The following is a 125,730-nucleotide window of genomic DNA, read 5'->3' on the forward strand; positions in this document are numbered from 1 at the left end:
TCCTTTGTCTTGGTCTCCCTCAGGGAAGGCGTTTAGAGGATGTAGCACTGCCCTATGTTTCAGTGGAGGTGGGGTTGAGAAAAGTCAAGGAGCAGAGGAGGGAAAGGGGACCAAGACATGGGACCCAGCAGCAACCCCTTCCAGATGTCAGTGGAAACACGAGCCCATAGCTGTGCTCCCAGCTCACCTATCCAAGGGTGGTCTGCAGCATCAGACCTGGCTTTCTTGGAACCCCGATGCCTTCTGAAGCTGGCAACTCTCAAAGACACCCCATGCCCTGTCCCTGAGCCTCGTGCCTCCAACGAGCCGGGGAGGCACTTGCGTTCAGTCCAACAGCTGAGGCGGGATCCGCTGTGTAATTACTGCGGCACATCCCAGCGGGGAGGCCGGTGATTCGCCATCTGTACACCGTGCTGCGATGGGGTGATATTCGCTTTGCCACCGTGTTTAGATTCACGTAGACTCCTATCCCCCCTACTTCAAATTCCCAAGAGCACTTTTTCTGAAAAGAGGGAATGTTTCCAGGAACCATAAAGGAAGGAAGGTCAATCCAGAGAGGAGATGCTGCAGTTCTACACAATTTTATAACCCAAGCAGGTATCAAGGTTAGCTGCAGCTGATGGGTAGATGCTCTCCCTGTGGAACAACCTTCTCTGTTCTTGGCATAGGGAACCTCCTGGATAGGACAACCTGCTGGTGCCATTGCCTGCTGTTACAGTGGGGAGGATAGGCCTTTCTCAAATGTTTCTAGGTAATTTGATCAAGGCAAAAGTCAACCAATGCCCAAATCTAGTGCCTTTGCATCTTTTTGGCGTCTTTTGGCAAATGCAGAGATCAGAGTCTATCCCATCACAACCTATTGGGAGCTGATTGGGCTGGGCTGGGCAGGGGGATAGCCCTGATATTTATCCTCTTCACACAGTCCTGGCTCTACTCCCCGAAATGCAGAGTTAGCTCAGTCCCAGTTAGCCCAGATCCAGCAGGGATCTTTTTCCCAGGAGGAAACTCCTCCAGACACTGTCTGAAGCTGGGAAACGTTGGAACTCCCCTGCATCTTCCTGTGCCTTCCTATCTCTAATGAACAGTGCCCACAATGAGATATACCTGCCAGATTATCACAGGATCCCACACAAACTATCCCCTATCTTCTCACCCTCCTGACTGCCAGGTGATCCCAAAAACCTGCTGCTTCTTCTGGTAGCTCACAGCCCCCACAGCTTCTGCCCTGTCACCTTCCCCAGACTTGGCCTCTATGCCCATCCCTTGTAGGAGCAATGCTGATCCCCTGTCACACCAGAGAGGCTTGTGTCACCCTGGGCAATCTCCCCTCCAGCCTCTGTGGGGCTCTGTGGAGGCAGCGGGCTGGTCACACTGCCCTCCTGTTCCCACAGTGTGCTGCCCACATAGGCATGCTGCTGGCACGGACACACTTCCAGTCCCTGTCCCCAGCATGGTGCAGGGTGGTGGCCTCTTGGTGCACAGGACAAATTCTGAGTGAGCGGGGGTCCCCATGCAGATTCCCAAAACTATTTTATTTCAACTTTTCTCATGTCTTTTCCCATTTTCAGACCCGTTTTCCCAGTGAATGAGCAGGATTCCCAAAGCCTGAGACAGATGACGTACAGCTGGAGCTGTGTGCACCCAGCTAGGCTGGTCATTGTGTCTCATCCACCACAGGGAAAGGAGCTAAAAATTTTCCTGAGCCAGCAGCAGGCATTGCAGCAGTTCCACTCAGCCGGACCAAGCAGTGGCCTGCTGGAGGGGGAGAGCTGGGCAAGGGTCTCCAAAGGGACCTGTGCAGCGAGTCCTCAGCGAGCAGGTGTGCAGGCTCTGATTTGCTCCTACTACTGCTGCTACTGCTGCTGCTGCTGCTGCTGTGCGGGCAGCGGTCTGTGCTGCCCTCACACGGCTGCACTCCACTGCAGGCTGGGCATGCTGCGTGGGTCCTGCCGGGATGCATAGCCCTTCTGTCCAGCTTGTCCCACTGCTCTCCGGCTCTGTTCCCTGCACCGGGGCTGGATTGTGTACGTGGGGTCCCTGCTGCAGCTTGTGCCACAGCTCCCAGCACACCTGACACTACCTGCGTGGAGGGATGAAGGTCCTGGTTTGAAATACATCTCCACCCTCCTCAGCAGAAGCCAGCTCCTTGTCAACCAAATGCACCTATAGATCCAGGCTGTGCTCCAGGACTAGTGCAAAGCCTCTAGGACACCCCCAAGCACCCGTGGATTTACTAACAGATGCAACGCTGCCTCAGTGACACTGGCTGGGAGCTGCAGCAGGTGCTCTGCACCAGGGCGGCTCACACAGCCCCTCGGTGAGGGACAGAGACATCCCCCCCTCTCCCACACCACCCTGTCATCCTGACCCCAAGAAAGAAGTCCAGACCACCTTCCAGAAATAAGCTACAATCCATCCAGACAGCAAATCCCAGGTACTTACTGGCAATACTGGTTTTACGGCATAATGTATAAATCCCTCTTTTCTGCTCACACATCTGTCCATCTTCCCTCCTTCCCGTGCACACACCTGCCATGCTTCTCACACCCCTGTGAATGGCACCCGCTGCTCTGAAGGTGTTGTTTCTCATGTGGGGGTTAATGAATCCATCTGTACTCAGGGAAACATCAGCTTTTCCTGAAGTCTCATGTAAATCTCCAGCCTACAGCATCTCCTCCTGGCATGGGGCAGGGCTGTTGCTCTGTACCTTTCAATATGGGGGGACATTCTTCATCTAGGTCTGCTCCTGTTTAAGGGACACTTACTATTGATTGCAGGTTCTCATTTTCTCATGACCCTGTGCCACAGAGGCAGATGCCCTGGAATGTGCCTCTCTTCTCTCAAGTGCCCCCTTCTGCTTAGAGCACCATGGAGCAGCGCCATCTTAGAAACACTGGCCAAACTGTAAGTTTTTGCCTTTTTCCAGACTTGAAAGCTGTTGCCTGAGGCATTACCCTTGGCGGATGTGCCTGCAAAATTCAAAACTGTGGTGGAGTTTTGAATGGGGATAGGGTATGGCTTGGTTCCTCTCAGGAAATCTCTGTCTCACAGAGACATCCTCTATGATGCCTGCTGGGCCCTGAACCCAGGCACCTCCCTGTCCTGTCCAGAGCGAGGGCTGTGACCTGCCATGGCCTACACAGCATCGCTGTCCTTCCCACCACAGTTTTTCTGGCTTTTTTCCTTCCAACACTTGGCTCTGAGTATTTTTTTTCTTCGAGGAAAAAACCCCAAATATCCCCAAAGCTCTGACTGGTTCAGGGTCCCACTGCAACAGGCAGAGGTCCTGTGCACCAGGGACCCAGGAGACCTGGAGCATGGAGGAGAGGTGCCCCTGTCACCGGCTGTAGAGCAAGCCACTGTGACATCCCTGGCATTAGGCATCACAGTGCTTTTAGTCACCATGGGAGAAGGAGCAGCTTTTAGGGATTTGAAGCCTGACGCTGTCCTCACCCTTCCTGTGACTTTCTCAGCAGTGAAAGAGGGGTCACACGTTGCTCAGTGTGATGGGTCAGAGTTACTGAGAGCTGCTGGTCCTGCGGAGCAGGGAAAGGGGATAGAAGCGTGCAAGGCCCAGCCAACCCTGGTCCCCGGAGGAGATGGATGCCGCACGGAAAGCAAAGCTCAGCCCTGGTCCACAGCCGGGAGAGGGCAGCCGCGGCCCGAGCAGCGGAGCTGGGAAGGCTGCCTGCATCCTGCGAGTGTTCCTGCTCCAGCCCCGCAGACTCCCAGCCCTTGCTGAGCACTCCCTGGTCCAGCCTGGGTGCTGCTGCTCTCCCCGGGGCTGTGCACACACAGAGCCATGTCCGCCCCCTTGATAAACCCCCCCTCCTCCAGCAATGCCACGCCGTGACAGAGCAGAGGATCCATCAGGATGGAGGTTTTTGAGCACCGGGCTCTGAGTCTCCCTAACTTGCGTCCATTTCCCAGCTCTGCGCCATGCCGCAGCATCACCCAGAGTCCCAAGGCAAGGATCCAGGCTCATGGGGGCAGGAGCAATCGGGCTTTTCATGTCAGAGCAAAGACCTTTCCCATCCCATGTGGGCCACAACCAGGAGCAGCCTCCAGGAGAACATGCATAAGAAGAGATCCCATCCTGCCCTGGTCTGCAGCTGGTAGCAGGTCCCAGAGATGGGTCCCTTCTGATTTTACATCAGCCTGGGAGGGTTCAAGGAAACTTCTCTATAGACAACCTGCCAACAGCTAGAAGCAGGACCAGGGCATTAGTGGAGCTGGTCCAGGGAGGCACAGCAGAGCATCTCCAGCTGCAGAAGATGGGTGTCCCAGGAACAGCAGCATCACTTTGGCTCTGCTGAGGTTTGCTGGGGAGATAAAATCATAGAATGGGTTTGGGTTGGAAGGGACCTTAAAGATCATCTAGACCAAATCCTCCCTGCCATGGGCAGAGACACCTTCCACCAGCCCAGGTTGCTCAAAGCCCCGTCCAGCCTGGCCTTGAACACTGCCAGGGAGGGGGCAGCCACAGCTTCTCTGGGCAACATGTGCCAGGGCCTCACCACCCTCACAGTAAAGAATTTCTTTCTAAGATCTAATCTCAATCTACTCTCTGTCACTTTAAAACCATTGCAACTCATCCTATCCCTACACCCCCTGATAAAGAGTCCCTCCCCATCTTTCCTGTAGCCCCTTTAAGTACTGGAAGGCCGCTGTAAAGTCTCCCCAGGGCCTTCTCTTCTCCAGGCTGAACAACCCCAACTCTCTCAGCCTGTCCTCACAGGGGAGGTGCTCCAGCCCCCTGATCATCTCCATGGCCTCCTCTGGACTCACTCAAGTATGTCCATGTCTTTCTTACACTGAGTGCCCCAGAGCTGGACACAGCACTGCAGGTGGAGTCTCCCAAGTGTGAAATAGAGATGAAGAATCCCCTCCCTTGACCTGCTGGCCACACTTCTTTTGATGAAGCCCAGAGTATGTTTGACTTTCTGGTCTGCAAGTACACATGCCTGGCTCATAGTCAGTTTTCCATCCACCAATACCCCCAAGTCCCTCCCTGCAGGGCTGCTCTCAATCCACTCATCGCCCAGCCTGTATCTGTGCTTGGGATTGCCCTGACCCCTATGCAGCACCTTGCACTTGGCCTTGTTGAACTTCATGAGGTTTGCATGGGCTCACCTCTCCAGCCTGTCAAGGATGGTACATCCCTTCCCTTCAACATGTCAATCACACCACACAGCTTTGTGTTGTCAAACTTGCTGAGGGTGCACTCAATCCCGCTGTCCATATCACCAACAAAGATGTTAAACAGTGCCAGTCCCAACACCAGCCCTAGATGGAGAGCTATTCTGCCAAGGGACTGAGGAGCAGGTATGTGATTGATATTTCCCTGGGTCTGAACAACCAAAAGCCAGCCTGTAGCCACCAGTGGCTTTGGGAAGCAGCTGAGCCTTGTCCATGGGCAGGGTCTCCTTGTGCAGCACCCAGAGGGTGGCTCCACAGGCAGCATCCAGCTGCCAAGGGCTGGCACCAGGGAGATGCTACCCAGAGCCAGGAGAGAAATCCACTATCCACACGAGGAGAGGAGAGGAGGGGAGAGGAGAGGAGGGGAGAGGAGAGGAGGGGAGAGGAGAGGAGAGGAGAGGAGAGGAGAGGAGAGGAGAGGAGAGGAGAGGAGAGGAGAGGAGAGGAGAGGAGAGGAGAGGAGAGGAGAGGAGAGGAGAGGAGAGGAGAGGAGAGGAGAGGAGAGGAGAGGAGAGGAGAGGAGAGGAGAGGAGAGGAGAGGAGAGGAGAGGAGAGGTGGAGTCAAGCAGTGTCTGGAAAGAAACAATCCAGTTTTTCCTTTTTAAATAACTTCTAATGTTCCACTTCTCTGCTTTGTTTTGTTTTGTTTTGTTTTTCTATCTCAAACTATAAATTTCATGTCTTCAGAAGGTCAGACTCAAATGTTGTCCTTCAGTGAATCCCTGCCTGGACTTTCTTTTGGTAGAAAACACAGACTTAAGATGCTCAAACACAACAAAATTAGTATCAAGCTCTAAAAATCCTCCCTACAAGCAGTTCTCTGTGCCCTCCACAGATTTAACTCTCTGTGGTTCAAACCACTCTGTTGACGATTTCAGACCAAGTGCTTAGTCCCGCATGGTGGGCTAAAGCACCCAACTGCCTGGTCTGGGATGAGGGCTGCCAAATCGCCCTGGGATTCAGGAGCTTGGCTCACCTCTCCCTGTTTACTGGCTCACTAGCATTTTCTCCCTTTAATAGCAAGGCAGCCGGGCAAGCCGCGTGACTCTGCGGGGACCAGGAGCCCTCCAAACACCAGGAGGTTTTGTCTCATGTCCCCAGGTTGTTGGCTGGTGGTTTTGGACTGAGCTTGCTAAATGCCAGCCCAGCTTTTGCTGCTGCCAGTCAAGTCCTGGCAGAAGGGCAGCCCCTATAAATAGCCATGTGTATAATGTCGCTTCTCTCTTCTTCACTTCTTTGAGCTGTGAGTCTGCCCGTGTCCTGCCGCATGCAGTACTTTACATGCTGCTGCCTGGCTGCTTGCAGCGCACAGTGGTGGGGAGTAGCTGGAGTGGCTTGAGTCTCCATCCATGTACCTGTCCCCAGCCCCACAGAGAGAGATTCCCAGCCTTCAGCAGCCTTCAACCCTTAAACCCCATCCTTAATGCAACCTTAATGCATCACCACTCTGATGTCCTCTCCAGGACAAGAACCTGCCATGGCAGCAGGGCTAGAGCAGGCTGTGTGGAGCTGCTAGCCATGGGCAACAAACAGCTGAGGTCCTACAAGCCCAAAGAGCTGGTGAGCCCTAGACTCTGCGTGTTAGCGTGGCAGCTGGACTGTGCCCCCTGTGCCTCCTTCCCAGGGGTGACAGAGGCGGATGAAGAGAAAGCCTTGGAGCAGGGATGCAGCTATGGAGACCTATGACAATGCTCATTGCTGTTTTGCAGAGCAGAGGTGAAGAGCCAGGGAAAATGCAGCCAGGCTGAGACATCCAGGTGCTAGTGCAGGTAATGACTTCGGTGTGGCATTGGGCTGGGCATCCATCTGCAATTTCTCCTGGCATGGTGTGGCTGGACACTTCTGGGATGAGCTACCCTGCTCTCGGACAGGACAAGTATTGCATGGCACTGAGCATCCCACCATCCCGCTCCAGGACAGGACTGCTCTCAGCCACAGGATAGCAGTATGAATCAGAGCAGAGCAGGGCTGGGCAGGGCAGGACTGCACTGCAGTGCTTGGGGTTTTTCCTACCTTCTTTTCACAGCGCGGGCAGCCTGAGCTGTGACCATAACAAATAAAGCGACAGCCAGAGAGCAGAGCTCTCTGGTTTCCTGTACACCTCAGGCTGGCCAGGGTAAACACACAACAAGCCTGCACTTCAAACGGGGCCATGCCCACGGCACGTCGGCCAGAGCCCAGCCACATGCCAAGCCAGCATGAGTGGAGCCGCTGAGCTGGAGGCTTCACAGGTCCCACACAAGGCAAAAAGGCTGGTGCTGATCAGTGCAGCCCCATTGCCCCACGATGCCCTGCACTCAGCAGTCACCTCTGGAATGGACACCCGTGCCTCTGGGATGTCAGCCGCAGTCACTGGGGCTGGCCTCTGGGGCATGTGTGCACCTTGTAACTACCCCAACCCCAACCATGCCCAGGCTTCATGGTCATGGACCATCCTCAGGCACGGGGGCAGGAGAGCTCCATGCCACCAGCCAGCCCTGCACTGGGGGAGATACACCCTGTGGCAGTGCCCTCTGCACAGAAACTGTGGGAGGACACCGCAGCCTTGAGATGTGCTCATTTCCAGTCCCCACAGCCCTCTTCCATCTTGTCCATCTGCTCCACCCATGCCATCCAGGCAGCAATTCAGCAAGTGCTAACTCATTCAGCGTGGTTGAGCTCTGGTGTCCCTCAGCACATCATCATGGCACGGCACCTGTACATCAGCACAACACATCTGGCTTCAAGTTTGGTCCCATCCCAGCTCCTGAGCTTCTGATCCTGGGCCTCCCAAACTTTTCACCCAGTCAAGCAAGCGGGAGTCCATGTTTTGGATGTGGCTGCTTCTTCACAGCAAAGAGCTCAGGGCATCTCTGAGCAGATACTGGCAGAGAGTCAGGCGAAGCTGTGGACTGGGAGGAAAAGCAATGCACAGCTCATATGGTCCCAGTTCAGCAGGTCCTATGTGGGGATGTGATAGTGTAATATAAGCCTCAGCCATCTGCTCGTGTGTTGAAGTCTTGACTTGCCTGGACAAGAGCTGGCAGCTCACTCTCTGGCTTAATCTCTACTCAGCAGAGAGAGGGGAGAGAGACCCTACAGTCCCCAAATTCAGTCCTTCTGGGATGCTGAGAAGGGGACCAGCTGCTGAACGGGATGCTGCAGCCAGTCTGGGAGACGTCCTTTCATAAATTCTTGCACCATGGCAGAATAGATGATCTGGGAAGTGCGTGGAGGTTGTGATCCTCAACTGAACTAGAGGATGGAGGGGGGGAAGACCTGCAACGTCTGAGCTGCACAGTGTGCCAGTCTCACTCACCCTGTGCCAAGGAGGTACAGAGAAGTCCTGCCCCGAGGACTTCAGGATGCTGGCAGCCCCTGTGAGCACCCTGGCAGACCCCACACCACCCCTGCCAGATCTGCTCCTTCTTCACCCAACACTGCAGCTCACTAGCTCTGCTCAGAGCCGGTGGCCCAGCATACCCCAGAGCCCCGCCACATCCCTTGTGCCAGCACCCCAGCGGGGTGTCTGTTGGCTCCAACCCGCCCCCCCAGAGACCCCTCCAAACCAAGCTCTCCTCTCAGATTCCCAGTCTCAGGGGTGGCCCCAGCCCTGCAGAACTGGGGGATTCCCGGGATTCGCAGCTCAGCTCAGCTCTCCAACTCTGCAGCAGCAGAGAAAGCAGCATGTGGCTCCCCGCCAGCGCTGGCGCCAAGCAGCCGAGCTCCCGGCGCCCAACGAGCACCACGAAGCACTGGGGAAAGCTCAGGGTCTGCTCCCAGGGGAGGACCCAGGGCCAAATCCTTGCTGCAGCCCGTCCAGCTCCACTCCTTCCAGAGGGCCTGATCCTGCTAGATGCTCTTGCATCCCTCAGTTAAAGCAGACTGTAGAGTGCAGAGTGGTGTGGGGAGGTGGGAAGGGGAAAGTGAGAAGTTGAATGGTAAAACCTCTCTCTGCTCAGGACTAGCCCCTCCTACATCCCCTGCTCCCAAAATCCACGTAAGCCACTAGCTAAGGGCAGATGTGAGCTGACTGGTGGGACAGGACCCGTCTTTGAAAGCACCTGAGAAGCCACATGAGCCGACTCAGGGAGGGACATCCCCAGCCCTGGCACGGCCCCAGCTCTTGTAGTGCAGGCGGGATGGATCCAGCCCCATGTGGCTGGTGAGGCAGCAGCCCAGGCCACGAGCAGATGTGCTGCGCTGGGCTATTCCTCGGGCAATGTGGGCACCAAGCCTCAACCACTGCTGGGCGCAACATCCGCAGCGCAGCCAGGAGCCAGTGCAGGCGCTGGGCCGGGCACGCTCACCCCACACGCAGCCTCCACCTCTTCCAAAGTCTGTTATTGTAGGGTTGCATGGGGAGGCTGGGACGAAGGAAAACACCAGTTTACTACTGCAGGGTTATGCAGGAGGTGAGATGATTCACGGGCATGCTATTGCGAGGTTGCAGAGGTAGGCTAGGATGGCAGCAGGTAGCGGTTGTTACTGTGGGACTGCAGAGGTGTGCCAGGACATGGGCAAGGATCGGTTTGATATTGCAGGATTGCAGAGGGGGGCTGCGACCCTCTTTCTTCCTGCCAGACTGCAGAGCGGTCTGTTGTCGCAGGATTGCCGGAGCAGCGCTGCGTGGGTGCTGCACACACCCGGGGCACGTGGCCCTTATCTCCACACAGGTGCCGTGCCCAGCAGAGAGGGGAACGCTGGGTCTGTCCCCGGGCTCCAGCAGCCCCAGCACCGATGGCATCACCAGGGGCCTCCAGCATGTCTCAGGGGCACCCCAGACCACACTTGGCCCCCAGTGCCAGTGGAGGGGAAAGTTCCCGATGGATCTTCAGCAGTTGGTTTTCCTGTTGCAAGCTTCCAATGGTTTTTTTCCTCCTGAAAAATTGCACCGTGATAAAATTGCAAAACACACCTATTTCCAAGGGAACTTGATGGAAGGGTGCTGCAAAAGGGGCACGCAAACACGCACCAGAAGCTGTGAGGAGGAACGAGGCTTTTCTTCAGCTCTGAGACACAAGCCCCAGGGACAGATTTCACCCTACGCATTCCCCATCTAATAAACCACTACAAAAATAAACCCCAAAGAAATGCCCCTTCCAGGGGCAGGGGAAACTGAGTCACGGGCGGGACCTGCCTGCCTCGACTCCTTCGGGATGCCGGGAGAGGTGCAAGCAGGGTTGGCCAACGCAGGAGTTGCCCCCCCGTGAGGAGGGGGTGTCCCTGCGCCCCGGGGGGACCCCTGTGCGCCGGAGGGGTGGGGGGCACCGTGCTCCAGGTCGCCCCGGGGGGATCCCCAGCCCAGCCCCTCGGGGAGGACCCCGGGCGAGGAGCGGTGGTCGGGGGCGGGGGGGGGACACCCCGCGCACCCCGCGGGGGACCTGGGGCAGCCGGCCCGGAGCCGCCCCGGTTACGGGGGGCGGCTCGCAGACAGGAAGCGTCCCGGGGCGGTGGCGGCAGATTGGCAGCGCCCTGCTCCAATGGAGCGGCGGCGGCCCCGGCCGCCCCGGCGGCTTCGCACCGCCCGCGCTCCCGGCCCCAGCCCAGCCCGGTGCGGGCGCCCCGCTCCCGCCGCCGGCCCCGCTCCGCCGAGCGCCATGGACACATAGCCGCGGTGCCACGCAGGAAGGTAGGGAAAGCGTGTGTGTGTGTCTGTGTGCCCCGTCCCCCCACTCCCCGAGAGAAAAAGGCTCGCCGCCGCCCCGACGCCGCGGTGAGGGGCGTGCGGCTGCGGGCAGGCTGCCGGCGCCGCGCAGGCAGGCGGCTCCCCCCACCCCGGCTCTTTGCTGCTCGTACGGGGAAAGTTGGGGGTGCGCGCGCGCGTGTGTGTGTGTGTGTGTGTGTCCATCCCCTCGCGAAGTGGCTGGGAGGGTCTCGCCTTCCCGCTTTCCCCCTGCCTGCCGTGGGGGTACCCGGCGCTGGTCCCCCTTCTCCTTGCGCCTCTGCCTTGCCCGGAGATGCTCGGGGAATGGACGGTGTTGCCGAGGTGGGATCTTTGAGCCCTTTCCTCGGCCTCCGGAGACTCTCCCCCCATCACACCCCGAATTTAGACACCCCCTCCATCTCTAGGGGGGAGTTTTCTGGAGAAAGGCTGGAATAACACCAGGCAAAGCGTCCCCCTGGCAGGGCCCCCTCTTCTCCTGGGGGGTCTAGGGAGAGAAAAGCTGCTCCCAATTACGAGAGGCGCGGAAAGAGGCGCTTTCCCATGCGCGGGCACTGGCAGGGCTCTCTGTCTGCTTTGTCCCTCCTTGCCCCGGGATGCTGTTTCAATCACAACTCCTCTGTCCTCTGCCAGCCCTGGGTTGTGTCCACTGCTAACCTTGCAGGCTGGCAGTGTCACCCCCCAGGTCCCCTCTGAGCTCTGGCTCTGGGCTGATGAAGAGTGTCAAAGGGGGTCACAGCGCTGAGCTTGTCTCAGACATTGCTGTCAGCAAACCAAGCCCCCACTGTGATGGGGCCTGGGGATGCCTTGGAAATCTCATTTTCCTTGTGCCTGGTCTCCGTGGGGAAAAACCCAGAGCTGCAGCAGCTCGTGGACATGTTGCCATGCCCAAACGAGTGTTGGACCAACCGGCGTTGGCGGTGTAGATGGTGCTGAGCCACCCGGGGCTGGCCAAGCACTTTGGGGGGTGCTGGGAGGTGCCCGCTCCTTGCAGGCTGCAGCCACCTCTGGCCACCGCGTTTGCGGGAGGAGGTGGGGTGTTTGTACTCTGCTATGCACGGGGCTGCACGGAGCCCACGGCATCCCAGCCTGGCATGGGGCAGAGGAGCTTCATGGGGAGCTCCGTCCAAGTGGCGGAGGTCCCTCCCGGAGCAGAGATGGGGACAAAAATGGTCACAATGTCCCCTCCAGCACCCACGCACCCTCTGCTCCATGACCTGGCTCTCTTTTGGTGGAGTGAAAAGGGCCATATCTCCTCTCTGCAGAGCTGAGAATTGACCTTGGCAGCCGAACCAGGACAGGATTACAGGGTGACAGGGGCTGAGCAGTGACAGCAGGGTTGTGTGCAAAGCTGGATGTCACCAGCTGTGGGTGAACAGGGGATGTGGGGTGCAGTAGGGTGCTGGGGAGGGGTTCCTGGGGGTACAGCTGAAGGCAGACGCTGCCTCGAGGAAGTTGGAAGAAGAGCAGCTCCGTTTTTTCCCTGCCTCCTGCTCCGTGAACAGGAACCTCATGGGGAAAGGAAAACTTGACTTGATTATATCTGATAAGCCACTTTTTCCCCATCCCAGAGAGCTGTCCCGGCAGTGGGGGGAGGAGGATGCTTGGCCGAGTGCGGGCCCTGTTTGTGAAGGATGAATGAATGACTCACGGTGTGGCAAGTCTCCCCGCCGTCTTCATCGTGGCAGCAGCAGCAGTTCCCTTTTGCAGCTGCTGTGTTTATCAGAAGCCATCATGCTGGGTGGGCACCCAGGCAGCCCAGACCTGCATCCCCTAGCCTGCAGGTACCCTGCCTCCTCTTCTTCTCCACCGGCTTGCCTGGACCATCCTGAGTGGGGAAACCCCCACAGATGGTGACAGTGTGCAGCACCCTCACCTGCCATGAACTAGCCAAGCACTCAGTTCAGACCCTCCCTTTCTGCTCCGCTCGTGTTCAGAAACGACTCCAGACTCTTCCTGCTCATGCAGGGCTCAACCTCCCTCCGGTTTCCTGCCAAATGTGTTCCTGGAGAGCTTATTCCCCCGTGGGTTTGTGCCAACATTGTGCTTTTAGTTCAAGACCTCTTCTCCCTCTCCGGTGTTTACCCTGCTGTATTTATAGCTTCCTCGTTAGGTTAAACAAGTTGAAGGATTCTTGCCTCCTCTTCTCCCGCGAGTTTGGCTCTGGAGGAAAACCCCTTGCGAGATGCTTCCCACAGGAGAGAGCAGGTGCTGGCTTGTGGCTCTGCTTTTCTCCCTTTGGAAAATTTCAACACCTCTCCCAGCTTGTTTCCCCTCTTCTTGTTCAAGCATGGGAGAGGGTGGCTCTGCCCCTGCTGAAGATGTATTCAAGGACGGAGCTTGGATGGGATAGGAGCTCTTCCCTGCGGGCAGTGTGCCGGGGCCTTGCCGATATTTGGGATGCTGATACAAAGCCAGCATCAGGAATTAGCCCTGGGATGTCTGGGGTGACTCGCTGGGATGTTTAGAGAGCTTTTGGTTTTTCTAAGTGTTCTTGTGGTTACAACAGCATCGCGTGTGTGAAAATCACCAAATCTCTCCGGCCGGGTACGTAGTGACCTTATGACCCAAGTTCTTACCAGCAAATCTCTCTGTACCTCCCAGTGATGGTTTTCTCCTCCCATCCAGTCTGTGAAGGTGGGGAAGGGTGCAGATGCCTTGCAGTTGTGGTTGAATCGTCTTCTCCAACAGCCAGATTCCCATGGATCATTTCCATGGAAAAAGGAAAATTCCTCTGGAAATTAGAAGCAGGTCTGTGGTGTCAGGGATCAGCGTGTTAATAGGAATTATCTCCCGAGTCTGGCTGCTTCCCAAGTCTCTGACTCACCGTGGCAGGGGAGTGGGACAGGGTGAGCTTCAGGCTCTTTCAGACAGTCAGAGCACCCACAGCCCCTGGTCCGTGTGCCGGGCTCTCTGGTACAGGCGGAGGACTGGGCTGAAAGGTGTGAATCTTCCTGCTCTCCAGTGGTATGAGTCTGAGACATGGGAAGAAAACCTGGCAAACCTCTCCTCCTCTGGTGTTTGGAGTGGGGGAGATCCAGGAGAAGAGGGACAAGAAGCCTATCAAGACTTGATTCACCTCCATCCTACTGGAACTGTGCGCTGTGGTCACATCTGACCAGCAGAGCTTGGGCTTGCTCCAGCAGGGATTGATCATTGCTGAAAAAGCTTATGAGGGATTTTGGAAGCATCTGGCAAGGGGAAGGTCGCATCTGCCAGTGCCCTGCCTGTACACGTTTCCTGAAGATGCTTTTGGAGAGGACAAGCAGTCTGGAGGGACCTTGGCTGAGACCTGGCATGGTTGGATGTGGGGCTGGCCTGTGCAGGTGGTGATGGCCAGGGGACCACAGGGAAGACAGTGCATCAACCAGGAGACAGGAAGATGCTGGAAGTGGTTTGGAAATCAACCTGGGGCTCCCCAGAGGGTGATCAGCTCTGGTCTCCTCCTTTCAATATAGAGACGGCCAAAATAGCCTAATGATAACAGTTATGGGGGTCCACAGAGATTGCCTTGTAGGGAGAGGTGGATAAGTTTAGGGCATCCTTCATGAAATCCTGATGGTGGAAAGAAGGTTGTTTGGGCATCTCATGGTTTACTCTGCCTCCTAAATTGAAAACAAGGGATCCTGAGCCTTGTTGAAGAGACGACACTGGAGGCACACCAAGGGGAAGAGGGAATGGGAGAAGCTGCCAGCTTCGGGGGACCATCATCTCTACAGTAGCTTGAGGAGGGTCTTCTGACTTCAGCAGAAAGGCCCTGCTTCTGAGTCCCATCCCACCTTGGGAAGCCCTGAACAGGGCTCAGGGCTGCTGCCTACCATCCTATTGGCAGCCCTAAGGCGTATGGTATGGATGTACCTGCAGAAAAGCATGTGGGAGGCAATGGGGCTGGCACAGCATCCCTGCAGCACATACTCGGGGTCTGGTGAAGCAGTGCCCATCCAGCTGTTTCCTTCTCCTTCCTGTGCTTTCACCAGCCCCTTCCTTTGGGACCAACAGCACCATGTATTTCATCCTGGCCAGACTGATAACCTCAGCTGGAGCCAGGGACCTCGCCAGCTCCTCTTTGATGAAGGTCAGCAAGTGCCACTTGAATTCAATAACATCGTGAGAGGAACAATTCAGCCTTCACCTTCCAGCTAAAGTAGCTAGAAAAAAACAAATACTGCCATCGTGCGGGGTCTCCATCGTGAGACGGCCCTGCGCCGTGCTGGTGTTGCGACAGGGCTCCCGACAGCTGTGCTGCAACAGCCCCGCAAATGTCCCCAGGGATGGTCAGCTGCAGTGGCCCAGCTTGGCTTTGCGAAAGCTGCTGTCACGCAGGGTGCCCAGGCCAGCTGGCACATCCCCAGACTTTCTTGCAGGGGCAGGGCCAGCCATCAGCCCCTGGGGAGGTCTGCAGGAGCCTTTCCTTTGCTTTCCATGAGTTTTGCCCGAGGCCTCAAGGCTTAGGAGGAGCTGGTGGACCCAACCAGCTATTGCTCCATCCTTGTCTTGCATGGGCCAACACGCAAACCCCAGGGGGTTCCTCGTTGCTTTGGCTGCTTTTGATCTTTTTAGCTCCTGTGAGGCTCCCAGAATGCTGTTTCATAGCTCCCCCGAAGCTGCTCCACTCCATCTCAGCTTTGAATTTTGCAGCTTTATGGCTGGAGCATGGCTGCACCTAGGGCAGCACCCCTTCTCCCTGGCCTCCCCGATCTTGTGCTGGGCTCCATTTCCCCTCTCCAGCTGGGTCTGTGCCCATGGTCCTTGCATCCCAGCACCTGAAAAACAGCTCAGTGCCTCAGACTTCCCGACTGCTGGGCAGGCAGTCCGTGCAGGGAGCAGGATGTGGCCACCCAGTGCCTACGACTGTACAGGGAGCAGCCAGTGTGAACTCCGGAGGGGCCAGTCTCTTGGAGCATCCTGTTGACACAGCTCTTGTTCTGATGCACATCCCCATCCCTCCTTCCCAACTGGAGGCTGCAGATAGACACCGGGTTCTCTGGCAGCTCTGACAGCCGGGCGGTTTGCCCCGGAGATGCCTTGGAGGACTCCACCCAGCCAGCGAGGCGCTGAGGTTTGGACTTGGAGTGGTCCGGGAGGAGGATGCTGAGATGTCTGGACTCAGATGGAGCAGCAGCGGTGCTTGTGCTGTGCCTGGGATGGGTGAAGGATGTAAGCAAGGCCAGGCCCATGGGGAAGGTCATCTTGGTTTTCACCCTGGGGTGCAGGTGGAAGAGCGAGATGGGTGCTGGGGCATCCCCAATGTTCCCATGAGTCGTGTCCCCAATGGGGTGGTTAATGGTGAGCGGATTCAGCCATGCATGGAGGATTTTCTTCCTCCAGTGCCTGGAAGGGTCCCTGAGAGCTTTTTTTCCACTTATTTTTGCCATTGACCAAGGGCAGAGGGACACCACAGCAGCATTTAACCCTTCTGGGGCACATGGGGGACCTCAACAGCGCTGCCAGCGACGTGGCAACTGCATCTCCGTCAGCAGTGGCAATTCAGGGATGGCAGCAGATGCCTCTCCACGATCCCTTGCCGCAACCAGAGGAGGGTGGAGTGGAGCCGGAGGCAGCATTTGCGGCCAGCTCTATGAATTTCCAATTACCAGCTCGCCTTGCCACCGGGCGAGAGGTTCCTGCACCTAATTTTTGGTGAAACGATCCATTTTTCTCAGTAATTTAATAGCGTGGGCAGGCTGCTTGCTGACGGAGAGCCAGCAGCCAGCACCGAGGAGCCTGTGTGCTGGGCTGCCGGCCGTAACCACCTTCCCCGGGCGACGCAGGAATGCTGACCTAATAGAAAAGACATTTAAAGAGGAGTTTTGGAGAGCGACTCGGCTCGGATTCGGCTTGCATGCATGGCTGCTGGCTGCAGTGGGGTCTATCCGTGCCCTGACAAGTCCTGGGGACCAGCATGGGCAGAGGGGACATCCCTGATGGGAGCTGGGCACCCGAGCATGAGCCCTCCTGGCTGTCAGTTAGCACAGCAGCTGCTTTATTTTCTGCAAAAAAAGGCTGCTTTGGGGAGGCCTTCACAAGCTGTGAGCTGAGGCTGGGTTCAGCGCCCGGCTGCGGCTCTCCCAGGGCTGGAAAAGCCGTGGCGTTTCACTCTGACATTTTCCAAATGAGATGTTTTGATTTTATTTTTTTTTTAATTTTATTTTATTCCCTGCCCCAAGGTAATGTTTGGAAGCCAAATTTAGCTCAATTTAACTCAAACCATTTTAAAAAAGTAAAACCACTGAAAACTAAACAAGGCCTATCATTTAGAACAAAATGTTTTGGTTTTCATTTTCCTTTTGGCATGAAAAGCACAAACTTTTTTTATTTTTTCCATTTTCCTTTTGACCTACAAACAATTTTATTTTTTTTTGTTCCTCCTGGTTGTTTCCCAAGACCACATTGTACACGGTGGCCAGGGGACAGACGAGCCCTGATGCTGTTCCTGTTGGGATGGGGGTCCCAGGGCGTGTGCTTCCCCATGGAGGCCAGAGGGATTTTGCAAAGGCCGCTCTCCCCACTGCCAGCACTGACTCAGCCGGGAGCTCCTTGCGGAAAAGGGAGGCCCCTGGTTTTGGGATTTGGGTCTGTCCTGGCTCTCCTAGGGTGATGTGAGCCCCGGGACTGAGCCCCGCTGGTACCTGAGCTGGGCATGGCCTTGCCGTGGGTGTTGTGCCCCGCTGCTGGGCATCCCCACTGGGAAGGGCGAGCTCTGGCTTTGCCTTCTCTCCTTGTTTATTCAGGTTTAAAATTAATCTGACCTTCCCCCACTCAGACTTGTGCAAACACAGTGTGTCCCTGACCAGGGAGCTCCCACCAGTCCAATGGGAGCCGTGTCTGTCCCCAGCTTGCACTGTCACTGTCCCCTCTGGGTGAGGTCCCCACTGGAACCTGGGTGCTGGGCGATGATGGGGCACCCACTCTCGCTGTCAGTGCGCCAGCCCTCTCCTGGCAAAGGCACCTCTGGCCGTAAATCCGGGCACAGTTAATCCTCCGGTGCAAGCTGCCAGGAGGCTGGGTGCCCGGATCCGACGCCTTTGGGCTGGGCAAAGGGTGGCTGTGATGCCTCCATCCCGGGCAGGTCCCCACGTGCCTGAGCCAGCAATCATTCCCCCAGCTTTGACCCCTCCGTTGCCTGCCAGCTCAGCCTTGTGTCCTTTGCCAAATCTCAGGTCTCTGCTCTGCCCGCCAGGCTGTCGGACGGGCAGGGAGCAGGGAAGAGATGATGGGGAGCAGCAGTGGGGCCAGTCCTGGTGCAGAAGCAAGCGTCCGACTCATCCACCACCTGATTTTATTTTATTCCCCTCTCAGTGCCTCGCTGCATACCACAGCCGTGCTTTTTATAGCCCCCAGCTGCAGCCTCAGCGTGCTCCCGGCCAGCTCCCCGCTGTGGCCCCGCTCGCTCGGTGCCAGCAGCCCCAGCCAGGGGGGGGATGGACGACATCCCTGGGGTCCCCATGGTGGTTCAGCGAGAGGATAGCGCGGGCTGCGGAGGAAGGCAGATAATTAAACCCTAACCCGGAGCCACGCTCCCGTGCCGGCGGAGGCGTTTAAAGAGCCGCATTAGTCACCCCCATCGCAGCCGGCGCGTGCCGCGTGCCAGGTCGGAGGCGAGCACCGGTGGCCCGTCCTTCACCGTCCCCTCTGGTGCTGCCCAAGGGTGTTTTCAGCCTGACAGGGCCTCTGGCTCCTTCCATGAGCCAGTTTGCTCCGCCATGGTGGGTGTCAGCGGTCCCCCTTCCACCCCTACTTGCCCCCTCAGGCTCTGGCGGGGTTGCATTGCTATGAGAGAGGTTAGAGGGAGGTTAGAGGTTCCTGTCTTCTCCCTGGGAGCAATTTTATGAGTGCCTGGGCCTTGCTGCTGCGTTTCCACATCCCGCAGCCATTTCTGTGGGTAGGTTGCTGCTATGGGAGGAGGAGGAGGAGATGGGATGTGCGGTTCTGTTGCAGGCTGCATGCCTGGAGCATCCCTCTGTTGGGATGCAGGGTTTGCAGAGCAGGGGCAGCCGGCCAGCAGGCAAGGAGCGAGCATCCTCGCTGGGAAGCAGCGGGGGGGGACCCGTCGGCTCCCTCCCCATGCTTTCTCCAGACGTGATTTCACCACCACGGGGAGGGAGCACGGCCAAGGGACGGCACACGTCTTGCTTGCCGTGGCGTTAGTCATTTGGGCCGTGGCTGGAGACGGGGTGTGCCCAGGGTCCCCACGAGCTGGGGGGACAGGGGGCTCAGTGAGGCTGTGCTTTTGGGATGCTGCCAGGGAAAAGGGGGAGGGATGGGGCAGGGATGGATGGGGATTGTTCTGGGCTTAGAGCCCACTGTTCCCTCCTTGCTGCCCTGGAGAGGGGGCATAGGGCAGCAGTGAAGCCAGACATGCACCGGGCATCAACGGCCGAGCAGGGCCACCCTTAACGAGCTGATGCCAATGGCTGCTCCCCAACCCCCTGGTATGACTTTTTGGAGCTGGGCATGGCAGCTTGGAGGGAGAGGAGATGCTGCAGGGATGCAGCCTCCCACTTCATGGATGGATTTGGGGAGATGTCTCAAGAAAAGGGCTTCTGCAGAGGTTTGTGGGTTGCTGGGAATGGGAGGAGACCCCAAGGTGCCAGGGAGCCACATGGGACCCTGCCATGGCCTCTTACTCTGCGCAGGCACTGGGGCTGTTGGGTGCCCAGGGCTAATTTTAAACCTCGGCCAAAACACCGTCCAGCTTGTTCTGCCTCTGTCAGGGAGGCAGGGAGAGGCCAGGCAGTGAAACACCAGCAGTGCTGCCATGTGGCTGCTGCCAAGCAGCTGGGGCCAGGCAGCCTTGCCTGCATACAGGCAAGGCAGCAGGCAGGGGAAGGCAGGGATCTGTGGGGGTGTGGAGAAGGGGATGTGCAGGGGTGGGTTTTCCAGAAACACCAACTGTAATTTTAACCCAGTGCGGGTGGCTGCAGACGGGGGCCTTCCAAATCTGCTTCCACCCAAAGGTGCTGGGCTTCACCCCGTCAGAGTTGGGGTTTCACCAGCAGCACCCCGGCCCTTGTGTGAGCTGGGGGTGGCCAGGGGGGGCTGTGGGAAGGGGGAGCTGCTCATGCTGTCGGCCAGGTGCCGAGCATGCCGGGAGAGAGGAAAGCCTCGGAGACTCATTCTGAAACAAGGCTGCCCTTTTATTCTCCTTTATGACTGCATTTTAATATCCACAAACACCCCTCCCTCCCCCGGCTGCTGCCAGCAGGGCCTGTATCGCTTGCGCTTGGCCTGACGAGAAACCCCGGCCAAACCCTGGGCCCCAGTTCAGGGGAGAGGATTATTTTTCCCCTTTTTTTTTTTTTAAATATGTATTTTCTATAGCTCTAATTAGACAGGCTTGAGCCCTGGCCAAGCCAAACACACCTGGGGGAGCCTCGCCTTACAGACCCCATCTGCTGTGCCGGGGGCTCTGCTCCCCACACAGCCGCTGCCTGGCCCCTTTATAGGGGAGGGGGCTGCTGGAAGGGGGGTAGAGCTGCTCCCACACCAAGCCACCAAACAGCCTCCGCAGAGGAGGAGAGCCCAAAGAAGCAGCTCATGGAGATGGTTCAGAGGCAGTGGGAGCACCCAGTGGAGCCCCATCCCACAGCAAGACCCCCATACATCATGGAGCTGAGGTATCTGACCCCCCAGTGCTCCATCAGTGGCACAGGACTCAGTGCCCACCAGGTCAGGATGCTGTGGGAGGAGGGTGCAATGGGTACCAGAGAGGTTTTGCTCTCCTGGGGTGACAGCTTGAGGGAATCAAGGGGTTGCAGCCCTTAAAATCTGCATGTGCCCAGGGAGGGAGGATGCAGGGTGTCCGCAGTGTGTCTGGGTGTTTGTCAGGCTGCAGGACCACCTACCTAGTGACACCCATCTAGAGACCTTTTGGAAAAACGAGCAGGGGACTTCAGTGTGCCAGGCCACCACAATAGCTCGCACTGACAGCCAGATCCGCGCCGGGCTGAGCTTTGGGTGCTTCTTCCCATCACTGCTGACTTTCTTGTGGGGCTTTTTGTCTGGGCTTTTTTCTCTCCAGCTGTTTCAGGGACCACCACTGGGCCCCCATTGCCAACAGGCTGAACAGTGGTCCGGTGTTCCCAGTGGAACAGTGAACCCAGGGTCCCATGGGTTTCACACCACATCTGTGCCTAGCCAGAGCTAAGAGAGCTCTTGGGGGTCTCTGCTTGCTCACAGTGGGGTCCTACCTCTTCTGGCACTGGGGTGCACACCCCAACAGGATGATGTGGGCCAGTGAGGAGCAGTAAGCACCTTTGGGTGGCATCCAGCACTGTGGCTCATCCTGGAGGACATTTCCTCCTCCGTCCCATGCACTGTCTCCCAGGGATGGGCAGGGCACACTGCTGTGCCCCTGCTCCATCCTCAGGGATGGATGCAGCACACCATCCCCTCCTTCATCTGTCCAAGTGGTGAGTAGGCAGCACTGAGCAGATGGCACTGATGCAAACTGCCCTCTCAGTGCTTGGGGTGTCACTGATGGCTCTTCGCAGCAGCTCCAGCAGATGTCTTACCCTCTCCCCTCCGCCTGGTGCTGTAGAGATGCTGCCTGCAAAGGGACATACTCTGTACTTCGGGGTGCACACCAAACACATCACCCTCCACATTCACCCCTGGTGTATCCAAGCACTTTACACCAGCATCGCCATCACAGGGCAATAATAACTGTAGCAGCAGTTTATATTTTATATTTAAAATATAAGAAGTAGGATCTGGCCTCACTAGGACCTGCTGGATCCCTGGATGGGCTAGGGTGGCAGAGGGTGTACAGGCTGGGACGTGCCTCTGTACCCCTCCAGCAAGTGTGCCAGGCTGGAAGGTTTCCCTGTGCATGGGAGCGGGGGTGCTTTGGGGCACAGCAGCTGCTGGTCCGTGGTGCCTCCGGCCAATGCCGGGGCTGTGCAGAGGGCAGCTCGAGCATTTTGTGAAGGATTTCAGAGCTGCCTTGGCCTCCAGTCAGAGCAGGCTGCAACGGGAACATTTCGAAATTCTTTTGGACGAGGAAAATTCCACGGGCAGCCCCCCTCCAGAGAAAGTTTGGGATGGCTGAAATGTTTGGAGTGAGAGGCTGCTTGCTTTTGTTTACGCTGAACTATAACATTGGAGGAGGGGGGAAAAAACCCAAAAGGAAAAAAAGAGACAATAGGAGCCTGTAAACAGAGTTGGCCCCAAGCAGGGCCAGGGCGTCTCTCCAGCATCGTGGAAGGAGATGTGTCAGCACGCTCACCATGCTGCCCTGCTTTCCCCCAGCTCGGATACGATCGCACTTAATCTTTCAGGAGAACTTGGCTGGGTGCTTTTTTCCCCCAGCAGAAAACGAGCAGGACAGTTTTTCCAACATTCTCCACTTAGGCAGGACTCAGCCCCCATCCTCTGGCCCTTCACTGCAACCCCCAGCCTCAGTGGTGGGCTTCTGCCTCAGCTTTCCCCCTCTTCTTGACACTTGTCCACCTCTCATTGTGGTTTGGGGGCAGTCATCTGATTGACCTGGCATGAGGTGGGGGGCACAGATGTTGTTTCCCCAGCCTCTACTCCTGCTGTGTGCCTTGCACCCTGCTGCATCCCCTGGGCTGTCTCCCCTCAGCAAAGCAGGCAGGGTTGCCTCCAGACTTGGAGAAGACAGGCCATGGTTATCACACCAGGTGCCAGAGCCTGGGACCAGCATCCCCACATCATACATTGCCGGGGGTCTGCCATCCTCCCCACACACAGGGACACTGCCAGTGGTGTGCAAAGGGTTAATGGGCCACCCTTTGGTGGTGGCTTTTTTTGGCTGGCCAGGTGGCCCTTAATGACACCAGAAATCCCTCTCTGGCCCAAAAGGGATTTTGTATTGCAAAAGGAGTGACAGCAAATTGCTAGCTGGGGGAGCGTACGGTGAACTGTTTATTTTGGCCCTGCCGCCCCGCAGCGTTTTGGCTGACCTGGGAGCCTTCATGCCTCGGGGATGGAGCTGAGCCCGATTGCTCCCAGGCACTGGCCAGCCTTGGAGCACGGGGAGGGATAGGGGGAGCACCACGCAGGGGGATGCTGTGGGGCCCCTCTCCTGCTTAGAGGTCCCAGCTCAAAGCTGTAGTTCCATCAGGAGCACCAGGAGGAGCTGGGCTTGCACGGGGCATTCACATGTATGTACATATATATATATGTCTGTTCCCTACATATATGGATGTATATGTTCTTGTATCAGCTCCAGGACGAGTTTATGGAGGGAGTTTGTTCTAGGGCATGCAGATGCTGCTTGGTGAGGGAGGAGCTGTGGATTCACCAAAACCTCTGCCAGGCTGGGCTGAGCCAGGAGCAGAAAAATATCCCTAATCCTAAAATGTTCCTGGGACAGGAAAAGCCTTTCCCACCCTGCTCTAATCACAGGGTGGCCCAGCTCCCTGCCAGCAGGTCCCACCCGTGTTCCTGGATCTGGCACCGTGCCCATCCCTGTCCCACAGCCTTGTGCCGAGGACAGTGGGGATGCAGCCCCCCCCACAGCTCCATCCCTCCATCCTAAAAATAATCTCCTGGCTTTAAAGAAACCCACCAGTGCTGTAGCTACAGTGCCGGTGGGTTTCTTTACAGCCGAGAGATTATTTTTAGGAATTTCTCTGGCGCGTGGCTTCGGTGGGGGAGTGTGGGGATGGGGACAGAGGGGGGGGGCCCTTCTCTCCCCCCTCTGAATGCAGCGCTGCCAGCTGGCGTGGTGTTGGGGCTCCTGGCTGCTAACAGAGCCCTCGCTGTTTTGGCCCTTGCCAGTGCCTCCGGTTACAACCGGGAGCCAGAGACTTCTTCCCGCGGAATGGAGCAGGGGAGGGCGGAAATCGGGGCGTTGGGGTGGGAGTTTCCCAGCCAGGGTAAGAGCAAAGCCTGACCTCCACGAAGCCACCAGCATGCCGAGGTGTGTGATGTTCCTCTGACCCCCCAGCGCCGTGTCCCACTAGCAGTTGCCAGCCCCACGGAGGAGAGAGGTGACCCCTTGGGATATGGGGTGGGGAGGGGAGGGTTGGGCTTGGCTTTGGACACCCAGTGGGACTCTGCTCAGCTGGGCATCACTAGGGGATATCATGGCAAGGTTGCTCTGGGCTGGATGAAGATGTGCATTGTACCTGGCTGTGGAGGTGGACTGGTTCCCTGGGTGGTACTGAGGTTAACCCTGTGTTTGGGCTGAGCTGGGATGAGCCCCACTCCTGGGATGCATTGGGTATAGCCCCACATTTGGACTGTGTAACCTCATGATTGGGCTGTACTGGGTTTAACCCTACATTTGGGCTGAGCTGGGGTTAACCCTGTGTTTGGGATGAGCTGGAGTTTAAACCCATGTTTGTACTAAACTGGGGTTAATCCCACTCCTGACCTGTGCTGGGTTTAACCCCACATTTGGGCTGCACAAACCCATGTTTGGACTGTGCTGAGTCTAACCCCACATTTTGGCTAAAGTGGGTTTAATCCCACTCCTGGTCTGAGCTGGATTTAACCACACATTTGGACTGCACTAGATTTAACCCCAAATTTGGGCTGCACTGGACATTCCTGGGTTGAGTGGGATTTAATCCTACTCCTGAGCTGCGTGGGGTATAACCCCATGTTTGGGCTGTCCTGAGTTAAACCTGACACTGGGACTGTACTGGGTTTAGCCCCACATTCAGGCTGGGTGAGGGGTTTATTGGACTGCACTAGGCTTACAGGAAAAAACTGCAACTGGTTTTACTGGTTTAGCTGGGGTTAAACTGGCTGTGGTTGACCCGACTGCAACTGTGCATGTGTGTGTTGCTGGCTCAGCTCAGCCTGTCATGGTTCCCCCCCCCCAGCAGGCATGGGGGCCCATGAGTGCTCAGCACCCCACTGAAGTGGTGCAGAGGTAAGCAGCCGTTTTTGAGGTCCCCAAGGGGCTGGGGACAGTGAGCAGGCTCTCCCCTTGGCCTTGGGGAGCATCACCCTGACAGTGCCCAAGGTGGGTGAGGAGTTGCCCTGGGGCACTGCCGGTGGTTCTGGGGACTGTGTGTGGCCCCCATGGCCCTAGAGGTGGTAGAGGACATGCTTCTCTCCCAGACAGCACACATTGCTGGGCGTTCACAGGACACCTGGTGGCTGGGAGGATGCCAACAGCATTTAGGTGATGGGTGGCTCATTTCAGGGGACTGTCCCTGCAGTGGGGTCAGTGCTCCCCCCCCCCCCCCCAAAGATGCATGTTGGTGCAGTGGCAGTGGAGGTCACCAATGCTGCCTGGTTTCAGGGCAGATCAGTGGCCAGAGGAATGGACTCAGGCTATGGGATGTGTTTTCCAGAGCAGGCGCTGGCAGACAGAAAGGCGTGAGATGCAGGGCCAGTGATGCTCCCCAATCTCAGGGGCAGGAATAGAGTGTGATGCCATCTTAAAGGTGTTGGAGACAGCTGGCATCAGTCATTGGCCATTGCAGAGCAGATTTTTGCAGGTGGGTGACTCTGGCAGGGCAGAGCTGCTGAGCGCTCTTGGGTTGTTTTATTTGCCACGTCTCTTATTGGAGCAATGCTGCCCCAGATCACCCTAGGGAGAGGTTAGGAGGCGCCCCAGCTTTCTGTGCTCAGTGGGGAGCATCATGTGTCTCCCTGCTGCCGTCTTCAGCCCTGTGGCATGCTATCATCTGCTTGTGTCCCCCCACCCCCAGATCTGCGTGCGGCTTAAATTTGCTTTGAAGAGCGACTTCAAATGAAGCAAAGCAAAAAAAGAAAAAACAACCCAAAACCCACTCTCTTTCAAAGCGCTGAGTGCAATGGAAAGTTGGCCTCCCCCAGGAATCTGCGACGGCCTTTGCCAGGCCACGGCTGGGGGGATTGCCACACCCCACGTGGGCATCAGTGCCAGTGCACATGGCTGTGATTTTGGGGGATGTTTTGGCTCACGGTGGGACATGACAGCAGCATTTTGGTTTGCAGGATTTCTCCCTGCAGCTCCCAGAAAACTTTTGGATGAGCTCAAATGCTGCCCAGCAGGATAGCAGGGTCAGTGTAGGATGGAGAGAAAGTGGCACCTTGCATTTCTGGCTCACATCCATGGGTGCCATGCAGAGCCCGGTCACCCTGGCCGTACTGGTGACGAGAGCGTCCTGTGCTGAAGGATCAGAGTCCAGAACTTCTGCCCTCCAAGCCACAGCCCTGGGCTGTGTTGGGTCCCTCTGACCCAGCCATGGCTGTGGGAGGTCACCCGGCCCCCAGCAGGCAGCAGACGTCTCTTGAGCCGGGATTAGCTTGTGGGGAGGAAGAAAAGCTCCAATTGTTCCCTCTGTCCCGGCTCAGCTCCAGGACCACTGTGCTGGGACTCCCTGTCCCTGGGATGTGTCATTGCTGGTGCAAGCATAGAGGGATGCTTTCTCCGCCTGTGTGCCCATCTGTGGGGCTGCAGAGCCGCTGAGGAAGGTGGCCTGACAACACACATGTGTGCGCGTTCATTTTCACGCCCGTTTTTCCCCTTGGCAAGGGAGTTTGGTTGCAGAAAGTAAGGGGCAGGCTGTTTCTGGGCAGGCTGTTTTGCAGCAGTGCCTGGCCCAGAGCGCCTGGCCCCATGCCACGCCACCGCACCCAGGACAGGCGAGGGCTCCGGGTCTTCCCCCGCTCTGCGGCTCCTTCCCCTTTTGTTTGTGGCCTTCGGACAGACGAGGAAGGGCTTGCCCTGTTTCTTCTCTCTGTGGTGAGGATGCTCAGTCATGGCTAGGTTTTGGCGGTGCTTAGGCGGGTCACTTACTAAGCCAGTGTGTGTGTGTTTGAAGGGGGGGCTTAGTGCTGCCTTCCCCCATGATGCGCTGACAGGGGTGCCGGCTGGCCAGAAAAACCCATCCAAGGCAGAGGAGCTCATGGGATGGTGGGGTGAGGATGAGGAGCACTGGGGGGGCCCTGGCACAGAGGGTGCTGAAGGGTGAGAAGCTACTGGGCGGCCCTCAGGGTGAGTAGTGGGGGACCACTGGAGGATTGCTGTGGAGATCAGGGGTTAGGATTACACTGGGGACAGTCTGCAGAGATGCCCTCTGCCGCCACGTAGGGGTCTGGGGTGCCTCTGTGTCTTTTGGCAATACCACCCACAGCCAGGCTGGCTGGGCAGGGTTCCCCGGGGACTTTAGCAGCAGCTGGCTGCAGATAGTGCCATGCCCCGAGTTCTTCCTTTGTCCATGCAGGGAAGGATGGCTTTCAGTATTGCAGCCACAGGGTCATTTTTCCAGACTAGCCTTGAACAAAACAGTGGCCCTGAGATGTAGCAAACTCATGTCAGCAGTGAGTCAGCACCCAGAGCATATCCACTGCCACAGAGCAGCATGGTGGGCAATGGGTGCAGCAGCACTGCCTTCACCCTCTGCAGAGTTTGCACAAAACCCCAGGGCAGTTGGGGGAAGAAACGATTTTATTTTAAAACCATTTCTCTCTCCACACTAACACACTCTCCCTTCTCCTTCACCCTCTCCCCCCCCGCACCATCCCCTTAACTCTGACCCACGTGGTGTTTGGAGTTATTTTTGGTTGTTGCTTTTAAGTGTATTTTAGGTTTGGGCTTTTTTTTTTTTTTTTTCCATCACCAAAATATTTTACTTTCAGGCCAAATGTTCCCAGTTAGTTACCAACATAGTTTTGTCAGAGACCTTTTAACTGATGCTTCTTTTCTACAGGTGGTTTAGTAAGAAAAGCTTATGACAGTTACATGAAATTATTTATGTTTGGGGCTTGCATTTGAGGCTGCCTGGTGTTTTCAGGACAGGGTTGTTGCGCAGTGCTGCACGCCTCCCCCCCTGCACTTGCTGGGTTGGAGCAGCATATCACTTTGTAGTTCATGCTTCCTTTGCCACGCAGTTTAGCCTGTGGCCATGGGCACCTGCCCACAGGAGAGGAACCAGCAACTGCTCTAGGATGCCTTTACAGGGCTGGAGCATCCCTCCCTGGAGCCCCCCAGCTCTTCAGCCGAGTGACTCAGGGGGACATGGGTTTACTGCACAAGCTGCAGCCTGCACTTGGGACTGGCAGAGAGCTCGCTGCCCTCAGCCCCTGCCCGCCTGCTGCCCAGAGCAGAGCCCAACAATATGGGCGTAAATAAACAGGCCTGCCCATTCGTGAGAGATGGGCAGGAGGGTCTTCCAGGGAGAAATGATTCAGCTGTCTGTGCCTGCTGGGGGCTGGCAGGGCTGGCTGACAGGGGCAGTGTGATGCTGCTGATATGGATGGCACGATGCTCACCAGGATGAATGCCCTAAGGTGATGCTGGCTGGCACAGAAAGGGGGATGCTGACTGATATGTGCAGAACAATGTAGGTTGGGATGGACACCACAGGGTGCTGCTGGCTGTGCTATGATGGGGAAACCCCAGTTGGGTGCACATCCCTGACTCAGCATCCCCTGTGCTTCTCACCCCAGACCCACTGGTGATCTCTGAGTGGGAAGAAGACCCTCTCCCTGGGTCCAGAGACCCCAAATGGCCTGGGAGGGCACAGACCAGCACTGCTGCTGGTGCAGGGATGGCAGTAACATGGAACCCCCAGCCAGCTCCTCTCTTGGTACAGTGTACCCTACAGACCTGCTCTCCCTGGCTGTGTGAGCCTGTTCAGATCTAAATGCTGTCTCCTGCTGCATAAATACAGGCCAGAATTTCTCCTTGGTCCCTTCCTGCTCCAGCTGCACTGGCACAAGTCTCTGGACCACCCCAGGGCTGGGAGCCAGCCAGGGCTCCCGGCACAGGACTGCGATGGCAAAGAGCCCTTAATCCCGCCAACCCATGCAGCCCTGAGCTCCTGGTCAGTGTTTGCCCTTTGTGTTCCCCCTCCAAGCATGGGGATTTGGCAGCCAAGGAACAGCTGTGACAGTGGCCCAGAGACGAGAGGGAGATGCAGGGTCCATGGTCCTGCAGGGGTGCTCTGGACTGTGGAGCCTGCTGGCTGCCCCACTGCAGGGGATAACTCCCTCTCCCTCCCCACTCTGCCTCCTCCAGATGCGCAGTCCCATCCCAGGCCTGGGCAGGGTGATGGTGTTCCTCGCAGCAGCCCTGGTATCAGCCTCCCTCGCCGTCCCTGAGGGCTGGGGAGAGGAAGGTGAGCCCCCACCAAGCCCCCTGCCCAGCCCCCCCCCATCCCAGACATGGAGACCCTGGGGACCCCCCATTTCTCCCAGGCAGGCATGGACCTACCAGAGTCAGGATGTCCACGAAACACAGCCCCACAGCGGTGGGTGTTCTCTGACCAGTGACTCCCTGCAGCTGCCCATTGCCCAGCCCCAACTGGGACCAGTTCTTCCCAGTCCCCTGTCATGGTAGCTGCATGAAGCAACACCCCACAGCCAGTGCCCAGCTCCCCAGGGGGTTACAGCCCCAGGTTGCCCACCTCGACCTGCAGCCCTGACATGAGGTGGCATGGGGTGCTAACAGCCATCTGGGGATGTGTGTGTCCCTCCAGGTGTGCAGTACGGACAGGTGGGGACAGACGTGACCCTGTCGTGCACCAATACCCATGCCAGGTAAGTCTTTCCTGTGCATGCTGAGGGATTTATCCGATGGGATGGTTTACAGGCTGGACAGGTGACCCCCTGTCCCTGTCCTCTAACGCTGTCTGACTGGTCTCTCCTCCCCAGCTTGCCGGTGCAATGGAGACGGGCAGGTGCCGTGGCACTGCCAGAGGGCTCAGCCATCCGGCAAGGAGCCCTGGTGCTGCCATGTGCCAGCCTGGCCACTGCAGGAACCTACAGCTGCCACGGCGAGGATGGTGACCTCCTGCACGCCGTGTCCCTGCGGCTGGGGTGTGAGTAGCATGTCTGCAGGCTGGGGTATGGGGGATGCGTGGCCCCAGTGGGATGGGCCAGTGGTGCCTGCATCTCTGGCAGGAGCTTGGCAAGAGGGGACTTTACAGTGACACAGGGGGCCCTGCATGCCAGCTGGGTTGCAGGATGGGGAACCCCTCACTGACTGTCTCTCCCCTCTGGACCCCAGACCTGCCGGGAGTCCCCTTTGTGTCCTGCAGAGCATCTGACTATGAGAATTTCTCCTGTTCCTGGACCTCCAGCGTGGAGACCTTCCTCCCCACCAGATACATCACCACCTACAGGTGATGTATCCATCCCTACAGGGCACGGGCTGGGGGGTTTATGGGATGAGCCCTGGGTCCCAGCCCCAAGGATAAATCTCAAATCCTCCTGGCCATCCAACCCACACCCTGGGTTCACCTCCTGCCCCAAGGACCATGCTGCATCCTGGAGCAGGTCATGTCTTGGGGTGGGCAGAGCACCGAGGATTTGCTTGTTCCAAGAGGCGCCCAACATCAGTACTGGGGGGCCAGCACAGTCAGGCTTCCTCCCTGCTAATGGCTCTGCCAGCACCAGAGGGGCTATAAAAAAGAAGCAGGTCATCTGCAAGCCACCGAGCACTTTGCCGTGCTTCAGGATGAAAGGAGCCCCAACAACATTGCTGCTTCTAATTATCCTGGCAGGCCAAATTACCAGGCTGCTTTGAAGTCAGACGGAGGTCATAAAGCACAGCCCAGCTGAAAGTTGAAGGAGCTGTGGACTGGGGGCTTCGTGGGGAGGGAGCTGTGCGAAGCACCAGGGGCTTGGCAGGGAGGAAGTGATGGGAAGCAGGGATTTGAGGGCCATAGTGGGAGGACGAAGCAAGCTACCAAGGATCTGCTTTTTTTGATGTCCCCAAATCTTTGCTGCTTCTGCATGATGAAACCCTGGGCAAGGGAGGGGGCGTCCTCTGGGGAAGACCCTCCTGGGCACCCCCACTGTCTCATTTCCCTGGGACGTCCAACTTCTTCTGCCAGGCTGCTTGCCAGCAGGACAGAGAATGGTTTTAGCTCCATCCCCCGTGGCGTGTCACCTGTGTGTGTCAGTGTGGGAGTGGGGGTTGCTCTGTGGTGCAGTGACCTCTGTTCCTCCTCTGGGTCATGGTGGCGTTGGCCTTATGCTGTCCCCTCATCCCTCATCCTCACTATCTGCTTTTCCAACTCTCTCCATGGCAGGAAGAAGTCGCTAACGGGTGAAGAGAAGAGGAGGTAGGCCTGACTCCTAGCCCAGTCCCACTCCCTGGGGACTGGTTCTGTCCCAGAGGTTCTGCCACTGCCCTCAGTGGGGTCCGTAAAGCAAGAGCTGGGGTTCCCCACTGGGGAGCCAGCTAACTAAGCCTGGGGGCCCGGGAGAAGGGTTTGCCCCAGAGAGGGACCTTCCCATGAGGAACTGTGGGGGTGGGATGGGTGTGTCACACCCCGCTCAGATGAGGGAGACAAGTGATTTAGATGTGTGAATCCCCAACAGAGTGGACAACAGTGAGACAAGTCTCCAAGTCCAGACATTTATTAACTTCCCACAATGTACTAACTGGATGCACAATAATTGGCTAAGTATGGAACGAGTTACAGCAAGCAATACAGTATGCCTTGTGTTACTTAATGGTAGTGAGGGAGAAGGGGAAAAAGGAAAGAAGGGAGAGAATAGAGAAATAGAGATCACTGGTCTGTGTTTCTGCTTTGATCCTGTCTGAGTTCTTCAAGGATGTATGTGTCTTCTCTACTTCATGTCTTTTCTCTTTTCTCCTCTGACTTCTCACCCCCCCTCAATTTATGCAAGTTTTCCTTAGGTCCATCCCCCAGGCCAACCCACATACCAACATATCCCATGTATGGGGAGGGCTAAGGTGCTTCGTGGGATGATGTCATTAGCATGATCTTGATAATCTTTACTAACATATTCAGGGATGTCAACTTTAATATTCATTTTGTGGATAATGAAGCAATGGTCATTCACTGGACAGATGGTCCTTGAAACTTGACCAGATGCACCAGAGCAGAGCCCTCCTATCTCCTCAGGGCTCCCTCCTCCAGCCCACCCTGTGCTATCCAGGCAGCCTTATCAGCTCCAAACTCCACATGATTCACCCCGTGACTGTAGTTTCGTGACTTGTGAGTGTTTGAGACATTCTTCAGCTCAGAGGGCCTCCACTTCCCCCCATCCCTTATCTCTCTCAGGCTGTTTTTCTCGCAGGCCTGTTCCTCTCCGACCCCGGTTTTGGGGAGTTACAAGTCGTCTCTCACAGGGAGTCCTTCTGAGCATGCTGAGAGGGACGTGCCAGGCTCTGGAGGGGTGAGGGCAGCTAAACTGTAACAGGGGCTGCCTCCTCCATCAAACTCTTGGTATGGAGGTCTCCCCACATGTCACCTCTTTGGCAGCACCAGGAAGCTATGCAGGACAGGCAGGGGGGGACATGTCACCACCCTGCCTCCCCATCTGCAGGAACAAGAACGGGCACATGGGGCCGTGCCTGCAGGATCCATCCCGCCCTGGTACCTGCACGGTCCATGGGTCAGAGTTCTGGAGCTCCTACCGCCTGAATATCACCGAGGTGAACCCCCTGGGTTCCAGCTTCCGCCTCCTCGATGTCACCATGCAGGCCATCAGTGAGTCTCCATCCATCCACCTCTCTATCCCGGAGTCTGTCCATGCCCTCAGCATCCAGCCCTAGGCAGGAGCAGGGAGCCCAACACCCCTCTGCATGGCAGTCCAGTGTGACAAGGGCTTCCTCTCCTCTCCTGCACAGTTAAGCCAGACCCTCCTGAGGGCTTGGTGGTGGAGCCCATCCCCCTGGCCCCACGGCGACTCCATGTGAGCTGGAAGTACCCCTCCTCCTGGCCCAAGGAACCTCACTTCCAGCTCAGATTTCGACTCCAGTACCGGCCCATCATCCACCGCTCCTGGTCTGTGGTATGTGGTGGGTGAGGAAAGGCAAAGCTCTCATGGGAGCAAGGTGGGCATGAGGACAGGGAGGGCAGCAAGGATTGCTCCTGCCTGCCCCACAGCTCCCCTCTGCCTCGTGCAGGTGGAAACCGTGAACCTGTCCGAGGTGATCACAGATGCCTTCGCCGGGCTGGAGCACGTGGTACAAGTCAGCGCCAAGGATTTCCTGGATGCGGGGAACTGGAGCGAGTGGAGTGCTGAGGCCCGGGCAACACCGGTCAGAGGTGCGAGAGGGATAGGCTGCAGCCCTACTAGGTTGTGCCATCCCTCGCAAGACCACATCCAGCACCCTCGGCTGCCCCTCTCCAACCCCCTTCACTATGGTGCACATTCCCCCAGATATCACCCAGAGCCAGTCCCATCTTTTGGGGTCCCTTAAAGTTGACTGAAAAAGCTGGTCCTCTGCACCACTCACAAGCTGGTCCCGTGGTGAGAGGCAGAGCTGCAAGGGGGCAAAACATCTCCCAGCCCCACGGCAGGCTGCTGCTGCCATTTGGGAATGCCCCCCCAGCCTCAGGGCATAGTCAGTCTCCCAGAGCACCACTAGGACCCCAGGGGCACCCTTGGGCTTGTGGGATCCCTGGGTCACAAGGCCACCCTTCTTTGCTCCTCTCTGTGGGTTCCCAGGGTGCTGCCCATGCTTTTGTCTGAGTGTTTCCCATCCCCTCTGTCTTCCAGACCTGGCCACTGCAGCGAGTAAAGAAACCACTACAGACGCCAGCCTGGAGAGCCTGGCCGAGGAGCCTTCCCAGGCTCCCAACCCTGAGCCCATCAGTGAGTAGAGCTGGGGATGGCAGGCAGGAGTGGGGACTGCCCTCGGGCAGCTGCCTGCCTGGGCACACTTGTGTCTGAGAGCAATGGGAAGGGTCTCTTGCCTCATGCCCATGTGTGTTTGGGGTGCTGGGGTGTCCAGGAGGGGTCCCCCAGGTGCTGGGGGCTGTGGCATCCCTCAGCTGTGACAGTCTCTCTGTCCCAGACCACAGCGACCCCCTGGAGAAGATGGCTGTTCTGGTGTCCCTCGGGATCTTTGCCTTCTTCATCCTGGCTGCTGTTCTTGTCATCACCATCCTCATCTGGTAGGTTGGGTTTTGAGAGGGAGAGGTCTGGATGATTGCTGTCCTCATCCCACTCTGACCCCTGACCCCTCAGCACGGAGTGCCCCATGTTCCCCCAGCCCTGCTCTCTGGTTCCTGCCCAGATACACTTGCTGCCAGCCCCGTGAGGTGGCTTATGCTCCCCTTGCCCCCTTGCCATACCAGTGCCCCTTCCCAGCTCAAGCCACTGGCTGCGGTACTGCCCAACCTTCCTGGGGTCTTTTTGATGAGCCCACCATCATGGAACCTTTCTCTGTATCCCCCAAACATGCTGCTGATAACATGCCCCCAAAGACTCTTGCTTTGCTGGGGACTCTCATGCTGCAGAGTCAGCGCAGAGACCCCTCCATATGCCTTCACCAACTGGGCGTCCTGCCCCCACACACTGCCCGCTAGTCCTGTCCCCATGTCTCCTCTCATCTTGCCACGGCTGGGGTCTCCCTGCTATGCTGTGGCTCTGCTGTCAGTCCCTGTCCCCATCCCAGCCCTGCTCTATCTCATGATCAGCTCCTGCTATAGCCCTGGAGCTGACCCACTGGAGTGTCTGGGCACAGCTGGATAGGGATACTGGGAGGGATCACCGGGGATGCAGGCAGTCCTGGTGTCCAGGGGGGCTGCTCAAGGGTCCTCATCCCCTGCTGCTCTGTCCCCAGGCTCCGGGTGAGGAAACACGGCAAGGACAAGACCAAACCCCACAACTTCTTGATTGCTGCCACCCACTTGAAGGCACTGCCAAGTGAGTCAGGGTGCAGGGGTTAATGGGGGGGATGTGGGGGAGGGAGTGCAGGGCTGAGGGGGAGGCCAGTGCGCCCCCCTGACCCCCTGCCCTCTCTCTTGGCAGAGGCCCAGATCCTGTAGTGAGCCCCGGCTGATCCCTGCTCCCTGCACCCGCTTGCCCACACGTGGGACATGATGCCACTGCTGGCCCCCAAGGACCCACACCTCCCGGGTCACCCCACAGCTGTGGACATTGCTGGAGCCCCCAGCATCTTGGGGGTGCAGGATGGACACTAAGGAGAGAGGCTCTGCACCCAGGAGCTTTGGGCTGCCTGTGCTTGCCAAGAGCCGGCTGGAGGCACCTCAGACTTGGGGCAAGAGGCCAGCCCCACCGCCGGGCGCTGCTGAACATATGGGGATAAGATGCTGAGCCAGCCCCACTTCACTGCCTAGTGTTGAGGGGGACCATGGGTGCAGGCTCCCAAGGGTGAGCAGGGGGGTGCTGAGCCCTGCCCGTCACGCCCCACCAGCCACCAGCAGGCAGATGGGACCCCCATCCCGTCCCTCTGCCCCTCTCTCCCATGCTGTGGCTGGATGTGGCAGTGATGTCAATAAAGGGGATAGCATTGGCACTGCACAGGCAAGAACCCCTTGTAGATGTTGTTGGGCCAGAGGAAAGGTGGGTGGCACTGGGTGAGGTGCCAGCTTGGGGACGGTCCTTGCAGGAGGTGCACAGGCAGCAGGGTTGGTCCCCAAAGCCCCCTCTCCAGGCACTTGGAGGTGCTGAGAGACCCTTGACTGGGCCAGCCCTTGTTGAGTGCCAGAAGAGGATGCAGGCATCTGCCTGGAACATCTCCCCTGCCCTCGCCAGCCCAGCAGTAGGGACAAGACCCTCTGCACAGCCCCCTGCACTCAGCATGTGGCCCCCTCCCCGCGCCTCAAACCGGCCCCTTTAATGGCTTCCATGTGTTGGCACCTCCTGACCCCGGTGTTCAGCGCCAGCAGCCCAATGAGATCCAGATGGGGTTGGGTGGAAATTCAGGCAGCAGCAGCGTGGGGAGCCCAGGGAGCAGAGCCAGCTTGGGGTGGGTCCCTGCGCCTGCCCTGCTGGGGAGATGTGTCACTTCTGGCTGGGGCCTGGGGCTGCCCTTGAACCCTGCAGAGAGGACCTGGAGCAGGAGCACATCCCAAAATAGTCCTCATGGGGCTGTGTTGGAGGGGACCAGGGCAGGGATGTGCCTTTTGCAATGGCTTTTGTGCCCATGGACCCCTCTGCCCTCACTGGGTGCCTCTGCACTCACACCCTGGGTGCAGGGGCATGGGGGCTGCCCCTGCTGGTGCTTGGCTCTGCAGGGTCCCAGTCCCTTGTTGTTCCTGGACGGTGACATGGGGGTCAGGCCTCCATCTACAGTATGCTACTGGGGTGGGACCGTCCTTGGACAGGAGCAGGGTTCTCCACAGAGCAAGTAAGGCAAGTCACCAAGGTGGGGAGGTACAAGGGGCCAGATTCTGCCTGGCCTTCTGGGCCCAACAGCCACATCCTCTCTCCCAGGTGCATCCCAGAACTTGCCAGCTCCATCTGTGTCACACTGCCATCACCTGCTGGACTCTGGTCCCCAGCATCCAACCCAGCCAGCACCCTTTCTGATGCATCATGCTCACCCTTGTCTCCCCTCGGTCCCCAGCATGGCATAGGCAGCCCTTTCCGCTTGGAAACCTGCTCTTCTCACCACCAGATCCCGCTTCCCTGCCACTATGGAGGGGATCAGGGCTGTGGTTGTCCATTGGATGATGTTGAACAGAGGTGATGTCCATCTCATAGCTGTGGCTCCAGTGTTTGCAAACTGAGCTCAGTGGTTTCCCGGCACCTGGTGCTGGTTTAGAGTCTGACGCCTGCTTGAGACACTGAAGCGCAACAGCCAGAAAATGGGAGAGAGTGTGAGCTGGCAGCTCTGGCCCCTGTTTTCTGCCTGCTTATAAACTCCAGAAAGCCCAGGCATGCTCCAAATAAAAGGGTGTTGCTGCTGGTTAGGGGGAGCAGAGACCACCAGAGCCTCACACATCCACCACATCCACCCAAGGTAATGTATGCCTGCCTTGTGCAGGCAAACTCAGATGGGTAGATGAGAAATGACAGGCAGAGGGAACCCATAGCTGTGCTGTCCCCATGTGCCAAGCCCTACGTCCCCTTCCTTAGCTGGGACTGGCCTGGCCAGGTGGTGGGGCCATCCAGTTCTGGTAGCTGGGGCAGCTTGAGGGCAGGAGATCCGCATCTGGTCCTCTTCACCGCACCCTGCTGCCCTTGACCCTGGAGGGTGACCCCTTTTCTCTCCACACATTTGTCAGTTGAAAGTACGGAGAGCAGGCAAGAGATCTGCAAGCTACTGTGAAGTCCTGTCTGTCTGCACTGCATCTGCCTGGTGGGATGCACCATGGCTCAGCTCCCTGCCCCAGCAGACCGTACATGTGACACATGAGCATTGGAGACCCCAAGGAAACAGCAAGTTCAAAGATTGGGGGGCTAAAGATGCTTCTTGCTGGGTGCTGCACTCCCAACTGACCAGAGGGTGGATGCCCTAGTGCTGGACATGGCAAATGGGCTTTTCACTGGACCAGTGAAGATGCAAGGGGAGGGCTGGGGTGAACAGCAATCTGGGACAAAGGAGAGGGCTCCAGATGCCAAAGTCAACTTTGCCATCAAGCCGTGGAGAAGAAAAACAGGAAGGAACCATGAGAGCAGTCCCAGTGCCGGCACCTCCCTGTCCCACCGCGGGGCCAGGGCACTTCCTCCAGGGCTCAGGCTCCTCTGTGGCTCACGCAGCCGCTGAGCGAGCAGGAGGCTTCCTGCTGCAGGCTGGAGCCCTGCCTGGACGCACCCTGCTCGGAGTAGGCAGAAACATTTCCAAACTTGCCTTGCTGCTGTATCCCACCCTCCCCAGGGTGGATGCTGTGCCAGGATCACTGTGGGAGCTGGTACAAGCCAGGCCTGGGGATGCTGAGGTTGTGCCAGGTCGAAGCAGCCTGCATCCATGAGGAGCAGGGACGGGTCCAGCTTCCTGGAATGGGACAGAGACCAGCCCAAGCCCAGCAGGAGAAAAGTGCAGGAGAACATGGCTTGGGTCCTGCTGGGGGTAGAAAATTTCCAGCAGGCAAAGCTACGTGCCAGGGAACGTCCCCAGCACTGAGGTGCAGAAAGGTCCATGTCCATGTCTCCATCCAGCACAGGGTAGCCCCATCCAGAGCATCTCTCAAGCAGGGACTGGGGTGCATCAGCTGCCCAGCTGGTGTAGAGCTTATTTGGGAAAGCAATAGCCTGGGCAAAAGCGTTTGCAGCAGGGCACTGCTTGTGGGCTGTTGTGCAGCAGTGCCTGGGCTGCTTGACTGCCACCAACCCTGCCAAATATCTGAGCTGGCCCTCAGGCCTAGCCTCCTCCTCTCCCTGCCTCACTGCCAGGATCAGCCCTCATTTTGCAGGGGAGGAGGTGGTTTGCACAGGACTGTGAAGAAAAACAGTCTCAACTTACCTCTAATGGCTGCTTCTGCTTCCTTCTCTACCACGTCCTGAGCCAAGGAAAGAAGTAAAAGCAACTCCAGCAGATCGTGGAAGCCACAGGGGCATGAAACACACATGTCACAAGGTGAAGGAGAAACGAAAGGGTACATGCATAGTCAGTGGTTCAGCAGACAGGGATGGCTGCATGGATTGAGGGAAGGAGCCGTACAAATGTATACAGAGATTCATGGATTGGCTGGCAGAGGGACGGAGGGATGGGTATATGGAAGAATGCATGACTGTATGGATGGATAGGCAGTTTGGACACCCAAATACCATCCTAAGCATCAAAGATGCTCATTATATAGAGGCTGACTTGTAACAACGGCTGGGAAGCCAACTGTGTAAGCCTGGCAAAGGGAAGCCCATGGGCAGAGCAAGGATGGTGTTTGGGAACAAGTCCCAGGTGAGACCCATGCACCCAGTCCCCATGGAAGTGGCATCACAGCTGACATGAGGAGACAGAGCCCAGATTGTTACCAGTGCAGAGCCCAAGAGTGTCAGGAGAGAACATGGGACATCTCCAGGGGGATTGCATCCCCCTCAGGAGCTGCTTCCATCTCACATTGTCCAGGCACTGGGAATGAAGGAGCATCAGGGACCCTGCCCTGGGAACACAGTGAACCCAAACATATATGCTTTAAAAACACAGTACTGAGCATTCTCCCCGGCCATAGCTTTCATCTCATTTGCACATGGGATACCTCTGTCTGGGGTCTTGCTACAGGGTCCAAGCCACCAGCCCTCTGGAGACCCATACTCCCTTTTCATCATCTGCCTCCCTTTCTAGCTGTCACAGGCCTGCAAATTCCTTGCCCATCATCCACTCTTTCTTGAAAGAGAGAAGGGGAGACATCACCTGCCAGGCCAGATGTGCTGGCGCCCAAACAAATGTGGATAGGGGAGAGGCCTGAGACATCTCTTCTTGCTGTCCCATTGTAGGCTTCTCCCTGCAGTAATGTGTTCTTTCTTCCTTGGCTTGCCGGGGCTGGCCCATTCCCTGCCTCCAGGATGCTTTTGGTCTTTCACAGCCAGGAAGCGCTAAGCACGTGACCACAGAGATGCTGGGCGGCTAAAGCCAGCAGCTTAGCTGTACCCAAGCACTGCTGCTCGTGATGCTCTCAGGAAATGGCTGCTCCCTCCTCAGCAGCTCTTCGGATGAGCTCACAGAGGCCAGGACTTCCCTGCCAGTTTTTTTTTCCACTGAATACAGTCCTGTTGTCCAAGCAAGAGTTCCCAGTGTTTTGTGTGCCTGCCATGAAGTGTGGTGGCACTGGGGGACACATGCTGTCGTATTTCCACAGTGCTCACTGCGTATTCCCTGTGCACACATCTCCTCTGCTGTGCAGCGTGAGGACTGGATCTCCTCGATGCTGCCATGTCACTTGCTCAGAGGAGATGATCTCCTTCCTTCCTGTGGCAGAAACTCCATCTTCTCTTCCTGCTGCCTCCAGAGCTGCAGGGACTGAAATGGAGGACACATTTTGGGAGTTTCGCTAGGGAAGCACAGGGAGCCTTCCTACCTGCTCTTCTCCCACCAACTGCACCTTGTGGTCCCCTGCGTCTATTGCCACGTCAGCTGCTTCATCTGCAGGGGCAGACCAAGCAAAGAGAAGTTACGGCCCAGCCCTAGACAGGAGCTCCTCAACCAGATGGGGGACTCTAGTGCTCCCCGTGCTTCCAGAATCGCACAGAGCAGGTGCTGGGCAGGCAGACAACCCTGTACAGCAGGGCCTTTCTCTGCATCCTGGAAATGATGGGCCAGAGTTAAATGTGACTCTGGGAGTCTCATGTGGCTTTGCAGGGTTACAACACACAGAGCCATCCCAGCATACAAGCAACCCCAGCCTTTGCTCCACGCTGGGAGATCCACCAGATGTGGCATCAGCTGAACTCCACGTACATGCTGGGCACTGGCATAGTCACCTCTGTGCTGATGGATCTGGAGTGGTAAGGTGCTAGAAGTGCCACGTCCATGTCTACACCTGGGATCTCCTGCAGGATGCTGACTGATCCCCAGGAGGATCTGCTGATCTGGAAGGCACTGATCCCCAGGAGAATGCTGACCTGGAAAGCACTGATGCCAGGGAGGGTGCTGACCTGGAAGGGTGCTGATTGCCAGGGGAATGCTGTGGATGCCAGCCTGAAACACATTAATCCCCAAGAGTTTGCTGACCTGGAAGACAGTGATGTCTGGGAGGATGCCAACCTGGAAGGCACCAATCCACAGGGGCGTGCTGACCTGGAAGGCACCATTTATCCAGGGCATGGAGCTTTCTCCCCTACCCCAGAGCACTTTTTTCAGCTCCCCACTTATGCTGGGCACCAGGTCAGCCAGCAACCACTCCAGGGGCTGGGGATTCACACTCAGGTAGGCGTCCATGGCTGGCTGCGAAGAACCGGGTGAGCTGCCTGAAGGAAGCTGAGCCAGCACCACCTCCCTCAATTTCCCTCCGCACTAGAGCTGTCCACTGGGGTTGGGAGCTGCTGCCCAGTTACAGGCCAGGGGGAGTGTTGCCTCCAACTCCTGCCTAAACAACCCCAAGCCCCATCCTTCTGCAGGCAAGAGGGTTGCCCAGACCCTGTTTTCCCACTAGATGGCAAACACTGCCTTCAAAACAGCCTTCTGAGGAATTATGTTCCTTCCCTGCAAGAGGCAGCTGAGAAAACCTTTCCTCAGTTCAAAACCCTGTGGGTGAAGGGCCTGACCCTGCTCGGGAGCAGGGCTAGGAGAGGCAGGGACCCCTGGCATGCTGTCATTTCTTAAATTGTTTTCCTTTCCCACCTGCCTAGTTTCTCCCTGGTCCTGGAAAACACATCTCTTGCACTGTGCTGGTGAGGCTGAGTGCCCCAGGCATGCAGGAGAGGCATCAAGTTAACCCTGGGTAGCATCTTGAACTCACACAGCCACAAAGAGAAACTCAGAAACTTTGCTGTGAGTTAATTACGCTGTGCTTTGCAAGCCAAATGTGCACTCATTCCTCCTTGCAAGCCCACAGGTCCACAGACAAGCCATTATGCTGGGTATAAATAAAGCAGGCTGGGATGAAGGCTGTGCAGGTGGATGTGCACACTTGCCTAAGATCTTCTGCCAGCTCAGATGTATTTCCAGGCTTGTGTACATTTGTTTGAATTCAGCCCCAGATTTTCTTATGGTCTCTGTACTAACCTTGTGCAGAAGTTTTCTGAGCATTTGCTGCTGGCTCTGGCACGGCTGCAATATTGCTGTGTGGTTAAACATGATGTGTCATAGCTAATGAAGGAGCTAACTGTGGATGGTAAATGTTTAATATGGACAAATCAAGCCAATTAGACAATGCTGAGAGAGAGAGCATGTCATCTCAGCTGTGTCTATCCTGTGTGGAGGAGAGGGTCTGTGGAAGGGTACAACCGCACCTGCTACAGGACCAGCAGCTCTCAGCACCAGCTGAGAGTAAAGACCCTGAACACAGATCTTCCTGCAGACTCCCCTGACTACTGGGTAGGTAGCTTCAGGGGGAAGAAGACAGAGACCTCTGGGTGGCTAGAGGGGATGGCAGCCATCTCTTGTGCAGAGCTACAGAATGAGTAGTAAACCATCCCACTCGGAGCACTTTGGTGTCTCCCAGCAGGACTCTTGGCCATTCAACAGCATGACACCTGCTTTTGTGGCAAACCTGGGGCTCCAGGCAGAGCTTGGACAGGAACATCAGAGAACTCCAGTGGCCAAGTTCCCAACAGCAGCCCCTCCAGAGACTTAACGAGCTAAGGGCAGCAGCTGTTTTCCCTCCACAAAGTGCTCAGGAGCCCTGCTCTTGGCAGCATCCTCTGTCTTTGCTGCCTTCAACATTTACTGCCCAGGATGTTTGGCATTATTCACACTTGGGTCAGAAGGGTCCTTCAGGTGTCCTGGCCACTTCCTTCAGGAAGCGATTATTGCCTCTTCCCCCATGAGAGTTGGGAAGTCCCTCTTGGGGTTATTTATAGTCAAGGCAAGAAGTGTGAAAAATGAAAGGAAGAGGGTGACTGGGGAATAGAAACTGAAGGAGGTGTTGTGCGCCAGTCTGCAGCATGTGACTCAGGGCAGCAAGCCACTGACCCATCGTGACAACCGCTGAACCACGAGCAGAGCAGGTAGAACGTCCTTCTGGCCCTCTCTGGCATAGCTGAGCTCCCTGCCAGCCCTTGTATTGGCATGTGCTGAGGCCTGTGGACATGGGATCAGGGCAGAAGCAGTGACAACATGGATGGCGTGGGCTCTGGTGCACTCCTGTGGCTTGAGGCTTCCCCATCCCTTTGCCAAACTCACAGCCTCCGAAGACAGAACAGCAGTAGTTCAGCACAGATGTGGCTGCCTTGTTCTTGAAGGTAGGATTTACAGATCCAGGAGGGTTTGACCCTCATTTCTGACTTGAGGACACCAAGGGATGAACAAGTCCTTTTGCCTGAGGATGTCACATCTTCACCTTGACACATGTCTGATTCCATCTTTCCAGTCCAGGTCCTGGGAGTGGTTCTGGCCCTTCTCTGTAGGCTCAAGGTTCTGGGTTTTTCATGCTGTGTGGTTTTTGCCAAGGAAATGCTTCCTGCCTCTGTATGGCATCTGTAATGGTGGCATGTTGTCATGGGCAGCAGGCACCCTCTCACCTCCTGACCTCGCCTTTCTCCCGGTCTCAGATCCCTGGAGGCTGTAGCCTGCTTTCATGTTGGTGCGAAGTTGTCCCAAACTAACCAGCAAGCCAGAGGCTCTGGAGCAAACTGGGACCCATGTCCCCTCCTGCCTGCAGCAAGGTTGACATCATCCACATTCCTCACTTGCTGCGGCCAGGCGATAATATCCTCTAAACGCAAAGCAGCCAATGCTTCAGAAACACTGGTGGAGCTGCACCGAGCTACTCTGGGTAAGGACCTGCACCTCTCTCCCCATGGCCTTTCAGGGGGTCTTGGCCACATGCATGTGTGGGGCAGTGTGGCAGCAAAGATGTTTGATGAGAAAGATGTTCAGATGTTCAGATCAAAGATGATCTGAACCAGCACCCCCTTTGCGCTGGTTCAGATCCCAAGGCAGATGATAGGTGAGAAGCATTAGCAAGCAAGGTAGCTGAGGGGGTTGGGGAAATGCTTTTGCTGTGTACAGAGCTGAGGGATGAGCCTCTCCAGACCCAGCTGACCTTGCTTTCCAGAGTAATAAAGGCAGTAACTCACCATAGAATTATATAATCATAGAACCATTTATGTTGGAAAAGACCTTTAAGATCATTGAGTCTAACTGTAAACCATGACACAAAGAGAGCCCCAGCAAGCGTCATGCAGAAACATATAACCAGGACTGCACAAAAAAGAGCAGGGACCCTTCAGGGGCACCTCAGCTAGGAAATCAGCTCTGATGGGGACTGCTTTCTGGCCCTGGGACAACAGGCATTTGACAGCCAGCCTCCACCCTATTAATCTCTCTTCACCTTTCTTGGCTGCACCCAAATTTGCTGTGGGGAATGATGGCCGAGCCTGGGATCAACTGCCCAGGCTAATTGACCTGTGCCAAAACCTACCAGGATGCTGAGGGTGCTCCATCAGAAGGGGACATTTACTTCAATTACTGTCACCCACACAGCCCTGATGCCCTGTGGTTGGGCACTGCTATGTCTTCAGGGGGCACTGGACCTGTCAAGAAGTTCAGACTCCAGCCTGTTGCATGGCTAAAGATAACTGCTGAGTTAAGGGGCCCATTGGGAGGATGAATGGAAGGAAATGCAGTACAATCTGTGTGCCACCAGTACCGGGATGGCAGCCTGCTGCTGCCTGACAAGAAGGGAACCCAGCAGTGACAGAGTGAAGGAAAGAATGAAGGAGTTGGCGTTGTTGGAGGCTCAGGTCCTGCAGTGGGTTAGTGGGCTCTGCTTCCTGTGGGGTTTTAGCTGTGTTTGCTTATTTCTCTTGCATAAGCACATTGGCTCTGCTCCAGGTCCAAGTTCTGCAGTCAATAATCTCATTTTCTACACTTCTGCATCATGATCCTTTAAATGCAGCAGTTCCTAAGCTGTGGCCAGAGGATCCATGGTGAAGACCTGACAGGTGATCTGCAGACATGCTTGACCTCTATTGTGCTCCTTGCTCTGCAGGATGAAAACCCATAAGAGGCTTAAGAGCTGACTGCATTCTGAAGCCCAGAGGAAGGGTACCGGTGCCTGAAGGTTCATGCTTTCATTTCCTCCTGAAGGCAGTCACTTCAAAGTAAAAAAACAGAAAGGATCTGCCATCTTGCTGGGTGACCGGCTGCAAAGGGAAGTGCAAGTTCCCTTTGCACAGGCTCCAGCACAGCCCACAGCAACCGCTATGGTGATTCCCCTAGTATAATCATACCTGTACCCCTACACAAAGCACAGATGGGACTCAAAAAGTAAGAAAAGGCAAAAAAGACAGTTACAGACAAGGAGGCTGGGTGTCGGGATGATGGGCAGCTGCAGAAACCCCACGAGGTGCAAGGACGGGATGCTGCCCAGCCAGCCATTGTTTTGCTCCTGCCACACCAAGGGAAGCCCAGCCTCTTGGTGTCTCTAGGATCTGGACTTCTCATGACACACATCTCTCCTGTGCTCCTCAGATCTGCTGAGAGCAGTAAGGAGATGATGCAACCCCCGTTGCCCCTCTGCTCTCTGCTCGTGCCAGGAGGCAGAACGCAGAGTGACAAAGTACCTCTCCAGCCACATCCATCAGCAGCAAAGGACAAATTAGCATCAGCAATGCAAGAAAAGAGAGGGCAAGACTGAGATATGGGGGTTGCAAGTGTCCCTTCAAGGATATGAACCTGCATTTTATCACTGTGAATATTTACGCAAATGCACCCAGAACTGCGTAATCTGCAAACCTGAGCAGATTGTAAAAAAGGGCATAAAGCACCGAGTTCTCCCTTGATCATTTAGATTTACATTCACTTTTTTTTTTTTCCCTTGAAGACAGTTACCAGGCTGAGTTTGTGTATCTTGTACCCAATAAAGATATTAAAAGCCCTTTAATCTACTGCTGCATAATCAGCAGCTTATTTCACTGTGGAGGTAAATGGTGCTGGTGTGAGACGCCAGCTGTGCGTGGCTTGCAGCTCACTGGAAAACATCCTTGATCTGGGAAGTATTCACCGGCATACACGTGCTGCAGACTAGCCCTGCCCCATCCCTGGCTGTAAGACAGATGGTTTTCAGTGTTCTCTGTGGTATGAGCCATGTATGACCTAGGGAGAGCTGGCCAGGCATGCTAGGAGGGTGCGTTGTATTTTCAGGGTGTCAGCAGGGACAAACCCAGGGAATGGCACTAGGGAATGTGTATGGAGCACTGATGTGATATCAGCTCTGAACTGATGCAGGCTTACATCTACCAGCATGGGAGGTTAAAAAAGAGTAGCAGAGACCCACCAGGATGGAGATTCTGGCTTCCTCCCATGCTCGCTGTGGGCTGAGCAAGCTCTTTTACGATGAGCAGCAAGGGCACATGTGGAGGTCTCCCATGCTCAGCTCCCTCTGTCTCCCTGTGAGCACTACTGTTGCTGATGGAGGTTTGGGAGATGCTTTCTTCTTGCTCTGTGTTTGTGTGAGAAGGCAGCTGTAGGGAGCAAGGCTTGTGGGTCCATCCCAGCACATCACAGAGTCCTTGAGATAGTGTCTCCAGCAAAGACAAGCATTTCGTGACCAAAGCAGGGCTCCCCTGGCCTGGAGAAATGTGGCAATCTTCTACTGCGATTTTAGGACAGTAGAGGGTGAAAGAGAGTGCTGAAGCATTTGCCATGGTTGGTGCTATCACTCAGCACCACAGCTTGAGTTTCCTGAACACTGCAAGGAGCATCAGCACTCAGACTGCAGGAACACGCCAGCCACGTGTGCCTGCCCAAGCCATGTAGGAACCATGACTCATTTAGGGGTGGTGTCCAGAGGCTCAGACCTACACTGGACCCTGAAGACTTAGTCTCATCTAAATAGACCAGGCAGACAATGAGTGGAGGAGCTGCTCTGTCACTCCATTACACAGGGAAGGAAGAGAGGGACAGCAAGTGACACACACAGACCATGACAGGGTCACAGCAGAAGGATGAACCCTTATGACTCAAAGTTCTGCAGGGTCATTCCCCCACAACCCAGGTGCTCCCTGGGCTCAGTGCTGCAACCACATCTGCCTGATAAACTCTCTGACACAGGCAGGTGCCTATCTGCTCTGCTAGGGCTGCTCCTCCACTGTGGGATGAGCTGGTGACAAGGGGTATCTTTTCAGAGGATGACCACAAACCCCCTTTCCCCTCCAGAAGTGGTGATTGGGATGCAGCATCAGCTGCTGCAACAGATTTATATGGAGCACAAGCATGTCTCAGAGCAACACCCTACTTTGTGCCGATCTCTGAGGCTTGCCATGTTTACCCCAAGCATCCCTGCCATCAGAAGTCACTTTTAAATTAAAAAAAAAAATCCACAAAAAAACCATCAAACATAAATAACAACAAAACCACAAAATACTTTTTTGTTGGAGTGACCTATCAGCAGTTTTCAGCTCCACAGTCAGCACTGGATGTGGTCCAGGCTGCTCACAAATGCCGTACCAGACCTTTCAGCAACCAACCTCCCTGGGCAGCCAGGACCTAACTGTTTCTCTACTATAAGGAGCTGGAGGAACTTATTGCAGTGAGCAGAAAACAGCACAGGGTGCACAAAAAAAGACTGCCCAACCTCATGCATCATGTCCTGAGCCCAGGACACCTCTGGATCCTCTCCAGCTTGCTTTTCCTTGCTGACAGTTCCTGTGGGTCTCTGGGATGTGCTAGCACACACATATGGCCAGGAACAGCTCAGTGTGATAGATAGCTAGCCTTGGACTTTGCCTGTCCAAACAATGACAAGAAGAGGTTCAGCAGTGCCTTTCTTCTCCTTCCCGGCGGGTGACTGCCTTTTTCTACTGGCTGGGATTTTTCAGGGAGGCAGGGACATTTGTTTAAGCATTGCTTGGGCAGGGCAGAGAGCCAGAAGAGTTCTTGTTCCCGTGGGATGGGAGGTCAAAGGACTGGCACACTCCCTCCCAGACCGTACTCACTGCTCCTCTGTCAGCAGCTGCTTCCTCAGGATGTGAGAAACACTGGGTAGGTGAAGACCTCCTGGGGATGAAGGGCAGGGAGGAGCCTCTGTTGGTACCCCCCTATCCCAGCCTTTTGCTGGGGGGTGAAGGGTGGCTGCAACTAGGAGGGCATTTGGAAAGAACAGCAACTACGGGGCTTGGTCCATCAGCAAGGTGCCCCAGGACTTGTGGGGCTGGTCAAGGGGCATCAACACAAAAGTGGGAGCAGGTTAATGATGATCTCTGATGATTCAGAGCAGCAACAATATATATTACAAGAGTAAGTGAATGTAATAGATACCGGTTGAAGTTTAGCAGTGCAAAGGGCAGAGGAGACAGTCCAATAACAGCAGTGCTGAGTCAGGACAGAGGCTGTACCACTCTGGCTTTCTCTCCAGCTGACCACTACTAACTACATAAGGAAAAGCACACGAAACAGAGCAAACCATAGTCATCCTTCCCTGTCATGTTCTCCCAGCACCCAGAAGTCACTAGTGCAGGAGTTTCCCCAGGTGGAGCTTGTGTGGGACCCACATGCACCCACCCATGATGGGTTTGTCCAGTCCCTGGCTGTGCCTCTCCAGCACCCTGCACTGCAGGTTTCCATCACTTACCTATAGAAGGTGTGAAAAGGGCAACCCTGTTGGTTTTAAACTTGCAACCTGATCATTTCAGGGATGGACACAGCTCATGTCAGGCCTGGGGACAGCATTAGTACAGCAGAAGCTAGATTGACCCTGGAAGCACTGCAGTGGAGCAGAGGATGTTTCTAACCAAAATTGAAGAGGGTTCCTCAGCCAGCCTCCCTGAAGCACAAGGAGGCTTTAAAAGACTTTCAGGGTTTCTAGGTACAGGAGGGAGTGCACTTCTAAGGGGACCATGGTAGCATTAGGAGAGGGGAGGGGAGCTCAGGACCTTAGCAGGATTCAATGTTATACTCCTAGCAGGCAGATAAGAAGTCCTGGACCTGCTGCCCAGGACCTCCAAGAGCTTCCCCGTGCTGTTTAGTGGCCCAGCTAACACCACGGCTGTGCTTGGAACTGCCTGAAGGAAAGATCTGGCTGCCTTTTCTTTTCCCATCCTTCTGACTGTTATCCTGATGACTCTCTCCTCTGTTTCCTGTAAAAAAGGATCCACAAGTAAGTCCTTCTTTGGCAGGGCATGGAGCCAGCCTGCCTTATCAGACACAGAAGAGCCAGCCAGGGACTTTCCACTCTTTGCTGCTTTGCCCTGGTAGGAATACCAGCCTGGTACATCTTATTTACTTCAGAGACTTCCACAGCTCCCCTGCTCTGTGCTGGCTTTGCACTCTTGGCATCTCTGCCTCTGTAGACTCCAGCTTTACTCTCTTTGATGGCTTTTTCCTGGCCCTGGTCATACTCTGCCTGGAAATCCTTGGACAGAAGTATTCCACAGGAAGCCTGGGAAGGAAGATGTTGCCTTTGGAGCAGCACAGACCCCTCCACTCCATGGGGAAGCCCCCAAAGACCCAGCAACTGTGGGCTCCTCCAGCTCCCTTTGCAAGCAGCTGAGAAAAAGGCTCACTTGGGAATTTCTACATTCGACTCTCTGCCCTCCCTGATGACCCACACAAGTGTGGCACGGAGCTGCACACTCTCTTCACACCAGACTCAGTTTCCTGGCTTTTGGAGAAAGCCGTTTGTAGCAGATCCATATGAAATCATTGCAGAACTACCTGCCCTCCAACTTCACACACACTGTCCAGAAAAGGAGAGCAGCTTCTAGAGGAGAGAAGTAATTCTGAGCAGATTGGGATTGAGCAGACTGGAAAGTACTGACCCAGAAACTTGTGTGAATGCAGCCAGAAATACTCTACAGGAGGCGAGATCCAGACCAGGAGGAATCCCTTCCCGGACTTAGCTGAAGTGTTTCTGGGAGCAGAGAGAGCGATGACCCCCCTGAATCCCAGCCAGAGCCCTTGTAGAAGAGCACTACAGAGTCACAGTCGGAGGGGTTAATGCCCTACTGAAAGATGTTGTTCTCTCCCTGCATCTGCCTGCATGCAGTATGGGAAAGGCTGCAGCCTCAAAACTGATGATGCAAATGAGGCAGAGCCCCTGGAAACTTCTGCTCGCCACGGCCTTGTCCCAGCTGCCAGCACAGCCCATGATGAATGACCCTGGCGTGTTCTGGCACACCTCAGTCCCCCAGCATTGACTTTAGACAGTTGCAGCACAAGGAAGACAAATGAGATCCAGAGAAACCCAACCTGTTGTTGGCCCCCTTCGTCTACATTTACATGTCTGTTTTCTCGTCCAAGACCATGTATCTCCTTTGTTTAGGAGCGTGTCTGGCATCTGATCTTGTTCCAGACGTTTAGTGCCTGAACCCTTCCTCATTCTATTAAAGCACTAAGCACAGACACTTTAGGGCCTGCTTTAGTTAAAACTCCCTCGACTTAGATGCTGCAGACCTTGCACCAACCCAAAACCATAGCCTCCATTTGGTACTATTGAGGGGGCCAGGCAGTACACATCTCCTGCCAGCCAGACTCTCACGTCTGCCTCCTACTCAAAAATCCTCAAAACCTCACAGGGGTAAAGACAAACCACCAGGTGGGAAGGTCTCCAGATCCATGAGCTCTCCAGAGAGAGAAAGGACCCCTCGAGAACTTCCGTCTTCCCATGACACCCTGAGCCCTGCCCTTGCTCCAAGCCCAGACCGAGCATCAGGATCCTGACAATACACCCAGCCCCTCCACCAGAGTGTGCAGCACCATGACAGCTCTGCAGGGAACCCAGCCCTGCAAGGACAGGTGGCCCGGGAAGCATTTGGCAAGATGGGAACAGTGTGTCCTGCCAGCTAGCTCTCCAGCCTCAAAACAGCCTTTATTTATCTCGGAGCAAGGCTCCACAGCTGCTTTCAAAAGGCATTTGATGTTAAACTCTTCGGCTTCACGTTCACCCTGAAGAGCTCTTTTCTTTCTTTGGGTTGCTTCTTTTTTCCTCAAACCCAAACTCAAATTATGCTGGTGAAACTGAGCCAAGGCTTCCAAGGCCCTTGCCAGGAGCACACTAGCATGTGGCCTGGATGGTAACAGCAAGGATGTTGTTTTTCACCACCAATACTTCACACTCTGCTATTAGCAGCTGCGCAGCCTGCTCCACTTCAAAGGGGGCTCATGGATGCCACACAAGATCTGCTTCCTTCAGTCCGGCTTGGCCAAGTCTCGCCATGATCCCAAGGCACCTTCATCACATGGTCAGTTCCTGGATTTTCACCCAGGTCCAAGTGTTTTTTGTGGCCATGGGCAGTCTCACATCAAGCACCCAACAAATGCGTAGGGAGCTCAGAGTGTGACTCCAGTGTCCCACCTCCACCCTCTAGAGAGATTCCCAAGGTCATGATCCCTGTGACTTCCTGCAGCCCTCAGAGGAATATCTTAAGGCAGAGGAAGACAACCTCACCCATTAGGAACCTAGTAGGCCAGAATAACAGGAAAAAAAGGATTAGGAAGGACTTTCCCAGGTCATCTAATGCATCCTGTGCTGAGCCAGGGCCAGCACTACTTAGAGCTTTCTGACAGGCACTGGTCTAACCATCAAAGTTACCAGCAGTGGAGATGTAGCATTTCTTCAGCTGCCTTCTCCTGCTAAATGGAATTTCCCCCTAAAGTCTGACCCCAGGAACCCCTGTGGTTTCTTGACCTATCTGAAATAAACTCAAAGAGTACTTTTTTCACTTTCTCTTTGCAGTATCACTTTGTGTACTTGGTGACCATCTTATCCATTACTGGAAGCAGGGTAAACCCAAGCTCCTTCAGCCTGTGCTTGGAGGCCAGGTCATCCAGACCTCTGACCAAACTCACTGCTGTTCTCCACACCCCTCCCAAGTGAATGCATGGTTTTTCAGAGCTCAATTGTCCCATCCAGGACCACCTCTCCCACCAAGACTAACTTAACTTCCTGTGCTACATCAGCACTCATGAATGATGCCCAAATCCTCATTGAACAAAGCTTGGAGATAAATTAAAAGGGTTGTCCCTGCCAGAAGGGAAGGGGACAGTGCCTGGATGTAGTGGCAGCAACTTACAGGACATGTACCCCCTTGTCCTCATCTCAGTGCAGCCTCCCATTGCCACTGCACCAGCTGGTAAGTTGGGCTGGAGATCTGAGCATCTTTTGGTATGAGGCTGACTCACAAATGGCTCTTTGTGGTGATTTTTTGCTTTAGTCTGCAGTAACACAGTTTTGAACACCGGTTCTACAGCATATGAGCATGCCAGGAGATGCTAATTTTTGCAACAAGCCACCTGCATTGGATTTGCTAGCAGAAGGGCTAGTGAGCATTTTAGCTTGAAACCAGGCCAAGGTATAAAGAGCTTCCCTCCTACCATCCCCTGTCATGCTCCAAAATATCTACTGCTTCCAGTGTCTGTGCCAAGATATGGGGCAATGCAAAACAAACAGGGCAAACCCTCCCTACCCTAAGTTAGAAGGACAGAGATGAGTGCCAGGATCTTCAGGACATGCTGCCCTGCCCAAGTCAACCGAGTCCCACATACTCAGCAAAGAGCCATTGCACAGCATGCACACAGCCTTTGGAAACAGCAGGGATCAACCCAGCAGACTTCAGCCCTTCTTTTGCCCCAGACAGGCAATGAAACACACAGCTCTGCAGGCTCTGACACCGGGAATTCCCTGGGGTAGCTGGCCTTGGCAGGACCAGAGGAGGATGCTGGAGCATTGCGCAGTAGCTGGGAAATGAAACCAAACACTGTGAGAAGAGGGTGAATCTGTAGCTGTAGCATATCCGGGACACTTCTGCTTTTGTTCCTTGAAATACAGTGGCTGTCATCCATCACTGAAAATGCTGACTGGTGCCTTTCCGAAAGCCACAGCAACTAAATAAAAGGTGGGAATCTACAAGTTGCAGGGTTTTTTAATGAAAGCACTTTATTTCTTCACCAAAGACCACCTCAGCAGCTCACAAGACTCCTGATAATAAATGCTGCTTTTCTGGAGCATCCTCCCCCTCAGAGACAGTAGAAAGTCATGGCTTGATAATTTAAACAAGATTAAGGAACATGCATGTAAACACAGTTGTGTGCTTGCAGTATGGGGACAGTCAGTGCACAGCCCAGCAGAGGAGGGGTTTTCCCAGCCAAAACATCTGCAAGAAAGAAAATCTTGTTTTCTGTGGGAAAGTGGAGAAGAATGAGATGTGTTTGTGGAGGAGGCAGACCAAAGGCTGTAGAGGGTGAACATCCCAAGACAAGCAGCCATACCACACCTGACATATCTGCAGTGACACAGCACAGCTGCTAAATCTCTCTGGACAGGCACAGAATAGTCATCATTTGGGTAAACCCTGGGGCAGAAGTGTCCAAAGAAACTGGGCAGAAACTGGGCGGCACAGGGCCAAACAGACAGAGGGAAAGGGAGAGCCCAGGGTTAGAGGTTTGCACTTGATAGAGCTAAACCAGGATCACAAGAAGAGCCTCTGAGTCTGCCTTACTGCTAGCAATCTTCTGGCTCTCCCTTTCCACCCCAGACAAGGAAAGGTTTTTCACGCTTATGGGTTTAAAGCATCTCAGCCAACCTCAGGCTGCACATCAATTTCCCAAATTCATGAGAAGCTCCAAAATATTCTCTTCTTTGCTGCTGTACTGGCCCAGTTCTTGCTCCATGGTTGTCCCTCCCATTTGCCCCCAAGCAGAGCTAAGGGAGTTCTAGATCTTCATTAGTTCCCTCCAAGCCTCATCCCTGCTGTCTGAGCCAGGCGGTGCCACCTCACCTCAACCTTCTACAGATCCAGCTCTGTTTTGCCATGCAGCTGTGTCATTTCGCTGTGGTTGCAGAACCACTGGGGAAAGGAGGGAGGGCAGGTTCTCCCCCAGACTCCTGGCCAGGGGACACACCACAGGAAGCAGAGAAAACCTTACTTAAGAGGCACAGCTAAGCAGGAAAACAGAAGGGACAAGTGGGAAGTGCTATAGAAATTGCACTAAGCCTCCCTCACTGCCTACTGGTTCATTGAGCGGGATGGGTAATGGGGAAGGTACTTTCCAGAGGCTTCTGGCAGTAGGACAAGTCTCCTATTTGCTTGTCCTCCTGGTTTTCTCTTTAATCTCCAGTTTTTACTGCTACTGTGCATAAAGAGAAGATGGGTGCATCTGAGGGTAGAGAGGATGGGTCACCCCTCCCTTTCCAAAGGGTGCTCTGAGCCCTGGGATCTGGGCAAGGGTGCGCCTGACTCGTGGCAATGAGCTATAGTACCTGCAACTTATAAAAGCACAGGGCTGAGCCCTGCGTGGGCACAAAGGTTCCCATATCAAAGAACTTCTGGGTTCAGTTTGACTCTAGGGACCCAGGCCAGGAAAAGCACCCTGGTCCTGTGCCCGAGTCCTGGGCATCAGACCCAAGAAGCCAGACCATGGAGTGCAGGCTGGGTAACACCACCAGGGAGAGTTCAGCTGCAGGAAGAGGTTGGCAAGGAAGGCACCAGCTCCTGCTCAGAGCCCCACAGCCTGGCCAAGGATGCTGGCATCTTCCCACAGGACACATCTCAGCAGAACGTGTCTGGACAAGTAGCACCGGTGATGACATGCTGGGAATGAGAGGGGAGTAAGCAGTGGCCCGAGGAGGATTGATGCTGGGCCTGGATCTTCTCCATCACCCACACACATTATTGTTTAGGCAAGAGTAAACAGTGCAATGGGACGAGAAGGGGCTTTTAGTTACCTGGCTTCCCACTCTTCCTAACCATCCACATGTCTCATGTCCTAAAAAAACCCCAGACAGGTCCCCGAGCCCCTGCCAGCAGGATCCAGCACTGGTGCTGAGGGAGCTCTGCCCATGGAGCGCAGCCCCTTGCCTGAGCACCAAGCAGAGGAGACCACCAGCACAGGGGAAAAACAGCTCTTGTACTGGTAGACATGCCCAGGGCCTGTTCACAGCTCCAATGGACTACTCTGCACCAAGAAATCGTGTGAAGTGGCCATGTGGGGGCTGCAGAAGAGGGAACAGTTTTTAGACCCCTCAGTGCTGCTTACTTTGCCTGCAGGAACATGCAGGGAAGGTGCAGCCAGTTCATCCCCAGTCACTACAGGAGCAACATATGCAACACATGAGGTATGCTGGTGACAGAAAAAGACCCTGCACACCATTTCTTTGGAGGCAAGGGACAAAACCAGCTCCAGTAATACCTCTGCAAGGGGTATTATGGCACCAGGTGAGACCAGCTTAGCATTTCCCTTTGGTGCCTGCTCATGCTGCAGAGAAGCAGACGGATGTTTTTGCTGTGGACCTTCAATCCTACCTCCTGACTGGGAATGTCCATGCCAGGTCAGACCCTGAGACCACAGCAGCTGTGCCTGCTGTGTCTTGTGTCCCTTGAATGCAGCCTGGGAAGAATCCAAGATAGCTTTCACCATGCCTTGGAGAGAGAGGAGTGCTCTCATGATCCCAGCTGTGAAACCTGACAACCAGGGAACAACAAACAATTCTCAATTTGCTTGCATAGATGCAGCCTTGTCTTTCTTTCCTGGCACTGTGCACTGTCACCAAGAGAGCAGCTGTTTTGTCAGGTCCACAGGAAAGCTTTTCGGTTTTAATATCTTGTTATCCCACATGTGAAATACAGGTCCCAGGCATGGATAAAAGGACTGCAGGTGATTCAACCGATGGTCCAGAACACCTCACAACAAAGTGATTGCTGCACATAGCCCCAGACCTACTGAAGGTATATCTGCATCATACTGCAACAGATCCTGATCCTGACCCACCAGTCCCTGAGGATGCAGTGAGGGTAGGCACAGAACAGGAAAAACACAATTGGGGAGAGAGAAGAAGGAGGACTTGGAACATTTTTTACCGAAACTAGTTCTTGGCTGGGACTCAAGGTTTCTGACACGGCAGTGACTAGCTGCTTTCTTCAAGGAAAGTGGCTGCTTCCCTCTAAAGAGATCATTAACATTTTGTATCAGAAAAAAACTCTCTCTGTAGTTTACAAAGTGCTGAGTCCTGCTAGTTTTTGATGGATTTCCAAAAGTCACGTTCTGGAGTAGGGACAGCTGCTGCATGGCTGGAGGAGGGACAGACAGCCAGGACCACATACCTGGCTCAGGACAGCATCTCCTCCTGTTCTTCACTGGGGAGTAAGGGCAGCCTGCTGCCAGAGCTGGGACCTGGATCACCACCCCCTTGAGAGACACAGAAGACAGACCTGGCAGGGATATGTGATGAATGGCTGCATTGCTCTGAGGAGGGTGCGTTTACTGCTCCCAGAATAGATGGGAGCTATGAGTTTTGCAGCCACACTTTTACAGGCAGGTTGGCCGAGCCATTCCTCAAACTCTGATGGAAATAGATCAACCTGCTTCCAACATCCAAGAGGTTGGTGCAAGCCCCTTCTCCCTCGGGTTCCCAAGGAACTGGACCAGGACATTGTGCTCCTTGTCAGGGTAGCCTCCAGCCAAGGATGAGCCCAATCAACCCCACGGTAAACCCCTTCTGCAGCCCCTGACCTGCACAGGAACCCACACCAGCTGCAGCAGCTCAGCCCCGGTGCAGATCCACACTGAGCATCCTCCCCCTCCCCAGCCGTAGCCCCTCGCGGGTGACTGAGTGAGCAGCAGGAGGGCTTCTGCCCAAGCAAGCACCAGCTATCCTCCTTTCCCACTCAGGCTGTTTGTCTTGGCCTCTCTTCCCATACCAGCCTTCCTTCTCTTCTTCCTTCTCCCCAGGATTGTATTTCTGGGGCTGTCACTATAGTTAATGAGCTGGGACAGAGCTGGTGCTCTAGGAAAGTCATGCCAAGAGTCACACCCAGGGCACTGTACGTGCACAAATACCATGGAGAGAGACCCCCGAGGGGGGGAACACGTGAAAAAGAAACCCAATGGCTACCAACCAAGGAAGCTGGCAGACCTGAAGAGAAAAAGGGCTGGGGCTAAATTTGCGTTCAGCAGGTCTCAGCACAAGCCATCAGGTGCCTGGACATCCCCTCGCATGGACAGCCCAGCTACTGCATCACTGTGGATGCCATCCTCTGAAGGGCCTGGTGCCCACATCGTCCCTGCCTTCAGGAACAGTCCCTGGGTCGTCTCACTCCCAGGTTCCCAGGCTGGCTGGCTGGCACTGTGGACTTCAGGAGGAGAGCATGGTGCCTTGGCTGTTGGCCATGCAAATCCCACTCGTGCACATTCAGCCCATGTTTCAGCTGAACAGAGCAGCTTTGTTCAAACCTCACATGGCCTGAGCAAAAGGGCACTTCCCAAGGAGACATAAGGTCACTCTAGGGCAGCAAGACCCAGTACACAAACTGGGGCAGCAGCCCCAGTACACAAACCCTGGAGACCCAGGGCCCAGGAGGAAAATGGCCAGGGACTCACAGCTCATCCATGATGAGGGGCAGGATCTTGCCTTATCCATGGATGTGCCCAGTGTCAGGTGTCCCCCAGCTTCCATTTCCCCAAAAGCTCTTTCTCTTTACCTGCACCCTAGCTGCTAGCAAGCACTGAACTGCCAGGGCAATCAGTAGAATTGAGCAGCCACACTGTGCCTCAGTTTCCCTTCTCCACAAGGACAAAGCTCCACAGCTCTTCATCCATGTCCCATGTTCTCTTGGGAGCTGAGAGCTGGGGTACTCCAGCTCAGAAGCTGAGCTGGTGGGACTGAAGTGTTTTGGGCTGGATGGTGCAATACTGGCAAGTTTTCTCCCACCTCATCTCTGCAATACAACCCCTTGGGGACCCACTCTGGCAGCCTGGCTGAGTGGCGCAGAGCAGGGTGCCCGCCTTGCCATGGTGCCAAGAAACTCCCAGGAGACACTTGCAACCCAGCTGCTGTAGAACATGTCCTTCACTGCTATGAAAGCCCCTTTCCCCACCTTGCACCCCAGCACAGCCCCCTTGCAACTGCAGCAGCACTGGCTGCACGCCCCATGCTCCACACTGGCCTTCGGTCTCAAACACAAGGCAGGGAAACTACTTACTGGCATTTCTTTTTATTTAACAAAATCACAGCACAATAAAAAAGAGAGAAAAGAAGCAACTTAGACCTGTAATTGTTGCATTTAACAGATCTAGCAGCAAATACCTGAGAGTGGTGCAAACACTGCTCACACATACCTGCCCGGGCAGGAGTGTGGGACAGGGTTTGAATGCAGTGATAGGCTGGGGGACCCAGAAGGGGGGCAATGTCCCTGAGGAGAGCAGGGGCCAAGGGCAACATCACTGCCCACTCTGCTGCCACCGCATTACTGGCTCCATTTCTACCTGTGAAAGAAGGCCAGGAGGGTAAACAATGCAGGGAGGTCAGGGCATGAGAGAGGATCTGCACCAACCATGCCCTGCCCGAAGGCTTCTAGGTTGTGCTCAGCAAGGGAGCAGCACAGTGCATGGCCAGTGAGGAACATCTCAGTCCCTCCCCTCCATCCCCACACTGTCCCATCCTGACAGCCCTTTCCAGGGATGTAGAAGGACTCAGACTTGAGGCTGACGATGGAAACCAAAGAGATTAGACTAGCACTGGAGGTCACAGCTGCTGTGCTGAAGGGAAGGCTGAGACCCTTCAAACACATCTTGCAGAACAGTCCATCAACCAGCTTCCAGGCTGCGAAGGCGGCAGAGTCTCTGGCCTGGCAGCCCCTGTCTCAGCTGATGAAGGTTACTGGGTCACAGTAGAGATGGAGGGAAGAAAAGAGAGCAGGCAGGGCTCTTCCTAGCCCAACACACTGGCACGAGTCCCCAGGAGGGTCGGCTGGAGGTGAAAGCATGTTGGCTCCATTAGCTTCAGATTCACAGCTGGGAGACAGCCCCCACTCCAGGTGCTGGGGCTGGCCACAGGCTTCTTCAGAGCTTACTTGCCCTGGGTTTTGGCCTGGGGAAGTGAAAAAGACATCTGTGATGAGTGTGATCCTCAAGACAGGAGCCTCCTCAGAGTCCATTCCTTGAGGTCAGGGTGGTCACCAAGAGGTTCCCTCCCCTGGCCAAGCTATGGTGATAAAGCAGGGACCTGGCAGGGCTTGCAAAGCACCAAATAAACTCATTGCAAGCCCTCCTGGTGAAGATATAGAAGTTGCAAGCTTCAAGATGGTAGGGCAAAAGTGGGTAGGGATTTGTTCCCAGTGTCATTTGCTGTGGTGCCCATTAGGCTCAGTCCAGGGTGGCACTGAGTGGGTAACAACCCCAGGACTGCATTTATTTGGGGTGGAAGAGGGTCTGCAAAGGAGCCAGACTGATCCCAGTTGGAAGGAGGAGGGATGGAGACTGAGTCAAAGCATCCATTTCTCAGTAGAGCATGTCCCAGCTCTTCCCAGCATCCCAGTCACACTGGGAAAAGCCTGTTTGGTGGTGGATAAACCCACCACTGGGCTGCCCCCATTACCAGCTGAGAAGACGGACAGCTTACCTTCCTGGCAGAGCTGGCATCCAGCTTCTCTTGGAGGCGAAGCACCCACGGGGCTTGGAGAGGGGCACAGAGACGTTTACCCTTTGTGGTGATAAACCTGCCAGGTCCATGGGAAAAAAAACAGATGAGGTGAGTAGGACACCCAGGAGATACTCAAGCACAGCTCAAGCTCTCACCCACTGCCTCCCTGACTGTCCTCCTCCACCTCTACCTTGAGATGACTTTCTTCCCTGACTTTTGTCCCAACATTCCCCCTCCCAGCAGATGCTGCTCTGATTGAGCCTCTGATCCCCAGGGTCTCTTCCACAACCCTCCCTATTCCCTTGCCCCCAAAACTAGCTCAACATCCCTCCACCACCCTTCTCTGCCTCCATCCCTGCCTCCCTGCAGGGTCCATCAATTAGCTATTGTCCTTCAGCCAACACCACCCCGGAGCTCTTACACGGTAGCCGGGATGTCGCAGCCATCCTGCACCAGCTGGAGCCGGTAATCCTGTACTATCCGCCGCGGGATGGGTATCTCGCTTGTCCGCAGGCAGCAGTCAAGGACGTTGTTCCCACCATGGACTGGAGGAGGAACACAACAGGCAGGCTGAGTATCCTCTCCCTGGGTTGGCTGCACTTTCACCCAGCCTCCCCGGAGGAGGGGCAGGATGGCACCCATCAGAAATGCCCTCACACACCACCCCAGCTGCACACACAGGCACGAGCCTTATTGCTCCCACACCCCGGCACCAGGAGCCCTCTACCTCCTTCCAACACAAAGCAAAGGAGATGAGAAACAGTGAAACGGTGCAGGGCAACCCTTCTGCATGCCTGTGTCCCTCCTGCACCTCCAGGGCCAGTGACAGCACGAAGCAAGGCAGGACAGGGGTCTTTACCTGGCTTCAGAATGCTGCAATACAGACACCCATTCCTGAGAGGCTGAGAATGACTTCAGCTTTATTTGCTGAAGCAGTCATAGGTTTTGCAGCTACCTCATCACCAGCCCACCCCATACCAATCAGTCCTGTGACAGCTGGGGGATACAGCTCTCTGCAGAGTAGGGGACCTTGGTCACCCTGCAAGCAAATGCTGTGTTCACTGTTAATGACCATCAAGGATGACAGTGCCCAGGGATGCCTGTAACCCCAGGCAGCAAGGTGTGGTGCAACACCACAAGACGTCTGAACTTCCCAGCTCCCTGCAGCAGAGCAGAGGGCCTGGTGTCACACACACAGACAACAGTGACCTGTGCAAACCCTGTGTCCAACACCAGCAGCCCCTCAAGCATGGGCTCTGCCCCAACACATACCTTCCCTCCCTCTCCCAGCCCCTTGTCCCCAGGCTGCCCCACACCAAAGAGCGCCAGGGATGCTCTGCTGGTGTGTTGGGGAGAATGGGACCAAGATGAACCCAGCCCGGTGTGCACAGGCTGGTCTAGGGCACTGGGAGGCAGGATTGCTCCATGGCCTTTCCCAAGCTCGGTTTTCCAGCCCCAGTGCCCTGCAAGCTCCTGCTTGGACTTTGGGCAGGACAGAGTCCCTCTGGGACAGGTTACAAGAAGAGTATGCAGGAGGGCTGCAACAGACCCCCAGTCATAAGTCCCTCTAGAAGTCTGATGAATATGCAAAGGAGAGAAAGGAACTGGATCCTCTCCCTTCTGCAAGAAAAGCAGTCTGAGAGGTTCGGTCTTACCATCCAGGATACGTCCCAGCACCAGGAGACTAAGGCAGAGAAGATAGAGCCGCTGCATTTTGCTGATGACTCTTGCAGAGGGTGGGCTGAAGGCGACGGTGCTCCGGGTGGTAGAGGTGAGCTCTGAACAGCTTCCCTGTGCTCTGCTGCTGGTGCTCCCTGCTGCCTATTTATCCTTCCAGCCTGTGGCTTTCACTTTCTTTTGGAGAAGAAGGGTGGGAAGTTGCAACAAGTCTTGCCACAGGCTGAATTTTAATCTTTGAGCATTTCCCGAATATCCCGCCTGCTTTCCCTGTAGCCAGATGCTCTGCAGTTCCAGTCAAATAACCTCTTGCCCTCTCTGCTGCCGGCACCCAGGCCACAGGAGATGCTGGTCAGGGCCAGTGCAGCTCCAGGGTCCCTTCACCCTGAAAAAGCACCCCAGGGCCCTGGGTAAGCATGTGGAGGATTTAACCCTGTCTCTCCCCTGAAGCATCTCTCAGTTGTTCTCATTAGATATAGCATAGGCTCAACCCACAGGTACTGGGGGGAGAGCTTGCCTCAATCCCATTTTTGCTTATATACTGATATTAGGGTGATGCCTGGCTACTGCTGAGCCCCCCATCAGGTCACAGGAGCCTGTCTGGCTCACCCTGCTCTCCCTGGCTGGGTGTGGGGGGGCATATCTGAAGCTGGTGGATGGAGGGGAGCCCAGCCAGCATATTCCACTCCAGGGCCATGATCTCACATGCCAAAAGACAACCTGCTTTACAGATGTCCCAACAAATGGGATCATGGCCAAAGGCAGCTACAGATCTTCCTGGAAACAGGTTTTCTCAGCACAAGAGCAGAAATCCCCCACAGAGGCTGTGTGCAGGGAGTGAGCTGCCAGCAGCTCACCAGCTGTGTGGGTACTGCAGAGAGTGAAGACCAGCACTGCCACTGCAAACCTTCACAGGAATGCAGGGACGAGGGGCTGTTCCTCCTTGGTATAGTGACTCACCACCATGCCAGTGCCACCTGCAGTGATGTCCCTTAACCAGCCTGCTTCAGCCCTGATATGTGGCACGTGGGGTGCTGAGAGCAGTGGGGTTGTGCAGCCTAGGCAAGGGATGATGAAGGGGTCTCACTGCTGCCAGCAGCTGCCTTGTAGGGGTTTGGAGAGGTGCCAGGGTCCAGCTCTTCTTGGAGGGGCCCAGAGACAGGATGAGAGGCAACAGCACCAGTTGCACCCAGGGAAATTCCCACTAATAGTAGGTAAAAAAGTTCCCCACAGGTCTGAACAAATTCTGGAGCAAGATCTGCACCCCTCTACCCTCTCACTTGCTCCAGCTTCAGCCTGTCCTTGCACCTCAATGGAAAGCACTCCACAGCCCTTCCACAGGGAAAATTATCTCTGGGACAAGACACAGGGCTGGGACCTGGGCACCTCAGTAGGTCTCTCTTCTATCAGCAGTAGCAGATAGCAAGCTCTGTCCCTTCCCTGCTCCATGGTAAGGAGCAAGAAGAGACTCCAGCTGTGTCACCAGCCAAAGTGTTTCATCCCTGTACTGGCATTGGCACTGGCACCAGCCTCATGCATGGGGTGGTCTCCTCCATCAGGAGAGCATCATCTCCGGCCACTCCTGGCAAGCTGGTGCTGTGCTGAAGGGATTAGGCAGGGGTGGGTGGGCAAAATGAGCATCACAAACAGGATGTGCCAGCTTAACTTCAGTCAGCACCTACCTTTTTCTAGCACTCACAAGCTATTGAAGACAAATCTTGGCTGGCAGAAGGGGAATTTAGGTGTCAGAGGATTAGTGTCAGTCATCAGCCCCAGCCTTGTGCAGGTTTGGGGATGCAGGATGGCTCTGGGACCTGGTCTCCACTTGATCTCCCCACGGCGCTGCCAAAGAGATGCCACAGCAGGGAGGACAATGGCTTCTGGCTGCTGATGCTGGTGGTCAGACCTCCAGGCACAGCCACTCCTAACGCAGAGCCATCTCCTCGCTGGGGGCTGGACTGACAAGTTGAAGCCCCCTGCAAAGAGGGGGCCCCATAATCAGAACCCTGTCCCTTGCCAAACACTTGCCTCCTCACATGTTCAGTGGGTTTGACAGCTACCAAAGCATGCTCAAAGGATTGGACAGGAGTTCTGGGCGGTGCTGGGGGTCCTGTCCTGTGGGACCCCCCTCCAGCAGCTGCTGGGGTCCTGGTCCCTGCAGCAAGACACATTTCTGGCACAGGAAGCTCTCACCTGCTGCAGGGTCCTGGCTGGCCACTCACTGAAAGCAGTGTGTCCGGTGTTGGGAATACATCGTTCTGGGGAGAAACCCCTTAACTGCCTCTGGCTGAAGGGGACCCCCTGCCCTCGTGCTGCCTGCAGCCCTGCCAACATATGGGCAGGAAAGAAAGGCTCTGCTTCCTCCCAGCAGCTGTCTGGGTGCCAAGTGGGTGAAAGCACAGCTACTCCAGTCACTTCTGCTCCCCAGGAGGGGCACTGGAGAGTGAGGAAAGGGGCTTTCCATACATGTTGTGAAAGGGGAATGTGGCGGGTTTCCCCCCTCTGCTGGGGTCAGTGGGATTTCTAAGAAGAGAGTGGTCATCTCTGAAGTGCATCCCTGTGGTATGCAGGGAGGTCACCCACATCCCCCTTGCAGGACTGAGCCTCGGGGACCAGAAGAGATGGCGCAGATGAGGAATAGAGGATGTTTCAGGGTCCAGGCTCTTCAGAAGCATATGCAGGCAGGGAATGGTCAGGGAATCCAGTGCAATTTGGGAAGAGGGAAGAGCATTGTTCATGATGACCCACTTAAGCCTCATCCAGAGCAATTTCAGAGCACTGGAACTCCAGCCCCAAGGACACCACAGGCAGCGTGAAGCACCCCATAGCACTCAACGCTGCAGAAGCCTCGATAACGCAGTTGTTAATTAAACTGGAAACCATTCACAGGGAGGATCCCCATGGCGAATCCAACCTGTCAAAATGTAAACGGTCTGTGTGAGCATCACCTCCATCCCCAGGCTCTCCTTGGGGAGCACCCACCACACTGCCACTCTCCCAGAGACCTGCCAGCTGCAAGAGCCCCCGGGGCAGCTGCTCGCTGCCAGCTCGTGGGCCCCAGCACTCTCCCCAGGTTGCCTTGCGGTGCTCTGCTTTCCACCTCCAATCTACGGATCTGGAAGGGGCAAAGGGGGAATTTCAGCAAATTCCAGACACAGCCAGTCCCTGGGGCAGGATCTCGCCTGGCTGCATTCACCTCATTAGGAAATACTGGGCAGGCATTGCAGCTGTTCCAATTTCCCTTGCAACTCCCGGCACGAGGGAGCCTCCTGCACAGCTCCCACTGCAGTCCCAGTCCTGGTGCAGCACAGGGACTGGGGCGTCCACCAGACCACAGGGCTCAGGGCCCCACTGCATCTCTTCTAGATGAATGAACCTCATCAATCTGATTTAACTGGAGTTAAGGAAAAAAAAAAGAGCAAGCCATGACTTTGCCCAGAGGGAGCAAAGATAGTCCCGAGGATCTGGCTAAGAGGGATACAGAAGGTGCCAATTCCTACTCTCTTAGAGCCCATCTGTCCCTAACACCTGTTGAGTTCAGTGCCACTGATGTTGAGGTCACTGTAGACAATAGGAATCAGAGGCAAGACCCTTCAACTGGGACCCAATCAACCCCCCCAGGTGAGCACCCATCTCCTAGGGTCCCTGCAGCACACTTGTCCTTCAACATCATCTTTGGCTGCACAGCTTCCCAGCCAGGTGCTTCCTGCAAATGACCTTGGACATGCTGTGATGGCACCGAGATGGCAGTGGCCAGGTGGGATGCCCCCAGGCCTGGGTCCCTGTCATCACACTGCCTGTCCTCCTCTCTGCAACTTCTCCAGAGGTTTCAGGACAGGATGGCTGGGGAACAGCTCTAAGACCTGTGCAAAAAGCAGCCCATCAGCAATTTCCTTGCCATCTCCCATGTAACTTGGCAGGAAGCATGCCCAGTGAGGCTGCACCCAAACTCACATGTGGACAGATCTAAAACCACCATGGGATGGACTAAAAGCCATGAAGGCTGCTCTCTTTCACTGCTCTGTTGGCTTTTACATCAACACTGGCCAGAGGAGGGTGTGGGGTTCTTGGTCTGGTGCAGCTCTGGGACATGACTCACTTTGGCCCCACTGTAGGACATCCTCAGAGGAGAGCAGATGCTCTTCCACTGCCCCTAGAAGAGCTGCATCCCAGCAGCAGGTCTGCAATCCCCAGCAGGATGGGAGGAAGATGGGGGCACCTGGGAACAGAAAGAGAACTGGCAGCACAAGGACACCCCAAAGCCAAGGGTCAGCAAAATGGAGAATGGGAGAAGGAGGGCACTTGGGAGCTACTACATGTAGGTGAAAAAAGGCTTGAGAGGACGGTCTGAGCTGGGGACCATTAGGCCAGGATGGGGGCCAAGGAATGGCCAGGACTGGGAAATACCTTGCAGCAGGAAGGGTGGGAATCCTTGTTACCCACCAGCCACTTCTCCACCTCCTCTCTGCTCTCAAGACCATGGCAGACCCCAGGATGTCAGCGTTGGTGGAGAGAGCACCAAAAAACACCTTGAAGCTTCAGTTGGAAACCACAGCTCCTCTAGCACCCACACAGCCCCGGAAACAGCCCTTGGCACCTGCAGGGCTGCTGCAGCATTTCTGGCTCCTGCTTCTCAGGAACAGCGCAGGGTGGATGGACAGAGCTGGTACACATCTCCAGGTGAGCCTCGCTGGAGCTCAGCCCGGCATTGCCACCCAGCACGATCCGCTGACGGCACAAGCCCGGAGCGCCGTCTGCGCCAGCTAACAACTTGAGCTAATCATTTGGCCTGGGTTCAAGACTTCCCTTTTCTTGGCTGAACTCTGTGCTTTCTGTCTTGCCTCGCTACTTTCTGCTGTCACTGAAGCCTTTCTGCTTCAGGGTGGCCAAGCTCTCCTAACTTTTTGCTCTGCTTGACATGGTTGTAACTTTCCTGCCTTCCCTGCAGAATGTCAGTATGGCTTGTACTGCCCCAACACACGCTGCATCAATGCTGCCTTGGCTTTGCACATGGGGTGAAGTAGCGGATTTGCCCTGCCCAGAGGTACAACTGCATGAATCCTTCTCTGCTGCTTCACTCTGGCATCTGCTTAGAGCATTTTCTTTATATCACTTGTCTCAACTGGGGTCTGTGGATTCAACTCCTCCATGAGGAAGGGGTGCTGGCCCCTGCTGTGCACTCCAGATACCAGCCCATCGCCTCTCCCTCCAGCCTCTCTCAGGGAATCTCCTAGGAGGTGTTTCCCTGGTGCCATCTCACTATGGCTGGTCTGTGGCCACCTGTCTCATCAGCAAGACTCCCATTAACCCTGACACCTTATTTTCCTTAAAAGCAGCATTCTGCAGTAATGTGCTTAAAAGCACATTCTGGAAGTCGTGTGCAAATGCCCATGTGTGTGGAGGCACAGTCACACATGGAGCTGCATTTATGCATCTGTGTCCACGTTCACGTGTGCCTTCCTGAGCAGGTGCCTGTGCCTGAGCACAGGACAAACTCCAGTGCTCTTCCACAAGCCATGCTTTTAGGATAAATTTTAGGCTAAATTAGAAAACCCCAATGGGCATGTCTTCTTAACCTGCTTTAGCCTAATGCCCATCTAGCATTTTAGGAGAAAAAAAACCCATGCAGTGTTTACATCTGCAGCCACAGAGACACCAGGATACATTTCACATGCTGGCTCGCTCCTGCCATCTGCTCGTGCTTTTCTGGTTGTGGTTGCAGACGTATTTGTCGGGCTTTGTCTCTAGTGGGGTTTTGCAATCATTTCACAATCTCCTGACATCACAACCAGTACAAGGAGTCCTGCAGAAGGCAGGGCCAGCCTCACAGGGCTGAATGCTGTGTGTCTCCAGCAAATCCAGGGTTGCCTCCAGCCCTCCCATAGCATCTCCAGTTGACTCCCAATGCACGGGGGTCAGTTCCCAGGCTCCCGGCAAAGCCCAGGTCAGAGCACAGCCTCACTAATAACTTGGTTTAATGCTGTTTCCATAAAGCAGCAGGGAGCACAGAGTGCCAGCTTCGAGCAAGAAGTGCTTGTCCAGGGAAGTTTGGAGTTGGAAGGAAAAACTCTGCCATGAGGAAAAGGCACCACATACAAAACTAGTTTGTTCCCCCGTGTTTGATGGCATCTCAGGACCCCTTGGCTCGGACAGATGAGCAGACAGAATGGCTTCACCATGCTGGGCAACACAGCTGCAGGAGAGGGAACTTTCATGGCCCCTGTACCCTATGTCAGCATTTCCCAGTCCCTGCACCCCAGGGATGCAGCACCCAGGGGAGCTGCAAAGACCAGGACCTGGGGGATGATGGTGTGTCAGGCAGGAGAGCAGACCCTCATGAAGTCCCTCCTGCTCCCCTCAACGCCCATCACAACAGCCAGAAGAAGTGAGTTTGGTTGTAAAGGATATATTTTATTGCCTCGCATCCTGTCCAAAAGCCATCTGGCAGACGGCTGCACACTCCCACATGGAGGAGAGGGCAGCACAGAGCCAGCTCAGCACCCGTCCTGTACTCAGGGACGGTATCTTGGACTTCACAGTTTCTTTACACTGCCTTAAAATAGTAGATCTAAACGTATGTCTAATAAGCAATCAAGCCTGATAAATGTGCTTGATAGAAACACTCAGCTATAAGCTTTACTCCAGCCAACACACAGCCTTTGCTGATACTGTTAAGTCCTGCAAATCCTATTATTGCAATTATATGACTTAATAGACCTTTACTGACTAAAGTTCACGTCTGAAGTCTCTGCAAGCAGATAGCACTGCAGCTGCGGTACAGCCTTTCAAATTGCTCCTTCTTGGCATGCTGCAAGGGGTTTCCAAGCCATGGGGAGAGGCCATTTCCCCACCAGCCCTGTCCCAGAGGTCTGTCCCCACTCTACTTGCAGTCTCACCTTATGGTGTCCTTGGGCTAGTGAGTTCTCATTTTACTAAAAGTTTGGGATAGAGCTGCTCTCAAACATCTGCAACGTGACTGCAGTGAATTTTGCAGGGTCTTCTATTCCCCAGCCTGTGTAGCCTCACATGTGGTTTTTACCATGTGGGCTTCTCAGACTTGGGAAGAAAGTATATGAGAGTTTCTTTTCTTTCAGAAAACTAGGCTTTTGGCTTAATAATGTCTGAATCTCTGACAACAGCAAAATCAAGGGAGATAAAAGGGTAAAATTCCAATAAAATGAAAAATTTGTTCTGATTTCATTGCAATTTTGTACCAAAAAAACCAACAAAACAACAAAAACCACAGGGACAAACTTCTTGCAAACTACACTGCAACAGCACACTATAAAAAATGAAAAGAAAGCCTAGAACAGCCCAGACATATAGCCACACTGCCACCCCCACTTTCCCCAAAATCTCCATCTTAGCCACTATTAATTGCCCTGCAAGAAAGCACCCAGCAAGCATCCCAGGCAGGACCACGAGGATATGGGACCTGTCTGGCACCCCACGGCCCTTGCAAGCCAAAAAGGAGCAAACGGGTGAGAGGGAAATGAAACCCAGCCATCATTTATTTGGTAGAAAAATAAGAGCAATCTTCCAGAAAAGCCAGCTTGCAGCATAAAGGGTACTCTGTGAAGCACAAGGAGCCAGAAGTAAAGCCTTCCAGGAAGACTGAATGAAAGCACAGTCTTTAAATATAAATACAAATGTATAAAACTCCCCAAAAAAAGTCATAGGAAAAGCTGCCATCCTGCCAGGCTACAGAAATCCCCTCTGGTGGGAAGGCTGCCCACTTCCCCCCTGGGGCCATGGCTCAGCTCCCATGCAGGTCCAGGTCCCCCAGTGTGGCCATCAGGCGAGTGAGGACCTGGGTGCCCCCCACCACTGAGATGACCCAACCAGTGCAGGTGGTCCTGGCTGGGGCATCTCTGCAGCAGGCACAGCAACCCCAAGGGGGCTGCGGAGCAGAGGGCAGCCCCCTCAGCCAGCCTGTCCTTGCCTTGGGGCTGGCAGGCAGGTGAGTTGTCTGTGGATATCCATTGCCGGGCGGTAGGTCAGTCATTGGTGGGGAAAGCATCCGTCCTAAGGGAGACAAGGAGGGAACAAGGTGGAGAGGGTCTCAGCAAGAGCGCCCACTCCAGCCCATGGCTATTGCTTTGCATGACGTGCCTTGCCCATCCCCAAACATTGCCTTGTTCCCATAGCTTCAGAAAGAAATCTGATTTTAAGGTAAGCACAGACCAGGGGGGAGCTGTGCCCTAAGCACCTCCACGCTCCAGCCTCAGCTCCAGCAGCCCTCCCAGGCTCAGCCTTTGAAGCCGTACACCTGCTGTCCCACCGAGAAGGATTTGGGATGGGGTGCAGCACCCCCACCCCATCATCCTGTGGCACCCTACTCCCCCCACCTACCTCTTCAGGCCTGACTTAGACCCTCTGCCGCTTCAGCCGCTTGGGTACGCCTCTGGTACGTGGAGACTGTCCCTTCTTCTTGTCCTTCTTGTCCTTCTTGACCTTGTCCAGGTTCTGCATCAGCTTCTGGATGGCAGAGTCAGTGGGTGAGGCGCAGATTTTCTTGTTCTTCTTGGTGGTTAACCTGGGGGTGCAGGCAGAAAGGTTTTCTGGGGGGTGGACAGGAGTAGGACATGGGGAAGGAGAATATGGCTGGAGCCAGACTGCTCCAAATGGTCTCGACCACAGCAAGGTACTTACACGACAGCACGCAGCACACATCCTGACTCAGGTCCCTGGAGCCTGTAGGACTTCACCCAGCCACTGGGGATGGTTTTTCGGCTGTGCTTCAGGCAGCAGTCTGGGGCTGAGCTGCCAATGCCTGGGAGCAAGAGGGGCAGGTGGAATTTTGGACCCTCACCAAGCCAAGGCACCTTCCCATCCCTTGGGAAGCACAGCATGGCACAGGGTTTGCTTGGTGTCATTCACAGGAGAGATGTTGGGGCAGCATGTGAGGATGGGAGCTCTCAACCCCAGTGCCCAGTTGCAGATCAAACCCTTCCCCAGGGATAGGTGACACCAATTTCTCTGCCAGCAGAGGGTAAACTGAGGCACAGGTGAGCTCCTTGCAAAGGGACTGAACCTTATTCTCCTGCCTGTGCTTTTCAGCTTGGGGTGCTGCAGCCCCACCAGCCATGTGCACACACACATGCTCCCGAGACTAGCAAGCACTGCAAGCCGATGCCACACACCAGACACGTGCACACACACAGAGCTGCACTGCAAACCCCACACCCGCAGCCATGCGTGCACCCAGATGCACCGCAAACACCCTCTGCGCACTGCGACCACACCACCCAGCACCCTGCGCAGAGCCCGCCGAGCACCCGTGTCCCATGCCCCATCCCACCCTCAGGCAGGCAGGAGGGCTTCGTGCCCCTCACCTTGAACCTGGGCGATGAGGAAGGTGGCAGCTATCAGGAGCAGTGGCAGGAGGAGGCGCAGAGCCATGGTGGGTGCTGCGGGTGCTGAGCTGGGCAAGGCGGGGGAGCAGGACGCACACTGCTGCCTTGTGCCGAGGCTGCTCCTATTTATCTCTGGACGCTTTGCTTTCATTTTCGGCCAGCCTGGCAGGCAGCCCACCAGCCAGCCAAGGGCTGGGTGATGGACAAGCGGGAGGGTGGGGGATTCCTGTAAGCTGTGAGCCCCCCTTTACAGATGCGTCCTGTCTTGTTCCCAGCTGCCTATCACAGCATGGGGTGCCAGGCAGGGGGCACGCCGGAGACACAGCCCCCATCAAGGCTAGATGAGTTTGTGAGCTCCAGTTTCCTACCATGTCTCGCAACCTGCCACTACCTGTTCTTGGAGGGTCAGGTGTTGCTGCTTGACTGCTTGCTCCCCAGGCAGGGACCCTGGTGGGTGGCCAAGCCATTAGGGAAACCAAGGAGTCCATCTGTTTTGCTCCCCCACCTTGTGCTTTGCTCCCAAGCCAAGCCACCCAGCTGTGGACCTGTGAGAAGAGGCTCAGGGTGACCCAACGTCCCAGCCCCTTGAGCCCCCATCCCTGTCAGGCTGCCTCAGAGACCTCCCCAGACAGCTGAACACATCTGTAGGGCTGGGATGTGCAAGGGACAGACTGCAAATGGGACTAAGGGAGATAACACAGCCCACCATACGTTGGTGCTGATACCAAACTGTGGGGAGCTGAGGATGAGCAGGGACCTTGACCAGCTGGAGGAAAGGACTGACGGGAACCTCCTGAGGTTTAATGCAGACAAGATGCAAAGTCCCACAGGCAGGATGGCATGACCCTGTGCAGCTGGATGGGTTGGACATGCCTGGCAAGATGGGGGCTATGCAAAAGTGAACCTGTGGAAGTTGAACAGGAGCCCGTAGGGTACCCCTGTGGTGACAAAGGCCACTGAAAGACATGGCCACGTGGCCAAACAAGCCCTAAGAAACCCAGTGTAACACTGGTCCTGCTCTGAGGAGAGGATGGTCAAAGACCTCCACATTTTCATGTGATCACCAGGGCATGCTCTGGAAGAGACCTAGGATGAAGGTTTCACAACTGCTTTGGGCAACCTGTTTCAGTGCTTAAAATGTTCTCATGTTGAAAACATTTTCCCCACTATTTAATTGGAATTTCCCTTGATGCATCCGCTGCCACTGCATCTCACCCTGCCCCAGGGCCTCTCTGAGAAGAGACAGGCCCCAGCATCTCTCCAGCCCCCCTGGACAGCCTCCAGCAGAAAGGAGCCCCTTATGCCATCCCATCCCCAGCTTCACCACCCCACTGCTCACAGCTCCCCTTCGCCCACCCTGGCTTCCACCTCCTCAGCCAGCCCCAATCCCACCGCCCATGTCAGCTCTGTCCTTGGAGCCCAAAGGGTATGGAGAACCCCAATGGGATCTTCCTGGTGCTGGTGGGAACCAAGCCCCTTCCCAGGCCCCACTGCCTGCAACCTGGAGCGCAGTCGCAGGACTCTTTAGCTCTTCCTGATAAGGACCCTCATAAACAGTTACCAAGAGCAATGAGTAACCCAGGGGCAGACCAAAGTCCCCGCTGCTGTAGAAAGCAGACCTGCGATAAGATGCCCACACTCTCGACCCCTCAGCAGGGAGGGAGCAGTGTTGGAGTCATGAAGAGAGGGATCACCAACAATTTCCTGCAGTTTTCTCTTGGGCAAGGAGACCTGCAAGCTGTAGCAGCTTTCTGCCTCCCTCAGGGACAAGCTGGGTGCCTGGGACAAGCGTGGGATCCAGGACTGCACTTCTGGGTCTTCCTTCATCACCCGTGCAGAAAAGAAAGGGAGCTCCCATGCTTGGGGGGTATCCATTTGCCCAGTAACTGGATGGGAGGACGCAGCTCCCCACGCACTCCTGCAGCACCAAGGTTGGTGTGGCCTTGGGCATCAGCCCCTGGGCCATGCAGCAGGCACAGGCTATGGGCAGCAGCTGGTCACCTGTGGGTTTATCTCCCCAGGGTGGCTGGCAGCACAGGGAACTGGTCTCTGGAGGCATCCTGTGCGCTCTGACCCATCCCTCCAGCCCCAAAGCACTGGTGGCATCAGGACAGGGCAGGAAAAGGAGAGCCATGCTGGCACTTACCGCCTTTCCAGCCTTTACTTGTGCAACCTCTCCAGGCAGCAGTGCCCAGGTGCTGAGCACCTGGATGAAGCCCCACCCTTGGCACAGCTGGAACACTGTCCCTGTGCTGGAGAAACTGGAGCAGCACTGATCCCATAGCCACCCACCCTGGTCAAATCTCTCCCAGAGCCTCTGTGGTATCAAGACAAGTGATGTGGAGGGAGGGGAGACATATAAGGTTGTCCCCAGCACAGACCTGCCCAACCCAGGGGTCCCTCTTCTCCAAAGAAGCACAGGAGAGCTCTGCGGTCCCAGTGCAGAGCCCAGATTTCTTTCTTGCCCAGTCCCAGCCCCAGCCGTAGTAGCAAGCGCCTGGAAAGTCCCTGGCTCTCTGTGTGTTTTCAAGACACCACAACAGCATCCTCTGGCCAGAGGCCAGCCCCAAACACAGTCTGAGCTGCTGAGCAGGGTCAAGGCACACGTTCCCTTCACAGTCATCAATCTTTGGCAACCGTCTGGTTGTTGCAGTTTACAACCTGAAGAAAGCAGCCAGCTGAGCAGACCCTCACTCCAGTCCTTCCAGAGAAGGTGAATTGGAGAGGACCCAGGAGGTAACAAACTAAGGGCAGGAGTAGTTGGCTATTGCTCTAGCTAAGCAATGCAGACACACCTGTATGCATGAGCAGCAGGCCCCCATGGAAACCAACCTGGGGATTCATGACCCATCTCTCCCTTCCCTCAGAGCCTCCCTGTTGACTCCTTCCTCTCCCAGTGCCTTGCTCTGACACTTGTCCCCCCAGCTCAGGGAGAAAGCAGGGAGCTCCTTTCAATGAGAGAGGGGTGAGCATCTCTGTTTGCAGGGTTGTCATAAGGCAGAACAAACTTTGAGGATGTAGAGGAGCTGGCAGGGACAGGGGGTGGAGACAAGAATTTTTAGGGCTCTCCAACTCCAGCAGCTTCTCTAGCCAGGCATAATTTCTTGTACGCACCCACATAAGACCATTTCTCACCAGCTTTGGCTCCTGCAGCCACCATTTTCCCAGATCTCAGAAGTGCAGGATGGAGGCAGATGCAGGGAGGGGCACATAACCAGACAGGGTGCCCCTCTGTGGTGTCTCAGCCACAGGGAACCCCTTTCTGGCCCCAGAGTCTGTGTCAAACACCGTACAGAGCTTTTGCAACAGGGCTTCATGCAATGGTGCCTCCAGATACCCCCCTGCTCAGGCAGCCCAGCCTTCTGTGCATCCATGGTGCAGGGACCTCCAGACTGCAGGAAGAGGGGAGGGTGTCCTAGTCAGAGACTACTGTGTCTCCACACAACAAGTGTGCAAAACAGTGGGACCATAGCACAGTTCACCAAATCACCTTGCTTGTGAACCTTTCCCAGGCAGTGAAGCCATTGTGGCAGCTTGTACGGACACACTCAAGCCTCCAATTCAAATGCTTCCCATGTTTGCACCCCGCACCCCAGCACCAGAGCCTGGAGTTTGAGTATGAATTTCTTCCCTGGCTTCCATCATTACAGTTTCCTGACATCTCACTCCATGATGCCAGGAGATCCTCTCTCCTGATCCCTCAGACCTTCTCTTACCCAGATCTGGGCTGCCCTTCAGCCCTGCAAAAGCCCCCGGCTCTGTCCAGCTTAACCAGACTGCAGAGTCTGGGAGCAGAAACTCCTCGGGTACATGCATGGTCTGAAGGCATCAAGGGGAGCCAACGAGGGGGACTGGGAATTTCCAAATCCTTCTGGATGCTGCCTCCAAGTTAAAGTCACTGCTAACAGGAACAGGGTCGCTCAGCTCAACTCAACCCGCTGACCAGCAAATTCCTTCCTGCAGAGGCCCAATTCCCAGGACCCAATGCAGAGGTAGTTTGCAAAGCCCAGCATGGAAAACCCCCATGGCTGGGAAGGAGAGCAGGCTGCCTGCCAGGCACACCGTATAGAAACGCCGTATAGCGAAGCGGTCCGCGGGAAGAGGGAAAGAATTGCTGGAAGCCAGCAGCACACGAGCCAGGCAGGCTCCTTGCTGGCTGCCGCTCCATCTCCCGGTGTTTGGCGAGGCTGATGGGAAAGAGCAGTATGAGCACAACATGCTGGGAAGGGCAGGGAAGCCAGCTCCCCGGGAGTCCCCTCCCTGCGCATGGGCGCTGGGGACAGCTAGGCTTGGAGAGGGTCTCCCTCCAGGAGAAGTTTTTCCCCCCCCACCCCCCACCCCAGCACATCCCAGGCATAAATTCGGTTTCCCATCTGGGTGCGGGTGCAAGGAGTTAACCCTTTGGTTGGTAGCAGTCCTGCAAAACGCATCAGACACTTCAGGGCTGCTGGAAAATGTGCAGGGCGGGTAGCAAGCAGGCTGAGAGGGACCTGAGTGGGTCCTGTGCCATGGAAAGACGCCCTCTTCCTACAGCGTCCTCTGCGTGGCGTGCAGTGCTGCCTGTAGCACTCCCTCAGACCCAAAATGAAGGGACTGGGCAGGATCTGAGTTTTGTCTCCACACGGAAAGCATGTGGTCAGGGTTACTCAGCTCTCAGCTCTGCTGATCCAGGCATTACCCAACATGCAGGATCGTTTGGTCTCGAGCTGCTCTAAGCATGCACATTTGTTGCTACGTCACCAAGAAATATATTCAGTGATGAAAGGGGTGATGGGTCAGAGCCTGTCCCTCTGTGGCACAGAAGAGAACTCCATGGGTTGGCAGAGGTTCATGGTGGAAAGGGGACACAGACAGAGGGTCCTGCTCTTGACAGAGATGCTAGGCCAGAGAGCTGGAGATGCTGCAGGGAATAGGGGTTTAACTGCTGTTTGCATAACCCTCCAAAAACTGTGCCCCTCTCAGTCAGTCATCAGCCTTTCCACCAACCACAGTTCCAGCACCCCCTCTTCCACCAAGAAGCACATCAGTCCTCCATCCAGAAATTCCATGGTTCCTCATACGGCAGCATAAAACTCAGCGGGAACTGTGGGTGCCAACCCAGCCTTCGTTGAAAGTGGAGATGTAACAAATCATAAATCCTCTCACGGCAAGGCGAGCAGCAGCCCCCAAAGCAAGGTACGGTGTGCGTGCCAGCTGAGCCAGAAGCTCTGCGCAGTTTGAAATGGGTGGGTTGGCTGAGCCCTATCTGGGCTGGGATGTGCACACGCATACACTTCGTGCAAAGGCAGTCATCCTGGCTTATGAATTGAGAGAGACTCAAGAAGCTGCTGGGAAAAAAGCTATTGGAGTGTTGTCGGAAAGGAAGCTGCTCCTTCTCCATCTTGGGATATCAGACTTTGCACTTGACACCAGGCAGAGCCATGCTGCAGACACCCAGCAGCCCACTCTGCCCTGTGCTTCTGGCATGAGCTCAGCTCCATGGTCTGGAAAGCCCAGATCCAGCCTCCAGAGCAAACAGCAGCTGGCACACACAGCAAGTTCATCAGGAGGTGGGAAATGGAGATGGAGAAATTAAAGACGACTGAAGGGAAATGAAGCAAAACATCAAGAAAGCTCTGGAGAGTTTGTTGAAGACATTAGAGCAACACGTAAACTAAGAACTGGATATGCTCCAGCCAAGACTGGAAAACACCAGAGAGGGGCTCTGCTCCTGGTAGTGGCTCAGCTGGCTGCCCCACCCAGGGAAGCAGCCACCCAACACCCAGCACCCAACACCCAGCACCCAGACAACAGTAGAAAATGCAAGAGGCAGAGAGAAAGCAAAGAGAAAGGAGATGAAGCTCTGCAGGGCTAGAAGCTGCCAGGTGCTGACACCAGGCAGAGACCTGCCACGCTGCCTGCTCGCTTCATGGTCCACAAGCATCTGGACCTGGCATCAGAGGAAGCACTGGTGCAAGGAGGGCACTGGAACAATCATTGGCCAAGCCCTTCCTTGCAGCCTGCACAGAAAGGAAACAGCTGCTGGAAGGGACAGAAACAGCCTGGGGGGCTCTGGGTGCCCAGCTATGCCATGGACAGGTCTCATACTGCCTGGATATAATTAAAAAAGAGGAAGAAGTTAGTACTCCATACCTAAATATAACTAATCATTAGCAGTAATTCAGAGCAGCAGGGCAGAGGGATGGAGCCATCAAAACCCTGCAATACCTGACTTCACTTTGAGACTGGCACTTGAAGACATGATGAGTGACCTGAGGCACGTTTTGGCACCCAGACAAACAGGGGTAATGCAGAGGGGATGCCTTGCACTGCCAAGGAGACCTGCACAGTGCAGAGCAATGTCCTCCCAGGCGCACACAGAGCAGGGACTAACCCAGGTGCACCAAACACCTGGGGAGTCAAGACTCGCCATTTGACCTGGCCACCAAATTGGTGTCTCCAAGGGAAGGCAAGGGACCCACGCCTGAACAGTGTTTGGAGCTGGGACTCTGCCTGAGATGCCGCGTCCGGTCAGCGAGCATCTGAGCATTTTGGTTCAGCGGGTGGCTGCAGGCGGTGTGTGAAGGGCTGGGAGCAGCATGAGGGTCTGGAAATTCCCTTTGGGGCTGGGGATCAGGCGAGACGGCTGTTTACAGAAAGGGAAGAGCTGCAGGGCCAGGAGCAGGGAGACCTCCTGGTAGCATCCGCCTGCCAAAGACCCGCAGACCCTGCAATGGCAGCTCTCACAAAGTTGCTAGGACAGTTTGCAAGACCCTCCTGGAGGGTGCCTGGATCAGGCATCAGGAAAAATAGATGACACACTGCGGTACCCGCTGATGGGTCCCACCCCAACACCTAGGCAGCAGAGCAGACCATGCATGTTGCAGAGATCTGGAGGAACTCAGAGCTGCCAAGATGGGACTGAGCCCAGGCCCTGTCCCGTGTCCCCCAGAATTGACTGACTCTGGTTGCAGTTACAAAGAGGAATTTTCCCCCACAAGAATACCACAAGGACGGCAGCCCCCGTTTCCATCTGTGCAGGGCTACACTCCAAGCCTGAAGGTCCCTGTGACAGTTTCCAGCATTGCAAACTCCCCATGGCTGCACCAAGGCAAGTTTACAGAGACAAGAAAGAGGTTTACAAGACCAGCTGATATGGTTAGCATTACTTAATAGACAGGGAGAGCATCCTCCAGACATGCTGCTGTCTTCACTGCCTACAGCTACTTCCCACCAGACAGCGGATCACATAGACAAAGGCCCTCAGGACACAGTTCTGGCAGATGTGATCTATCCCATGCCCCTTAGGTTTCTCTCTCCTCAGCAGGAAGACGAGGACAGATCCAAATCCTCCCATGCATTTCAAGGTACAGCTCATTCTCTGCCTGTTCCCATCTCTTCCCACTCTCTCCAGAGCCATATTAGACTCCAGCTCAATGCTGAGTTGGGCAAGACATGTCCCACCAACAACTCACAGCAGTGGCTTCACCTTCTCATCACAGCCCAGGGATAGCACAGCTTTAACTTAAAAATAGTCTGATCAGCTGTTGGAGGTTGATCCCAGCAAGCAGCTAAACCTACAGCTTGCTCACTCCCCCCAAAGTGGGATGTGGGAGAGAATCAGAAGGGTAAAAGTGAGAAAACTCATGGCTTGAGATAAAAGAAAATTTAATAGGTAAAGCAAAAGCTACATGCACAAGCAAAGCAAAATAAGGAGTTAATTCACTACTTCCCATCAGCAGGCAGGTGTTTACCGCATCCAGGAAAGCCATCATCATGCTGATGAAGTAAATACCTTCCTCATATGTAGCTGCTACTTGGGAAGACAAACGCTCTAATGCCGAATGTCTCTCTTTCCTCCTTCATTCCCCCAACTTTTATTGCATGACACCATGTGGTATGGGATATCTCTTTGGTCCACTGGGGTCAGCTGTCCCAGCTGTGGTCACCTCCCAACTTCTCATGCACCCCCAGTTTACAGAGAAGTCCTTGAGATTGTGAAAACACCATTCAGTAGTAACTAAAATATCCTTATGTTATCGACACAGTTTTCATCACAAATCCATAATGCAGCACCATATGAGCTAGTATGAGGAAATTTAACTCTATCCCAGACAAAACCAGTACAATCTCCACCTCTTATTTGATACCATTCATGTCATGCTGAGGTCGCACAGCATCCAACACATCCTCATTAACCACTTCTCCCCACTTCCTGTCCTTTGATTTATAAACAGGTATCAGTCCCTTAGTCTATTGGCCACCTCTGTGAAATGTCCATTGAGTTAATTCAGTCCATGACTTTGGGCTCCATCTGTTATGGCAGTCACTCAGGACAGGAGTGGTGGTGTGTTGTGCGGAGTTATTGTGTGTCAAAACCAGCTCAGGTCGAGTCACTGCTGCACTTGCACTGCTTCTTGTAAGGCTCATCCTCCACTGGTTCAGGTGGTTACTCCTATAGTAATTCCTGTAAGACGCAACTCAAATCATGGGTTACGACAATGCAAAGGTATATTCATTACAATATCCACCCCTGGTCCCTGTGGACCAGACCATCTTGCCCCTGCTCTGTTGTAGACTTACCCATGGGCCACAATCCCTTCAGGGGAGAACCTGCTCTGGTGTGGACTTACTCACGGCCACAGATGCTTCAACCTGTACCTGCTGCAACAAGGACACATCCATGGCCACAGACACTTTGGGGTGCACCTGCTCCCACATGGACTCATCCACACGTCACAGTCCCTTGGACTCAAATTCGCACTGGAGTTCCAGTCTGTCCTGTACAGCAGCACAGGAACAGCAGTGATGCCTTGGCCATCTGCCAGCCCAGGCTCATCACCACTGCTGTTATCAAAATGTTCCCAGGCATAGCAGAGTAAGGTGATAAGCAGCACAGCAGCAGAGCAAGCAGTAAAAGCAAAAAGCAGACACTAACGAGCACTAGAGAGTATATATATGGTAAGGCAAGCAAGCCTCATGGCAAACACAGGAGCCTGCCACATAGCTAAACAGCTATAAATTTGGTCTAGCACACTCCAATCAAATCTGTCATTATCTTGAACCCTTCAAGCACCATGCTGGATACCAAAAAGGACTCTATCTCAGTCAAAACCAGTACATCTGCCATATCCCACATGAACACCTTTCTGTTCCCTGGTTAGAGTTTCACCGGCCTGCACCAACTCTGCCCATGACACTGCGGAAGCCCCAGGTGAGATCACTCCAAGCACAAACTGCAAGAGCCAATGTTCTGCTGCTGAGGCCAAAATACTATAATCAGGGAGCTTTATTTTTGATAGACATGAAGGGCAGAAACAATGGTTATGTTCATCCTGTCTGACCACAGACCTGGAACCATCATCCACGGAGCCCACTGTCATGATCGATTAGGTCAATTCCTATTCTGTAAGCACAACCTAGATAGCCCTGCTGTCTGTCAGAATGTCCAGTCTCAATAGTTTTAGCAGCCAAAATAACCTGTACTTACAAAATGTATGGCTGGCACAAACACCAGGGAATCACAAATAGGGCACTGGAGTTGGTGCACCTTTGTGCACACATACATCAGTGAACCACTGCTGACACCATCCAGTGCTGGAGTCAGCCTTTCACCAAAAAAAAAAAAAAAGAAAAAGAGTGAGGCTTTGAAAAAGGATGAGGAGGGATATGGTTCATGTCCAAGTCAGAACATCCTTTCATGGCACTGGGGAAGTTTATTTATAATAGATGTGCTTAATGGGGCAGGAGACTGGTGTACAGCCTTCACAGGCACACAAACACATGATGTCCCACCAGATTTGCCCCGTAACAGTATTCACTGGGCACATTTACTCACTCAAAGCTGCAGGGCCAGACCAGAGAGCAGTAAGCAGTTCTCCATCATTCCGGTTGTCCTTGGTCAAGAGTTTGTTTCTCACAGTAACTATGATGATAAGCTCTTTTATGGCTACTACATCCAGTTTCTATGAGGAACACTTCACAAAACACGAAAAATCAAAACCATCCTCCATGTAATATATCACAAAGAAATCCTACAATGGTCAGGAGGGACCCCCAGCCTTCCCAGGGAAGGAGGACTGGTGGCACTCTGGAGACTGCAGAGCATTTTCAAAGCCCCATACAGCTCCAGGCTGCTCTCAGGATGTCATCAGGTCAGAGCTCAGAGTCAGCGTGACCCAAATGTCCATGATTCCCCTGCACTCCCACATCATGAGCTGCCTCTCGCTCCACAGGACCAAGTTGACCTGGAAAAAGGATTTTGGCTGGAAAACAGTGATGAAGCTGCTGTCTCTTCTGGAGAAGAGCCCAAACCCTTCCTCTCTGACCTGGTGGGATGCGCGAGCAATCTGCCTTTGCCTATCTGTTACTTCCCATAGCTCTGAGTTGCTCTGCCCTGATGGGCTGCTGTGTCCTGTCTCCGTCCTTGTGATGTGCCTCCAGAGCCCTGGCAGGCGGATGCTGCCAGGAGGTCTCCCGGCTTCTGGCCCTGCAGCTCTTCCCTTGGTGTAAACAGCCGTCTTGCCTGATCCCCAGCCCCAAAGGGAATTTCCAGCCCCTCACGTTGTTCCCAGCCCTTCACACACTGCCTGCAGCCACCCGCTGAACCAAAGAGCTCAGATGCTCACTGGCCAGATGCAGCATCTCAGGCCGATCCCAGCTCCAAACACTGTTTTCCCTGTACTCTGACGGATGCCTCTTCTTTTCTGCCTCCCCTTCAGTTCAATCTGACACAGAGAGTGAGGGAGACAGCAAGATGGTGTTAACGCAGCCAGGGCTGTTGTGGCATGTAGACACAGGATAGAGGGTCATCCCTGTGCACTCAAAGCAGATCTACCTCTGGTGGCCCATCTGTTGGGTGGCTCTGCACACACCCATGGGACCCTGCATTGTGTATGCTCTGAAGGTCCAGCTCCCCACCTTAGGACCAGAAGTCCCATCCCTGCTTCCCCCAACAGGTCCTGTCCCAACACCTTGGCAGCAGAGCAAACCCTACATGTTGCAGAGGTCTGGAGGAGCTCAAGGCTGCCAAGAAGAGATTCAGACCAGATCATGCCCCATGTAGCCCAACAGTAATTGACTGTGGCTGCAATCAGGAAGGGGATTTTGCACCCCCAGGAAGACTACAAGGGCTGTGGCCCTAATTCCCATCTGTGCAGGGCTCTGCTCCAGTACCGAAGGTCTCTGTGAGAGTTACCAGTATTGCAAAACAATAGCCTTGCTCGAGGGAGAGGAAGAAGATGTACAAACCAGCAGCAGAGGATTGTGTGCTGTTTCAGTGACAAAAGCTGTGAGATATTCCTGCTCAATTTGTATTTGCCTTGTGCTCCTGCCTCTGGGATCAGGACAGCTGGGGGTCTGCAAGCCCAAAGCCCAGCTCCCGAATGAGCTGCCCAAGCCCAGAAAACCAAAGGCTAAAGTATCTCTCCTCTATGCTGCACAATGTAGCATCTCTTCATGATCCAACAGTCAAAGCTTTCTGGACAGAGATGGAAACTCAGTGTTGGAACTAAAGTCTAGAGCAGGAGAGGCAGGGAGCAGAGTTCAGAGCATCTGCTGCTGCCTCCCAAGTGGACATGGCCAGACGGCATGGTAACTCATGATGCTGGCAGTGCTGCCGGGTTCAGAGCTGCAGATAAGGGGTTCCAGATCCCACGCAGACACCCCATCTATTTGTCTGATGCCTCTGATAGAATGGAAAGGAGCACCATGTGCTTTTTTGACAAAGCAGGATTTTCTCTGAAGCACCATCTATATTTTCTCTCCCAAACAGTAAGACACTGTCAGCCCCACAGCTCCCCATGCCCGAGGGGTGATAACCCTCATGGGTAGGGGATAAGGGCACAAGACTCTGCACAGCCCCACCACAGTCTGACAGGATGCAATGAACCCCCCCGGGGTGCAAGACTCCCTATCTTCCTCTACTCCCATCTGCAATGGCCCTGCTGCTCTGGGGAGGTTGTGTGTCCCCGTCTGGCTGGCTCACCATGTGCCACCAGGGCAGCACTAGCACACATAAAAATTGGTCTAAGCAGGTCTGGGGGAGAGATTTTGGAGCATAAACACAAAGGCCGGGTAGAATGTTTACAACTGAAAGCTCACAAAACACTCTTCAAAAGGGCAGGCTGGAACAGCCGAGTGGATGGCCGACCTTGCACCTCTGCATGACTCCAACTTCTCAAACAAGAAACCTCTGCTCGAGGGATCCCCACCTCCCATCATCAGGCCCGTCACACTAACCCCGTCTCCTTCCTGCCTCTCGTTGAGTGCTTTTTCATCGACCGCCTTCATGATTTTACCCTCTGTGCCTGGGACAATATATCATCCCAGAACCTGTTGAAACTTGCAATTGCTCATGTATCACAGGGAATTAAAAGATTAAGCTTATGTCCAGGCTGCCGAGCTCAAGCTGAGTGTCCAGCTGAGATCGCACACAGTCGCTTTGGCTAGAGTACTGCAAAGATAAGGATAATGCTCCAAACATCCAAGCAGTTCTTGGAGGTCAAGCCGCTCTCCTTTCCCACTTGATGTTATCTGCCTTGGGATCTCCTGGGTCACACATAGAATTCAGAAAAATATCCCATCTTATTTAAAAACTTTCGATTGCCAGAGACATCCTCCAGCTTGGGGATGTGCTAGGGACCAAATGTCTCCCCAGACATGTGCACCATCTTTCTGGTCACCCCTGTACCCTTGTCAAATATTGGCATAACATTTTCTTCTAAATCTTCTGGAAATCCCCACTGTCCTGAGACTTGGCCGGCGCCCGTGCTCGGCACGCTTTGCTGGAATAGGCATTTTATATATGCTAAAGCGAATGACGCAGGACATTAGAAGAGCTCTTCTGGGGTGGGCGCAGCCCATCTGACATTGTACTCTCAATCTCGACTTGAGGACCACCCTGAAACAACATGCTGAGTCTGTCCACCTCTGCCACAGTCCCTTGACTGTAAGAGACCCCAGTGTGCTAGCCTCAAGCTGTCCAGGAAGAGCTGGGTGCAGAAAGCTATAGCTGGGGGACCAGCAGCCCAGGCCCCTCACCAAACCCACTGGAGGACTGGCAGCATTCCTCATGGGTCTCTGCACTGTGCAGGGCTAAGGCTGGGCAACCCAGTGGTCTCCCCCAGCCTTGAACACAAAACCATGTGAGCAGAAGCCCAGAGGAACAAGAAACAAGGAGAGATGTGACACCCACACCTTCCTCTGTCCTCACGGCACAGCCAGGGCTCCCCTGCCCATCCCTGGATGCCAGACCATCTGCTGGCCAAAGTCACCAGTGCACCAAACCACACACTGCCTGTTCCCTTCTCCCACTTCAAGGATGTCCCCATAAAAAGCTGTCCTTCCAGCCTCTCAGCAGTAAACTCAACACAATGCAATTTCTGGGAAGCTTTGGATCTCACATGTGTTTGTCCCACTTCCCAGGCTCCCCAGCTGCCCAGCTGTTCCTTTCCATTTGAGCTAATCACAAAGATTAAGGCAAAAACCCAGCCTGGAAGGTTTGCAAACAGCTCCAGCCTGTTTCTGCAACCAGTTTTTGCAGTTGTACTCCTGCACAAAAGCACTTGGTCTAATAAACACCATGGCATCTGTGCAGGGAATTCCCAAGAAGGGTTCAGTGTTAACCCAGCCCAGCCAGGAGCCATCCACCAGCTTAGGGGCACTGCAAAACTATGGGCCCACCAGGCACAGGTCCTCCAAAGGAGAAACTAAAGAAGGCAGCAAGGCTGGAAAAAAGGTGCCCAGAGCTGTCAGAAAGGACTCATGTCCATAACTCAGCTCACCACAGAGCACAGTGGAGCTGAGCAGCCAGCCCAGGGCAGAAGGGAGCCTCCATCAGAGTCCTCCCAGTTAGAGTCCTCGTGCTGCTCCATGGCTGGAGATGTTCATTACTAGATTGACTCCAGATTTTGCAGCCTTCAAACTCTTGTGACCAGGAGACTCCAAGACAACACGATACAGAAGCCATCCTGCATCTGCCCAGCCGTGCACTGAGGTTTCTGCAGCCACCCACCAAGCAAGCCACTGTCCCTGTCAAAGTAAACAGGTCGTCCTCCCTCTACTAACATGCTCAAGGGATTGCTTTGAACCCCTGGCCCATCTGTAGCCTCGTGTTTGCCACTGTATGAAGCAAGTAGCTTGCAGCTGGCCTCGCTGTGATTGCTCAGGGAAAGAAGGGCATGCGGCTATCTGGGGGTCCTGATGGCCTGCAGTTATGCTGGACATGACCCTTCCCAGCCGATCAGCACTGAGTCCCAGGGAATGAACGTGAGGGTGAGCTGGGGAGGAGAGAGAAGCTCCCATAAAAGGGCCTTGATGTTGAAACATGTTTTTTCCCCCCAGCATGGTGGAAAAGGTCCACAAGAATTGCTGCTTTTGAGGTAAGGAAGATATTTCCTTAGGCAGTTTGCCTGCAAGAGCATGACAGAAGGCTAAAGTGCACTGCCCTGATGCCCATGTACTCTGGGAACACAGAGTGGCTGATGTTCCAACACCAGGGTAGCAGCAAAAGACACAGTACCTTTCCCCAGCAATGCAGGAACCTGAACAATCCTGTCCAGCTCCTGACATGTCAAATGGGGAGGTTCATCCCCCTCTCCTTCCCCTCCCTTCCACCAGTCCTGTCATTCTTCCCAGGGCCAGCACAACACAAGGCTGGGGGGATTTACAAATGGCTACAGACATTTGGCTTCACTTCCAGCCACACCAGGATCTCCTCTGCCTGCCAATGAGTGGTTTTGAAGGCAGGCAACAGGCAATGTTCATGCTGATGCAAAGAACAAAGCTCAGGCTAAGCATGACTGGATTTTGGCAGGGCACAATGTGAGCAGGGACCCAGATGACCTGGATGCAGCGAGCCCACCGGGTGTCCTGTCTGTGGTGTCTTAGCTAGAGAAGTACCCATCCCCTTCTCGGCACGCCAGCCCTTCCCAGTGTGATGTCTTCCAGGCATGACAGACCAAAGCTTTTGCCGATAATACAAACAGGACAACTTGGACCAAAAACCTGGTCAATTAAACCGGAAACATTGCTCAGATTTACAGAGGGGAGATACTGAGACAGTTAATTAATTTAACTGAGGAGCACAATCAGAGGAAGAAACAGGAAAAGTATTTTCAATTCTCCCTTTGCTTTCTTTTTTAAATAAACATGTTCCTGAACAGCGTGTGGATGAAAGACATGGGTTTTACATCCAGGGGAGCTGCCAGAGGAGCACTGGGAACCCTACACTGTTCAGGGGACCCTGGGAACCCACAGCACTGATGAATGTCCTCACCATGAACCGTGGTGAGAGAGGCAACTGTTTCTCATTAGGCAGGAGGACAAAAGCGTCCCAGAAAATCACAGCAGAGAAGTTTTTTGGGTGACTAACTATTCATGGATGAGGAGCAGGGAAGGATAAAAGGAGCAAGAGAAGAACACACAGACCCCATTTCTCAACTCTGTGACGTAGGGGCAGTGGGTCTTGGGCAGAGAGAAACTGTGATGGCCATACAATTTGTCCCTTTCCCGGCTAGTTTCTCCATAGCTGCAGTCCGGGGTCTCTCAGCACCTCAGCCATGAAACCAGGCACCTCCTGTAGCTTTAGAAAAGTCTCTTGTATTGGTACCTCCTGATTTATTATCGTAGTGGTCGTGGAGCAATGGTGTCCTGCTGAAGCAATGCTCAGGCTGCAATGGCCCCACTGGAACACCACCACGTGTGCTGATAAATTGTGTGCACGCTCCCTCGCATGTTTGCAAGCCAGGCCAGCTAGCGCCAAGCTAAGTATATGGGGGAAAGCAGGGTCAGGGACCATCCTCAAGGGATGGGGGATGCGGCCGCTTAGTCCAGGGAGGAGAGTGCTTGGCCCCAGCTGCTCCCTGCCAGCTGGCCGAGGGGCCTGGTGGCCTTCCCGCGCACACTTAATCAGCTCATACAGACCCAGCAGTTCCCTCATTAATCACCGACAAACAAGGGTCTCACCAGGGGCTGAGACAGCCCAGACAGCTTCCTTTCCCTGTGCACCCCTCACGTTTCCTGATTTACACCCTCCCGCCTCTGAAATGTAGGCGTACCCTTGTGACCTTCTGCGTTCCTGATGCAGACGTCAGCATCCCATTGTTTTTTTCCCCAAAAGGCAGCTCTGGCCCCCCATCACCCAAACAGCTTGGTCCCCAGTCCCAGGACGTGCCCTGCGTGGGACCCTCTTGCCACACACCACTCTTAGTTCCTTGTCCCACAGCCCTCTGTGTGAGGCCAAAGCATTTACAAACACTTTCCAAGAAGCTTCATTAATTTCCCCTCTTCCATCTCCTTTGGAGCTGGCAGATGAGCGCAATGCGATGAGTTCAAATCCAGAAGGAAATGCTACAAATCAGTTTTGTTTCTTATCCAAGTTTATCTGACTCCTCAGGCTGCTTGGTCCTGCTTTTGTCCACCAGCTCCAAGAACTCTGTGCTCCAAGCAGGTCCTTGCCAAGACCAGCTAGCCTCCAGGCTCAGACCAGTCAGTGGAGGCTGCCTGGGGTAGTGCAGGTTTTCATCCCACCAAGCACCAGGCAGTCACTTCTCCAGAATTCCCCCATCCTCCCTCCAGGCTCCCTCCACCCCAGATCATTTTCACCTGCTGATCTCCCCAGTATCCTCCCACTACTTTCATGGATTCACAAATCCATCTCATGGACCCGCAAACCAAACTATGTCTCAAGTCCAACCTCCCATCCAAAGCAGGGGCAGCGGTGGAATCAGACCAGGTTGCACAGGACTTTACCCGTCTGCATCTTGAAAATTTCCAAGGCTAGAAATCCCACCACCTCTCTAGGCCCATCTTCAAACACAGAACTCTCACTGTGGGGATAATTTCCCTGTGCTACAAGCTACATCACTCTCTCATGTCCCCATTATGCACCTCCATTAAGAGCCTGGCTCCATCATCTAAATAATCTCCCCATAGACGGTGGGGGACTGCTCTTATGTCTCCCTGAAGCCATCCTTTCTCAAGGCTGAACACACCCAGCTCCTTCAGTCTCTCCTTGCAGGGCAGGAGCTCCAGCCAATGCCATTTTAGTGGCCCCCAATGAACTCACTAATGTTTAACAATGTCTGTCTTTTTTCGGGGGGGAGCCAAAACCTGGGCACAATACCCAGATGTGATGTAATGAATGCTCAGCAGAGAAGGATAATCACTTCGCGAGGTCAGCAGGACCTTCTGTCTTTTATCAGCTCAGGTGCGTTGTGAAAACTATTGCTCTGGCTGCCTTGAAATGGCAATCAGCTCCTGCGGGCTCAAAGAACCTGTGGGTGATGCCCAGCACAGCACCAGTCCTGTGTTTCCACATTGCCCAAAACCTCACAGGTCAAGGTAGTGGAGGAGGTCTTTTGCAGACAACAGATCTGGAAAAGAAACAGTTTCCCCAGCTATTTGGATGTCTATAGGAATGGAGCAGCTGCAGGATGCATTTTCCATGAAGTCACAAAGCCTACGGCCAGAGGGAGCCATCAGATCAACTTCTCAGCCCTGAGCCTCGCTAGTGGATGCATAGCTACCCAGTCCTTGCAATGTTTTAGCTCCTTGCCTGTCTCCTTGTGCCTGCAGATTTCATCTACAACCATTTAATATTCATTTCCCATCATGCTAAATGTCATCAGGTCCAGAACTGGTCCTGGAGGAACAGGCTGGCAGATGCCACTTCTCGTAGATAGCTACTGGTGCCCAGGCATCAGTAGCACCAGATAGCTACTGGTGCTACTGGTGCTACTGTCCCAAATCACCTCCTGTCCCTCCTCATCTCATGGCAACCTGGAGTCCCCAAACTAGCACAGTTTGCTACACACCCTAGGGTACCCATAATATCCTTCACAGCACAGGGAAGGACAAGAAATGTCAGTGCAGCTTGCAAACAAGGTTACACAAGATCTCCAAGTTTAAACTGCAGACATCACAGAATCTGCAAAAAGCTGCAGAATAGGCAAGGTTGGAAGCTATCCTGGAGACTTTGTTTTGCGAGATAGGTTGGCAAGAAGCAGTGACAATGTTAGGATGTTTTCATTGTGGAGGGCAGTTCAGCAGACTGCTGGTCAAACCTCTGAAGGGCCAGAGACAAGAGGAGGGCTGTTAAAATTGAGTCCATGCGCACACCACAAAGAGATGCTCTCTTCCAGCAGTAAGCTCACGGGGTGCCTCCATGTCTGGGGAGAGGTGACCTCTCTCCATGAGCTGCTCACATTTATTCACAGTCCCAGGGATGTAGGAGGCAGAGGTGGAGAGCTGGGAAAAAGGTCCCCCTTCCCATGGGGTGTGCTCCCATTCCCCTTTAAAACCTCATGTGGGAGTTGCATCATTTTTGCTTTACTCTGGTCAGGCTTTTCCCAGAAAGAGCAGTCATTCTTCTTTCAAGATACTTGTATTAACAGCCATGCCATCCCTGCACGCCTGACTCACATGAAGGATGCTCCGTGCTCCAGGGAACATGGATGCCTGAGCAGGGGGATACTCGTCAGATGCCTGCCTGCCCCAGCATCTCCTGGGAACACCAGGGAAATTCCAGTTGTATAAGAAGTAAATACCATTGCAGCCAAGATGCCTCAGCCCGTTCCTTCAGGGCTCTTGGGTACAATTTATCTGGGCAGCTACTTTTGAAACATTTGCCCTCAGTGTATGTCTTCTAGCATCCTCTCTAGTGCCCAATAAACTGGAAAGTATTTCACAGCCTTTTTTGCTTCTTCCCAAACACTGAATGTAGATACTGTCTTCCTTTCTGCATCTTGCGTAACAGCATTTTCATTCTTTTTGGAAACATATTTAAAAGTTAAAGATGTGTTTTGGTAGTAAAAGCTGTCCTCCTCCTCACTGTGGTCAGCCATGCACATCTCCCAAGAGTGTTCACAGTTTTACACACTTCCCAACTTCCCGTTTTCATCTGCTCATGCCAGCCCAGCTCATTTCGGACAGCTGCCCCCCCTTCTCTCCCGACCCTACCAGTGAAATCCCCTTCCTCACTGCATAGTTAGGGCTTCAGCCTCTAATAATGTCTTTCTAAGGTCTTTTCACCTTTTTTTTTTTTTTTTTTTTTTTTTTCGCAGCCCCCACTGCTTTGCTTGCTGCGAAACTTGCTCAGGGTACACCCAATCCCACTATCACTGGTGAAGATACTAAATAGTACTAGTCTGAGAATGGACCCTTGAGGGACACCACTCATTACTAGTTTCCCCTTGGACTTGGAGCCACTGACTGAAACTCTTTGGATGCAGCCATCCAGCCAATTCCTTAACCATCCTTTTTCCCAGATGAAGCAGAGATTATGGCTGGTCAGCCACTGCTGCAGTACCCTGAGCAAGGTTATTTTGGCACAGGTAACATAAGCACATGTGCCTAGTGGGAGGGACGCTGCAGTTTGCTCCTACAGTTTGCTTGCATTGCTCCTGCAAAAGTGAGCTGTAGTAGCCAGGGGTCTCTCCTGGGCTGGAAGTTGTTAAGCTGGAGAGTGCACAGCTGCCTGCTGTGGCATTCCCTGCGAGAGGCCACCAAGTGCCCATCTCCTCTGCAAGTCTCTGTTCCTGGGGGTGTTCCTGGAATTGGTCATCCAAAGCATCCATGGTGCAGCCATCACATGTGCTCCTTGCCATGGATTCATAACAGGGATCCCCTAGACAAGGGCCAGGGAGACCATGGTGGATGCAAGGGGCACGGCCTGTGCCATGACTAGGGCTGGGTCTTCCCTGGCCAAATGAGCTTTGGCATCATGAGGCAGCCTTGAGGCAGTGCTGGTCACTGCTGGGACCTTGTACCAGCACAAGCATGGCCCCCAGCCACAGCTCCAGTCCCTCTGTGCCAGGTACGGCATCAGGGCTCAAGGCGCTTCGTGGCCATGAAGAGGCTCTGCAGGGCTTCTCTCTCTGTGTCCATGTTACCCAGGCTCTCAGGGGGACTGAGGATCACAGAGGTGGTCAGGCTCGGGGGAGGAAGGTGAGAAAATGTGGAGCAATAGGGGCAAAGTGCCTGTTCCCCAGGGCTGAAGCAGCAGCCCCGCTGCAGCTGGAGGCGCCGCTGACACGGCAGTCAGTGGGCACTAGCTGGGCAAGGGATGCAGCGCAGCACAGGGTGTGTGTTGGCCACGCAGGGTTGCACGGAGCTGCTGATGTGTGACCTGCTCCGGCTTCACAAGGCACTTTGGCTTCAGCAAGAAGACACAGGCTGGCATGACGACAGGGGGCTAGTCACCACCTGCAGAAATTTGGGCTGTGGCTGATACGGCCTTTCCATGGGCCCCTGCACTGCCCCAGGAAGTTTCACAGCTTTAACTCCAGCTGTTTTCTTGCTGTGTGCAACCAGAGCTTGCTATGCACCTCCTGCCTCAACTCCATATTTGAGACAACTGGCACTGCAGCACAAGGCTGGGTCCCATCCTGAGCCATGCACAAGTATGGGGTGGTGAGGTCAATCTGACAGCTGCATCTTCCTTTGGCAGGATCAAAGCTGGTCCTGCTGTAGGACCTGCTGCCTCGCAGGCTGCATTGGCAAGGGGGGGGGGGGGGGGGGGCATGGACAAACCAAGAGACCATTGCAACTCCTCCTCAGTCCAGGAAAAGGAGTGTCTCACACACCATGTTCTCCAGTGATGGTGCTGGATGGAGCAGCAGACCCTAGCGGCAGCTCTTTAGCTCTGCTGTCTGGCTTGCAGCCCGAAATCTCTCAGTCCTGGGACGACTTGGGGGAGTCAGGATCTGCAGGCACTGGCTGCGCCTGGGGAGCCCAGCTGGTGCCTCTGTTCTGCTGCCAGCAAGTTGGGAGGGAAGAGTCCAGGTAGTGGTCACCCACAGAGAGGCCATCATCTTCCTTTGGCAGGATCAAAGCTCGTCCTTCTGGCAGTTCTGTTACCAGTCTGCTGCCTTGCTGGCCAGGCTGGAAAGGGCTGGGGACAAAATGAGAGTGCCCAGGGACTCCTCCTCCCTCTGAGGCAGCCCCCATCCGGGTGAAGGAGGCTCTTGCACAAGATACTCCCCAGCACTGGCTCACGGCTGTAAAAAGCAAAGCAGCATGGACCTTCCTGGGCACGGGTCTTGTCTCCCCACATCCCCACAGAAGCAGCTTCCCTGGCAAATGGCAGCAGGGAACCTGCCAGCCATGGCAGGTGGCACCTCTTCCCATGTTAATGAACCCGCAGAATTTAATTCCTGCCTCCCATTAACACTCATTTGAGTGTCACTTGGCCATTCTTCTGCGTCTATCACAGCTCTGCTGCTTCTTCTGCAAGATGTTAATACAGGGCAGCCTCTGGGGTGGCCATCATCCTCCCTCTCCCCCCAGAAGGCTGCCACATCACTGTTCCCCAAATCCTTCATTAAATGGATCTTAAAAGGAGGCAGACATAGAGCTGCATGCCTGGCACCCATGGGATGGAAGGAAGGAAGGATGGATGGATGGATGGATGGATGGATGGATGGATGGATGGAGCTGGTCTTAACCCCCAGACCAGGTCTCAACTCAGGGTTTTCCCATGGCATCCCCACCTTGCACAAAAACCCACAGTCCCACCATGGGCACAGAGATGCAGAAAGATGCAGCCAGACCTACCTCAGCTTGCTGGGAGTCAGAAGTGGGTTACTTTTCACCATGCATAGAAATGATATGATGCATATTCATCAGTTATGGTTCTACAGAGATTACAACAGTTGCATAAATTGCAGGTTTAGGGATCATTGGCTGCATTCCATGACCTTCCCAGGGCTTCCTCCCCTGAAAAATAGATGAAAATTGGAGTAATCTCATGAAAATAAAGGTCAGCACTTTAAGCGATGTCTTAAAAAAATACTGTTTTCTTTACTGTACATTTTTGTCCACACACACACACCCCTCGGCCCCGGCAAATAATTCAGTGATCATAAGCCTCATCTTATTTAAAATGATATTTATCAGCTGTAATCACTCTCAATACATTTTTGTTCTTAAAAATCAATTTACCAAACTCTTTGCAGGTATGATGGAAACAAATTGAATTTGAAGCTCAGCTTCACAAGATCAATGCTAAGCAGATCACTGCATCTGTTTACAAAGGGAAAATTTTCTTTCATGCGGTTGCCTTTGTGCATAGCAGAGCCTAGGGAGCCTAAAAACTCTGAGCAGTGGAGAGGATCTGGGGATCGATGCTCTGCAGTCATTCGTGAAGGCCGGAGCTGGGGGCAAAGTGCCCCAGGGCATGCAGTCCTGCCCCGGTTGCCCTGTTGAATGATGTTCTCCTCAGACACCCTTCACCAGCCTGGCCATGCCACCGGCTCTCCAGTGCGTGCCTCCTTGCCAGCCTTGCCACACAATGCTGGCTCCCCCTGAAGGGACGGCAGCTTGGTAATCGCTTCACTCAGCAGTGAGACCCCTCTCAGGTGTCACCAGCCTTAGAGACCTCCCAAAATGTGACTCAGTCACATTCTTCTTTCACCCAGTTTACATGTAGCTGTGAGAGCCCCCAACATTATTTGAGTCCCTCTCAACCACAGGGTATGAAGTTAACCCTGGGGTGAAAACATGATGCAGTGCTTCTACCCATCCACAACAGATGGGTCTCATCTGAAACTCAGGATCCGCCATAGCTGGAAGGAAAAGAGGACTGAAAAAAACACTGATGTGAGCAGACTCCGTGCAACACAGAGGCTGGGCAGTCAGCATTGGGGAAATATTTATTTCTGCTGTCTTCTCCCTTGCAGAGCCCCAGAACTGTCAGCTGCACGTAGAAATGATCGGCCAAGCTACTGACTACTTGCTTTTTCACATGTTGAACTACTGCTGAAGCATTTTGCTAGCCTGCAAACAGTCCAGCAGATGAAATATTACTGCCTTTCAGTTGGAGAGTGGCTGCACAGCAACACACAGAGACTGGAAGCATTTTCATATTCTCATATTTTGGGGTATCTGTGACCACAATAAAACCCAGGATCTTTTCAGCCAAGCCTTTTGTTAATTTTTCATCCAAAAGAGAAGCTAATACCTAAGTGTAAAGCTCCTTACTTCCCCAAATGTCTCATTTGAACTATATGGGACTCCCAAGAAGGACCATCTATTTCCCAAGCAACTGTTCCAGGTGCCTTGGAATAACACTATGGTTCCCTTTCACTGCTTCTGCAGTAACCCCTGTATCATCATCTGTGTTTTCACATCTTTTTATCAACAGAGGAAGCAGAGAGAGAGCTGCTGTTAGGAGCTATTCGAGAATGGCTTCCGTGTACATCCTCACCAGCGCCAAGTAGAGGGGATAATACCTTCCCTCAGTCTGCTGGCCACACTCCTCCTAATGTAGCCCAGGATGTGGTTTGCCTTCTTCACGGCGAGAGTGCTCTCTTGGCTCATATTCAGCCTGGTGCCCACGATAACCCCCGGGTCCTTCCCATCAGCGCTGCCGCTCAGTGCTCAGCTCCCAGCTTGGGATTATTGCACCTCAATGCTGCACTTGGCATCCCCCTTGCTGAATTCCAGGGGGACAATGCTCACACTTATCAAATATCTCCCAGACTGAGGCTGGGTCAGGTGTCAGCCACCCTTGTCCGGTGGTACCTGAGGCTCTGCTGAAGCTTCACCCCGTGTCAGTGCCCCTGTTGCTGATGGCAAGTCCTGTGTCAGACCCCGGGCGCTTCAGTCATTACTGGCCACCCACCAGCTGTCAAGCTGTTGGTGGCCACTCTCAGAGTCCAGCACTGTTTTCCCTTGGGAAATTCCTGCTTGCCCTTTATGTGCTCAGAAATGGCTTCCGAGACGCTGTGCTCCATAATGGGTCTTACAGCAATTACCGCTCCCTTTACTAATCCTCGCCAAGTCACGTCTCCCCTTCCCCCAGAGAGCACAGAGCCCTTTGACTCCTGGATGGATAATCCCCACCACCAGTCAGTCCTTCTCCTGCAACCGTATAGCAATAGAAAACACAGAAAACAGAGGTCAGAGACCATGAGATGTCTCTGTGCCCCCTTTGTTCTGGTTTGCCAGCCCAGGCACTGGGTTTCAGCCAGCCACCAATGCCCTAAAATCTCCTGCAGGATGAACCATCTCCAGCACAGAGGCGAGCATTGGGTGATCCCAGCTGCAACATTTCCGCACAGGCTGGAGCTTTGCATCCCAACAGCAACCTCAGCTAGTTTTATACAAAGACGTTAACGAAATTCAGGATATCTTGGTTTTGAAAGCGCTGCATAATTGCAAGCTGTTATTGTCTGAAACCGCATTTGCAAGATGCAGTCTCAACAGCCAGGCAGTTTGGGGAAAAGAAACACTTGCTTAGTGTGGGAGAAGCTCCTGCAGAGGGTACAGCCTTGCAATACCCTTGTGAAGCATTCTCAGTTGCCCAAGCACCACGGTTTTCAACCTGTGGGCAACATCCTACCTAAAATCCCCCCAGACCTTGCCATAAGCTCAGGGTTTTTCTGTCCCATGCCTCTGTATGCCATGTAGGATACTTCATCACACTGTCAGCATCAGGTAGCAAAGCCAACAGTGGCTTCCAAAGGGGCAGGTCTACAAGCTCCCCACCCTGAACAGAACATCCAGAAAGCTCTGGCAAAGCCTCCATGTACATGTTTCTACCTTGCCCACAGCACTGCTGAGACTTTACAGACTATGCCCTTCCATACAGGTGCTTCTGATCCCTTCTAGACTCCTCTTTTTTACCTACCTTGAAAAGCAGAGGCCTGTGAAATGTTGGGTTTGATCAGGCACTGTCAAAGCCACAAGTGTGTTATTTCAGGCATGTGATTCAGTGAGGGACTAGAGCACCCCAGGAAGAGAACGGCTGGATTTTGTCTTGAGCTTTGTGGTTATTTTTCATCCAAAAAGCTCAGCTACTTTGGGAAGAATCCTACACCTGCAAAAGGTCTGATCAATGTCTCAGTGCTGCTCAGCAAGGGTTTGAGTGACAAGTTCAGCCTTTCCCTGCAGGACTTTCCTCAGTCTACAGAGGTGGCCACGTGCGTTCTCCATCACTGTCTTGTTGCAGACAGAAAAATTCATACATATCCCTCCCCTCATACATGTCTTCACTCATCTAAACCCACTTGGATGACTTCGGAGGGCTTGAGTCATACAAAGCTTAGACTGTGCCTGCTTGGTATCACTTGGCCCTGGGAGGTGGATTTTGCAGTGCATCAGTTTTTGTGATGCATGGGACAGTCCTGTATGAAGTCTGGCTACAGATGGGCCACCCAGTCCTTGAGGACAAAGAGCAGGGAGCATCCACACACTCCAATGTGAGACACATCTCCATCTGGCTTGTACATGAGGGCAGGCAGCACTTTCTGAAGTCGATGTCCCAGGTGTTTCAGGGTGCCTGAGAGATGAGGATGGCTCAGAGATGGAGAATATCCCTGCCAAAAGATGCAGTGGATGCTGCGAGTCTACAGAAGACCAGCTCATGGAAGAGAGGCCCACTGAGGACAGCTAAATATTCACATGGTGGCCAGTAACCCCTGCCCCTGGCCACCGTTAACCCCAGAAGAGGGTGGCAGGGCTGGTGGCCATGCACAGCTCTGCATGGCCTGGCAGCATCAGTGTTAACCAGGCTCTGCCCCAGGAGTGCACGCTTGCCTGCAGAACTGTTTCCAGAATGCTCCTTGCAATTACATGCCCTGCCACCATGCAGGCGAGTTATTAATATTTATTAGACTCAATTATTCATGGCCTCTTCAGGATCCTGTTGTTTAAGTCCAGCTTGAGATCTCCAGGCTAGCAATCACAGAAGTTACTTTCCAGAGGAATTACAGTAAATCAATCCTTTGGAGGTGTTCCAGGCAGCTGTAAAAGTCACAGATGGAGCTGCCCAGAAAACAGCCTCACACCCAGCTTTTGGAGGACCCAAAGTGCTGCACGGGAGCTCGAGACCTCCTGGAGTGGAATGCAGGGACCTGGGACACCACATCCCCTCTTGCCACCACCTACACAGGAATCACACTGGCCATCCCCTTCTGAAGCTGCGGTGGAGAAATAGCCCAGGGACAACATCTTCAAGGTTTCTCCCCATCAAGAGGAGACCCAGTTAGGTTGGAAAACAAACTGTGATGTTCACAGCAGAGCAAAGCAAAGCAGGCAGCAGCCAGGCAGCTGTGACAGGGGATAGATACCCTTGCTTGTTGCAGCTCCTGGCTGGTGCTCAGTCCATGGTTGGAAAGCCACAGGGCGGGTGCAGGATCCAGGAGGGATACCCCAGGATGCTCCCAGCAGGCACACCCCATGGCACAGGGCATCCCACTGAGACCTGCCAAATTGCTCCATCAAAGCAGAGCTGGCAGGAGCTAGGAGCATATACACAGCCTGGAGAGGAAGGATTTGCCTTCCTATTCTGTTGATGCCCTGATTTGCACTGTGGCAAGCTCTGGGTGAGTCCCAGTACCAGAGGCTGAGCACACCAGCCCCCGGGGGTGCATGGGAAGAGGCAGGGGGTCTGCCTGCACACCATCTACAGCAGCCGCAAGCTGCCAGGGCCACACTCTGCCAGCAGAAAGCCATCTGGACCACTCAGAGATGATTGGCAAGGCTGATAAGCCGAGGCCTGGCACCACGTTAACTGCACCCGACGAGCCGTCTCACAGCTGCTTGCAAAGCCCCAAGCAGCACAGGCAATCCCAGCACTTCCCCAGCAAAGCCTGGGTCGCACTCTTGCCACTGACCTCTGCATCTGATCCCAATGTGAGACTCAGGCCAGCCACCCCGCAGCCCACAGACACTTCCAGCAGTTCTCAGCACCATAAAAATAACATGTGGGACAGGGTATACCCAGAGGATATACATGCTGCTGGAAGGAGCTGTGGGGTGGGCATGGTCCCCCACATCACCGGGCATAGCAGGTGTCCCTGCAACCCTCTGTGACAAGGGTGAGCAGGCAGCTTCTTTGGTGATGCTGGTTGATGTTTATTGACCACAACAGGAATTGGGGCATGTGGAGTTCATGTAGACACCTGGGAGGGGAAGGAGAGAGCTCATGAAAGAGGAACAGCCCTCTGCCTCTCTCCAGACCCTTCCCTCAGCTGGTCTCTGGAGTCCTAGGGGCTCTGAGGAGCTGCATGTGGCCAGGGAGGTTGTGTGTGGCCAGGAGAAAGCATGGTGCAGGGGGTCTTCTCCAGAGACCAAGAGGCACGTGAGGAGCAGCCTTATCCACAGTGATTCATGGCTGAGCCACATCGCCAGTGTGCAAGGGATGGAGCAATCTGCCCAGCACAGAGGAGAAAGAGTAAGGGTTTGAAGGGAAGCAGCCCTACATGTGAAAGCTTCAGTGATGAGCAGGCAGAAGGGACTGACTGCTTCTCCTCCAAAGCTAGGGCGATGGCCCTGTGCCACCAGGCTCACACGCCACTCCAGTGGGTGTCAGAGCCCAGCCAGGGCATGCTGGGATGGAGAGAAGCTGAGTGGAGGCACTCAGATGCCACAGCAAGTGTCATCCCACGAGACAGGGTGCCAAAAAAGCCACTTGTCATCCTCAAAAATCGGCTTTCCTTGTATGTTATCCTTCTTCCAACTCGCCCTCCCCTGTGTCCCTGCAGTAGCTAATGCCTCCTGCCCATGACGTGGCCCTCTTGACTAAAATCTGCAAAACTATGTTGTGCTTTGGGCTCCAGCATGGCTCAGCATATAAAATTTTGATCTGTTAAATGGGTTTGCAGGGGAAGCTGGGTGAGCAGGAGGAGGAACACACACCCATCTCCATGGCCCCCTCCGAGGCAGTTTCCTCTTCTGCACCAGGCTGATCACTGACAGAGAGGATGGAGGGGGACTGGGAGCTGAGGGAGGGCTCATGCCTTGCTGCTGCTGGCAAGGGAAAGCAGCCCAGAGCCCATCCAGCTGGGCAGGAGGTGCTGGAGAGGCCTGATCCAGCTCACACAAATGCCAAGAGTGGCAAAGAGGTGGATTTAGAAGGAGGAGAGAGGAGGTACCCCACGGGGCACAGCCGGGAAGCAGGGGAGACACACAGCCCAGCTGCAGAAAGCAGGGCAGTCACATTCCAGTGAGGGCCAGTGCTGCCAGGGGTGGGGGTCCTGCCCCATACACTGGGATGACACCAGGTCAGGGACCAGACCTTCTGGGCTGTAAGATCTGCCCCACATCACCCCCAGACATGTTTTCTCCCTCCTCCAAGCCATCTTTGGGGATGTTGTGTCCCTGGGACCCATCCCCACACTGCCTGCCTGGGGACCAGGGAACCCTTGTCTCACAGATCTTCCCTCACCCTGCTGAAGAAACTGAGATGATCCCACCACCAACAGTGCCTCAGACATACTCCAGCAGACAGGGGCATTTTCTTTTTCCCCAAAAAGCCTCTGAATCCCAGCAAGAGCCATTTCATAATCAGAGCTTTCTGCCCTGCGGGACTCCGCGCGATGTAATGAAAGAGGCGCAGACAGCCCTTTTACTCTCCCCCCGCCATCAACCCTCTGTTTGGCCTCCTCTTCTTTTTTAATTCCCCCGCTCCCCGCATTTCAAGCCAGCTTGGTAAATGTTTGAAAGTGATGCTGATGCAGTTGGTATGGCAACGCCAGGCTGGGGTCCTCCTGAAACCCCAAACACACAATTAGCCCCGGAGGCTGGCTGCTTGCCTCCAGCCCCCAAAACAGGCCATGGCGGTGCCCTCGCCATCAGGGCAGAGGTATTTGGATAGGCTCTGACTCCTCTCCTCTCCCCTCCTCTCCCCTGCTCTCTTCTCCTCTCACACAGCTTTATTGCTCATAAAGCGGCTCAGGAAGGCAGCAATCATCCCCGTGACAGCCCCAGTTAATGAAGTCGTCCTTCATTAGGCGTTTCCGTTCCACTTGAAAAGCTCCTCTGTGAGGATGCTCGACCGGCCTGCGGCAAAGATGGCCCCATCAAGGGAGGACGCGGGGACGGGTGTCACTGCAGGGGGGCAGCCAGGCTGTCAGGGTGGGCAGCAGGGAGGGCTGGCAACCCTGCCCGTGCGTCCCTTGCAAGGTGGTGTCGGGTTGACACTGGCACACTGCAGTTGCAAATCCATACCCTGCACCCATTTGTGGTCCAGCACCAGCGTTCCCTCTCTCACCCCAACCTCGCCCCTTCTCCCCAGCCTCAGGTCTCATCCTGATCTCCAGAGCCCTGCAGTGTCCTGGGGGACAAGTCCCTGCACCAGGTTCTGCTATTGGGGTATACCTGTGTCCCCACTTAGGGCAAGGGGGTACCAGTCCCTGGAGAGCCATGGGCTCTGGCCTCGATCTTTTTTGGGGACTTGCAGGTGGAGGGAAGCGGACAGCCTGGGGGGGATGGCTGCTGACCGGGAGCTGGCTGGAGTGGCCCTGTGAAGAGGGTCATTTAGCTAATGCCTGCAAGAGTGCTCCTAGATTAGAGAGCTCTAAAGTGCTCAGCTATTATCTATCCAGAGGGAGCATCCTCGACTCATCAGGGCTAGGCTTGGCGAGCTGCCAACTGCAGGGACAGGGTCAAAAGACCTACTGCTCCCACGATCTGGGTGCTCTGCAGGGAGGTGCCACCTCCAGGAAGGGCATCCCAGGGAAAGGTCAGGCAGCCTCCCTTGGGGAACATCTTCCTGCAGACCCGAGACCCTAGGGGCATGCCCCCTGGGGCAGGATGGATCATTATCTTCCTCCCATATGCTTCATCTCCCTTCTTCCCTCACCTCTACACCTTCCCCCAGCACCTCCTGGGGCATTTTAGCACCCATCTGCACCATCAGACCACATCCTTTCTCTGCATCCCCTTCCCCAGGTCCTAACACTGGTCCCCACCAGATCTTCCCCCTTATCAGGGGGATGAAGCTGGCTCGTGGAGGAGCAGTGTAGGTAAATGGCTGCATGAGGTAGCATGGTGTGGAGCACCTCACGCTCTCTCTGAGGCTCCCCAGAGCCCAGACTTGTACAGGGAAAAGGAAACAGCCAAGCTGTAACTGCAGGCCAGTAACAAGGAGCAGACAGCAAGACACAACTAGGGACTCACCTGGAGGCGAACAAGCAAGATGGCGGGGCTGGGTGCAGCCTGGATCTCCTCCTTCCAGCAGCAGGAGAAGCTGGTGGGGTTTGTTGTCCATTGAGGGCTGCACATCCAGCAGATCTGGGGCTTCCATGGCTCAGTCCAGCAGATGTGGGGACGCGGCAGTGAGGCAGGGCTGCATCAGACACAGGCAAGCATGAGGGGTGAGCAGCCTTCAGCTCTGCACCAGGTCAGGGTCCTTGGTGGAGCTAAAATTCTCTGGGCAGCACAATGTGCTCATGCCCTAGGAGGGGACATTGGGTCAGGCTGAAGTGGGAGCTCAGCCTGAATTTGCAGCTGGGCAAAGGAGAGGTACCTCAAACTAGTGCCTGGGCCCTGCTGCAGCTGGGTATTCAGCTACTACGTGCATCCAGACCAGACCTCGATTGCAGACTCCTGAGTCCTGAAGAGCTGTGGGGCTGAAGATAGATTCATTAGGCAAATTCTACTCCAGGATTTTGTATCAGGGGATTTCTGGGTGCCACAAAAGCTGCTAATAAGGGTGCAAAGCCAGCCTTTGCACCCTGACAGTGCACACAAAGCTGCTCAGTAATTATGGTCTGCACTCCAGCCCCAGAATGGGAGGGAAAAACTCAGAGAAAACAAACACGGTGCCATGGCCACGAGGCACACAGCCAGCATCCGCAGCTTCTCAACCTACTTCGGGTTTGTTATTGTGTGGCTGCGGATAGGGGCTAAACAAGGGGCTGCATCCACGCTGGGCACCATCTGCCAGCTTCTGCTCAGGGCACCCTGGCCACTGAGGGCAGGGGGAAAGCCAGGACCTGCTGTACTCATCCCTGTCCCTATCACAGTCCCTGAGACCATGACAGGGTGAATGAGAGGATCATGAGCTGCAGAGCAGCCACTACCCCAGCAGCAGTTTGCAATGGCATCAGCACTGCAGCTCCACACCCCACCCCTCACCCCACCTTGGGGGATCACTGGTAGGGACAGAAGTGGAAGGGGGAAAGTGTCAGAGCAGCTCGGGGCAAGGAGCTGCTCCAGGAAACTGGCCCCCAAGGGAAGAAGGTTTAACACTTTGGGGTGGGGGTCACAGGGCTGCAGCCCCCCTCCACCATCACGCTCAGGCTACAGGGAGCTGGAGGCTGTGAGGACCGACAGCTGAGCTGTGGGCGTGTGGGATAACCACTGTGTGCATCAGTGGCCAGGGGTGTGACAGGCATTATCAATGACCTGGCCTCAATGTGGGAGCATCACGGACAGCCACCAGCATCATGCGCAGCACCTGCGTTGATGATGAGGGGCATGATGGGCAGCCACCGGTAAGTGGGTGTGAATGTCCAGGGGTAGTGATGGAAAGCCATTGGTGGGCATGACGGACAGCTGTCAGTGAACACAGGAGGTCCTGTCTGCAGCCAGCATCAGGAGATGTCCCGCTTGGCTGCCAGTGGAGAGCAGGTTCATGTCTGCAGCTGGGGTCAGGCCTATGGGTAGGATCCTGAGCCCCTTCCCCTGCGTGGAGCCCACACAGGTGAGGGGCATGAGCTGAGACAGCTGGAGGGAACCAGGCATGGACTCCCTCACTCCTGGGCTTGCTCCTGCGCTGCTTATTCCCAGTGATGAGTGATGCTCTGCCATTCCCTGCCTGCAGTCTTACACAGCAGCCCATCAGGCAGCCAGTTTTTATCCCATTTCATGCTGATTTTGGCATCATCCTCCCCTTCCGAACCAGCTGCCATGAGGTGTTCCAGTGCCTCTTCGAACCCTCCCTGCAGTGCATCAACACTATTATCTCCATCAGCCAAACTTGTAATCTACTGAAAAACGATATCTCACTATTTTGACAAGTTCTCTTTTCCATCACCCCCCGCTGACTGGCAGGAAGGCCGGCTCGAGCAGGCGCCCTGCTGCTTCCGCTCCTGCTTCTTGGCAGGAGCCAAAAGTTCAGGTCTCCCCCCTCCATCAAAGAGCACACCCTTAGCCCTGCAGAGCTCGAGGGTGCTGGTTGGCTTCAGGGCTGGGGGCCAGGCAGGAGCCAGGACAAGATGGGGCGGCACAAGGCAGCGTTCCCAGGCGGGCTCCAGAAGCAGCCGCAGATGGTGAGCCCACACGCCGCGTCGCTGCAGCAGCCAGTGACCTACACGCGGGCGTCATGCGAGATTTTGGAGGGGGGAGGTGGGGGGAGCTGACGAAAATGCACATTCCCGCTGCAGCTCAGCTCTCACCTCCGCCCCTGCAGCCCTCCTCCAGCAGCCCGGCGCTGCCGGCTCTGCCAAGAGCTTTCCCAGCCTGTTGCCACCGTGGCCGCTCCAATGGGTGCCCAGCCACGCTGTGGCTTTTCAGAGAGGGCAGAGAACCGTGTCTTCCTTCTCCCCAGAGGGTGTGAGAGCATCCTGCATCTTGCATAGTGCAGAGGCTGCTGGATGCCCCTTGCAGAAGCGTATCTGGGCTGCAGGTCTCCTTTGGTGGGACACCATACCCACCAGCTAGGCCCTGGTGCACCCAAGGCCTGGGCAAGGAGCTGTCATCCCCCAGGCTCAGCCAGCCCTGCCCACAGAGACTCGCTACGGAGGTACAGCCTGGCCATGCTACAGAAGGAACTGCAGAGCATCTCTGCAGACAGCAGCAGGACCCTCAAGACCCTCAACAGCTTGAGCAGGAGCAAGGCTGGGGCTCCTCCTCACTTTTGATTTTCCAGGAACCACTGCACTCGGCCATAAGACTGCCAGAGCAAGGCTCTCCCCGCAAAGGCACTTAAAATTTTCACAGCCTGCCGGCACACTCCTCCACCACCTCCCCCTTTCCTCAGTCCTCTGAGGCCAGGGTTTGTCTGCGGAGATGTTTTTCTCTGGCCTCATTTACAGTTGGCCTCCACTTTCTCCACCCCGCATGCAACCCAGCACCTTTCCACAGTTCTTCCCAGGCTGAATAATGCAAAATGTGATTCACCCTAAAGGGAAGCATCCCCGGGGAAGGATGAACCATGGAGAGGCACCCTGGGACAGGGCAGGGCAATCAGAGGCTTTCTGTAAAGCCTGCACAGCTGATGGAGCAAATCAAGACAGGACTTGACAGCCACAAGCAGAAAGCAGATAAATCCTATCTGCAGCCTGGCTTTGCACATCTCCACCCAGCGGGGAAGGGAGCCGTGGACCAGCTCAGGTCCCTGTGTAACACCCAGACGCTGCCCTTCTCAGCCCCCAGCTCTGCTTGCAGGTGTCACGAACTGCAGGCAGTCTCAGCTCACTCCTGGATAAGACGTGCCAGAGTGGGAAGGGTGTATAATGGAGGTATTGGTATCGCAGGACCGGTGTTGGCACCCACAGGTCTAGGAAGGGCTGGCACGGGGTGAGGAGCAGCAGTCAATGACCTACTGACAGGATTGAGGGTCAGAGACCAGCCTGGTACCAGTGTGTGCCACAGGCTGGAGCAAACCTGCCCTGAATATGATGCTGCAGGGGTGTTAGATGCTGGATGCAGCACAGGCTTTTTCAGAGTGGAAAAGACCTCAGGGATGGTGCTGCTCATCTCCCAGGAACCAGCAAGCTTCAGTCATTGAGCGGTCCTTTATCCCATGGTTCTCACCCCATGATCCCCATGTTCTCTGCATAGGAAAGGTGACATCTCTGCTGCTGCTCGCTGCTCTGCCAAGGCCTCGGGAGCCTGTGCAGACACAGGCATCACTGCATGCATGCACACATGTCCACTCCTCCGTGGGGCTGGTGGGTCCACATCAAGCAAGCCAGGCCCCGGCCCATGGAGGGCACAGGGGCTGGCATGGCTGGGATGTCAGGGTGGGATGTGGGGTTTACCTCCAGCAGCATCCCGGGGACAGGAATAATGCAGAGGGGCTGAGCAGAGCACCCTTCTCCCCCAGACAGGGCAGCCCTGCAGCCATCCCCACTGCCCAGGCCCCTCCACTCTAACCTTCATCACTAATCCCAGGCCTGACTGGAAGCTGCTCCTAGGAGGGCTCAGAGACTCTTGCACCCTAAATCATCCTCGGGCACAGCTGGTAGACCTTGAGGAGGAAAGCACAACCCACTCAGCCAGCAGTATCCCATGCTAGGAGGGTGTCAGGGGGCTGAGAGACCATCTCCACCAAGCCAGCGTGGGGCAGCTGGGGATGCATGTGGAGCAGATACTCCACCTTCAGAAATGCTGCATTAGGGCTGTGCCCTCCTCTCCAGCCCAGCACACTCCCTCCTGCCCCACCACCTCCCTCACACTCTCTTCAAGTCCCCAGCCCCACTGTAGGTCTATGGTGTGCACCCAGGTGATATCCAGCCCTGAGGACCAGGTGAACCAAAATTTCTGGTTCTGCATTGCACCGGGTGCACAGGGCTGCACATAGCCAGGAGTCACTGTGCCCCCACTGCACCGCGGCACAGGGAGGACAGACTGCCTGCAACACTGGTAAGCAGGCATTGGGTTAAAGCAGTTGCAGGTAGACTGTGGCTGGAGCACGGGGTCCAGGAAAGACCCCAGCAGCTGGGCAGGGAAGACTTTCATTCCTTCATGGATACAGCCCCATCTCCATAGTCCTTGAGGCTGTCTCGAAGAAAGGCGGTTCAGCTCCGTGAGCCAGAGGAGATGCAGGGAAAGCTTTTATTGGTATCTCCCAGTCAACGTCAGCCCGGTTAAAAAAATGCTTCATGCCTCGGAGAGCTGTTTAACACAGCTCAGGCAGCAATTGGTACAGGGACAGCAAACCAGGCTGCATCTGCTCAGCCCCAGTCACAAGCTCCCTGCTTCCTCAGTGTGTGTGTGTGCGCGCGCGCGTGTGTGTGTGTGTGCGCGCTAGACACAGGCATCCGCTCCCAGCATCTCACTGTCTCCTGCATCCTCCGGCAGCAAGTGCAGGGCTCTGGCTCCCCGGGTACCAGCCTCACCGCTCCATCCCCCAGCGGGGATTTGCACGCAGGGCGTGGGATGTGGTGAGCATCCCGGGTGGAGAGGGTGTCGTGGCCACAGGCACCGGCGATGGACATCGTGTGGACTGCTCTCTAGGGCTCAAGCTCCCCAGACGGATCCTGACCCTGGTAAGTGGCTTTTTTGCTGCCACTGGCGCTTTGCCCAGTGCATGACATGGGCTGGCCACACATCGCAACACCCATGGGTGGGTTCCCCTGATGCCCCTGGGAGGTCCTGGTGCCAGGGAGTGTGACCAGAGCTCCTGGTATGGGATGCCTGGGAGTGGGGTACAGATGGGGTGGGAGGATCCTGCCCAGGCATCGGGGTGCTGGTGGGGTTGCTGGGAAGAGGGGCTGGGGAGGGAGGCGAGGAGAATTGGGGAGCTGGGCAAGAGCTGTGTCTGCTGCAGGGGAAGGGACTCTGCTGTCACGGCATTTTCATCCCCCCTCTGGGAGATGGAAACGTGAGACACACCTATAAAATCTGCCATGGCATGGCAGGATGGGAAGCCTGATTGGGCAGGGAGAGCAGCCACCAGCTCGGTGTCCCCAGGAGGACACAGCACAGCTGGGGCTCCGGCCACCCCCACAGACCTCCCTACAGGGCCTCTGCATCCCTGCAGAGGGTGGGGAGGGTACCATCAGCCACAGACCCTCCCTGCCCCATGGCAACTGGGTCACAGTCCTAGCATGTGTCTCCTGCCAAGAAGGGACAAGGTGGTGCTGCTAGATCCCTCTGGACATCCCCATCCAGCTCAAGGAGGTGGGATGTGGAATCCCCCAAGCAAAGCCTCCTGCCTGAGCTGCCTGGCCCCACCTCGTCCCAGTCAGGCAGCGGCTGGCAGGGTGTGCAGGGCTATGCCAGAGCCATGGTAGCTCTTCCCAGCCCTACTCAGTGCCCTTCAGACCAAGCCCTAGGACTGGGCTGCCATGGGTTCCAGGGTGTCCTCCCCATTGGTACCCCATCCTTCTGCCCCCAGTTCCCTAATGCAGCTCCCAAGAAGGCACAGCACTAGGAGGTAAAAACACCAGGAGCTTGGTGAAGGCAGGGAGGAGGCCTGGCCTGTGGGGAGCCCGTGGGGACCAGGCACATGCTTCTCCACCAGTGGAGAGCCTCAGAGGGGTCCTGCTCCTGGGTCACCCCTGCTGCATCCCCTTGAGGATGGGTGAAGGGGGGGGCCACAGACCCTGCTCAAGCACCAGCTCAAGAACCCGCTGGCCCTTGGTTTGCTGGCAGGGCATTGCACCAAGGATGCACTGTGGGGCAGGCGAGCATGGCTGAGTGGGGGGCAGGCAGGCCAGCAACAGCCAACCCTATGGGCCCTATGGCTCTGCACCCCCAGCTCCCTGTGCCACTGCCAGGCACCGCAACAGCCCAGCCTGCACCAATGGCCCCTGAAACACACCCCTCCTGCTCCCCTGGCCGACACAGCCACCACCCCAACTTCCACAGCTGCTGCAACATCCCTGCACCCAAAGCCACCACCCACGCTGTGCCCACAGCTGCTGCAACACCCCCTACCAGCCCGCACACACCCCACTGGGCCGTAACACCCACCCCGTGCCGCTAGCCATGCCGTAGCACATCCACCCTGTAACACATCCACCCCTAACACATCCACCTCGCACTGCTCCCCGCCACATTCATCCTGCTCTCCCAGCCACCACAACACCCCCGCCGCGCTGTGATACACCTACCCACACGTCACCCGCCGCCCCGCACCCACTGCCGCCCTCACAGACAAACCCAGCACCCCATAAGCCCAGCAAAGCCATGGGTGCTCCCTGCTCCAGCTGCCATGGGAGAGAGGAGATTTTGGAGCCATGCAGGAGCTTGGAGTTTGCTTCAGGATGGTCTGCCCTGCTTCCTTCTCCTGGGGCACCTCCACGCTGGCCACCAGCCCTGTCCCACCAGTGCCCCCATCCCTGCCTAAAACAGGCTGATCCTCACTCCAGCTGCACCAGCCTTGCCTCTGTCTCAGTTTCCCCACGCAGCTCTCTGTGTGGGGCTGGGAAAGATGAGTCCAAGGGTGCTAGGGGGGTGAAGTGCTTTCTGCCTCAGCGTTTTGATGCAGGGATGAAGTAGCAAGGAGCAAATCCCCATCAGAACAGCATGGGGAATGGATGCTGCCCTGGGGACCAGGCAGAAGTGCAGAGTGTCGGGTAGGGAAGGGAAGGGAAGGGAAGGGGATGGAAGGAGCCCACCACCTCTGTGTGAGCCCTCGGTGCCAGCAGGGCTCGGTGGAGCCAGGCATTCGCAGGCAGCTCCGGCCCATGCCTAGATTTAGCTCCTCTGTGGGGGCGACCTAAAAATAGGCCCCACGTTGGCGCCCAGCAGCAAGGTCGAGGTCCCGTTGCCTCGGGACAAGGTAAGCTGAGCGGTGGCACTGGGTCCCGACTGCCGGGCGCCTCAGGGGGTGGCCACAAATAGCAGCGGAGACACCTCCCAGGGACACATGGGGATACAGGGGCTGCTTGGGTAGCTGGGCTGCTGTGGGGTGAGGGAGCCTCTGGTCCCCACTACCCACATCCAGGGGTCCCCAGGAGAGGAGGGACCCCTCGAGCCTGGCACGACCCTGAGCCGGGCCAGGGTCTGTGTGGGGGTGATGTCCCACCCCGCACAGCCAATGGTCAGGGAGGGCATGGGGGAAAGGATGTACTGGAGACTGCACAGCGGGTTTGGGGTATCTGGGGAGCTTTGGGACCTGTGGAAAGGCAACAGGGTCTGAAGATGGAGCTCGGGATGAAGCCATTTAGCCCCTGGATGTGCAGTCAGGGTCTGACTGTGCAGCACTAAGAGAGACAGGGAGGCCAGCAGGGCTGAGAACAGACACAAGCTGTGACAGGAGTGACACCCTCCAGACTCCAGGCATGCAGATGGCACCCACTGTAGCAGGACACACTGAGGGTGGCCTTGGGAGAGTACAGGAAACAGGGAAATGGGCTGGGATCCGCCAGCAGCAATGCAGAGCAGGGTGGCGACCACACCGTGAACACCTCATTTTGGGGGGATTACAGCAGGCCCATACACCAGCCACCCCGCTGTTTCCCGGGCTGCCCTGCTATGCAGCAGGGTGCTGGGGGATGGGCAACCTGGAGCCCCGCCGCGTTGCGAGGAGATGCTGACAGCACAGTGTGGATCCGGAGCACCAGCACGGCTACTGGGAGGACTGGTGTGCCAAGAGCTGTGGCCCACACCCCTCTTTTGGCTCTTCTCCAGGAGCCCAGCCCCTCTGTGCCCTCTCCTGCCTGCTTCTACCCTAGCCTTGGGCAGGATGAAGCCAGGATCTGGCCCATGCTTGTCGACGCAGGGACACACAAAGCTGGGGATCTCCCTGCCGTGCCCCGAGCTTGCTAGTTTGCAGGCAGAGCAACAACACTGCCCTGCAGCAGAGCTGATGCTGCCCAAGGCTGATGGGATCCTGAGCTGCCTGGGCAGGGGCACGGGGAGGAGGCAGAGGCACCGAGGTGTCTTCCCTCCCACTGGCACAGCCACAGGGATGCTGTTGCTGTGGCTTGGACATATGCCTCCAGCTCTTTCCTGCTTCCACCTTTGCAACGCCTTGGGAGCTGCAGCACACCAGACACCAGCCCCGGGGTCAATGGGCGCAAATACCCACGGTGGGACCTCCACAGAGGGGACGGGGCCTACGTGTGTGTTGCACACCCGGCTCCGCGTGTGGGAAACTGCACACAGATGGTCCCGCAGTGGCGGGGGGAGGCTGGGAAATCACATGCGTGCATGCACGGCAGTGTTTGGGTGCCGCTTGCCAGCACGCTCTGCTTGGTACCGCCGATGAGGGGCAGCCGTAACTACCCTGCCCAGGCTCCCTGCCACAGCAGTGCCCACAGCATCATGTCCTCCCACAGCCGCGAGGTCCCAGCGTGTGCTGCTAATTATCCCCCTACCTGGGGACTTCCCTGCTGAGGCTGGCGGGGCAGGAGATGGTTGCTCCGATATCCCCCCTCACCAACTTGCACAGGCAGCAAGTGCTGCCTCCTGGTCCCTGGGCACCAGCTGAGACTGCCCCTTGGCTGCAGCATCTTCCATAACGCAACCCCAGCGCGGCAGGAAACCACACGGGGTGATGCTGTGCCCCATGACATTGGAGACCAAATCCTGCTTCTCCCCAGCTTCAGCTCACCCTTCTCCAAGCCCACCCCCATTGAGACAGAGCCTGACCTGCTATTGCTGCTGCCGTTTCCCACCCCTGTTTTACCCTACAATGATCTTCCCTCAGTCCTGCAGCCAAATCCCCTCCTTGGGACCCACGCACCCAGATCCACGTACTGCTCCCCTTCCCTCCTGCAGCCTCGCAGCACTCCCATGGCTGGCCCAGCCTCTCCATCTGGCTCTGTGCTGTGAGCCAGCCCTGACCCACGTTTTGGGGTGGGATGCAGGATGCTCACCGATCAGGGCAGCAGCAAGCACACATACACATGGGTGTGTAAGCACAAGAGACACTGGGGGTGCAAACTGAAATTTAGGGAATGTAAGAGACCCAGCACCAGCTCTGCTACACACCAGTCCTGGGCAGAGCTGCAGGGAGAATCTCTCTTGTCCTTGGCTGTCCAAGGAGGCTTTCTCCAAGACAGAGTATGCTGCACGCTCTGCAATGGTTTACAGCTGGTCCCGGTCCCTCTGGGTTTTACTGGTCTGGCATGGGAAAAACCTGGATGTTTCTTATTAAGTCAAAGTCTGCAAAGATAGGTGAGGCAGGGTGCCCCCAGACCAGCTCCCTGATTGTTGTCCCACTCCCCCACCAACACTCAGATCCTCCATGGCCAGATCTCCACCTGGTTTAGGGTCCATCTCCCCATGGCCACCATGGATGACCCCGGCGCCAGCTTGCCAAGGAGCCTCCATTTCTCCCTGCCCTGCCCTGCTCCCCACACAGCTGGGGGAAATCCACCTGGACACCTTTTTCAGGCCAGGGATATGGTGCAGGGGTGGGGAGCAGCATTGCACCCCGAGCTTTTAGCACTGAGCACCTTCCTTCCCCCTGCAGAGCCATGGGGGTGTTGATGTCTAGGAGGCAGACGGTGGAGAAGGTGCAGAAGGTCAGCTTGGCCGTGTCAGCCTTTAAGGACGGGCTGCGGGAGCAGCCATCAACTCGGCGGCGGGCAGAGGCGGGGGGCACACGCCGGGGGACGCTGGAGCAGACGGTGCAGGAGGGAGAGGAGGAGGCGTCAGCAGGACCTTCCCAGCCGGAGGAGAGCAGCGCCAGCAAGGCGGCCTGGGAACGGCTGCGGGATGGCCGGGGCGTAGAGCCGGAGGAGTTTGATCGAGCCAACAGGTTCACACCACCCGCCTTCATCCGGCCCAAGCGAGAGCTGCATGATGATGAGCCCCCAGACATCAGCCTGGAGCAGCGGGAGCAGGCGAGCAGATGGAGCACGGAGGCTGGGAAGGAGGGATGGGGACAGGGCTGGAGATGAGCTGGGGAGTTCTGGGATGTACTCCTGGTGCCTGCCAGGCAGTGACAGCCTCCCTGGGCACAACAAAGCCCCATGGAGGTGGCTCAGTGGGGCAGAGGGCCAGTGGCTGGGCTGGGAAGCTGGACATGCCACACAGGCAGGAGGGTGTGACTGGTCAGATGTGCCCTGAAGGGACCCCAGGTTTTCTTGGAGAGAAAAGGTCACTGCTGGACACAGACAGCTCCAGCTCTGGGGAAGAGAGAGGGACAATTCAATCTATGTGTTTGTCAGTTTACAGCCAGCCAGCTTACAACTCAAGCTATCCATCCACACCTGCAACCCTTACAGCCCTGTCCATGTACAACCCAACCCATCCACACCCATGACCCTACCCATCCATCTTCCCACCCCAACAAGCCTACACCACAGTCCACCTACAGCCTTCCAGCTTATCCGTCCACACGTAAAACCAGCCAACCCACAGAATAGCACTTCCACCCATCCACTCTACAGCCCTACAGACCAGACAGCCCACAACCTCACAGCCTGGCCATCCACACCTACCATGCTGCACCCCAGAGAACCTGCAACCCCACAGCCCCCCCAACACTACAGCTGGACCCATCCACCCTCCATTCATCCCCACAAACCCATCCACCCTCCTCTAACCCACCACTCTTACCTGCTATGACACCACCACCCACTTATTCCCCCATGCAATCCACCCCTCCCATCCCCTCTGCCCCCCCAACATCCATCCCCAGCTGTGAAGCACCACCCTGACCCCCACCCTGAGAAGCCAGCCCCCTGCCCACGCTGCCCCTGTGAGCAGCTGCCCATCTCACCGCAGATCCTCAACGATGAGATGTGCGAGATCTGCGAGGTGTGGACAGCCGAGAGCCTCTTCCCCTGCCGCATCTGCAGCCGGGTGTACCACGATGGCTGCCTGCGTCGCATGGGCTACCTCCAGAACGACAGCTCCGTGGAGGTGACGGAGACGGCGCACACCGAGACAGGCTGGAGCTGCTACTACTGCGTGAGTGCCTGGGGTGGGGGACACCAGGCTTCTGATGGGTGGTGGGTGCTCCTGGGGCGCCGTGCCCTGCGTGGACACAAGCAGGGTCCCACATTGCAGCCTGGTCTGGGACGATGGGGAACATGTTGCTCCCCAGCTCCTGTCATCCATCTTGACCTGATGGTGAATGACCAGAGGGGAGGGGACAGTGGCCCTTTGCCACATCCCCACCCCTGCAGCCAGCCCTCCAGTACCCTGGGGAGGCTTCAAGGGATCCCAGTGCTGGGGCACAGCTGAGTGCTCCCCCCACTCCATGCCTTTGCCCCATGGTTCCTCTCTGCCCCCCACCCCAGGACAACCTCAATCTCCTGCTGACTGAGGAAGAGATGTACAGCCTGATGGAGACCCTGCGGCACTGCAAGATCATTCCAGGTGAGGACCCTCCCTGTCTGGTCCTGGACAGTTGTGGGTGGCAGCTGGGGATGTGGGTCCTGTCTCCCTGGGTGACACACAACCAATCTGTCCCCCACAGAGACCTGCCTGACCCTGGACGACTTCCTGCACTACAAGCACCTGGTGCACAAGCAGCAGTTCGAACGGCCCATGGCTGAGGCACAGGAGGAGCGGGCAGCCCTGCAGTTTTCCGCCCTGGACCCCGACAAGAAGGGGCACATTGAGTGGCACGACTTCCTCTCCCATGAGTCAATCCAGCTGCTGCAGAAACTACGGCCACAGGTACGGCTGTGGCACCCAGGGCTGGCTCCCACAGCCAGCACCCATGGCCACGGCACCCAGGGCGGGAGGAGCAGGAGGGGTTTCCCATGGGGTCAGTGCTCCCCCCTTCCCCTCTCTGCCCCCCTAGAATGCCCTGCTGCGTCTGCTGACAGCCAAGGAGCGGGAGCGGGCACGGGTGGCCTTCCTGGCCCTGGACCAGGACAGTGATGGCTTCATTGGGGAGGGCGAGTGCCGCCGAGCCCGGCACACCTGGTTCCGCAAGCACCAAAAGGAGACACCGTCCTGCAACGTCAGGTATTGGGGACGCCCATCCTGGGGTGGGGGTGACATCCCTGCCGGGGGTCCTACCACAGCCCCGGCACCCACCGAAGGTGCTGGATGCACAAATGGGTGCCCCCTCCCACCCTGTTCCCGTCACCTTCCTCACCGTGGCCACGCAGCCCTGCCCCAGCCCCGCGCACCCTTTTCCTACTGCCGCCGGCATTTTGGGGGCAAGGAGAGGAGGACAACAGGCACCCTTCTCCTCCACCTCAGCATCAGCCATGTAGGGCCCATGTCGGAGAGCAGCCCCGCCAGCAGTGGCAGCAGCAAGAGCCAGGAGAAGACCCTGCCAGCCACGGAGCAGGAGGAGGCCAGGTGAGGCAGGGGTGGCTTGGGGGCGGGCAGGGGACAATGCCCCCATTTTGGAGGAGACGCTGGGGGAGCAGCGTTGTTGGGGCGGCTGGTGATCCCTCGTCTGCCCGCAGGCCCATCGACTGGCCCGGCTTCCTGCGGGAGAACGTCGCCTACATCCTGGCTGCCCGCCCCAACAGTGCCGCCCTCCACCTGCAGCCCCCGGCCTAACCCCCAGCAACGCCATCTTGAGTGGCGAGGCCTCTCCCGCCACGGAGACCTGCCCCGCCCTCCCCTGTGGGCGGAGCCGGCCACCGATTGGCTGACAGGGAAGCAGCCGCGCTACCCTCTCCCCCTGCCTCTGGTTCGGATTGGCTGTGAAGAGGCTGGGTGCCGGGCTCTGATTGGCTGAGGGAGAGGGTGTGGCTTTGGGGCCTCTGATTGGTGGGGGGGAAGTGGGGACGGGCAAGGAGTGGCCCCACTGCTCCTCACCCCACAGGGCCCACTGTGGGGAGGGGACACCGTGGGGCTCAGGGGTGCCCCCACAGACCCCGCTGTAGGGCGGGTTCAGTGCCTGGGGACACCGTGGAGCACAGGGGGTGTCCCCCACAAACCCTGCTGCAGGGAAGCGTCCAGTGCCCAGGGACGCCGTGGGGCACAGGGGGCAGGGAACCTGTTGCCCAGCACCTGCCAGCACCCAGAGCCACCGGGGACCTGTCCCCAGGGACCTGCAGACAGAGCAGGGTCTGTCCCCAAAGGAGAAAAGGTCCTTGCTCTGGTCCTGAAGCCAGGTCTGGATGGTTACGGGGTGAGAATGGAGCCCAGAGCAGCCGTGCATCCCCAGCCTCCTGCAGCGCCATGGGGCAGCACGGCTGAGCCTCTGCACACACCCGTCAGCAGCACCCGGGGGGCTACGGCAGGCACCGGCTCAGCTCATCGTCCTGGTGAATCCTCCAGGGGAGGATGTGGCTGACCCCTGCTTGGCCTTGTTCACATCCCTGCCTGGCTCCAATAGGGGCTGGAGCCCAGCAGGTCCATCCTTGCACCCACAGCTCATGGTCATGCCTGGAAGAGTGTTTCCCAGCATGGCTCGACCCTGCCCTGCTGGGGATCAACCAGCAGTGGTGTGGCAAGGAGTACCGGGAACAGAAAGCACCAGAGGGGGCAGGAGGGCAAGGCTGGATGCACAGGAGTGCTCCCCTGCACCTCTCAATCCTTCCTGTCCCCTAGTCCCATGGGATGCTCTCCCCCCGCTCAGCATTCCAGTCCCACACCAGCCCCGTTCATTCCCGCCCCCTCCCCAGCATGGCAAGGGGGCATCCCCACCTCACAGAGGGCATTAGTGCTCAGAGTGAGGGGGAGGAGGCAGAGCCCAGAGCTCCCCAGGGTGTCAGCTGCAGGGAAGAGGCACTGCACTGGGCGGTGTTGCTGCCCAGCAGCCCTAAGGTGGATGGATGAGCTCAGCCCTCAGGTGAAGGAGCAGGGACCCCTGGAAACCTTGCCCCGTGCCCACCAAGGGTGAGAATGCCCAGGTCCCACGGCAGCGCCAGCAGCTGCCCTCTGCCCCCCCCAACCCCTTCCCCGTGGTGCCCTCAGCCTCTCCCTGCCCAGCGTGCCCTGGCTCAGCCAGGGTGCCCCGGGGTATGCACAGACCAGGGCTGCACCTGCAGCAGCCTGGTCACTCCCTCACCTCCACCCTCCCCGTGATGTGATGGGGGCACCGTCCCACTCAGCCCCCCTTCCTCAGACAGAGCACAAGTCCCCTCTGCTGGGACTCTCCCCGCTGCAAGACCGAAAGGCACCTGGTGCCATGACATCTTCCTCTACCACCCTGGCATGCCAGGCCAATGGGGATATTTCGGATGCCAAGTCCGAGACTGGGCCAGAGCCATGGCCATGGGGAGGAGGCGGCCGTGCGTGCGTGGATCGCAACACCCGCTCTGTACTGAGAAGCATCCATTAAACAGCTGTGTCCAACTAGCCTCCAGCCAGTGCGCTTACGGGACTTCTGGCTTCTCCTCGGGGATTTCTGAGGATGCCACGTCTGCCTGTTGTGTTTAACACCCTGTCCCAGCCTCGGGTCCCTGTTCCATCAAGCAGGCTTGGCCCTGTGTCCCCAAAGTGTTCCACAGCAGCAGTGGGGGGAAGTCAGGGGATCCAGCCAGAACCCTTCAAATTCGAGGTGCCCAACATCTCCCCAGGAAAGCAGACAGTGGGGTGAGTGCCTGGCTGGCCTCACAACCGCCCCAGCCCTGCAGCAGGAGGGACACTCATGCACTGGGATGAGAGTGCTCCTTGCCTCTAGAGGCACTGGAGGCTGCAAACGGAGCACTGGGGGCAGCTGGAGGCAGGGAACAGGTTGTTTGCAGTGGTGTGGGGAAACCCGAAATAACCCCATGAAGACTCCAAGGGTCCCTGGGAGGAAGTGTTTGGAGAGTGGTCCCCATGGTTGGAGGCTCCTCCTATGCTAGCCACATCCACGGAACTCCCAGGGAAAGCTGCAGCCGTTGCTGGTGGCATGTGGTCTGTGGGAACCAGGCTGCTGGCAAAGGGGACTCACCTGCCCGGGGCGAGGGGCTTTCCTTGCACAGTGACTGTGCTGCAGCTGGGAGGGGAACGGGGCTTAAGAAGTGGACCTTGGGGAGAATTAGGAGGGGAATGCTGCCCTGGCAGCATCTGTAGGGTCTGTGGGGACACAGACATTGTTGCTAAAAGCTGAACTTGGATATTTCAGCCCATTCCCACAGCTGCAGTGGCCTGCCATTGCATCCAGACCACAGGGGTAGTGTCCAGCTGGCCTCCAAAGAAAATCCAGTGAGTCTTTCAGGCCCTGAGAGGCAGATCAGCTGTAAAAACTCAAGGGAGAGGCACCCATCACCTTGAGGAAGAGGATGGGCAGCTAGAAGAAGGAGGATCTGGCAGTGGTTTGTGTGCCTGAAGTGGGGATGCCACGGGTGGGTGATGCCATGGGCTTTCCCCATAGAGGGAAGCCCCAGGGAAGCCTTCACCTGGGGAGATGGTGTTAATTGCTGTATTATTTCTCCTGCTGCTGGAGCGGAAGAGCAAGCTGGGGTAGAGCACAGGTTCTAGGGACCCTGGGAGTGAAGCACCTGCTGTCAGCACCCCAAACCCCCACTCCAAGCACCCCACAGGATCCAAGGTGGGAGGGCAGAACCCACATGGTCCCCGATCCAGCCCCACTCTGCACCTAGCCCCTCCCCAGGGGGCAAGGTAGGGGTGGATTTCCCAGCCTCAGCCTACCCTGCAGCAACCTGGCACCCCTGCCAGGGCATGCAGCCGGCTGGTGTCCCCAGGGAGCTGGCTAACAAGGGCCACAGGTGGCCAGGCTGGCCCATGGCCTGCAGGGTTGTGCTGTCACCACCACGGCACCAGCTGCCCGGCACACATGCTCTGCTGCAGCTGCAGGTCTCTGACAAGCACCCGCCATGGGGCAGAGCATGCCCTAGTCAGCTGTGTCTCCTCATGAGCAGCCTCAAGGTCTGGGCAGAAGCATAAAGACAGGGTGGGGAATGGGCAAGGTGGTGCCATGGCATCTCATAGTTGTCACCTGCTCCTTTGAGACTGGTGACCTCAGAGACCTCGTCCCCAGACAGCTTTTGTGGCCTCCAAACTGCCATCCCAAATGCTGGTGCAAACCTTCCCCCATACGTTGGTGCGAACATCTTCACCACCTGAATGTTGGTGCAAATCTCTTTCCAAATCCTTGTGCAAACCTCTCCCTGAATCCCCGTGCAAACCTCTCCCTGAATCCCCGTGCAAACCTCCGACTCTCTGCTGGTGCGAACCTTTCCTTGAACAGTGGTGCAAACCTCCATACCAAAAGTCCCAGAGATCCCAAACCAAAGGATCAGGATGCTCATGTGGGATTTAAGGCTGGGGCAGGAACTGGCTGTCCAGCCCACCCTCCTCACCGGACCCCACAAGGCAGGAAATTCCAGAATGGGTAAATTCATGCTGTAGTGATGGTGTCTCTGTAGCCCACACTTCTGTTGTCCCAGATCCATCACCCACCACCAGCTGCCACGCAGGGGGTGCTGTGCTGCCCGTGGGGCTACTCCCCAGTGGGAGTCCCCAGCCCCAGGGCTCCAGCTCAGCACCACCCAGCCTGGGGCCAGGGGCAGCATCATGGGGTCCTGGCGGCAAGGGGGCTTGTGCGTAACGTTTTGCAACAGCAGCATTCAGAGCATCGGCCACCCTTCACCAGGAGGTCCACCCATCTGCAAGGGGACTGGAGCACCGCGTGCTGCCCGTCTTGCCCAGCTCGGCTTGTCCCCGCCGTCCCTTGGGGTCTCCAGGGTGTAGCAGAGCCCCGTTCTGCGGGGAGGTTGCACCCTCTGCTGGGGTGTGCGGCCATTGCACGGGGTTGCCACCCAACCCAAAAAAACCTCTGCTTGTGGGGAAGATGGGTGCTTGGCTTTGCACCCCAGGGTGCAGGATAGCACCCCTCCCCCGAGCCAGGGCACCTCTGCGTGTCCCCGAGGCTCCCCTGGGATTGGCCGGGTGCCATCAGGTCTGGTGTATCCCAGAGGGGAGGTGACAGCGATGTGCCCTGCACCAGAGACAGCCAGCTCTCCAGAACATATGTGGGGAGCTGTGCTGACACGGGAGGGACAGGGGTGACCCACTGGGCTAAGACAGTGTCCCCATGAGCCGTGGTACCCGGCCATTGCTGGGTCAAGACATCAGAGCCCCATCACATCAGTGCCACGGGACCACAGGCAAGAAAAGGGAGTTCTCTGGGCAATGGGTGTTAGGGACAACAACTGCCACAGCCCTTGGAGTCAGTGCCACCTTGGCGGTCCTAACCGTCCTTCCCCTCCTAGACCAGAGCAGGAGTGACCATGTAGAGCAGCGACAAGTGTCCCCGTTTAGCCACATCCCCCATATGTGAGCAGGGTGAGGATGGGGGAAGCCGAGGAGATTTGGGGTGCAGAGCTGAGACAAGGAGGTTGGACCACGCCGAAGTGACCCTCAGACCCCGAACCAGGGTCTCTAGGGGGACCAGATCTGGGTGGCGAGGGGGCTAGGGAGGGTGAGAGGCCGTAAAAAATAGATGTGTGTGTGTGCGTGTCCCAGCAGAGAGGTGGCCACAGGGTGTCAGCCCTGCACTGCGTCGGGAGCAGGCGGTGACACGTTCGGACCCGCACACGGCACCGCCGCCCCTGGGATAAGAGCGTGTCACCAGGACGAACCGGTGGAGCTCCCATCACCGGGAGGCGCCGGCCATGCCTCCATCCTCATGTCCACCTGCCGGTCCCCCACGGCCATGGAAGCACGCAGGAAGGAGGGATGCAGGGGCTCACTTCGATTTGGAGGGTGGTGTGTGATCCCCTTCTCCTCCTGCCCCAAAACCAGCTCTGCCCCAGAGCACCTTCCTCCTCCGCGGTTATCTGTGCTTGCAGTGGGGCAGTACTGGGCCACACACCCCGCATCAGGAGACAGAGCTCGACCCGGGCTCCTGCAGTCTGGGGTGGGCTCCATCCTCTGCAACACCCAGGAGCTGGGAGACCCCGGCCCTTGGAGAAGAGGGAATATCTCCCTCGGGTCTAGCACCTCTTCCCCACGAGATGCACAGGAGAGCCAGAGAGCCCCCTCCTCTCCATGTCCCCTGGCAGGACCCCTGGGTACCCCCTCCTCTGCACAAAGCCACTGTACTCCCAAACAGCCACCTGGTCTGTCCGCACCCGGCATTGCTACAGGCCTGGGAAGGATGCTCAAGAGATGGAAATGCAGTCAGACACTCACCGCGGTGACAGGGGTAGGGACAGATGCCCACCCGCACCTGCTGGGACCAACCACATGCTGCTTGGGTCCACAGGGCAGCCCGGAGGGAGCTGTACGGGACCTGAACCGGGAAATTCTGTTCCCTCCCTAGCACCTCCCCTAGCACAATACCAGAAGCAGCAGGACAAGCTGCCTCGACAGGGCACTCCATTATGGAGATGGTGTGCTCCTCGCCCAGGAGGACGCGCACAGCCTGGGCCACCCACGGGAGCCCACGCAGGGGGCTGTGCACAGCTCCCCACCGGCATGCCATGCCCCCAGCTCCCGCCACCCCCACATTGCTGGCTCAGTGGCCCTGACACCGCACCAGATGCTGCCTCCTGTTCCCAGCACATTCACTCCCGCTTTTCTCCCCACAGCATGTCTTCATGCAGGGACACAGTGTGCCTGTGTGGTGCAAGGGGTGTAGAGGCAGCCCTGGGATGAGGAGGGGCACAGTGTGGTGCTGGGCACAGTGAGCATCTTGCTCCCCGCAGCAGCTTTGCTGTGACTCATCCTGGCAACCCACACAGCACTCGGGCAGGGTGTCCAGGTCCTCTCCTGCCTCAGTGCTTGGCCATGTGGGAGCAATGCATTAACACCACAAATCCTGGGTGCCTCCCTCCACACATCCCTGAACCTATTGCCCTGGCTTTGCTGTGGGACCAGGACACGACACCGGGGTCAGTGACCCCAGCCCTGGGTTCCCCATGTCCTGCTGTTCCCCTCTCCACAGGAGCCTGCACCCAGCTGGCCCCTAAGCAGCTGCTATCAAGCCCCAGGGCTGGTGTGGTGGGGGGCCATCAGCTGCCAAATAAAGTGGGGAGGGAAATGGACTGGGGTACAACAAAGGGCAGGATCTACCTTCCCATTTTGGCTGTACGGATCCAAGCCGTGTGGCTGGCGTCAGAGCAGATGCTGACAGTCCCTCTGTGTAGGACAATGGGCATGTGCCATGCACATCCCTGCTCACCTCATCACCCCTTCCCCATCCGGGATGTGCCCCTGGACCTGAAAGCCAGCACACACAGTCTCCTCTGCCCCTGCCATGCCCCTGCGTCAAGACAGGTGAATGGGACACCGGTAAGAAGGCATCAGCCCAGGACTCATCTGGGAGCCCCTCAGGGCCAAAGCATACCCTGGCTGGTCAGCGAAGGAGGAAGGCAGCCAGGGTACCTGGAAAGCAGGAATTTGGATCCGAGACACCCCAGAAAGACAGCACCGTGCTCAGCACCGGCAGAGGCACCCAGCCTGGGTCATCTGCCAACCCATACGGCATCAAAGGGGCTGCTCGCTCCCCAGGCAGGGGTTTAGGGTCTCTGGTGGCAATGAGGGGGTTAATAAAGGGGGAGTCACCTCGTGTTCCGCACGGGGAACCCCACGACCCAGCAGTGAAATGATCTGGGGGCTGGAGTGACTGATCTGCGAGGAGCCTCACGCAACTATATCTGTCTCGCTCGGCTGAGCGATGACTAAGGGAAGGACAGGAGAGCAGTCTGCACACCGCCAGGCAGAGGAGGAATTATTTAGGCTGGAACGCGGGGGCAGAGGGAGGGGGCTGGAAGGAGATGGGTGGAAGGAAGGTGAAGGCTGGGTGGGATGTTCTGGCAGCGCTCCCCCTCTCTGCTGGAGGGACACCAGGTACCAGGCTAGGGAGAAACAGCACAAGAGTTGGGGGACTGGGAGCTGACAGCTCACTTCTGGGGAGAAAATACTTGGAACCAAGGGGGTGTCCTGTTCTGGCCCCAGTCCCACAGCCAAGCACCATTAGCACTCCAGGACAGCCAGTATCTCCCATGCATGGGAAAATGCCTAGCAGCTGCCTGCACAGGGTGGGTCCCCGGGCATGCAGAGCCCTGTCCCCAGGACACACAGGCACCCGGGCAGTGGGCTATGTGCAGGATCTATTTCTGCTGGTCTTAGGGCCATGCTGCTCCCACGCTGGGGCCAGCCCCATGCCTGCAGACAGGCTGCACCATGCTGTACTAGGCAGGATGCTGGTGGACAGATGGGCACTGGCCTTGTAAAAATTCACCTCGGTGCCCACAATGTGAAGTTTTAATGGCAGGGAGAGGAAGGTAGAAAAATGACCCGACTATGTGGCATCCCTCCTGAGCCCTGGATGGGCACAGCAGTGCTCTCACATAAGCACCTGACACACAAAAAAAATCAAAGGCAGGAAGAGAGGATGCAAAGACCCAGGGGCTTGGCATCCTTTGGGACCAAGGGACCCCACCACATAAGCTGCTCCCACAGCCAACAGGTACCAAACCTAACTCCTGCGGTCACTCTGTGCTTTAAGGGCTGGCAGCAGGATGAAGAGCAGTACAAGTACACAGAGCCACAACTGCTGATACTTCAGCTGGGCCACCCTGAACGCTGCAACTCTTCTCCCTGCTCTGCAAAGATTTTTACAGTGTAATTGGGGCACAAACATCCCAAGCCAGCTGGCACATGAAGTTGTGGGAGCCTGCAGGCACATGGGGAGCAGAGACAAGGAACCTGTGTGCTCTCCAGACCTTCCAACGCAGAAGGATGTTTGCAAGGGGAACATCATTTCTAAACCAGAAAGCCCCCAGACTTGCTGCCAGGAGTGCCTCGAGGGTCTCTGGCTCACTTTAACAGTGCAGAACTGAAATGTGTGTGTTACAGCAGGGTACAAGCCCTGTCAGTTGAACATCTATAGGCTACAAGAGCAGGACCATGGTCCAGGATGGTAGAGGAAAGGAAATTAAGGGAGGGTGTATAACACAGCATGTTTTCATGCCCAGGGCTTGTCAAATAATCTTGGCTTCTTTATTTGGTGACTCTATAAATCCAGTTGCTAAAACACCAGCATGGACATACCAGGCTGCTGTCAGGTCATCCCTCCAGCACTCCAAGCACAGAGCAATGTGGGGGGAGCACCAAGCAATGTGGGGTGAACACTGAGCAATGCCACAGGAGCGCTGCAATGCCAGTGACCTCCCAGGACCCAGCCCTGGGGGCCTTCACCCGTCATGCCAGCTCCCACGGGCAGTGACACCTCTGTCACCACCTGGCCCCCTCTGAGCCAGCCCGTGCCCAGCAGATCCCTGGGCTGGCAGCAAGGTGGGATTCAGAAGCCACAGCATCACCCTGGCTTCATCTCCTGTCTTCTCATCCTCAAAGCAACCTGACATCCTCTTCCAACACCCTCGGCGTAGCCTGGCAACGGCAGTACCAGCATGGAAACAGCTGTACTGGCATGGAAACGGCAGTACTGGCATGGCAACGCGGCTGCCGGTGGAGAGACAAAAATGTTAGGCGGAGCCCCCTTGCCCTGGCTGTCCCTCCGCTTCCCAAAGCAGCAAAGCTGCCCCATTCCCCCTGGGTACCTCAAATGGGCTGTGGGTGCTGGGCTTGACAGGCTCAGCCAGCCTCACCTCCTTCTCTCCCCACTTCCCTGCATTGCATGAGATGAGTTGCTGTGTCTCAGCCCTGGTCTCACAGATCCTGGCATCCAGGGAGCCACAGCAGCACGCAGATGTCCCTTGTGGGTCCCCTGTGAGGGGAGACTGATACACCCCTTACCTCTCCCAAAGGAAAAAAAAAGAAACAAAAACAAACAAACAAAACAAACAAAAAAAAACACAAAAAAAATCAAACACCAACAAACAAACAAAAAAACCCAACTCGTTTGAAAGGCATAAATCTTGAGACCCGGGAAAACGGTTCCTGTGGATTTTGGCTGTCAAAGGCTTTTTCCTGCAGCCAGTCCCTCCATCTGCCAGAACAGGCTTGCTGCTCGGGGCCAGCCCTCCCTGTGGCGGGGAGGAACGGCACTGGCATCCCCGGGTAGGGGGTAGATTAAAGCTACCCTCCTCACCCCGTCTGGCCAGGGGGATGTCTCCCCAACACCGGGCAGGGAGGGCAGCCAGAGCATCCCTCTCTGCCGGGAAAGGAGATCCGGTGGGGGCATCGGAAGTTACACAACGCTGCGCCAAGCAGACAAGGCAGTGAGCGCGGCGGGGGCGCACACCAGCCCCCAGAGTGAATTCCCTGACGTGGCAAACATCTCCCGAAGCCCCCTCGACGCCCACCTGCACACGCAGGCAGGAGCCCACGCGCATACGCAGGCAGGAACCCACGCTCCGGAGCACGCCTGCCTCTAAAGGAAAAGCCTTTCCAGAGCCAGTGCTGAAATAGTGAATTGCCTCATTCATTCACCCTCTCCGGAAGCTCTGCCCGTACTTGTGAATTTACATGCGGGGAGGCATGTGCGGCAGACTCGTGCGCCCACCCCTATTCCCTCCAGGAATCTAACTCCCCCCGCCAGCTACCTTCTTCACCACTTGCTCTGAAATGCAAGCACAGTCCGCACCCGTGCATGTCCCTCCATGCCAACCCCAGCCCTGCAGGTGGGGAACCCTAGTTGGAGCAAATTTGGTGTGCAAGCCCCCCTTCATGGAGTGATGGGGTGACCCATGTTCCCCAGGGTGGAGGAAAGCTCCCCTGACACTTTTTGGTCCCAAATCCAGAGATTCTCACGCAGGAGGTGCTCCCTTAGCACACACACACACAAGCACTCCCAGCTGCGTTCGCCCCTGTGGCTCAGAGAAGACCCTTCTACAGGGGATGCTGCTGTAGCACAAACCCCTCACCGTGGCCAGGTCACTCCATCCGCAAAACTTTGAGCAGGATCTCGCACGGCCTGTGCAGAGCGTGGCACATGCATGGCACAGGGGACACGTAGGTGCATGGTATGCAACATGTGAATGCCCTGTGACACATCAGTGTGGGATATGCACAGACAGAAACCTCCATTTCTAAGCTGGAAGGTCTGGCCTGGGGTTGTCACCTGCCCAGCCCTCCCCTGGGATACCCAGACTTGCAGCACACACTTGCGTGCAACCCTGGGCAGATGCAAGACGTGCCCGCACGTGTGTGCACACGCCTGGCGCGCTGCATGATGCACAGCTCTGCAGACCCCATGTGGGGGTTCGGCGCACACAGGACACACACAGGCATGGCCAGGCAGCAGTGGGGGCAGAGCGATGCCTGCAGCCTGCCTGCAGCCTGCCTGCCCGCACCCCGGCGTGACCCCGCTTTGCCAGCACGTCCTGACGTAACTCCAGCCGAGTGTGGGACAAGCCACCACACTGAGCAGGGAGATGGAGCGGATTCAGCTCATTTCTTTTCCTAGAATAACTTCTTTTTTTAAAGGTGCCTAAGAAAACATCCCATCTCCACCCCCCGCCCCCTCACCTGGCAGCCTCCCAGAAGCACCAAGACGTGGTGCAGCAGCAGCAGCCGGCACAGCATGTGCAGAACCCGTGAGCGTGGCATTGCGCCATGGTCAGGGCCCCTTTTCTCGACCCTAGCATCCAGGGTGGTCCACTGTCACGACATACACCCAGTCCTATTCTCCCTGCCCTTGTACAGGAGGAAAATGCTGATGTACCTGAAGGTACCCCAGGACCTGTGTCATGGGCACTCAGCTCAGCTGCCCCCTCTAAACGTCTGCATTGGACAGGGAGGATTTCTTGCAGTGAGGACTGCTGCCCACATTGGCGTGACCCAGGGATGAAGGCACTGGATCACACGACTTGAGGAAGCAAAAGCAGCTTGCACCCTGTACCTACCCACCCCCTCAGTGGCTGCTCTTCCCATTTGACTCTGAATATTCTTATTTTTCCTCAGCAACATCTAGAATTTGGGACCAGACACAGGGGCTTGATCTGCCCCAGATTGCTTTTCCTCCTTCACGAACACAGGTCTTTCAATACCGCTCCAGCCTGAGCAATGCTTTAAAGACGGCAGTTTGCCAAAGAGGAGCCCTGCCACCGTCAGAGCGTGCGGCAGCAATCTGGGGCCTGGGGTGCAGCTCAGCCCCTCTCCCCAAGCCCAACACATTGAATGCTCTGTGGTTTTGTTCCCCTCCAGCAGCAGCAATCTCTCCTCCCCGCCTCCCTCCCACTCCCCACCCTCCTTTGGGCTGTACATTCAGTGCCACTGCCCTTACTGAAGCAAAGCAGAGAATTAGTTTGGGGCTGTATTTTCTTAAGCGTTAATTCTTCCAGCCCCTTCTCATGCGGAGACGCTGCTGGTCTCCTCATTTGCTCCCTAATTACGCAGCACTGTAACTTTTCCCTCTTTGCTCACTCTCTTCCAGCAAATTGGAGGGTGGCGTTTGCCAAGTCTTGCTTTCACTTTAACCCACCACCATCCCCAATCAGGCTCATATGTATTTTCTTTATGATGGTCCAGCTGGAAACCACAGCCAGCTTTATCTTGGTGCCTTGCAGCAGCCCTGGGCACCTCATGCCAGGATGAATCCTCTCCACAGTCTTCACCATGGGCAACAGGGAATGGCTTTGGGAATTAGAGACTCAATAATCCAGATCTGGCCTCACAGCTGGCCAGCTGTACAGGACCTTCAGACACCCTAGACCCAGGGGGCTGCTGAAAAGCATTGGTGGGTGCTGGGGAATAGCCAGACCCCCTGCCCTGTCCATTGGTCTGGTTTGAGAGCTTGGAGCTCTCTGTTCTCGGTGTGTCCTCTCAAGGAAATGAGGCAAGTGATGCAGGTGATGAGCAGGAGCCCCCTTTCATCCTGAGCAAGCACAGGAGGGGCAGGACAGTGGGTCAATGGATGCCTTTGAGGTCGCCCGGGCAAGATGAATCTTCTTTCCTCAAGGAGCAACACATCCAGCAAAAAAACATGCACAGAGCAGCCACCACAGATGTCTCCCCCAGGCAGGAGGGGATGAATGTGCCCAATACAACAGTGACAGGCATGCAGGGAGACCAGATAAAACACAAACTTCCAAGGACTGCCCTCTGGTCCAGAGACACATGAGAAAGCTGCTTGAATTGCAGATAGTGATCTATAACACACTGTTAACCACTGGCCACTTCATATACCAACTGCACCCGCTGCCCCTTCTCCCCATACTCTGCCTCCAAGCAAGAAATGGGCAGAGAGGGAAAGCATCCTTGCTCCGGCCTCCAGCCAGAGCACCAGAGGCTCAGCCAGTCCCTGCCAGCATCCCCAGGTCGCTCACTACTGCATCCCCTCCCAGTTCAACTTCTACACTGGCTGTTGTCTCAGGGTCCTGATGAAAAAACCTCCAGGCAAGGCCGTTCCCTGCCAGAAGCAGGCAGCAACCTGGAGATCCAGAGACACCACAGGACTGGCACAGTGCCATACAGCAGGGCCAAGGGCTGGAAAGCACAAAGCCCCATGAGATTGAGCTGAGATGCCCAGGGCCAGGCAGCCCCAACATGTCTCCATTTGCTTCCAAAGACAAGACTGGGGCATCTCAGCATCCTCCAGCACTCCGGAGGGGATGCTTGGAAATCTTCCTCCTTTCCCTTTTCCTTCTGTACAGGGGTCTTTATGGCTTTACCCACCCACCATCCCTAATCCCACTACATTAAGGAGATGGGATGCTCAGGAAGCAGCAAAACCAGAGGGGTTAGTAGTTACCAGCTACGGGTAGAGAGGGAGGCAAGCTGACACTGCTGCAGCACCAGTGGAGTCTTCTGTCCCCAGCATAACACTGCCTGCATCCCTCTGACAACCACCTGCCATCAGGCCAGGGCAGTCACAGGGTTTGGGAGCAGTGGAGAAGAGGCAAAACCAGAATAAAGGCAAGTCAGCCTGTTCTTTCAGAAAACTCCTTGTCAGACAACCCCCAGGTCATTTCTCTTTTTTAAGAGGTAACAGATTGGTAGCACCACAAAGGTATTAAGCTTCCTATAGCAGTCCTACGCTTCCTACAAAGGGTACCACTTTGTGTTCTGATGAACCCCTTCCACCTTGCCATTATTTGGCAAATTAAGGATTAGAGATGCCAGGCAGATCTGCAAAAAAAAGCATCAGATGGACACACTCCCAATAGATGCAGTAGGGTTTGTCTCCAGCCCATTCACTACCCACCTCCAGCTGTGACCTTCAGGGCCAGCATCCCTGCTGGGAATCACAGGTGATGCC

General features: G+C 55.7%; 4 protein-coding genes across 6 annotated transcripts; 2 read left to right on the plus strand and 2 right to left on the minus strand.

The window, feature by feature from the left end:
- Window positions 1-10,693: 10,693 nt before the first annotated feature.
- Window positions 10,694-41,446, plus strand: IL11RA (interleukin 11 receptor subunit alpha). 2 transcript variants are annotated; one of them, XM_074932118.1, is made up of 13 exons: window positions 10,694-10,810; window positions 28,773-28,872; window positions 29,233-29,293; window positions 29,408-29,574; window positions 29,763-29,877; window positions 30,790-30,822; window positions 32,057-32,220; window positions 32,361-32,524; window positions 32,640-32,781; window positions 33,236-33,331; window positions 33,534-33,633; window positions 34,305-34,387; window positions 34,493-41,444. In XM_074932118.1, exons 2-13 carry the CDS (start codon window positions 28,773-28,775, stop codon window positions 34,507-34,509), a joined length of 1,242 nt encoding a protein of 413 aa, XP_074788219.1. In that variant the 5' UTR covers window positions 10,694-10,810; the 3' UTR covers window positions 34,510-41,444. The 2 variants fall into 2 exon arrangements, with proteins under 2 accessions (XP_074788219.1, XP_074788220.1); XM_074932119.1 differs by lacking the exon at window positions 10,694-10,810 and adding an exon at window positions 31,808-31,906 and having other exon boundaries at window positions 28,791-28,872; window positions 29,408-29,572; window positions 34,493-41,446.
- Window positions 41,447-56,940: 15,494 nt separating this feature from the next.
- On the minus strand, window positions 56,941-60,451 carry LOC141973596 (C-C motif chemokine 19-like). 2 transcript variants are annotated; one of them, XM_074932335.1, is made up of 4 exons: window positions 60,039-60,451; window positions 58,805-58,928; window positions 58,363-58,459; window positions 56,941-57,831 (listed from the first exon to the last, which is right to left on the minus strand). In XM_074932335.1, exons 1-4 carry the CDS (start codon window positions 60,094-60,096, stop codon window positions 57,811-57,813), a joined length of 300 nt encoding a protein of 99 aa, XP_074788436.1. In that variant the 5' UTR covers window positions 60,097-60,451; the 3' UTR covers window positions 56,941-57,810. The 2 variants fall into 2 exon arrangements, with proteins under 2 accessions (XP_074788436.1, XP_074788435.1); XM_074932334.1 differs by lacking the exon at window positions 60,039-60,451 and having other exon boundaries at window positions 58,805-59,561.
- Window positions 60,452-66,450: 5,999 nt separating this feature from the next.
- Window positions 66,451-70,733, minus strand: LOC141973899 (C-C motif chemokine 21-like). The gene is made up of 4 exons (XM_074932891.1): window positions 69,396-70,733; window positions 68,713-68,833; window positions 68,413-68,596; window positions 66,451-68,085 (listed from the first exon to the last, which is right to left on the minus strand). Exons 1-3 carry the CDS (start codon window positions 69,565-69,567, stop codon window positions 68,428-68,430), a joined length of 462 nt encoding a protein of 153 aa, XP_074788992.1. The 5' UTR covers window positions 69,568-70,733; the 3' UTR covers window positions 66,451-68,085; window positions 68,413-68,427.
- A 33,259-nt stretch (window positions 70,734-103,992) lies between these two features.
- On the plus strand, window positions 103,993-113,961 carry PHF24 (PHD finger protein 24). The gene is made up of 8 exons (XM_074931784.1): window positions 103,993-104,338; window positions 109,219-109,591; window positions 110,478-110,663; window positions 110,996-111,074; window positions 111,175-111,377; window positions 111,505-111,671; window positions 111,912-112,013; window positions 112,124-113,961. Exons 2-8 carry the CDS (start codon window positions 109,223-109,225, stop codon window positions 112,218-112,220), a joined length of 1,203 nt encoding a protein of 400 aa, XP_074787885.1. The 5' UTR covers window positions 103,993-104,338; window positions 109,219-109,222; the 3' UTR covers window positions 112,221-113,961.
- Window positions 113,962-125,730: the final 11,769 nt, after the last annotated feature.

Source organism: Athene noctua, chromosome Z, assembly GCF_965140245.1.
Source record: "Athene noctua chromosome Z, bAthNoc1.hap1.1, whole genome shotgun sequence".
Classification (NCBI taxonomy): domain Eukaryota; kingdom Metazoa; phylum Chordata; class Aves; order Strigiformes; family Strigidae; genus Athene; species Athene noctua.

Excerpts from the sequence above, each read along its gene's own strand:
- LOC141973596 (XM_074932334.1), bottom strand. The coding sequence starts at position 59,025 with ATGGGTGCCATCCTGCCCCTCCTCCGGGGAGGCTGGGTGAAAGTGCAG. Across the intron at positions 58,460-58,804 it reads TGCGACATCCCGGCTACCGT|GTTTATCACCACAAAGGGTA; the intron begins GTAAGAGCTCCG and ends TGGACCTGGCAG. Across the intron at positions 57,832-58,362 it reads ATGCCAGCTCTGCCAGGAAG|GCCAAAACCCAGGGCAAGTA; the intron begins GTAAGCTGTCCG and ends TCACTTCCCCAG.
- LOC141973899 (XM_074932891.1), bottom strand. The coding sequence starts at position 69,567 with ATGAAAGCAAAGCGTCCAGAGATAAATAGGAGCAGCCTCGGCACAAGG. Across the intron at positions 68,834-69,395 it reads CCTCATCGCCCAGGTTCAAG|GCATTGGCAGCTCAGCCCCA; the intron begins GTGAGGGGCACG and ends TCTTGCTCCCAG. Across the intron at positions 68,597-68,712 it reads TGTGTGCTGCGTGCTGTCGT|GTTAACCACCAAGAAGAACA; the intron begins GTAAGTACCTTG and ends CTGCACCCCCAG.
- PHF24 (XM_074931784.1), top strand. The coding sequence starts at position 109,223 with ATGGGGGTGTTGATGTCTAGGAGGCAGACGGTGGAGAAGGTGCAGAAG. Across the intron at positions 110,664-110,995 it reads GCTGGAGCTGCTACTACTGC|GACAACCTCAATCTCCTGCT; the intron begins GTGAGTGCCTGG and ends CCCCCACCCCAG. Across the intron at positions 112,014-112,123 it reads ACGGAGCAGGAGGAGGCCAG|GCCCATCGACTGGCCCGGCT; the intron begins GTGAGGCAGGGG and ends GTCTGCCCGCAG.
- IL11RA (XM_074932118.1), top strand. The coding sequence starts at position 28,773 with ATGCGCAGTCCCATCCCAGGCCTGGGCAGGGTGATGGTGTTCCTCGCA. Across the intron at positions 28,873-29,232 it reads TGAGGGCTGGGGAGAGGAAG|GTGTGCAGTACGGACAGGTG; the intron begins GTGAGCCCCCAC and ends GTGTCCCTCCAG. Across the intron at positions 29,294-29,407 it reads TGCACCAATACCCATGCCAG|CTTGCCGGTGCAATGGAGAC; the intron begins GTAAGTCTTTCC and ends TCTCCTCCCCAG.